The sequence below is a fragment of the Oreochromis aureus genome, linkage group 14 (assembly GCF_013358895.1).
Source record: "Oreochromis aureus strain Israel breed Guangdong linkage group 14, ZZ_aureus, whole genome shotgun sequence".
Lineage (NCBI taxonomy): Eukaryota > Metazoa > Chordata > Actinopteri > Cichliformes > Cichlidae > Oreochromis > Oreochromis aureus.
In genome coordinates this window covers 15,857,312-16,001,490 of record NC_052955.1, presented here as the reverse complement: position 1 = coordinate 16,001,490, position 144,179 = coordinate 15,857,312, and the positions used below count along the sequence as shown (strand labels likewise).

Here is a 144,179-nt window from a genome sequence, read left to right as displayed (position 1 = left end):
CCAGAGCCAAATAGTATAGGGTCCTTGGCAGGAAACGTAATGGCAAGTGCAGACAGCATTTTTTTGACTTTGCCTCAAAACCTTGGATTTACATATTTCCATTAACTTCGGTCTTATAAGACAAGTGCTTGGCGTGGACATACGTTAGACAGAACAGAAGAAGCAGATACACTCCAAATCTAAATGTCACATGCCAGTCTTTGCTCTGTCGAAAGCCTGAAGAAATCTGTTTTGACTGACTCTTTCCCAACAGCGCATACTTTTGTGTGTTTGTAGTGCACCGACAGGATAAACTACAACCGGCATGCTTCACTTTTGGCAGATGCAAAACCTGTCATATCTCATATCTTGAACTGATTATATACCTAAAGAGAGTTGCCATGCTGCAAGTTTCCAAAACAGATGCTTAAACGACTCTTTATAACTGTGTATGGGGCCACAAATGTTCAAATAGTGTGGAAGAAGCATAGTTGTGACCAAATTTGCCCTATATGTTCTCTGCTTATTACTTCATTTTGTCGTTTCCTAATCTTAATGTTTACACACAGTTAAACCTTTTAACTATTTTTTCCATTAATGGTTTTCTATTGCATTCTCACATCTATTCATGTGATGGCTTCATTCATGTGAATGATACAGTTTCACAGGAGAGTTACTTTGATATGTGACTGTTAAGCAACTCTGTGGTGAAGCAGCTCTGTACAGTAGCTAATAGCTGATCTTCATGTTGGCTGCCAAGCTGTGACTTGAGTTCAGTAGTTTCAGTTGTCAGGTGATATACATTTATTTTATTTCACATCATAATCACACACTTTTTCCTTACTATAGAATACCCACAGTATTACACAAAACCTCAGGCTCGTTTTAACTGGAAGAAACTAAACCTACTGTGCTTGTTAAGCATATATCTTTGCCAGAAAGCACTTTTCTAGTTTAACCTTGAAGCAGTTGCTAGGAATAAAGTATGCTAATTAGTTGTAATCATTAATTACAAGTCCAGTTTTTCTTGCCAGTAACCTTTGCACAATGTTATTACCTCCAGTGAAGTGATTATCTTTTTATTAGTGCTTGCGTGCATGTCATTCTTTCTGCCTGTGAACACGATAGCTCAAAAAGACTGGTGTCATTTCTGATAAAGTTTTGTAGAGTGTAGAGTAGGGTCACGTTAACGATCCATTAAAATCTGTCTTACATCCACCAAAATCTTCAATGTCAATTTAATGATTTATTGGTCAAAATGTACAAAAAGCCTTACATTGTAAAAGCTATGATTCTGATGTGAAGTGTTGTGTGTATTGTCAGCATAGAAAGTACCATGTAAAGATTTAAAATATCATGTCACAGTTGACCTCTGACCTCTCCTTCAAAGCCAACAGACTCAATTCAAGGTCTAAGTGATAATGATGCTATATAGTCCCATTTAAAATGGTTTCTTACTGTAATTATTTATATTGACAACATATAGGCATATATGGAATTATACTGACATTACCTCTTCAAGGTCAAATAAGGTCTTATCTTTGAAAATAAGTCTTAAATAAGGTTTATCTTTGAAACTATGCTTTAAATTCTACTGCTTTTGTTTGTATTGGCAGCATTTACGAAATTATGCTGGTATATGTGGATCTATTCTCTCTCTATATATTCGTCCATATTATAGATTTTATCCAAATGTAATCTCACTTTTACAATTCACATTTGCCTTTTTTTTAACCTGAACCCAAAATATCTTTAAAGAAAGTCTTGTCAAGACTCCATTACCTATTCCTATTAAGGTAATCTGTAATTTCACAGCACTACAAACTTATTAAAGTATTTTTAAAAACAACAAAGGAAACAAAATGAATTTATACAAAGTGCAATACTGAACGTAAACACTGCCCATGGAGTGAGCTGCCTTGGTGGAGTTTTGCCATTTGTTTTTGTCCACTTTTGTGAAGTTCAGTATATGTAATTGTGTATTTATGTATTATTATTATTTTTGGGGGGTGGGGGTGAACTTTACCTTATCTTATATCCACTGATAGATCTTCGTCCAAGTTAATGGTGGCCATTTATTGTCTGTCTTATTAATACCATCCATTAGATTATTGCTTGAATCTTGGCTCGCTGCATTTTCCACCATTTTTAAGATGTTTGGCATCGCAGCTAAATTAACTTAACCTTTGGCTCCGTCATTGCACAGCCTTCACTATTCTCCACCAGCCTCTCCATGTCTCTGCCAGTGTCTGGTTTGTCCTTGGCAATGTTGCATACATCCAGCTGTCGGTCTCAGCTTTTCAGGAGACACGAACTGATCATCGATCTCCATGTATACGAAACACATTAGATGTTTTTAATGCATCTATTTTGTCTAAGCTTTGACAGTAATGGTGGAAGAACGTGCAAAATGAGAGCTGCAAAGACAACTCCATAAATATAACAAATCACTATAGTAAATGATGAGTCACTTCCCACTTAAATGGTATTTGTTTTTCTTCGAATACTACCGAGCAATAATATATAATTTCGGAATATTTTGAATAGATAATCACCTTGATTTATCTTCTTATAGTTAACATTTCCCACTAGATGTCAAATTGAAAAACAGTATTGTTATTTAGGGAACTTTTTGCTTTGTGAATCTATACTTAGACGAATCTACAGCTAAATAAAATCTTAGATCTGCGCAGGTTATATTTTAACAGCAGGGACGTCAAATGAAACTGACTCCAACTTTAAGCAAGTGAGTTTAACTAGCATAACAATCAATTGTTAAAGGTAAACAAAGGAGATTATTTATAGGTCTCTTTCTTTAGAATGAATTGTCGCACGCCTTTCGGATGAAGGAGGAGGCGGGAGCAGCAGAAAATGCGTTTGGGAACCGTGCGGTGGTTTTGTGTGTGCGCACCTCCCCTCCTCTCGCGCGTAAAGAGCCTCCTTTCTCTTTACGGATCCTGTTTGCTGCTCTTCATGCCAGAGCCTGCAGCTGTCTCACTTGCGTCCCACCGCCGCTGTTGAGGGAAATCGTCGTCCCGCGTGACGAACAGACAGCAGATTTTACACTCCCTTAAAGTGTATCGGCGCCAACCCGAAGGAAATCGCAACTTTTAATCAATTTTCATTACTGCAAGGAGACGGAAGGAATACCTGACAGCTCGTGACGCCCGTCAGCGTGTTGACTGAAATCTTTCCAACTGTGAAGGCTTCAGGAATGTGGAATACAACTCTGCCTCAACGGTGAGTGCCGTAATGTGCTTGTCATTCCCCCGCTCGCTCCGTGTGTGTTCAGTCACAAGTGGTTGTCGGACTGTAGGAATTCTGCTAAATTAAGCGATTGAATGCAAAGTGTGCGCACAACTGCTTTTTGAATTCAGGCGTAGTTTGTCTTTAAGCAAAGCAGCCAGCGTATAGCGTGTGAAAAACAGATCAGTTTAACCTGATATAGTTCAACTGAGATTAAATATTTACTCATGTGTCTTTTGCTTTCATGCAGTGAAAGGACGTTCCTCTGCCCCTGACACCATGACCACAGACTTGAACTTGACCTCTCTAATGAATGTGACAGAGCTTCACAACCACACAAGAGGATGTTCCCTCACCAAGACAGGTTTCCAGTTCTATTACCTGCCCACTGTTTACATCCTAGTTTTCATTACTGGCCTGGTGGGCAACAGCTTGGCCATTTGGATGTTTGTTTGCCATATGAGACCCTGGAGCAGCATCTCTGTCTACATGTTCAACCTGGCATTGGCTGACTTCTGCTACGTCCTCTCTCTGCCTTTCCTCATCTTCTACTACTTCAACAAAACAGACTGGATATTCGGGGATGTTCTGTGCCGACTGCAGCGCTTTATATTCCATGTGAATCTTTATGGGAGTATTCTGTTTCTGACCTGCATCAGTGTTCACAGGTACACCGGAGTGGTGCACCCGCTCAAGTCTCTGGGTCGACTGAAGAAGAAAAATGCAGTTATTACCAGTGCACTGGTGTGGGTTTTGGTTGGAATCAGCATGTCCCCCATCCTTTACTATTCCCGGACTGGCTTAAAGCGTAACGCAACCACTTGTTACGACACCACCACAGAGGATGAGTTGCCGGGGTATTTCATCTACAGTATGACTTTGACGGTGTTTGGGTTCTGCATCCCATTTATTGTCATTTTTTGCTGCTATGGCATGATTGTCAAAGCATTAATCTGCAATGACATGAACAATGCGCCTCTGCGGCAGAAATCCATTCACCTAGTTATCATAGTGCTTGCAGTCTTTGCCGTCTCCTACCTGCCTTTCCATGTGATGAAGAACCTCAACATGAGGGCCAGGCTGTACTTCCAAACCCCTGACATGTGTGAGTTTAATAACCGCGTCTATGCCACCTATCAGGTGACGCGGGGTCTGGCCAGCCTCAATAGCTGTGTGGATCCTATTCTGTACTTCCTGGCTGGAGACACCTTCAGGAGGAAGCTGTCACGGGCCACTAAAAAGACTTCGAGGAAGGGAGAGAACGTCCTTCAATCAAAGAGTGATGAAACAGCGCTTAACAGCCTAGCTGAGTATGTGGAGAATGGGTGCCGGAGGCTGTAACGAGGTACCTGTGTGTACCAGGTTGTGGATCTCTTTTAGCTTTAGAAAACATTTTGGACTTGGCAGAAATAAATGCACTGTGTGGCCTGAACACTGTATGTAGAATTCATTGGACAACAGTTTATAAAACTGTAGGATAAATAGTCATTTTAACCCTGTGATAAATATCGCTTGCTTGCAGCCTGTTGATATTGATAAGCTATTGTACTGTATCGTCCTGTACATGTATTGTACTTTAAATGGTAGAGCAATCACTCTTCTTTCTTATCATTAGTGATCATTGCGATGAACCAGGCTCGGGGAAATAGGTTTTCCTACAGGCACTAAAGACCTGTTCATTCATTTGTTCAGTAAAAATAGGACTTAGAAGCACCTTTTCTATCCACAAGCTGATGTTTAATAATCAATAGCTATTGACACATAAGAGCTTGTGCTTAAGGAAGTGGACATGGGATGACGTTTTTTTCCTTTAGAGGAAAAACTAAATGCACTGAACCTGAGATTGCTGCATGGATGTGCCATACAGACATTGTAATGCACTATGATTGGGACCTCTCCCTTTAGAGGGCTACCTATCCCTCCTCCTTTCTTTCTGCATCTATTACTGAAGGGGTGTGAAATGTGGTCAACTACTTTTTCATTCTGACAGCTCTGAGGTTAAGGTCTCCAACGGTTCTGTTACCGCAAGCTTTCACTCCTTTTACCTACTAAAATAATGACAGTATTTTGTGTATATGATACTAAAAATAATATCTTTGTTTCTCTTAGGTGGACTATGCAGAATATCGTGATGTTCCAGATTAGTTTTGTGTTTTTAACTGTCGCTATCTTTAGTGCAGATCTTTATGCATGAGCCTACTATCAAAATCCATTATCAGTATCGTCAGACTGAATCACCAGAACAGGTTCTAAGTACTCAAGTGAATATTACAAAATAAAGAATATGAGCTTTTAAATGATCTAAACACATAAACACACACATACTTTATAATGTGCTTTGTGACTCGATCCACATATTGAAGATTTGTTTGTATGAGATACCTCAAAGTAAATGGTGCACTGTGTCCGAGTTTTGGCAGATGATCACTTCTGTTGTGTATCTGTTGTAAACATTCTGGAGAAATTATCGTTATATATTTTACCCTGGTCTGTGTAAATGTTTGATGTCTGTACTAATTCCTTTGTAAATCTGTAATGTGGTCATTTATAAGTGTCAAGGAAGGAAGTAAATCACTTGTACAGGAGATACGGGGCCACATATATCTGTGTTAGTACATCTTTGTATTTACAGTCGACAATTTATAAGCACTTGTATACTTTCACCTTGTTTGTACCAGCTGCACGCAGCCTCGGTTAAATGTTCGCAGAGGTGTGAGAGAACAAACGCCACTGGTTTTGGAGAGATTCGTGCAGAGCTCTGTTCTCGCTGCTCCCCCTTGTTCTCGTCACTGCTCTTGACTTTCTCTTTTAGCGCAGCTAGGAGGAAATGAGGGGACGAGTCAGGAATAAAGAGTGGCACCTTTTCCTCCTGGCTTATCCTAAGACTTCCTTTGTGTCCGTCATAATGCCATGGACCCATTGAAGCAGACAGGGGTGTGAAGCTGTCGCCAGGACCCGGCGGCGGTGCACTGTTGCAGGCACAGGAAAGCAACCAACCCTCTTCCTCCACACAGCGCCCGTGAATACAAACGGCTTTTGATTTCCTGGCTTTGAGGTGCAAACTGCATATCTGGCCTTTGCAAATGTGTGTGTATGTATTCGCTGTTTGTGTGTCTGTATGAGACAGCCTGAAGGCAATGAAGACCTTATTCCAGTGGGTGGCCGTTGTAGCCTTTATTTTGGTTTGTTAGATAGTGGTGTTTTAATTTTCAAAAGCAGCTACTGTTTGCATGCACATGGAAGGAAGGTTAAATTCAGCCAAAGCAGGATATCTTGCCAACATCAGTGCTTTTGCGCATGGGTGTCAAATCTTAACTTGCAAACAGTTGGGATGCTTGCCAGTCCTTCTTCCCTCCCATCTTAGCCACCTTTCACCTTTTTTCTCCAACATCCTCCTCTCTCGTTTCTGAATTTAGAATCAGAAAAAAATAGCCTTTACTTTACTTTACTACCCTGAGGCAGAATGTTAGTTGAATAATTGTTGGGAAGACGGAGGACAACAGAAGGAAGAATCAAGTGTAAAGAGTAATGGGAGTTGCGGAGAAAGAAAATTTGTGTTTGTTTTTCTAGAGAACCCTGTTTGTGGTACAGGGCCCACAGAGTAATCACAGTCAAGACAGCCAAACCAAAACACACAGCTTTGTTCTACAGATTTACAGTGGGACCTGGCACAGGATCCATATCCATCACAGGGGGCACTGTCCGCTTAAGCCAAAAACTATCGCTAACCACAAAACAACAAATGTAATCAAAATGTCAGTGTGTGGTCCTGTGATACAAACAATCAGGCTGTGGTTAGGTTACAAATTGTAGTGGCTGCATTCACGTCATGTGACAGTGCTGTAATAACCACAAGGCAATATGTTTACATAAGTTTCCAGTTTTTTCTGTGTTATCAGTGAACTCTGGAAAAGCCTCATGATATTGAATAGTAACATATTACAAGACACATGTGCACAAAACCTTATAGAAAGCACTGCACTTCTGGGACAATTTAAATGCTTTGGAAAGCTTCAAGTGCTTTTTACAAGCATGAAACTGTTTGTTTGTGCAGAACATGGAGCAGTTTTTCAAGAAAAGTCACACAACCAGTTATGCGTTTTCCTGCTGCTGCAGCCAGGTAAATATGTTATAAAAACATTTCGTTATGTGACTCTTGGTTACAGCGCTGCAATACTGTTACTGATGTGCTTTGATATTAACATGTGTTTACTTGCTCCTATCAGTCATCGACCTACCACACAGCAGAACAGCGGTAAAATTTATTGCACTTATTTGGTAATGTCAGACTGCGTTGACACATTTTGGATATTATCCTAGACTTCAAACAAAAAAAAAAGAAAAGAAAAGAAAAGAAAACAATTCATGGAAAATTTCCCATTAACCACACCCATATGAGCCAGCAGCGTGCTTGAGAAAGAAGAACCCTCACTCTAAAATCAGACCAAACACTGCCGGACAGGTAGGGAAAGTTCACACCTCATTGGCTGTCAGCATACCTGTGAAAGGACTGAAGCTGTTGTTGCATGCCCAAATGCAAACCAGCATGCCTTTTGCCAATGCGTGTGTGTATTTATGATATCACAACTAAGATGACACTTTGGAGGTCAGGTATCAACCTGAACTTGCTTTGCTACTGTTGAAAAAAGATTAGAAGTATTACAGATATAAGTGTTTACTTGTACGTCAGGAAGAGTGATAGCGCCAGGATTTCCACAGAATGATCTGAAAATACGTTCTCTGGGTGAAAACGCCTTGTTGATGTCAGAGGTCAGAAGACAATGGCCTGACTGTTTTGTGCTGATAAGGAAGGCAAGTAAGCACTTGTTACAATGAAGAAGAGTCCCTTGAAACAACACGAAACTGAAGCTACAATTTACACAATATCACTAAAATTAGTCAACAGAAGGTTGGGAAAAACATTGCCTGGTACTGCACCATTAAATGGTAAAGTCACAATGTGGCACAAACAATATGAAAGCATGGATCCGTCCTGCCTTGTATCAGTGGTTCAGACTGCTGCTGGAGTCGGTGTAATAGTGTGAGGGATATTTTCTTAGCTCGCTTTGGACCCCTCAGTACGAGTTTATCATCATTCACCTCACCCCACAGCCTACTTGAGTGTTGTGGCTGACTATGACTATTCCTTTCTCATCACAATGTACCCATCTTCTAATGGCTGCTTCCAGAATGATAACACACTATGTCACGAAGCTCAAATCATCTGAAAATTCTTGGTCCAATAGAGCGCCTTTGGGATGCGGCAGAACAGGAGATTTGCATCATGGATGCGAAGGGAAAGTCAGCTAGAGAAATAAGCTGTTACAGTCCACATATTATATGCATTTGTAAACAGTGAAATCAACCAACTACATTAAGTACCAAAAGTCCACAACTATCTCTTGGATGCTAAAATTAAAGACTGATATGGAGTATGTAAAATTATCCAGCAAATTAAACCAGCCAACAGTGCATAAAATATTGGAAAAATTTGCTCCTTCATACACGGCTGAAAGATTAAACTGCCGCTTAGATATGAATGCACCAGTAATTATCGCATAATATGATTGTTACGTGACACAGTGTTGTGTTTCCCGCTGTTGGGTGCTGTCCTTCTCTCTTTCTCTCTCCCTGTCAGATCTCAGCCTATCCCCTCCTGGAATAGGTGGAGAAATGCAGCTGAAGTGAGCGTATTGAAATCGGCATATGGAATATGCAAAGCAATGAATGGGGACTTTCAGAATTTCATACTTTGTGGTAGCTCATTGTTTTTCTAAACACTTACCACAAATGCATATGGCTTGGACTGCAGCCAGTACCATTCATAGAAGTGTGTTATTGCATATAAGATGTGGAAGGATTAGATCAGGCTGGAGCAGCAAGTGTGTGAGGGGGTGTGTGAGGCAGAGGAAGGGCTGTCATATTTTTGCTGTCATAAGGTTTATGATCAATATCTCTGCAGCCACTCTTGTCTCGCTTCTTGTTGATTTTCTGCCGCTTCTTGGCATCGTCATCAATCAGCTTGAACGATTGTCTCGCTGGCTAACATCCACAAACCCGCGCCTTTGATTCTGTACAGTGGGGTCAAAAATTATCCCATCAGGCAGTTTAACCCCAAATAAGAGAAACCCTAAGAAGGAAAGTCAACTCCCTTTTAACCGATATCAAAAGATGCAGTTTTGCTGAGGGCCTAGTAGCGCTGGGTGATGATAGTCAGACAGTGCAGAGAAAGGCTGGACTGTCTGATAAGAGTTATGAGATAGGAAGTATCCTTGCAAAATGAACTGAGGTTAAATTAAAGGGCTTCTACTGCTTGGGAACATAGGGACGAGATAAGATAAGGTAAGGTGTTAGAACAAGAAGGTGAGAACTGAGGAGATACCAAATGTGTTGTGGAGACATAAAAACATAAAGAGAAAAAGAGGCAAGAAACACAAGATAGAAAAGGGCACATGAAGGCACTGTATTAACTCCATATTGCAGTATACATACAGGATATTACTAAAGGATGAGGCAGGGGAGGGTTACAAACAGAAGAAGCAAAGGTTTGCTTAATAACATATTACATTAATAACTGACGAGGCTCGTGCATGTTCAGCTGCTCTGGTCTTCCATTCACATCATTTGTCTGTTGTTTAATGTCTGGTGCCCTTTTCCTTCTTGAATTATAGAAAGCCAAGAGCTTTTTATAAAGTAAAAAAGATAGCAAAGCTTTCAGCAATAGCTACTTTTAATGGAATCACTGAACACTCACATGTAAAAAAAAGAAAAGAAAAAAAAGGAATAAAATTAAGAGTTACAGCTAACTTAGCTACAGCTACGGCCTGCATGCTGTAATAAAGGAAGAATATAAAGCTGGCTTCCCTTTGCCTGCAGCTTGTCTGTAAGTTGTGAAACTCCTCTAAAGGATTTTGAGCTATGCACTCAACTGAGAGTCTAATGCTTTTATTAGCTGGCAGCCTATCAGTCTGCTCATTGCCCTGCTGAAGGATGGATGATAAATCTCTCAAAATCAAAGTTATGTTCCAGCAGATTACATTCACACTTCCATATTTACAGTGGGCTAGTGTGTGTATTAGCAGAAATGGAAAAAAGCTTGTGTGTATGGAAAAACTGAATCTTAGAGCAAGTCATTGATATGCTCTAATTTACACCCTTTGCTTGGCTGTGCTCCATAATTTGTTTTTGGTTCTTTTCTGATGTTTCCCTATCTCTTTATCTTCTGTGTTTCCTGTTGTGTGAATGCACACGAAGGCTGTGTGTTTGTATTTGTGTACATGCCAGCACTGTACTTCCTGTTTTATTTTGTATCCCTTTCCTCCCTTCCTTTCTCTGACCTTTCCCACACCTAGTAATCTTTGTAATTATATTCAGTCTTTTCCTTTTTTAGTTGTCCGTGTGTCTTACTTCCTTTGTATTTGTCACCACAGTTTTTCATCGTGTTCTTTCATTGTGTTAGTTGTACCTGTTTAGTTTATTGGATTTTCTTTCTTTGGACAGTGTCGAAAATGCTTGATGTGGAATTCTCTGAGTCTAAATTAGCCTAAAAATAACTCTGGCTTTTGGTTTTACAACCTGTTTATCTGCTTCATGTGTTTTGCATATGTGCACTCCTGTGAACTCAGTTCACAGTACTATACAGAGCAGGTGAATAATGGAAATATTGACCAAACAATAAAGTCTGCATTATAAACGTTCATGTAACCAGAAATTACAGAGGAGTATTATATTTCATTTTGTACAGGTTCACTTGTTTGCACTGCATACGTGGTGTGCAAGAGTTCATGTCTCTACACACATCCCATGAAGATTCATAATTGCTTAGATGTTACTTGAATGCTGTTCATTCAACTTCCTGAATTTATTCAGAATTGTTTTTATTTAGAAGTAGAAAATATTCAGAAGCTGAGGAGTCATGTCTTGGCCATTACATGGCTTCTAAGAGCATCCATCATATTATGGTGAATCTTGCAAGATGACCACGAATGGTTATTTGTTCGTTAAGTTGGCGGAAGACTTAAGAGTCTCTTAAAATTTCACCCTAAAGCTTGGGTCAGGGCACTGATGTTCAGGGCTTTTGCCACGAGTTCATATCCTAAGGTCATGACTCCAATTTATTTTTTTCTGTCCAGTATTTGACCTAAAATAAATAAATAAATAAAGCTTTACATCACCTAAAAAGGCTACTTTCAGCAGCTCCCTTGTCACAAAGGGTCACCACAGCAAGTGGCTTGTGCGCATGTTTCATTTCACAACAGATGCCCTTCCTGACACAAACCCAAAGAATAATATATGTGTAATTAATATATGTTCCCTCCAGGTCCCCGAGGCACTACACCTTTAACACCCTTTTTCTGTTTGCCCTTGCACCTAACTCTGAATGATGTAATAGCAGGCCCTCGTCTTGCCACGGTGAGCAATCAACAGAACTCTTTTCCCACTTGTGCTGGGGCCCTTAACTTTTCTTTTACCTGACCAAGGTTCAAGTGGGCAGCACAGTGGTTAGCACTTGCCTCACAGCAAAAATGGATGGATGGTTCAAGTGAAAATACAGATGTCTTTAGCCTGCCAGCTCCATGATATAGTCAATGTGATTTCATCAATTCCCGCTGTACAGGATGGGAATTGAAAAAGGAAAGAGTCGGGTGAATTCAGAGTAAACAGCACCCTTAATCCAGGCAGCTTCCACACCTACACCAAACAAATTATTTCTCATGTACCGTGTGATGCAAATGCAAAAGGGTAGGTGGGACAATACTATATTCTGCAAATTTCTCTGGAATTCATATGTGAAAATGTGTAAGCAGAACATTGTGTAAACCCACATGTTCTTCCTCTCCACACTCCAAATATTTTCAGCACTAATGGTTCAACTATTTGCTCTCTGACTGAAGAATGAAAAATGAGCAAAACGCTTAAGAAAGCACTGAAAAACAAAGTGTAAACATTTCAAAAGCCTCTATGAGATTTATGAGCACTATGTGACATGCACATTAATTTCAGCATGTGAAACGTCATGTAAAGGAATTCTCTTACAAATTTAGCTCATAATTATTTGTGCAACTGTGCGGTCAAACCTCTGTGCCATAATTCCGTATAATCACAATAGGCTGAAAAGAAGCTCAGCATGTAGCGCTGCAGGGTGTTGCAGTTTTAATAACACTGGAAAATAGTGTTTCAAAAGTTTCAGCAAAGCAAAACATTAGAAACAAGTCCAATGACAATTCGTTAAATTTTGAATAAATAAAGTTTGAAACATTGCGAAGGAACCGAAAAGTTCTTTAGAATCTAATTAGCAACGGCAGCTTTGAAAACACTCATGAAAAAGCCGCGACTGCAGATCCCTTCTGAGCCTGACACATGGTGCTAATTGGTATTTTACTTTGCCTTTGTATTTTTGATTTAGCTTCTTCCGACTTAATGAGTTCAGAGTTCTTTTAATTTAGCGCCTCATTCATTCAGCATTGTATTGCGCTTATGGTATGTGTGGCTGTTTCTCAGAAACGTGCACGCTGACAGTACTTTTGTACCCAGTCACCATGTGTAGCATATCTTGGCCTATTACTGATCAACCACAGATATGAAGTCTCCCAAGGGAGGAGTGTTTTTCCTTGCATGCTTAGCAGGTGACTCTTGGGTGCGTTGTGCTTTTATTACTACAGCACTATTGGTTTAGGTGTGTTTAAAGTGTAAAATGTACTAAGGGAAGGTCCTGTCATTCCCCATTAAACCCACATGAAGATAAGGCTTCATCAGCTAGCTAGAACAGAAATTAAGTCAGCCAGAAAATAGTGTGTAATCCTTTTTTTTGTCTTCTTGCACCACCTATTTTATTTTTGATTTGTAACATACTTTCTTTCAGCTCTAGGTACACACAAACACACACACACACACACTCAAATATGAACAAGCCCATGCACAGATGCATCCACTCTCTGCATCTGCACTCTGTACCCATTCTCCATTAGCTGAAAAAGACAATCAGCTTCAAGTGCATTCTCCTCTCAAGAAAACAGCTGATGAAACATTCTGCCCTCTAAAACTGAAGCATCAGCGCCTGCCCACATCTTAAAGGGGCAAACGTTCATCGAAGAAAGGCACAAAATTGCAATAAAATGTATTTTTTATATACAACACCTGCTTTCATATTCCCCGTTTCACCCATGATCTCTCTAACTTGACTATATTCTCCTCCCCTTCCCATTCTCGATGTCGTACAGTGATTAGTCACTCTGTCTCCAGATGCCTCCCCCTATTTCTCCTTTCCTCTTTTTTCTTCCCCTCCAGCCTTGTTGTTTAGATTCTATTATCCTGTGCTGCTTGGCTGCCTCACCCTATTAATCCTAGCAGTTCAGTGTGTGTGTTTGTTTGTGTTCACAGATGTCTGTGTAGGCTTCATGCGGTGCCAGTATGAGAGTGTAGTGGCCATCGAATGTCTGCAAATGATTAATGGTCTGGGTTTAGCCGAGGTGAAGAATGGCAACTAACACACACACACATGCACGTACACGGACATGCACATACTTCACACACACACTTACTTTACAGGTGTTCTGTTAATGTCTTGTCTGGGGTAGTTGTCTCTCTGGACAAGAACAAAATAGTGTCTCAGTGCACTGGTTCACAGAGGGAAGTGAAAGGGGGATGTAGTGAAAATGAAGTGGAAGTGATAAGCATTAAAAAAGGAGTTGTGCATTTTTCAGTGAAACTACGATTGCTTAAAATGACCGTTAAGACAAAAGTGCAGCATACCAGTTTCCTGTACAAACTTTTGTTTCCTATGTCTGTGATTCTCTCTGTACTAATGTGTATGTGTGTGTGTAAGGTGATCTACTTGTCCTGGATTCCCTGCTAAACTTAGCCAAGGTACTGCAGCAATGACTGAATGATCATCGATATGATTTATTCAGAGGCTGGTTTGAACAGAAACCTTTGTCTGACTAAAAATCGCCGTGCACCTGCATGTAGTTTTAGCCTGCGGGTCTCGGGACACACAAACTAGCTGATAAAATGAATATTGATTTAGCTGAGGATAGCAGTGGGTGGCTGCTGTGTGAGTCACTTCTGCTGGACTCCGAGGTTTGCAGGCAGTGGGTTTAAGTTCATGTACGTACTGATACATATTAAATATAGACATTTTTCCCTCATATCCACATGTAGTACAGGTCTCTTCAAAACTGGTTTATTCCTTTTTGAGACACTGGCCTCAGTGGAACATTGATTACAGCATGGTATCTATGTTTCTGATCGCATATATCCTTATTTTTTGTTTTTATTGTGGATATTTGTATTTCTGTTGGCCTTTCTGCAGAAGGAAATTTCGACATGAGAAAGCAGGAAGAACACAGAAGAAGATAATAAAATCAGTGAAGGCTGACTTTCAGTTAGTGGCTTCACTTTCAGAGTACTGGCATTGTGAATGATGGCTCACGGTCACTTATCATTTTACTGAAAAGACTAAAATAGGCTTTAGTTTTACTCAAAGGCTGAATGACTCCAAGCCTTTAACAAAGTAATTTAATCTTCTATGTTGCTACTGAATCCATGATATCCATGATTTTTGCAGTTAGTCTTGGTGATTACGCAGTTATGATTGCTAATGAAAAGCACTGGTTTTAACTCCATAAGCCCATAGAGGAAGTCTTTACGTTGATTGGTTAAGGGGAAAATACCCATTAATTATCATGGGAACTTGGATCCATTATGTAAATGTGCCAGATTTAGCCTCATGGGCTATTTTCTTTATCAGTAGTCCCTGGCAGGTTGATGGCTTATAAAATGAATGGTTTATAAAATAAATGAGTGGGATAAGATAATCAAGTCATTGCTGGGGACCACTGATTTTAGTCTTTCTTTTAAATCACAGTTCTAATATATTCATTTCACACAGTCTGTCTAGTGGAAAAGTTTAAACTCTGGCTTGAGTAAAGATTAGAAAAGACTGCATGGAGTCATAATGTCAGGCCAAGAAACAGTCCATCCAAAGCAGTGGCGTTCCTTGAGGGCAAGGAAGACAGGCAGGGCTTGTTTAGTGAAATCTAAAAATGAATATCCATTGTAACATATCAAAGTAAAATCATCTCTTTTCTTTCATTTCAGACAGCGTTCTATCGTAAAGTCTCTTATCTGTTTGCATCCATCCGTTATATATTTCCCATCCTGTGGCTGCAGTTGGCTATTGCCTCTGGAACCTGAAGTAATGCAGCTTGACAAACAGAGATGCTAAAATCTGTATGGGGTAGGTCTATGCCCTTGTTGGCTAAAGCTTGTCAAGCTGAGAGGCCAGCAGCTTGCAGCAGGTTGTTTGCTAATGCACACTGTGGATAAACCTCTGGTCTTTGACAGGAGACTGATGGGAGAATAACGTACTAGACAAGCTGCTGCTGGCTCTGCTTTCACTTCTCTGAAATCAGTTACCATCTGTGTGGAAATAGAGCTACTATTAGCAAATAAACGAGCATTCTCATTTATCATCATAACAGATGAGCTTTTTTTTTCTTTAAACCACCTTGAACCACAGAGCCTAAATGTGAACCACAGATTTAGGGTCCAACAACATTTCCAGATTAACATCTGTGAGAAATCACTTGGTTAACTAAATTTCCAAAGTTTAACCAGCTGCTTTGCTAAGACACCACATTGGTTTTCACTATTGTTCAGTCCCCCTGTAGATAAAAACAGTTAAACATGTCACATGCTCACTCAGTTGTGATGCAGACATACTGCTCCAAAATGCCAAACCATTCATTTAAAGTCAAAACACACAAAAAAGGAAAAAGTAAAGGTAGCATTTGGCTATTAGAAATGACATTGTAAAAAAAAACAACAAAAACAAAAAAACCGATCCTGTAGTGCAGGCATCCTTTGACACACAAATATATTTGTTCGAGCACATCCTGCATTGGCGGAAGGCAAAGAGATATGAAGTACTTTATTTGTATTTGAAGCCGTTTCCACTGTGTGTGTGTGTCTGTGTGCTTGGAGTAGGTTAGAGGAATAGTGCCTCTTATTTTAACAGATGAATTACTCCCTTTGTGTTTGCAGCAGCAGTAATGGCATCGCTGTTGGGATTCAGTAGCTTCCTTTTGACCACAACACTGAACCTTAGACTTCACATTCCCCAGAATGACATCTGTTTATGGCAAGAATAGTTGCAATGCTGCTGCAGTCTCTCGAGGCAACCTTCAATCTCCAAACCATGAAGCTAACACACTCGCTTACAGCATTTCTCATTATTAACGAACTTCCCCCATCAGCTTCAGCGAGGAAGTGAGAGTGTCAGACTCTTCACTGTGATGATGATGGCTTCTGTGACTCTCATCCCTAAACTTTAACCCCCAGAACTCAGCTGTACTGAACTGGATAGAGTTGTATGTATTATTAATGATGGCCAAATTCCACACATGAAAGGCGGGCTTTGTGGTCTGCATGAAAGACCCTGTGTCTCCCCTCTCTTTGTCACCCTGCTTCTTTCTGCTTACCAATCCTCTCTGTTTTTTGTCCTCTGCCTTGTCCTGGATTACATATCCTCATGCGCTCTTCTGATTAATTTTTTTGATCAGCTAAAAAGTTGTATGTCACAGATTGAATGGCCCCATCAGTTTCTCCAGACTATTCTGGCACTGTTGGTGACAATAGTGGCATTTAACAGAACACAACAGCCTTTTGTCTCCATTTCCTCTGGACAATACTGAATTTTTATCCAGTAATATTAAATAAAAATCTTCTTTTGTGGTATATTTGTGAATTTTATATGCCCCCGTTTCAGAATCTTTGCATTTAAAAAAAGCAAAATCATATAGCAGATCACAACAAATCATATAACAGTAACATGCCAACTCCCAAACATTTTTCTGGGCATTTTTTTTCTTTTTATGTAAAACAAAGCTTAAAATTTCACAAATAACTCACCTGAGGGTTTCCTTTTTGCCCGACTTTAATCCAATGTACAAAATGTCACCACATCAACATGGATGGATGTAGGTCTGCTGCCCTCCACTGGATAATGCATGCCAATGCAGAAAAGTAAGGAGACCTGATCCTCTGGTCCATCTGTTCATAGCTTTTGAGCTAAAGACTCTTTAAGTATATTTGGTTTTCATTTAACCTTTACATACTACTCACTTTTAATGTCTTCACAGTGTAGTGCAGGTCAGTTTTGACCCATAATAATACCATAATACACCCATAATAAGTGCATTTTAGTTAAGTAACAAAAACATAACAACCATGATAATTTAAATGTTTTCATTTGAAGAATTTTTATTGATTTAATAATTCAATCATTTAAATGAAAATTAAAATGGAAACAACTTTCTGGAATTGCTGGTATTTATTATATAAACTACATCTAAAATCATCTTTGATTACCAATATTAATTCACCTTTAATTAAAACTTATAACACAAGATTTATTTATTTATTTGCAAAATACTGCATTCAAAGTGGTGGTAGGAAACCTTGTGAGTGTGAATGTTGTTCATTTTTGATTATTTTCTTACACTGTGGGTACAAACACATGTATTCACATTTATATAGCGTCTTACTGACTAATCAACTTGTGTTTAAATATAAGTCCTACTTTAAATACACATTCATACAACATTTTATTCTGTACACTTCAATTATTTTATCTCTTTCGTTCGTTAAGGGTAAAAAATTAACCCAACAGGAATGCTTTGTACTGAATGAGGAAGCTGGAGCACCCAGATTTGAAGTGGAAACCTTGTGTCTGTGAGGTGACAGTGCTAAGCACCATGCTGCTCTATTACACATCTTGTGTCTGCGCCATGGCTTCCTCTGACCTCAGTGCAACACTCTTACAATGTTACACTGATCCGTCAAAGTCCAGCAACAGCCTGTCTCTGTGGGAACCTGGGAAAAAGTGGTGGGAACACAGACAATTATTGTGGCAGTGTCAAGGTCCCCTTTGAACTTTGCACACAGACATCGCATGTACAGTTTCACAGTTTCAAGATTCCCTAATATGATCATTTTCCCACATTTGTGGGTCTAAAATCCATCTAAATGGATATGGAAAAAATCTGCAAAATTGTAAGGGTTAAGAATTACACCCCAATCTTGTTTCACTTTAATAGCTTCAAGTGTAGTTTACAGCTGTTTTCACAGATTTATATTAAAACAAAACGGAAAGTGCAGAACAGACATTTATAATTTCAACAAAAATAAATCAAAAACCAAGACAACCTCCTCATTAATTTTAAGTAGTCTACAGCGAAATGCGAAATACTGTTTGTGGAAAAAGGTTCCACACTGACCTCAGCACTACCAGCATCAATCAGTGATATAGATCACATGTTGAAAACACGCGTTGCATTTAATCAAACAATGCAAAAGTCTCCAAAAGCCTTGAAAAAACGGTTTTGTTTAACCCAGTATTCTGTAGGAACATGCGATCAGTGTGAAACCCTGTTTCTAAACTTCTGGAAAAGTCATTTAGTGTCAAGCTAATAAACTTTGCCAAGTACATGTTTGATATATTTAGAGAAAAGCTGAGGTTAATTTGTTTTGTCAAACTATTAGATGAAGAACACACTTTCACTCTTCTGTTTTATGAACCAGGGGGCAGAATGATGGGACCTGTAATCAGAATTGAACAACACAGATGTTGATCAACTTTTGAAAAGTAGAGCTTTATAACCCCTATTGTTACTTTAATGCTTAGATGCATCAACTGAAACCTGAATTATTGAGTTTCAGTGTTACTTTCAATTAAAACTGAAACAGGAATCTATTACAGGTTGTGACTTGGTGCAGTAAGCGGCCTATCTTGCATCGGCATCCCACTTTCTGCATCTGCAAGTCCACTAGTGTACATTTAATGTAAATGTCATTATCAGTGGATGTAGAGTAGCAGGGCTGTAGCAAAATAAACATAAATGTGAACCCATAATTTCTGCAGCTGTCAGCAATACTTATTTTTTTCTGCTTGGAATGACGTGATGGATGGATGTAGAAGCGATGCCTTTGTAGTTTGGTTTTCAGGTCACAAACATGTGGAGGATAAGCACACATCCACCCCCTAGACTGTATGTAAAGATGGACATAGCCTCTGGGTGTGAAAATTCAGCCTAAGAACCTAAACATGCTTTATACTGCTATTCTTTGCAATGACCAGCAGGAGGTGACTTCTGTGGTTGCAGAAAAGCTTTGTTTGTAAAAAAAAACAGCCTTTGGCTCCACTACTCTATGTTCTCAGTAAAAATGTTTCAGTATGAGTTTATAGGCTCAGTTGCTTCAAGTCATACTGAATGAATGAATAAATATGACATTTATTTTGTAACTTTCTGGAATTATTCATTTATACAGGCATGGTTCAAGATTTGTGTCCAGGCACAAACATTTTTAGCTGTTTTGTTGCTGCAAAATCATGAAAAAGGATTGTTAGTGTTGGTGTAAGGGCTGGGGCCATGACGTCATTAGTCAGCAACACACACAAAAAAGATGTATTGTGGTAACCAGCATTGGCTTCAACATGTTCTAAAGTAACCCATTACTATAATCACATCACTCATGTGTGTAAGGCAGCACTATAATGCACTGTCGTATGACATTCAGTGATCATATTGCACTTACTAATCAAACCATTAAGTCACTACTTGAACTGCATATGTTCTTCAATTATCTCATGTGGGGAGAATAGGGAAAAAAACTGATCCCATTTAGCTTTTATGCATTTTTGTTCAACAATTTCACTGACCTCATTTCAGGAATAGGACAAAAATGGCAGAACCATTTACAGTTTTTTAGGAGCGATTCATGCTAGGAGTGTTCCTGCCTCTTTACAGGAATGTGATGTAAAAGAGGAAACTGCTCTTTGTCCAGGAACAGCAATCCACCACAACATCAAAGCTCTACACCCACCTGCAAAAGCATCATTTATACATGATGCTAACACTAAACTTATGTACACTCATCCCAGCAAAGTAGCCAAAGGTGATGATCAACAAAACACAAAAGCAGAGATAAGCAATGTTGGTACATTTTACTCAAAAATGTAAAGATAAAAAGATATGTACTAAATTATTAGCTCATCCAGCCATAACAGGTGAGCTCATGTGATGGCGAGGCATCAAGCCATCTGTCCAGAAGTCACAGGAACCATTACTCTTCTTCTGACAGCGTTGGCTAGAATTCAATCAAAATTTACATACAATGATCTCCTAATGTGTCTTCACACAATTTATGCTCATGGTTGAGGTCATATTTGTCATTTCACTGGCAATTTTCCTTTTTTATAAGAACTACTACACCCAAGAGCATGGTAATGTTTATTAAATGAGAGTCTGTATGTGCCCCTCTGCCATACATAAATGCCATAATTAATGTCCTGAACTACATTAGAGCCATTCAAGAACTACGGCTGTTGCATCGGTAACATAAGATTCTTGATGTCGTTAAATTTTGCGTTTAGAAAATGATTAAGAACTTCTTGAAACACCATATGATGTGACAGCGGGAAATAATCATTTGTCACACATGTTAAATACCACCTGTGTCCTGTGACGTGATGTTAATCATGATGACTGTGGTCATGATGACAGAAGGTAGGGTTGGTGCCTTCCTATCACTGTTATACTAACATCAGTAATATGGACACTGCTATGACTCGCTGATATATGCGTTTTATTTTAGTTACTACTGAACTGTAGTCATCAACCCTTGACGTCAGACACCTTCATTTGATGTTGAATGAGATTAACCTGTCTGGCAAATGTTGTTTGCGAGTTTCATTGGATTTGAAATCCCATTAATTTGACTAATACAGCCAACAAGTGATAAGAAACGTTATCACTTTCTTTCTGCACTTCACACATTTCACTAACCTGTGAATTGTGGCCGGATGAAAAGCCACACTGAGGTTCCGCTTTTTGTTTTCTTTTTGTTTTCTTTTTGTTTTCTTTTTTTTGAGTAACAGCCCCAACACTGGTGATGTTATTCTGTCTTAGACTTCACTTGAGATCCCTGCATACTAGCAGATGCAAAAAATAGTGGCAGCAAAGGTATGATAAATTTAATCTCTAATCAGTGTCTGTATAGTTCTTACCAGTTGCTGTCATTTTTTTTTCCTTTGTGGATAATAAGAAGATATAAATACAGTGGATGATGGTTTTTATGTCACAATTGTGGCTACATGGACTAACTTTGAAGTCTATTCACATAATGTCTTTGAAAATCATTACACAGTGCTGTGACGTTAGTGAGCGGGCATCTTTCACCATTTGGATTTTTAAATTAAAACACACACATTGCCACAGAGAATAAGAGTAAATTATGAAAATAAAGCAATTAAACCAAGGTCATGAGGCTATAGACACCACATCAGAACCAAGTAATAACATTTTGCTGTAACACTTTCCATCTTTTGAAATTAGAGCCTGAAACGTGTTGTGTGAAATGTCTCTGTAGGGTGAAAATGTTAGAGGAGACTTCACTGTCATTAATTAGCTTGATGATTGCAGACATATTAATTAGTCTACTGTAACTCTCACGGGAGCAGGAGTGAAGATTAAAGACCCGTCACTGTACATCTTATGGTATTGTTGTAGATGTTCAGCTGAGAGAACAGTCCTCCAGATATTATGGATATTAGATAAAGGTGTAACTAGAAGAGGTGGGTGGATTTACCCAAATATCGATAATATATAGTAGTATATCAATGCTGGTATTGATATCGGATTGATACTAGTGCAATAGGAGCGATACCTTGTTTCTATCATCTCAGTTAAGTATATTGCCCACTGAATTGTGTGTATATATATATATATATATAAATATATATATATTATATATATATATTTGCAAATTGATGATGATCTCATAAATGATACTGCTCTTCCGCTACATAAGGTACCTTTAAAAGTATTGGTCCTGTGTTTACTTGGTAACAGATCAATACCATATCAGTTTGGAGTATTGCAAAGCACAAGGTAATGGGCAATATGAGCCTGGGTCCTTTGTTAAAAATGACAGTAAAATGTAAGATCTCTGGATTAAAAGTATAATCAATGCAATGTATAATAAGTGCTAAATAATTACTACAGCTACTAGAAGGTTTTCTCAATGGAAATTCATTGTAGGCCACTGGGTTATGTCGCTCTTTCATATGACACACCTGGAACATCTGCTGGAGACTGCTAAGCTAAATTAAAACATAGGTACTGCAATAAGCTGCTTGCATAGCAAACCTATATAGAGCTGAAGTCATGACATAACAAGCAAACTGAATTCTGTGCCTCTAGCTTTTAGTGAATCAAGCTTTCAACACTCCTCTCAGATGTCATTTTGTTATTTACTTCACAAAACGAATATTTTTACATAATCTAAGACAAACTGGCAGCCATAAAGCACTTAATAAGAATACATTGTGTTTAAAAAATATAATCAGCCCACACAAGAAACACCTACAAGTGTTACAGTGCAGGTACTTAAATGATCATGATCTGGCGATCATCCATATCCTTAACTCACCAGCGATCTCTTCTGACAGCTTGTGTCTGGCCAGCTGTTATTACAGACATGCCTGAACTATTGCCCAGACTCACTCTTCAGGGCTCACTAGTTACCTAAATATTGAACAAATAATATTTAATGTTTCTCTTAAAACAACTCCACAGTTATGTAAATGAATAAAACCACATTTACGTCACGCTGTTAGAACACTTCTGTTCCATAGTTATTTTGACTATCAGGGATTTTCCAACATGTTTTCTCACTATTGGAATAGAAGTTTCATTTTCCCTTCAGCCTGCTTTGACGTCATGTTTTTAAAGTAGCGCAATCTTGAAAAGGCTGTGTCAGCAACCTGTTACTTTCAGTGTGACATTATTCCTTAGATTAGAAGTCAATAACTTTTTTTTGCTTTAAAGTAAATGCGCTGTAATGTAATAAATATTACTTAATATTACTTCAGTAATATGTGTGTCTGTTTTTAACTATCAGATTTTGATTTCCTTGTTTGTAACCTGTATTTCCGTGTCACTGTTCTGATCACCCTCTAGATAAACATGCTTTTTTTTTTTTTTTTTTTTTTTTTTTTTTCTTTATAAACTCACCTGCCCAGCACCAAATACCAGTCAGATGATGCTGAATATTTGTGGGGCAGCATTCCACTGCTGATAAGCCAGCTACTTCCCTCAAGAGTTGGTGTATTTAAAAAACAGAGCTAAAAGAAATATGAACTCTGGACATCAAAATATTACTCTGTACTACTGTTTATATTCTCCCTTGAGCTGTATTGGTAAAATGAACTCATGAACTTAAAAGATTAGAACATATCCATGTTATGTTTAACAGCGTATTTTCCCTGCCCTGAAAAGGCCAAAAAGGTACTTGATGGAGTTGCACAATAACTGCAATGAAATGACTAAACTAACAAACATTTCAGTGTGACGGTCATCAGTAGTCTCCAACCTGTTTACACAAAGCAAGCCAGTGATGCAATGTTTTCGTGCTGATATGCAGCTTAAAGTTAGTTAATTAAAGATTTATTAATTAATTATTCAGAAAATACTATAGTGCAAACAAAAAGGGATCACTTGAGCCTGGAAGACTCTATTGTTATTGTTATTATTTTTATTTTTTATTGTCATAGATTGGACCTTTTCCTTTTTTCTTTTTTTTTCAAATTTCCCCCCAGCAACTTTTGTTCTTTGTTCAAGGAGACAGACAAAGGCCAAAGATCACCATTATTCAGCTCTTTGATAGCTTCTTGTTAACAATTCACCTTGGGGTTTTGCATACCATTTAGTGTTAATGTGGTCATGTCTATCTAATTATCAGCAGTGTGTGAAAATAAACTCCAACAGGACGGTCTGCTCCTTACATTCACAGTGACCACTCTCACAGATGTGACAATCCACATCACAAGGCTTTAAGTCACATTACCCCTCACTCCCCCTGGGCTTGAGTGCTATTTGTCTTCATATAGGCTTTGGCTTGTTGTTTCTTAATGGGATTTGGGTAGGGGCTGCCTGCAGGGCCTTTGGGAAGCCCACACGATGGTAGAATCCACACATTTCTCATACGGTCACCTCAAACTAAATCTATGGGAAAATCCTCAGACTTTCTAAGGAAAAGTCTGTTTCCATCTGTGTGTAAATGTTTTAAAATATAGTATATTCTTTTGGCTTAAGACTGACTCATGGGTTTACTTCATTATTGCATTATAATCAAACTTCACAAGTGTGTGGTGTATCACTGATGGTGAGTTGTGGAAAGATTAAACTTCTATTGATCCAGAAGAGTTTTCCAAGGCATCCTTGGAGGTGATTATGTCACAGCTGTAGTTTAATCATCACTGCTTCCAGGCGCTGATTGAAATCAGCGGTTACTTTACAAGCTTACAAGCAGACAGATGACTGTGAACACACTCACATGCACGTACAAAGACATGGGACGACTTAAATAACTACTTTTATTAAAAGCTTATCACGTGGCTTTTCACTGGGATTAAAGTTTGCAACACAAGCCATTAGTTGTGAATGACAGAAAAACAACTTTCCTTCCTGTTGGGTTTGCATGTGATTCTGATAATGTTTTGGCTGACTCACTAAAGTGGCCCAAAGAACCAAGTTGTTGAACAAGGAAATTAAGATTTATCTGATTCGAAGTTGCTTTACAAAAAAATAAAAAATAAACACATTGGAGACGAAAGCCCTCCAATGTGTCACATATAGGGGGGTGGAGGGTTTACGTCTCACATGAATGGCCCTGTGAGGCATGTCATTGTTCTCTATGCCCTTCCGTCGTTAAGCACAACCAGCACGTCGGCCACATATTTCCTAATCATTATCATAATTAACACCTTATATTGTTATTCAGCTTGACTTGTTAAATCCTAGTTGGAAATACTGAAACTCATGAAATGTTTGTGATGAGAGGAAGGGGGAAAAACATCATTGCTAATGGCTACGCAATAAGCTGTGTGTAGAAATCGCAAAAGGCTGGCTTTTCCCGTAAGTTATTTAGAATGAGTCAAGCGGTAGTAAGCCCAAAGATCATTGATGTCGAAACTAAGGTGTGGCAAGTCTGTATGAGTACTGAGGCTATCAACCACGCTGACTATGCGATAACAGCCGTACTGCACCTTTAACTAAACACTGGCCAGAGTATTTACTGAGTGACGTAAGACGCAGACTGCGTGACGAGTGTGGGCAGGCAGGGCAGGCTCTTTGTCAGGTATTCAGAAGTTAGTATGCTCACACCGGAAATGAAAGCATTATGATTGGGAGTCTACGATAATTTCCTTAAAACGATTAATTAACAATAATAAAAAAATCTAGAATTAAATTGAATGTGATTTAAATAAAAAAGATAATGTATTCGATGAGTGGTAAAAACATAATACGGTGAAATTTGCTGCATGGATTGAGATAGCGCTTTTATTTTGAAGGTGCAAACAGGAAGCAGTTGTTGTCCACTACATTCGACTTGATTGTGAAAAAGAAAGCTACGGACGCACGGTGGCTACTTGAACGAAAACGGGGGAAGCTTGCTCAAGAACCGGTAGGGCTGTAGTCGGGACCTCAGCATGCTACAATACAAATGGTGAGCGTGGGCGCAAAACAACTGTATTCAGCTCCTGAACGGCGATAGTTGACAGCCACGCCCCGTTTTCAGCGACCGGAGCCCGTACAAAAGTGCTGGCGGAGGCGCAACGGTGAGCGGTTTGAAACCCAGCAGGGCGGCTAGCGGGCTCACAGCGGAGAGGAACCAGCAGCAGCGGCGGCGTCGGCTGTTTTAGGCACCATGAGAGAGTACAAAGTAGTGGTCCTCGGGTCCGGGGGCGTCGGTAAATCGGCACTAACCGTCCAGTTCGTGACGGGATCTTTCATAGAAAAATACGACCCCACGATAGAGGATTTTTACAGGAAGGAGATCGAGGTGGACTCCTCTCCGTCCGTCTTGGAGATCCTGGACACGGCTGGGACCGAGCAGTTCGCCTCCATGCGAGACCTGTACATCAAAAACGGCCAGGGTTTTATTCTGGTCTACAGCCTGGTGAACCAGCAGAGCTTCCAGGACATCAAACCGATGAGGGATCAGATCATTCGGGTGAAACGGTACGAAAGAGTGCCGATGATTCTGGTTGGAAACAAAGTGGACCTGGAGGGGGAAAGGGAGGTTTCGTCCGGTGAAGGGAAGGCTCTGGCGGACGAATGGAACTGCCCGTTCATGGAAACTTCAGCCAAAAATAAAAGCTCTGTGGACGAACTGTTTGCAGAAATAGTCCGACAGATGAACTATGCCTCAACACCAAATGGCGACGACCAGTGCTGCTCGTCTTGTGTTATTCTTTAAGGAAAATGGACAATCACAAAGTTTTATTCTTTGCTCGGTTTTAAGTTTGCAATGGTAAGTTGGAACACCATACACCGAAAGTGTAAACCTGACACCGTTGATTGTTCAATGCAGTGACAAGAAATATAAATAAACAGCGTACTTATTACCAACTTGCCCGCATTAAGTACAGCGAGCAGCAAAGCACCGGATGTAAGCTAAACTTGTCTTCATTTTAATGCGTAGCCTGAAGTTTGTTTTTTGTCAGTACTTGGCTATAAAAACTCAGCAGTACGTTTTACCGGTAACATGCAGTGGGACACTTGCAGTTCATTGTTTTGCTAAACAGATAGGGGAAGTCTCTGATTCATTTGCAGAACTAGATGGGGCATGCCAGTGGCACACTTAATTAGGTTTACAAACTTTGTGGCTTAATCGGTGCAGCTACAGTTTGGAGCTATTAAAAGAACTGCCAAATGCCATATTCCAGAACGGGGTTTACAGGGAGATTCCAGTGTTTTTGTGTGGCCTACATTTCAAGAGTCAGCAAGTTCGAGATTAGATTTAGCTTTGGAAGAAATCCGTTTTCCCTAGAAGTTGTTCTAGTTCATTCATGACACTTTCTTTTTCTCCACCTTTCTTGTTTATGGCAGTGTGTTGCAGCAAGTCTGTACTGTTGAGCTCTTCTTCGTGTCTCGCCCTGGCCTTGGAGGAAAATGAAGGGAGGAATGCTGCAGGGGGACGAGAGGAGGAGGGGGAGCAACTGAGACAGGGAGGGGTCCACTCTTCAGGAATTCTGCTGGGTTGGAGTATCTGTACTGCACGATCAGTGTTCGCCATTGATGTCAACACAGTGTCAGATCCAGAGTTTCAGCCTCATCCCCCCTCCTCACCGGTTCCAACTGTACTTCCAACTGGAACTACATCCCAATGGAAAAGATGGAAAGAAACACGTAAAGAAAACTCATAAATGGATATTTCTGTATGAGAAGAACACAGGGAGATAGAGTATATATTTTGTTAAGTAACTGCACAGTCTGGGGCAGATAAAGAGTTGGGCTGCCTGATCTAATTTGGAGCAATGCTCCACAACACTCCAAATCCTGCTTTCTTTTCCAAAGTCAGAAGAAATTGACGCCACGTCTCTGGTGGTGGAGAAAATGTGACGAGTGCCACTTCTTGTTTTTGTTTTGTTTTTTTACTTCACCTTCTCTTTACGTGTGTGAGAGGACCCTAACTGAAGTGACACAAGGACGCTGACCCTATGGCCCTTGTGTCAAGTGCCTTTCCGAAACAAATCAGCTGTTCAGATTTAGTGCCAACCCGCAACCAAAACAACCCTTCAACATCGCAATCCACAAACTAGTGAACTCTTCTTCTGGATAGTGTCGTAAGGATGGAAGCTGACGATGAAAAACTACAGCAGGCTTCTCTTGAATGGAATGGCAGTTTTCTGTTTGTTTTAGTTTGGCCTTTTTGAAGTCTAAGGTGTTCATTTTTGCAATGTCTGCTTGGTCTGGATAAACCCATGTCTTGAAATGCACAGGTACTGGAACCCCTTAGACATGATGATAACACTCGACACTTAATTTCCAGGCCAATCAATTCAAAGGAGTTCTGTTTTGTTCCGTTCCTTTTGTTGTTTTTAACAGGAAATGTGATAATGTACCATTGACAAATCTAACCTGATTGTAAGTTTAATTTCAGACCAGCCATTTAACAGTTGGCTGTCTGTTTTGAAAAAAAAAAAAAAAAAGACTTTTAATACAAATGGCTTTTTTAAAAAAGAACCCAGGCTGTGTTTTCTTTTTTCTTTTCTTTTCTTTTTCTTTGGGGACATCTACTCATTTTGAGCATTTCACCACATGTCATGAGAAGTTCAGTGAAGAATTTAGCTTAAACAGCAGCTGAGGTTTGTTTAAATGCACACAAATAATTTGGCTACTAGAAAAGCCCGCAGTAAGCTGTTGCTGAAAAAGTAAATGTTCAGTGTGCTTATGTTTCGGTAACATGACCCCCCCCCCCCCTTAAAAACAACCCAAATTTACACGAGCTGTTTCACGGTTCAGCATGTGTGGTGGACCTACTGCTAACAGGAAATAGAACTACAATATGAAAACGCTGCAAAATTGCTGGTGTTTATTGCTTTTTGTGTCACAAACTCGCCGGGCAGCTGTATACAAGCTCAGCTACTTGCAGCGTTAGTGGAAACATGAAAGCTGCTTTTCATTGCCTCAGAAATCAAGCTTTGGCTTTCTACCGCTGTTGTTTCTCGTCATTAAAAACAAAACTTGTCATGTGGTTAAGACAGAGACCACTGTTACGTAAAATGAAAAAACTGAAAGATAATAGAACGTACATACATGACTAGTTTGAAAGAGATGAGTAGCTCCTTTGTGTTTACATGAAGCTTGCAAAGTAAGCTTTGGGATTTAGACTTTTTTTGTTTTTTTTAAGCTAGTAAAGTAGCTGCAAAATCAAAGTAGGTGAATTTGGTTTGATTCACCGACAAAATGGACTCAAATTCTCTCTATCCACTCAGCATCTTCACAGATGTTAATAGAAGAGGCCGGGCAATGCTACACCCGGGAATTATCTCTTTTTAACTGTGTGGGTGTAGCAATGTTCCAGTCCGGAGGTTCAGCCTGGCTGCAGTGTGTGTGGGTGTTGTGGTGTGATGTGGAGAGGCGGGTATGAGTGAGCAGGCCACCGTTCTGCCTCTGTTTACCTACGGGGATTACCTAGCCCCGGCTGGCTGGTAGACCACAGTATGACTTGAGGTGGGGGAGAGAGTAAACACACATAAGACGAGCTTCGCATAAAGTCCAGTCTTTGAGAGTGGATGAGCTCTGATTTTTCAGCCTGCACAGTATGTTTGTAGTGTTACAGCATTCGTTGTATGTGTCTTGTCAATCTGAGCACACGCTCCTGCTCGTCACTGTCCTCAAGCCACTATGGGAGGGACTGCACAGGGACTGTGTTTATGCCTGGTAGCCACTGTAAGCGCTGGTATCATATGCATTCTTTGGCTTTGCCAATACCATGTGACTGTGGGGCATGGCGAGCCAGGGGTGCAGTGGAGTGCAAATATTACTTCTAACACCCACAATTGAACACTGCTGCACAGCAGATGAGGCAATATGACTGAGATCAATACTGTGGTATTAAAAAGTTTTTTGTTTGTTTTTACCTCGGTCTTAAAATTATATATTGATATGACATTGTAGTTAGTGTATGAGAAAACAGATTGAGTAATCAGGTTGCTTAGTCTGCTCTTCTGCTTTCCATTATATTAGGTAAATATGTCACACAAAAATCTATCCTCAGTTTTGTTACTTTTTAACTCGTATTGAATAAGTAATAGTAAGTTATTGGCTATCTTTTACATATGTATATGTATGTATAAATATTCTTTGTATTCCTTTTCAAGTTTGCCCGTGTGAGCAAAAGCATCTTGAGCGTGTACACACACGCACTCTAAACTTTTACCCCTAAAGCTGAAACGACGTCTTCACACGTTAATGTTCGGTTTGAGCGTGTGCAGAAGAGCTTTGTTTTTGCGCAGCTCTTGATAGCAGTTCTCGGCTCTCCCCTCCGATCGACCACAAGCCGTGGCTACTTTCCAGCTGTGTTATCTATGTGAAGTCAAGGATAATAGCATGTTTCCTCTGAGGCCCTGATACAGATTGTGCAATTAGGTAAGAACAGAGCTGAAACTGAACTCTGCCTTAAAATGATATCGTTGAACTGGTAGTGGATGAGATGGCAGGAGTTTGTACAGCAGTGCCCCAGTTACTGTAAATGTACACCACTCTCCTCTGTTGCTGCTATTGCTGCACAGTTTCAATCTCTTGCTGTGGTATAAACATCTGATAGTAGAAGAATTTGCCCTTTGGAGAGAAAAGGGCCTGTCGAGTTCCAGCTTCTTTTTATCGGTCTTTTTCTAGGGAGCAAGAAGGTGAAAGTTTCACTTCCTTCGTTTTGTGCAAAACTCAGCACTGATGCTATCTCCGCGTTCAGGGTTGAATTGGCTTCAGCCGTTCAGATATCCAGTTTCACTTTGTTGCTGTTGTCGTCACGTTCTGAATACCTGAGTTGTCGCGTTGTCTTCACATCTTGCCTACTTTTAAAGGTTTCAGTTGCAGTCGGCAGGAAATCAGTGGCGCAGGTTTACAGACGGTCCAGTTTGTCAGCGGTTCCCGGTCATGAGTGATAGTCATGTGATGTGGTTGCCATGGTCAAGGAGGGGGTTGGGATGTGGTATGGCTGCTCAGGGTGGCCTCGTGACCTGTGAGAGTTTGGTCACTGCTGGAATGGTGACTGTCGGCTGAGGAAGGGTGGGTGCCGGTTTGTTTGAGCACTTTTCTCTCATTTGCCACAAACATATACTTTCTTAGGTCACGACAGGAAGCATGACTGAACTTTAAAGAGAATTTCTAGAGCGTAAAGATAATTGTAAGGTTTGAATATGCAGCTCTGGTTGCATTAAAGCAAAAATATCGATTTCTTAATGATTAAGATAAGTGTGCTGCTTGTTGCACTGATGCAAGACTTCTCTTTTTTTCTTCTGCTCTTGGAAGCAATTGCTCTGACAGGAAATGTTGCAACCGAGCCAGTGAGAGTGGGTGGTGTGTGTATGCATTTTTTTTTTTTTTTTTTTTAACATGGGACTTAATCACTATATAGGCTCCTTGTTGAATTACAGGCTTCTCGTTCTCTCCCAGCATCATCATGCTATTTTTGAGGCCCTGTTGTGTTCAGGAGAGCGGTTTTGCCTTTTTTTTCTCGGCAGATGTGCCTCTTGTGTACTGTATTTGTCTAAAGCAATATGCTCTGAAAACCATTTGACTTTTATTAGACTTGCTCACTTGACCCTCATACAAACACACACACACAAACAAAAAGTGTAATTTGCTTTAAATGCAGCATCATTTGTTAATTTGTTCTGTGTGACTGTTATTTCCTTTTGTGCAGGGCATTACCATAACAACGCAGGAATGTCCATGTTTGTCTTACCGTTAAAGGTTGTTTTGTTTTTTTTCTTTTTCGCTCACACACGCATGCACACACACATACACTACACTTAAGCTATTCTCACCTCCTCTGATGTACTAACTTCCTTAGCAGGAACAGTAGTCTGGATTAGACCTAATAGTTTCCTGATCAACCATATATTAAATCATCGCAGTTGTTCTTCTACCTTTCCTTGAACTGGCATTACTTGTGGTATTATTAACAGCAGCTTCTGAAAGACTCATAAGTTAGACGTATTGCTGTAATTTTGAAGTCTAACCTCTTTATTTTTCATTGTCTAAGTTTACTGAACAGGCTGATATTCAGCAAACTGATGGCAAATCATCTCCTTCTCTCAACTCTGCCTGTAATTCAGGGAGTGGCCTTCTCGCTCAGAGATGACTGTGCCAAGATGGGAATGCCCCAGAATTCCTCCCATTCCTCTCATTCCTTTAACTGTAATGTCTGGACATGTCTTTAGCCTGAAATAAAAGAGCGAAGGATAGAAGTCGGGATATGATAAGAAGCGGTATTAATGTGTTCTGCATGTTTAATTTCAGTACTTTGGCCTTGAGCTTTATCTGCTGAAGATCTCTGATCACAGCCCCGATAGAACCCTGTGTGATCCAGAGGCTACAACTAACACAACAATAGAGAAAGAACGAGCAGCTGTGATAAAGGATAAAAGATAGAGCCCAGGGTTTGTCCAAACAGGCCCCCAGACACCGCCCCACTGTGTCACAAGATTGATCCCACTGGGCACGCAGTCAAACTGCTCCTTATATCCATCTTTAGATAATCATAGCACAGTTGCCTCGGATCGCACCACAGCTCGATCTGAAAAGGAAAGTAGGCCAAAGGAGCCAGTCAGACAGGACTAGTCACTTGCAGCGTCCCTCGTGTGGATTAATAGCTTTTATTCAGCAGTGTTAGCGAGGACAAGTAATGCTTAAGGACCTGATTTGTAATCGAGCTCAGTTTCATTCAGTGTTTTAATTATGATGGGGGAAGAATCAGGTCATGGACTGTGTGGTGGCATGGCACACTGGATTTTGATCTTTCTGTAGGTATAATTACTTATATAATTAAAATCCAGGGCTGAACAAATGAGTTCTTAAATAAGCATTAACACCTTCAGTAACACCTTTTATAAGTCAGTTTTACCTTTGACTCGAGTAGCTCAAACTTGATACTAACGTCTGTGCTCTACGACCGACTTCAGATGAAGCTATTGTGGTTTGGGTGTGGTTTAATGCTTGGCTGACATGCTGGCTTATCTCTCAGATGACTTACAGGAAGTGAATGTCCTTAAATAATTTCTTGGTTGTGTGTTTCATTCTTTGATCAGATGTTTAGGAATGGCACATGATGTAACATTTCGACCAGGCAAGCTGATGTCGTGGCCAAGTCGTGCTATTTGTGTGATGCTGGAACGTCTAGGGTGAAACCACAGAGTGCAGTTAAAGGTTTAAACTACTAGTTGTGATAAAGGTTATGGAGACTTTTTTTTCTAATATAATAATACCCACACCCCTTAACCACTGCTAGCAACATCACATAGAGATGTAAGGGCAAAATCAGCTACAGCACACTATCACTAGATCTGGATTGGGTTGGACTAGCTATTTTTAAACCCATTACCAAGTTTATGCATAAAATCCCTGCTTACCTCTTAAAATCTACCAGCTAGTGCTGCCTTGGGATTTCCAGAATCAGGATGCCCAATTAAAACAACTAAATTAATGAATATCCAACATCCGTCAGTTTTAGATGGAATTGTCTTTGCAATCGTCTTCTCTCAGCAGTGTTGTTTTCAGACTACACAAAGTGGCAGTTTTCTATGGGAAAAAGGCTAAAGTGGGTTTTAGGGCTTTCTGATGTGCCCAACATGGAGAAATATGTTATAGCCTAGGTTAAGTTAAAACCTCTGAAAAGACTGAGTGCAGCTGACTGCTTGTTGGGAATACTTAATGTTAGCTTCTTCTGGTGAAAGCCTTCCAACAATTATATAATCATTCTTCTGCATTTTCAGTTCTGTAAATCCAGCATGGTTCCAGAATTTTTGCTGTTTCACATAAACACATCTCGCTGTCATCTTCTGTTGCCCTCCTTTTTTTTCCCCCAGTCCCCCCAATTTGGTAGAAATGTGGTTGTGGGAAGAAGTGACATCCAAAGCCTGATGCTGGGTCATGTGACTGTGTCCTACCACACTGGCTTTGCCCTCCTGTCATAACAGCAGATTCAAAATTCTGACTAACATGGCATGACATCCATGACCTTCCTTCCCCATTTACGAACCACTTTTATTCCCCTCTTTACATCATCTTTACCCCATTTCTCAGCTGAGGTCCCTACTATTCACATCATGACGCTGTGTGCTGTGAACTCTACCACCTGTTCTTAGTGATACTTTGCCCTCATGTCAAAATGATGTGCCTGACAATGAACACCCTAAGTGTTTCAGTTTAGGGTGTGCACGCCTGTTACCCCTCTTCTGCAGCTCTCCATTGGTCACTTTTCTTCTGCCTGTTAAGCGTCCAGATTTATCATCAAACTTTCCTCCTGAGGCAGGTTTATGCAACAGCTCTTTTATAACCTCACCAACCGAAGTGCAGAAAAAGAACTCTGTGGGAGAGAGCAACTACAAACAGAAGAGCTGAAGTTTTTGTGTAGTATATGTGTAACACACTGTTGTTATTTATCTTCCTGTCAGTTTCTGGAGAAGATTTGTGAGGCTCTATTTTGATCCAAAATGTGGTAATAATGATTTGACAGTGCCAAAATGTTTTTGCAAGCTTTCACAAAAGCATCATATTACCAGCTCACCCACACAGTTAAAAACTTACTGTACAATTTCAAATTGCTTTCTGACTCCTAACCAGAGCGTGTTTGTTTACATTACGGAAATATTTTCCATATTTGGTCCCGGCAGGAAGCGTGTGGCAGAGCTGAGTGTTCACTGAGTTTACATTGTAAAGATTGCACAATAGCCCCACCCAAGGGTGCCAGCGTATCTGTCTCACACTAAAACACAACACTGCAGGAAGTAAGTGTGACAGCACAGCAGTCAGAAACAAATATTCATACCTCTGCAGCCAAATCAGTGTTAACATGTAACACTGTGTTATTACCACATGAGTCACACATCAGTCTCTTTCATTTTCACCAAAACCACTGTGATATTTTTGTGCTGGCAAAGGACAGGGTGTGCATGTTCAATCTTACCTGTTTGCAGACTGACTCATTCTTCCTACGTTCATGTGCATAATGCCCACACAGCTGTCATTACATGTTATCCTAAAGATGCCCTAGATATGACCCTCTGCACTGAATTGAATTCTGAGAATTTTGGATAGGCTAGGCTCAGAGGAAATTACTCATATCCTGTGTGGAGCTGTGGAAAAGGAAGTCTCCTATGACACCAGGAGTCTCCAGTCTACTGACCCACATCAGTGGACTTTGGATTCAGCTATTTTGTAGCCAACAGTGTTGCACTGCAGTGTAAGGCCAAATGAAAAAGCAAAACAAAAACAAGTCAGTATCAGTAAGTGAATAAGACGTCACATTGTTTTATTGGTGCAATTATTCTAAACATGCCCCGGGGAGTTTTTCTGTCTGCAAACAACAGCTGTTAGCATTCGGTGTTTCCCTACAAATCACATCATTTAGATAGTTGAAGTCTTATACAGTTGATATCCTTCATCATGAAACATTTGCAAGGTGATCGTGTTTGTAACATTTTGAAAGTTGCACGGTTCCTATGAGCTATTAGTTTGTTTATTTTTTGTAGCTTTTCCTTTTTTTCTGTCCCTCAGCATCACAATGCTGTCACTGGAAAAGTGTAAAACTGGTGATAGAATTAGGATCCTCTTATACAAACGTAGCTGCTTGTGTTCACGCTAGTACTGCTTAAGGCAAAACAAAACATGAGCCTGCTTTTCATGGGCTATGTGAGAGTAGCTTTGTATGACACACAGTTGAAAATATTCTTTATTTATCTAACAGGCCTTGGTGCAGACCCTCAGTTGATGTACTGCCTGCCATTTTAACTCATCTGCCTTTAAGGCCAGACTCGCTTTAAACCAGAGCTTAGAGTGCTTGTAGCCAAATGCTATCCCTAATAAGCTATACAGTATATATGACTCAGTCTATTGTCTAGTTTCATTTAAATGTAATTGCTAATGGTGTCTTAACAGTTGTTTATCTTTCCTGCTTGTATACAAATTCCAGAAATTCTTAACATCTCAGAATCAGAGATCCCGGAGTCTGTCGTGACAACAGGAATAATAGTGGAGCTATGCTATGGGGGTGTGGTTAGTATCTAATTTGAGGACACTGTAGCCATTGGCTGTTTTCTTTCTTCCATAAAAACAGATCACACTCTTAGTAGTGTGATCTCACTTAGCCAATATCTGCCTGTGAAAATTGTACCCAGGCCTCCTCAGTTCTTTTAAAGAAGGTGTTAAAATGATATTTGCGGTCTGTTCAAATGCAAATCTTGCTGTGCTGCAGGCACAATAATATGACTGAAAAGCATGTAGACAGTTGGGAGCTGCTCATAAATCTGGAACTTGCTTTTTTTCCCTTCTTGCCTTTGGCGCCCACTGCTATGCTAGGGAGTAATTTGCTGATCAACCTGTACTTAAGCTCATTGTCTGGCTGCTGAAATGTTCCCAAAAGAAAACTATGTTGTTCCCTGAGAGGCTTCACACTGAGCGGCTTCACGTGGAGTGTCAGACTTGAGTTTTAATAACTTGGCTACTAGACGCAGCACATAGAAGAGTACCACTCCATGTAAGCGGCACACCTACACAGCACAACTCGTGGTGCTGTACGCCATAATACTTGCCACATGTGTCATGTGATGCGAGACCGAATGGTGTCCAGTGTTGGTGATCAGTACACTGACAGGAAGGAAGGGTGTCTCCATCTAAGACTTCCTGTCCTGTTGTGTGACTCAGTGTCGATCCTTGTGCTGCTCTTTTCCCTTCACTCTTCCTCTCTCCTCCGGGGCATGTCTAAACCTATCCTCTCTTACTTGTCCCCGTTTTCTTCCTTTAAAATGTTCCACGATGGGTCCAGATTTAGTAAAAACATGTTGCCATCAACATGTTTTTTGATGGCATGGTAACATTTGATTCAAGAGAAACTTTTGTATTTTGAAGTTTTACCATTTTTGCCCATGTGTTCTTTAACCTTTGTGTTTAGCTCAGAGGTTATCTACAGGACAATTTCCTGGCTGGGTACGTGATAACAAGACTCTGTAAAGGCACTGTGTGTTGCCAAGAAATAGTCCAGCACACAACCCCATCTTAAACCACAAATCATTACTTTTTACAATTTTCTTTGACTAAACAAACAAGATATAATGTGTTAAGTGAGCTGTGGACGTAGTGGTTTACTCTCAGGAGAAGCTTTTGTTTGCCTGTTTCCAGTCTTTATGATAAGCTAAGATGACCAGCTGCGTTTGATGTTTTCATTTAACACTTGGCAAGACAGCAAACCTCCTGATCTCAAACTATTCATTGAATTTGCTGCCAGATTAGGTTAGCAGGACTTTGTAAAGTGGCAAATAAATTTAAAAGAAAATTATGCTTTCCTAACTCTTGTGTAAAAGAATTAATTTAACATATCAGTCCCTTGGTGGGACTAAGGTGTTTCCAAGTATTTAAGGCCACTTAGAAATAACTGAGTCCCACCAAGGGGCTGAACTTAAAAATACAGGGTGCTTGTCAAAGATACCTTTGTGCTGATGACTTAGCAACACAGAGGTATCTTTACCAAGTACAAACTCCCGGCATGATTCAGTCAGCATTATTAATAACCAGTCTATATTTCCAAGATAACAGACTGGGTCCATCTTTAGGATTGATAACATAATGACTTGTTGAACAAAATGAGCATGGGAAACAGCTTGTTCAGCACATTGCAGTTAAAAGTGCTTCCACAGTGACTTAAGTCTAAAATGCCTCTGGGCACTGATATATATACAGGAAGCAATCGAGGTAGTTGTTTGCTTAATAGTTAATACACAACCTACACACTGTCATACATACTCTGTGTACTACGCCCTGACATTTCTTGCATCCTTTGCGTTACACCCCTGATTTGTTGTGCTGATAACTGGGATGTTTATTACCAAGTTTAGTTAAAATCCTCCAAGATGGCAAATGGGCCTAAATGTTATAGCTTTTCCAGACAATCTAAAACAAGTCAATAAACAAGATGAATGCAACAGAAGAAGGGAGGGAAGAGTGTAAGATAAATGACAGGGGGAGGGGAAAAGAGGAGAAAACACAGGGCTGTTAAAGATAGGAGGAGTCCAAGCAGCAGGTCTGTCATTCCATCGTGGCAGTTTGTTAAATAGCAGAAGGAGAATTTTATCTGTTGATGCCATTAGTGTCACTGTTCAGTAAGATCATATAGAATATGTTCATTACTCCTCTTTATTTATTTATCCCCACACACAAGCTCATACATAAATTCCATTGTGTCGCACGTCACGCCGAGTTAGGTCGATCACTCAAAACGCACTAAAAACACACAGATGCGCAAACACGGAACTGTAAGTTACGCTTTCCCTAGAATACGCCCTTCATTCACATTTCTGAATGCTCTTAACATGCTGCCAGTCCCCCCAACCCCCAACCCCACCACCCTTCCCCAAACACCACCCAGTTACCCCTGTATCTTCTTCCTGTGGGCTTGCCTTCACGTGTCATTTCAGGGTGTGTAAGCCTCAAACCATATGGGCTCCGAGGGGCTTAGTGGACCTCCAGCCAGTCCCCCCCTGGGGGGACCTACTGTCTGAAGTGAGTTCACGGAGGGCATCTTGTCATCTCTTCAGCTATTTCAAACTTTCTGTCCTGACAATAAATAATAACTCTCAGTTAGCTACTATCATTTTAGTTTCTCACTTTCTCTGATTCAGTGCGTCTGTTCTGCCTGTTGGATTTTACGTAAGCCCCAAACATTTTGCATATTTGCAAATATACTTCACTGCTTGTCATAGTGCAATGTTAGTTTGTTGTTTAATTATTATTTGGTTTGTGATTTGTGGATCTCAGCAATCCAGGCCGGGCAGATGGCTCTATCGTGCTCACCGATGACTCTCTGTCTCTCTCTTCCTCTTCTTCCTCTCTATCACGTTGTGTGCGTGCGTGCATGCATGTGTGTGTGTATCTGCGCAAATGTCTACATGCGTGTGTGAGCCTGCATGTCTTTGTATCTAAGTGTGAGTGTTTATGTGTTGTTTTAGGAATATCTACTCTGTGGACCATATGGTACAACACTGCCTGCTGGGCAAAGATAAATCCCGCATGCAAAGGCAGCAGAGACACCAGTGCACACACAGAGACAAACACACGCGCACACACGTTCACACAATTAGCCTATTCTCTGTATCATGTACTTGTATTGTATATTGTAATTAGTCTGCACCTTCACGTCTGTTGTTGTATAACAGTGATACCAAACAGGCCTGTCTTGTGTTCATCTGTCAGTCTGTCTGCTCTTCTCGCTCTTCCCTCCTCCTTTTCTCAGGCTGATTTGCTTTCTACCTGCCTGCCTATACTTGTCTACATCCCTTGATTTCCATCTTTCTCCAAAGCAACTTGCCCACAGCCTTCTGAGTCATCAGCCCTTTCCTGAGTTGTAACATACAAGTCCGGTAATATACATTCTTCCCACACATCCAGCGGCTCATATGAGAGTTTCTCGATTTAATTTGCTGCTTCAGAAACTTTTGCCTCTTTCTCTCCATCTCCCTCTGTTTGTTTCTCTCCCTCCATCTGCCCGACTCTGTGTATTTATATCATATTAAATATCAACTCTTTCACTTTTTCTTAGATCTTGCCAAAAGTACTAACATTGCCCTCACCAAGTAAGTTACTAATGTCTCTTGATAAGAAACAAAACATGAACAATCTGGTGCAATTAAGTGTAGCCAAAAGGAGGTGAAAGGTAACTTTCATATCACATCATGACATTAGATTGTGTGTCTCCTCTTTCTTTGTTGTATTCTCATTAGACCAATTGCAGGAATGATGTCGTGTTGTCTCTTCTCAGCTGTTCCCTATCACTACAAAAGCATATGTATTTATGTATGTATTTAATGACAGTAGGCATGAAATCTATCCATGTTTTCAAGTTTTGATATGATCCTGTTGTGCATATTGCTGTCTGTGTGGCTGTCTGCCTGCGTGTGCAAGGTCACTAAAATCAAAATACTCCAAAGCTCCCACGCTTCTCCGCTAGTCAGGCTTTCTCTCAGAGATTAGGCAGATCACATAAAACCATTTACCTCAGTGTCTCTGTACACCAGGGTAAACAATGAAACATGTTGTTTCCTTTAGAAATGTGGGGGGAGACAGACTGTAAACCCCCTGTGGCACAAATCCTCCACCCCCACTGCATCTTGTGCCACAATGTCTGCTAACTGTCTAACGTGGCAGCATGGATGAGGGCACAGCTGGGAGAGAAACTGAAAGAGACATACAAAGAGTGAAGCAGTGCACGAGACAAGGCATTTGAAAGCTGGTTAACTGGGATTGTTTTTGATGTTTTTCAACCAGTCAAAGAGATACAGGCGGGGATGAAGTAAAATGCATGCACTGAGGAGGGAGGTGAAGAATAGAGACGTGCACAGGAACAAAAGCAATGGCATTTAATATGAAACAGAATTTCAGAGGTAGCCCACTAGCTTAGTCACCATGACAACAACACACTTAAACCACCATTTAATTGGTGCTGTCTGCACTTGTCTGTTGTATCTCAATCCACTCCTTCTATGTACAGTATATAATTACACAGTGATTTGTGGGTATCACAAACAAGCACAAACCCGCTTATCTATGGTATATATCATTTGCATGGTTTGTAATGTAATACAGTAGTACGCATCAACTTTCATCACAGTCAGATCATATTACGGTTGAGTATTTGGATCAATAAAATGAGGATGAACGATTAAGTCCAGTGGTTAGGATTACTGTGCCTGTAATACATACTGAATTTAATATTTATTTTGCCAGACGTATTTATTGACTACAGTTTGAGTGATGTTTTTCAGAGATGTTTGAGACACTGTAGATGAGTCTGTAGCCATAGTTCAGCTGCAGGCTTCTTGTCAAACAGAACAATTTATTGTCAGAGTTCATCCATGAACTCTGAACAGGGTTGGTTGAATCAGGTCAGAACACTGTTTGGTGTTTACACAGACAGCACACAAGAGAAGATGGTATGCTTCAGGTGTGAAAACAGTCAGCTTCTCTACTGAAAATACTCCATTTGTTTAAGGCGAAGGTCCTGCCTGGACAAAACTTGCAGGATACAGGGCATATGACGAATGCTGTGAATACACCAGACAATTGCTTGAGCAGTTCTCACGTTATCACGAGCCAACAACATTCTGTAGTAGAAAATTGTCTAGGTATCCATCCATCCCTTTATCCATCCACACAACCATCCATATAATCATGCATATATACATTTTCCTCCACTTATCCAATTCAGGGTGATAGGTCATCAGTCTATAGCAGGGCCAACATAGAGAAACAGATAATCATTTATATTTATATTTACATTCACATAAACATACAAGCCAATTTAGAACTGCCAAATGACCTAACATGCATGTCTTTGGACTGTGGGAGGACATCAGAGAGACCCATGCAGGCACAGGGAAAATTTACATTCGGATTAAAACCCAGGACCTTCCGGCTGTGAAGCAGTGCTAGCCACTGCATCACCTTTCTGCTGCTATCAGAGGAAAAATCATTTAATGTTTAACTAACTAACAACTATCATTTGCATTTTCACCTAAGCCTTATAATGTGTAGAGGTTTTAGCAGCTTAAGGTTCAATCTTGCTTGCAGTAGACGATGTGATGAATACATGTGCCACACACTCAGAATCCGTGTCTGACAAGATACTTTAGGTTTTAACATTTCACTTTAATTATGCCTCTCTTCCATCCTCTTTAATATCATCAGGTTTTTTAAACACACTCCAGAAAATGTAGGAAAAATGAGAACGAGAGGGAGAACTAAGAGCACGATGATATGATGGTAATGTGCATGGCTAAAGACAATTTACTGTGTCTCAAGGTGCAGAGCCTTAAATGTGGTTTTCAGGCTCCACTGTGAGTTATTTGTCTATTTTCAGAGAACTGTAGGCGGTAAGGAGCAAATGTTCAAGCCAGGGCATGATGGAGATATTCTCTTAAGATTGTAACAGCTGCAGTGACAGAGAAGTACAGGCATGGTTAGAGGACAATAAAAAGACAAAAATCATATGTTTACACAGGATGAAAGAAGCCCAAATGCTCACTGTTCTATACATCTATGGAGTAGACTTATAAAAAAAAACAGTAACCGAAAGCAAAGCCTGCATAGGATTTGACTCAGCCTAACTAACTAACCCTGTCTTTATCTGTGAATGGAAAATGCATTGTTTGTTAACTTATGTAGCATTAGATGTGTCCTTAGCATTAATTTCTACCCATCCTGTAGATCCTGATCAGGGCAGTGCCAGAGATTGGATTTTCAAAAGGAAATTTCAGAAGGAAGAAAAAGAAATTATTTAAGAAAAAAAATATTTGTTTAAAAGTTGTTTGTTATCAAAAAAAATGTAACTTCGGGTCTTAGCTACCGCAAAGAATAGGGAAATAAAATCAATGGAAAGCACAACCGATGACAAAATTAGGAGAAGGTAGCGAGGCTTTATCAAAAAACATACAGTAGGTGTTTTGATGTAAAAACACCCAGACTCAGCTGTGCATTCCTGTGAAGTGAATTCATTCCCCATGCCTCTTGGGGAACACACACCAACACACTAACAGACACACACACTCTTTCTCTCTCTCCCTCACATACTGTAGAGTTTTGTGGCTGTGTCTGAGCCTGCAGTTGATAAGATAGGGTTGGGTTACACAGCTTGCAGGCAGATACTATTGTAGCCGTTGACAGGAAGCTAAAACAGGGTGGAAGAATGGTGTGCCTTCAAATTTGTGTCTATGTGTATGTGCTGCTTGCTTGAACATTTGCCCTCTCCCCTCCTGGCCAAATGGTTTCCCATATTCACTGTTTTCCCTTGATGAATGCTTCTACTCACTCCTGGACTGAGTGGGCTCTTGTGCGCTGTGTGAATGAGTGTGCCTGCCCCAAAAAAGTCAAAAAAATGAAAAAGAGAAGCCATACTGTAGGTCGCTCTGCATTCTGCCGTTTGGCCACCAGACGGGACAGTAGGGCGACTGTCCTAGCTGGCACCATTGTATTCTGGTGAATGGAGGCCCTGTCAGAGACCCACAAACACACTGACCTCGCTTGTTTTTTTTTAATGCAGCCTCTTGTTCAACTTCTAAGTTAATGTGATCACATGCTTCATTCATAGCATTCTAATGTGACTACAATGTTAATATGATAAGGGAGTAAAACACAACATTTTTGATTGTAAAGTCATGAATTTGAACGTGTGTAGGGAACAAACATCAGTTATTTACTAATAACTAACCAAAACTTTGTAATAAATGGAGTGAGCAATTTATCAGATACACTATCACTAGGACTTTTTTTTCACAAAGCAACCAGTTTGCGTAAGCTGTTATTACAGCCCATAGTTATAATTTGAAGTTGAGTGAGCATGGCTGTGTTACAGTAAAATGTGCACTGCTGTTGTTAACTGTATACATGAGGCAGAAAACAGCACCTTGAGAAAAACATGTTCCTTATATGTGTTTAATGGTGTACAAGGACCTATTTTAAGTCTATGATCTTTTCCAAACCTTAACAAGGTAGTCACCTGAAATGGTTTTCCGGCAGTCTTGAAAGAGTTAAAAAAGCAGGAACTCCAGCAACATTTGAGAAACGAAGAACAGCTTTAATAATTGACCAACGCGTTTCGGCTTGTGGCCTTCATCAGGGTCATAGTGGTCTTGAAAGAGTTCCCAGAGATGCTGAACACTTGTTGGCCCTTTGCCTTCACTCTGCGGTCCATCTCATCCCAAACCATCTCGATTGGGTTTAGGTGACCGTGGAGTCACCAGCAAAGCACCCCCACATCATTATACCTCCTCATCAGAGTTTCACGGTGGGAACCGTGAGTTTAGCATTGTACAAAGCATTTCTGCATTGTACAAAGACATTGTGGATGGAACCAAAGATCAAATTTGAACTCATCAGACTAAAGCACAGATTTCCACTGGTCTGGTGTCCATTCCTTGTGTTTATTTGCCCAAACACATCTCTTCTGCTTGTTGCTTTTCCTTACTGGTGATTTCTTAGCAGCTATTTGACCATAAAGGCCTGATTCACGCAGTCTCTGCGCGATGTAGAGATGTAGTTGATGTAGTTGATGTAGAGATGTGTCTGCTACTGGAACTCTGTGTGGCATTTATCTGGGCTCTAATCTGAGGTGCTGTTAACTTGTAATATCTTAGGGTGGTGACTTGGATGAGTTTATCCTCAGCAGCAGAGGTGACTCTTGGTCTTCCTTTTGTGGGGTGGTCCTCATGCAAGCCAGTTTAGTCATAGCGCTAGATGGTTTTTGCGACTGCACTTGGGGACACACTCAAAGTTTTAGCCATTTCCTGGACTGACTGACCCTCAGTTCTTAAAGTAATGATGTACTTCTTTTTCTCTTTTCTTAGATGATTGGTTCTTACAATAACATAAATTCTAACAGTTGTCAAATAGGGCTGTCAGCTGTGTACCAACCTGACTTCGGCACAACACAACTGATGGTCCCAACTCCATTAAAAGGCAAGAAATTCCACAAATGAACCTTGACAAGGCACACCTATGAAATGAAAACTATTTCAGGTGACTACATCATGAAGCTCACTGAGAGAAGACCAAAGGTTTGTAGTGCTGTCAACAAAGCAAAGTATGGATACTTTGAGGAATCTAAAATATTAGACATATTTAGGGTTATTTATCATTTTTTTCTTTGCTATACAATTCCATATACCTTGCTTCATATATTTGATGTCTTTAGTTTGTATCTACAGTGTAGAAAGTAGTAAAAAAAAAAAGAAGTTTACCAATTAAATTAGGTGTGTCCAAACTTTTGACTGGTAGTGTACATCTATCAAAGTTGAACCACAAAAGTAGATGGACTGATCACCTTTGAGACTTAAAGTTTTATCAGTCATGCTGATTGGGTCATTAAGTAGAGGACATTAATTCCTCTTATTACAGGTCTTTGGGCTTGCAACCTTATAAGACAAACATTCTGGGTGCATTTTGCACTCTGGTGGAACATCTAACCAAAAATTGTTCTCCAGATTAGGATCCATTTTTATTCCCTTATGGGGAAGGCCCCATATAAAAACATAAATTCACAGAGAGATTTTGGATACAAGCATCAAATGGTAGACTTCATGGGCTTTTTTTTAATTGCAAAATTTTTTATCTATAGCAAGCTATTTATAACATATATTATATATTTTATAGCCAGTTTAAGTTGATTTGGACACGCCTTTAGTATTTTACACAGTAGAACTATGCATATGTGTACTGTTAACACAGAAAGTGTTTTCTCTATACCTTGTTCAGTAAAAGTACACACCACCTTTTAACTACTAAATTCTTTCATTTTTGCTCCAAACAAAGGCAAAAATTGCAATGCATCAAAAGAAAACAAAAAACTATGAAATTCTAAAACTTCACATGGGAGACTCACCTGATACTGCTGAGGCTTGAGGCTTCAGATATTTGACAGGAAACCTGTATTCTCTCCTGGTGGTGTGAAATTTGAAAGTGACAACAAGCTCCCCGGCTTTATGGCAGCATGATGCCAAACGTTTGGAGAATCTGTATTGTTCAAAAGATCCTGACACTTTATATGATCCATACTGTAAGTACACTGATGCTCATATGTAAAACAGGTGAAGTGACACCAGAAAGCTTTCTTGCATTCAAAGAGCACCCCAGGCATTTAAGGTAAACTGCACTTTCATTAATAAGCGTGACAAAGGCTGGTCATATTACATGCAATTAGTCTCTAACATGAGTATCTTCCATTACACTTACCACCATGCAGGGCAGAGCATTGTTAGACTCCACATGGCCTCTTTGAAATGCTTGGAGTCTTGAAGGCCAAGCATGAGTAATTTACTATCCGCTGGAAAATATTAAAGATGATCACAATTATTATCATCTTTGTCCAAGTAATTTTATAAACCCCATCTTGTTCTATGTCAGTCACATAATGAGTTGTTCCCTGATGCCTGCCCTTCATATCAGAACAATGTAAAATCTCTGCTGACTGACACTTAACACACCCACATACTAGATAGATAGATAGATAGACAGACAGACAGACAGACAGACAGACAGACAGACAGACAGACAGATAGATAGATAGATAGATAGATAGATAGATAGATAGATAGATAGATAGATAGATAGATTGGCATTGACAATGTCTAGCAGAAGTGTTTTTTAATTTTTATTTTTGTACCTTTCTTTCACTTTTATAAGAGATAAAATAAAAAGCTTGAGGGTCCAGAGAACTGTAATCTATTTTTCCTGCTCCTACACACTGTGAGTCATCTATCCACACTCATCTAACCCCTCCTTTATCTACGATAGCACATTGGAAGAGAGCCTCTAGTTCCAGACGAGCTGTTTGACTGTGAGCCCCACAGACTAATGGAACCCTTCATCGTGACACCTTTTCACTTCTCAAACAGAATTAGAAACCTTTATGTAAAACAGGCCACAGGGTCCATTTTGCCTACTGATGCCTCTGGAATGCAGGTACTGTTTGGACTGAACACATTCAGCACTTGCTCTAATAGCTACCTTGGATAAGTCATAGCATCTTATTTCACCATAAAACCCGGTACCCATGTTATTATATTTTTTTTTCCTCGTGTTTCACATACAGTAGGGTGTGAAGAAATAACACAAAGACTAGAACTGTGAGAATTTGGCTCCTGAGTCAACATAGAACTTATTATCTCAGCAGGATGAGAATGTGTATGGTCTGAGCTTTTGCAATAAACCCATTTGATATTTGTAACACCTGACCTTGTAAACTCCAGATCCTCCCAGAGCTTTAATCTTTATTAATATATATATTTTTAATGTGCATTCATTGACAGTGAATTTTCAGGTCAGCCTGTTTTATGTAAATAGAGATAATGGAAAGATATGTTGAAGGAAAGGGGTTAATTTTATGTTCTTGTTCCACAGTTTTTCATATTTATCATTTAATATTCTGTTTGTTACATATCAGTTTATTCCGAAATGCTTGTAATCTCAGTGTAGTTTCCTTAAGTAGCTAAGAAAAGAGAAACAACAGTTCATCATTACTTCAAGAGCTGAAGGTCAGTCAGTTCAGAAAAATTGCTAAAACTTTCAATGTGCCCCCAAGTGCAGTCGCAAAAACCATCGAGTGCAGCTGAGGATAAATACATCAGAGTCACCAGCTTCAGAAATCACAAGTTAACAGCACCTCAGATTAGAGCCTAGATAAATGCCGCACAGAGTTCCAGTAGCAGACACATCTCTACATTAATTGTTCAGAGGAGACTGCATGAATCAGGCCTTTATGGTCAACAGGTGCTCAGCATCACTGGGAACTCCTTCAAGACTGTTAGAAACCCATTTCAGGTGACGACCTCATGAAGCTCATCGAGAGAATGCCAAGAGTTTGCAAAGCAGTAATCAAAGTAAAGGGTGGCTATTTTGAAGAATTTAAAATACAAAACATGTTTTGAGTTATTTCACACTATATTTGTTTACTATTTAATTCCATATGTGTTCATTCATAATTTTGATGTGTCCAAACTTTCGACTCTTATTGTAAATCAATATGCAATGTTTCCAAAAATCTCAAAGTATGGCTCACTATTATACTATTAAATATTATTATTTAGGACTACCACTTTAACAGTTAAGACATGAGCTCACTTCTTTTAATGATGAGCTCATCCTGCAGGGTCTTTGTTCACTCAGTCCAGCATTGCTTCTGCTAGAAACCCCCGAAAAAACAAAACAAAACCCATCCACCTTCTCCTTACTGAGCTGACTTATAATTCCAACTATTCACCCTCACAGATTCCCCAGTCACTTTAGTCACACTGCAGTGAAAGATGTAAATATGCCAGTGATGTCAGTCTATATGCCCTGATGATATCATTGTTTTCATTTATGTCTTCAGCACCCTGCAGATTTTAATTATCTGACTGTGACTTCATGGTACCGTCTCAATCTCGGCATGTGCACTGTGTCAATACATCCCGTCGGGCATTTTCAGAAAAGCACATTTAAAGAGGGGCAGAGAAAATTTCCACCGTGCCGCTTTCATAATGTGTCACAAGTGCTGGGAAAAGAATCGACTGGGCTGTGAGTGTCATGTCTTTCCTCCAGCTGCTGTTGTTTGCGTGTGTGCTTTTTTTTTTTTTGTCACAAGGTAGGTTTATGTAACAAAAACGCGTTCGAGTTTGCAACTTTGACCAAGGGAAACATAGACCCTCACAAGAAAAAAGAAAAAGCAACAATCTGACAACTACGCGAGCGTACGAGGAAGAAAAGGTCTTGGAATGGAAAACCAGCTGAAAAACATGGAATTTAGCCTGAGAGGAAGATGGTGTGAGCAGATGATAGAGAATGAGATGCTGCCAAATTTGTCAGCGGCAGACGTGGCATGTTGCGCAGAACTGTCATTCAGCTGTATTCTGGCATGCTCGGAAACAGTAGATCTATGGCAAGCTGAGAGGTGTGGGAGGGAAGACTGACAAGAAATGGGGGGGGGGGCTCTATTTAGAGATCCTCTCTGTGTTATGACTGAGTGACAGGACAGTGAGGTGTGTGAGAAGGCTGTATATTCAAGTGATTTTTAAGGACAGTTTTATTGAGCCTGCTGCGCACTCATGTCAAGCAGAAGAGAATTGTCAAAGTGGATTTTTTTGTTTGTTTGTTTTTTGCCTCTCAGTGAAAATTTGTGTGCGCAGCATTTGGAATGAAAAAGAGCAATTTTGTCTGTCCTTGAAAATACAGTCAGATACATTCATGACTTCCTCAACTGCTGGGAGTTCAGATCGGCCTATAGTGGCAAACATCAATAATAATCAGCATCAGCAGTCTTTGACTCACAACCATGTCACCAAGAAAAACAGAGCGAGGAGGGGAAAAAAAGAAATATGGAAGAGGTAACAACATGCTGTGGAGATGCCGGAGGAAAATGGGCTGGAAGAGGACTGGAAATAGCCTTTGGCGCAGTATGACTAACACTTTAATTGCAGAGGGACAGAGATGTGGTCCTCTGTTTTATGTGCATGTGAGTGTGTGTGGTTTGCTTGTCTGCAGTGTGTAGCCATTTCCTTATTTATACCCCAATACAAAGATACTGCTTATCATGCAGGTTGGAGAAAATTACTTTCATGACTGTGTGTTCCCTGATTTACCTGCTTGAGTTATGAGCTTGAGTGTGTGGTGTCTTCACTCTATTAGAAAATTAAACAACGTATGTTGGGTTTTTTTTAAGTCATTGTTTGTTGACGTCCTGCTAAACACACCTGCTCACACGCACCATAACTCTACAATACATAGACATCCCCACGTCTTCTTTCTTTTTCACACTTTTGCTTTCATACATGTAAATATCACATTTCTGTTGGGATTAGCTCTCTCCTCTTTGCTTTGCTTCTCCTCGTGAGACTTTATACTAATAAACAGACAAACCGAAGCTTCGTGATAAACCATAAGTTTGTCGCTTGCATTATATTTGTATGCACATTTCTGCGTGGATATAAAAAAAGGTGCCAAAACTGAGACTTGTGTCTTGGCTATAGGAGATCCCAGAGGTAAGCAATTGCCTCTAATAATTCTCAGTTGTTGCAGCGATTTACCTAAAACACAAAGATGAATCAGTATCTGCAGAAACAAAACAAAGAAAACTGCACTGTAGAATTATCACGGGAATATTAGGATTCACAGTTTTCTCACGGATTCAATAAAGGTATTTCATTTTTCAGTGTGGTGAAGCTCTGTATCAGGGTCCCTCCAGCAGTGTAAAGAAAAATCAATCAGTTTCCCAGTCATGTGCAGACATTTGCAATTCTTTCCCAGAGTCACCAGTCCAGAGTTATCACGAGAAAGTGATGATATCACTGCTTCCTGCTGGATTTGTCAGTACCTCTTGTTACGTGTTTTAGACTAGACTGTATATAAAAGGTGGATGACATGTGGATGAGAGGGTGGAGTGGAGTGGTCACCAAAACTGGAGGACAGACTTCTTGGAAGGAACATACAATTTTTTGCTTTGCAAACTGCCATATATTATTTCCCAGATAATTACATACAAAAACGACTTCAGGAGGAATAAGCAGTAGACGTGAGCATGCAAATATAGTGATTTTATTTAACCAAGGAAGACTCAGCAGTGCAACCAACATTGCTAGTTTTGCACACATGCTTGGTGAGTAAGACCATCCATAGCCCCATAAATACACCTGGCAGTTGGGCTAATTTGAAACAATACCTGAGTAAACCCTCATTTCTCATACCACCTCATCCTCCTGTAAACTTTGTCCAGACCAGCCCCAGACTGTGTGTTTCTGTCATCTGCATGTTTGAAGAAGGTGTGGGTTATTGCATCTATGGGAGGACAGGCTTCAGTTTTATTTAACCAAAACGTTTGTTAAGCACCAACTTTGAGATGAGTATTTAGTTAATGGGGTCATTTAAGCAGATGCAGGAAGGTAGGAGTCAAGAGGGATGAATTGGACCGGTAATTCAGGTTGAGTCAGCAGCACTTGGAGGAGGGGGTAGGCAGAGTGGTTAGGTCACAAAGTCTGAAGACAACTGAAGTCATTCAGATCAAGAAGTTGAGGTAAAATCACCAACGTTAGGCCAGATTACACAGAAGTTTTAACCAGAAATCAAATGCTGTTAGTATATTTGAGACTATAGATTAGGAGAGGATTTGGTTTATTGCTAGTTCTCAATTGCAATATAATAAGTTTATCTAGATCTAGTCTATTCATTTTTCATGCAAATACTTCTTGTAAGTTTTTATGGCCATTGTAAACTGAACTGCTATCAGAGTTCTAATTTACCTACGACATATGTCAGCACGCCAACTACAAAGTAAGTTAGTAAACGCTGTAAACATTATGCCTGCTAAGCATCATCATATTCCTATCACTGTGAATATATTAATATGGAATAATAGCATCTGTCTGTGAAAATGGTTGCACATGTACAGTATATACCAGAGACATCTTTTGAAACAAAAGAGCAAACCTTTTTGCAAATATTTGACCATACAATGTTTATGTATTTAAAAGGTTTCATCACACAGTGCTGTGTTCCAAAGAGCAGGAGATGATGACTGGGTCCTTGGAGTCTGGACGGTGGTGCAGAGTAAGCAGATGGCTGACAGAGACTCTGGATGAGATGACCGGGACAACCCAGATGAAGTGGAGAGATGTCAGTTGCCTGAAAGGCAGAGTGACAGCTCGCGATGAATAGAAAGAATAGGTAGTAGATACAGACTGACTTGTAGAGCAGGGAAATTGGATCACTGGACAAAAGTAGTGATGATTACATTTTAAATGAGGTGAATTGGATAGTGTGGAGTATGGAAGTGATGATGAAAAGCAGCATCTCTAGGCCATATCATCGAGAGCAAAGAGTCTACATGTATGACAGGAGAACTTCATTTCTGATCTTAAAAACATTTAGTACTTTGACTCTTTGTTTAAAATCGAGTAAGCAGAAAAAAGCACCATCTTCTGTAAAAGAACACTGCTCTGAATGCACTAATCAATCAATAAATAAATAAATACAAAAAACAAAACACTATTATGTGTTATTGTTTTCAGTGAATGGAGAATCTGAATGGACTGAATGGGCAATAAATGGTCTAAATACCATTTAAAAATGTTTACGCATAACAGTGAATAAAGGATGCTTAAAACACACAGATTATATATTTGCTGGCCACTTTGTTAAGTACACCTTGCTAGTACACTGGCTACACTATGGTCATGAGGTAATGGACAATCAGCAATAATACTCAAGAAGGCTTTGATGTTCAAATGTTGCTTAATTAATACGAAGGTGCCCAAAGGGGCCCAGAAAAATATCCCCAACACCATCACACCACCACCAGCAGCAGCAGCAGCAGCATGCACTGTTGCAGGATGGATCCATGTTTTCATGCTGTTTATATCAAAATGTGACCCTACCATCTCAATATAATCAAAATCAAGACTCAAGATGTCTTTTCCAGTCTTCTGTTGACTAATTTTGGTGAGCCCATTATAAAAATTGTAGCCTCAGAGATGGTTGTGTTGGAAAATCCCAGTAGATCCACAGTTTCTGAAATATTCAGATCAGCCCATCTGGCACCGATAACCTTAAAATTCACTTAAATCACATTTGTTTTCATTCTGACACAGCTGAGTATAGATTTTGTATGATTTTTTTTTTTTTTTTTTTGGGGTTTTTTTGCTGTTGAAATTTGACAGTTTAGCAGTAAAGAGACAGGAAAGAGGGAGAGAGAGCAGAGGGAGAGAGAGCAGAGGGAGAGAGAGCAGAGGAAGACGCGCGGCAAAGGGGAGCAGGTCAGATTTGGAGCCTACATTTTAGCCTGTATGATTATTTTAAAATAAAGTTTTATGTCATATGATCCATTTCTGAAGTATCTCTAGAACGCAGTTATGTTCAAAACCCTGAGTTTATTTTTCTATTTACAGAATCAAGCTTAACTGTAAGCTTATCATCTCTTTAAAGAATGAAATCAACACAACTAGAAAAAAACACAACAGCATTTCTCGATTTTTCTTTCAATGGGTTTTAGATCAGCTGAATCATATAAGGGTGTAGCTTTAGATAGCATCAGATAACACTAGACATACTAGAGAAGTAATTGGAAAGGTTGGGGATCCGAGCAGGTTGGAGTCCAAAGAGTCCCTTTGATATGTGACTCTTAAAATCTTCCTCACTTCACAATCTGTGGTGGCATAATAAGCACCAATGGGACTTATAGAACTTGTGACTGAAAGGCAAAAAATAATGTCTTTGGCGTTTCAGAGCTTTAAAACAAATACCGGATCTCTCATTGATTCCAAACACAGAAATGACAGAAATGAGAACAGTTAATGTGCACTTAGATCTACTAAAATACCAGAGAAGCTGCAGAACAGACAGCTGAGCATAACAAATGCATGTTTGTCTCAAAAATACAGCAATCATATAAGACCAGATGGCCTGAACAATGCAAGATGTTCAAAACTGTTTTATAATTGATGAATATTTATATGCTAGTTTATTGTCAGTATGATGTGACAGGAATCTATTCTAACAGACTTTAAGACTAGAGAAATAGCTCAACCAAAACAGGATAAGGACACCTTTTGAATAAACTGGAAATTCATCCATCCATCCATCCATCCATCCATCCTCATCCGCTTTATCCGAAGTCGGGTCGCGGGGGCAGCAGCCTAAGCAGAGAAGCCCAGACCTCCCTCTCCCCAGCCACCTCCTCCAGCTCATCCGGGGGAACACCAAGGCGTTCCCAGGCCAGCCAGTCCATCTAAATGTAATTTTCTCTCTCTACTATCTCACTAGGTCTTGTTTCTCTCAGTCAATTTAAATGCCTTCAACTGATTATAGCTGACATTATTTCAGATGTCTGGGCAGTTCTATACTCCTGAGCCATCCCGCTGATCTACCAGGAAGGCTGATCCAAGTGAAAAGCTATCATACACCAGCTCTGTGAGAATCACACACCTTTGGGTCTGACACGTCTCCTCTTAGGACACTAGTCTGAACATTTTGCAGCTGTCACCTCCAGCTTTGAGCTAATTTTGCGTTCTCCCTCCATGCCCAGTAGTGCATGTCTCAATGCAACTTGCCAAACAAGATGACGTCATCATCCTGGGGCAAACAGCCAATGGAAACCCACAGGGGAGAGTCAATCATGGGTCATCGCAGTAATCTAGGCCAATCAGCACAAGCCAAAAGGCCTGTAACCATGGTGATTAGCTTGGGTTCAAATATGTGTATATGTGGCAAATACCCCCTGTGTTGGTTCCATATGTACCAATGTACATAGTAAGCATTTGGCATCGTAGACTGTGGATGAGGATGTGTATTAAAAGGAGACAAAGTTATGAGCTGAAGTGGGTTCAATCATGGGACAAATAGTGAACTGCTGTACTAGTTTTGTAACATATGGCTTATGCCATCAAAGCATCTATCAATATATCTAAATATCTGTCTTTTTTTTTCTCCAGCTCCTGCTGGTTACACACTTTGTCAGCCTTTGTCATTTATCGCTGTGGCAATTACAGTCGTTACCTCTTCTCTGTATTGTTCTGCGAGGAGGATGGCTGAGGAGACGTGTGGGTGGCCGTGAAGGGTGAGGGGAGGGGAAGCAAGGACAGCCAGCAAACAGCACTGCTCAGTAGGAAAACTACAATAGGCTGTGAGTCAGAGGAAAAACAGGAGTGAGGAACAGAGAGGTATGCTCAGGAAAGGTCAGCTTGTGGAGGGCTTTTTGAAAATGCCAGAAGACTGAAAAGCGCAGGAACGCTGTGCACAGTTCATCTCTGTGACTTACATCTTTAATGTTCATATCTGGCTTGGAGGAATTCAAGCATGTACAATAGGATAAACAGAAAAAAGGGGGAGGAAGTGCTGCTACTGAGGGAAAACATAAAATCTATTAAATGACACAACAGTGTGAATTCTTTTCCTAGAAAACTTTCAAAATGTATCAAAATCCATTTCCTTAACTGGTTATTCAATTTAGGGTTAAGGTAAAGTTGGAGCATATCCCTGATGTGACTGAGCAAAAGCCAGGGTACATCCTGGACAGATCGCCTGTCTATCACAGGGCTGACACAGACACCCAGACGACCATTCACACTCCTATTCACACCTATGTTCAATTAAGAATCTTGTGTTAACCTTAGTGCTGTTAGCGGTGGGTTTGTATCTACTGGCCTGCTGGCCTATCTGGAGTTTGTAAGGACTCAAAGCTTCCTCACAAAGACGTGGACGTGTTTTACACATAATGGGAAATTAAATATAGGGTGTTACTCTTCACAGTTTACTTTAATTACTCGTCTGTCCTACTTCCTCATGTTTTGATTATCATTAACCACACAGTGATCACAATGGGAAATTATCTGACCCTTACATTCCTCACCCAGGAAACTCTGTTTTTAATCCTTATTATGTGCTTCATACCCACGGTAAATTAATCATCATTCAAATAGTTTAACAGTTGGTTGTTTGAGAGATACCACGCTTTGTGAGTTCTACTTCATTCCTGTCACGCTACAGATGAATGAGATTTCATCTGTGGTGCTCACAGACTTGGAAAAAGATCTCTGAAATTAAACAACAGTGTGTCTTTGAAAACATGTCCCTATCTGCATAATGCACATATCTTGTTTTGAACAACTGGAACTTGTTGTTAATACAAAAGAAGCTCTTATCAGAAACCACTGACAGAGACGTGCGTGATTGTGCAGAGAAACCTGTTTCAAAGCATCGCCTGCAGTTGTAATTCAGTTCTTCAAAGCAGAAACCTAAAGAGAATAGCAAAAAATGCATTTTGGGTTTGTTTGTCCTGAAATTATTAAAAGTCTTGACATGAGAAACCTCCTCCCCGCCTAAATTGAGACACTATTGGGTCTTGTATTGAAGAAAAAGCCCTAAGGTTGCTTTTGCTGAAAATAAGAGAGCTGATTTCCCCATGTAGCTTTAAAATGTGATTTCAAAACTTAACACTTGACACAGCAAAGTGCTGCAGAGATCTCTCCCTAGCAGAGTCTGACACAGTTTTATGCAAATGCACATTGCACTGGCGAATAGTTAAACCCTGCAGGTTAAGCGGCTTAAATACAAAAGAATGAAGGCTAAGGCAATAATCCTTGGCACTTGGTATAACAAGATACTCTTTTATTTCTGTAATTTACACTAAATTTAGTCTATAAGCCTATTAAAGCATTTATATGCGAGTTTTTCTTTTAATCTTGTTTTTTTTTTTTTTTAATTTACAGTTATGGATAGATATTCTTTGCCTTAAATGGGGATCTGGATGAAAAATCTGCTGCTTTTTTGCAGAAATAATAAGAAGTGTACATATACTAGAAATAATATTTTGTGCTAGCATTTTCCTGATTTAGAGAAGAAACCAACATTGAGCCAATGATAAACAGCACAGTGTAGCAACAATGGAGCTAGTTTAGCAAGCTGCTGCAGGTATTACTCATTTCTAGAGAAGACTTCATAAATACATACAGAGCAAGGCCAAAAAGACATTTGTGAGCCATATTAAGGGAACAGGGACAGGAACCCTGGAGGTTAGTGGCACTTGTACTTTAAGACCTCGACATTCCTCAAACATATATATTTGAGTCATGATTTAGATTTTGAAAACACTCCTACAAAACCCTGCGTGTGAACACATCTCACCTTGACGCCTAAATCAACACAACCTGTCTGTTTCAAGATGACATTTAAATTCTTCGCTGATTTAAATTCATCAGAAATGTCTTCAGGTCTTAAGTATTTATTGGTGGGGTGCAAAGACCGAAAGAGACGCTCCTTTTCTTCCTTTCCACAGTAATTCCAGCTGCTTTTCTAGAAACAGTTGCCTTTCAGTAGCATGACTTTAATGCTCTCTGTCAGAGTTGTCATTTTCACTCGCACCACTTTAACCTTAGTTCTGCTTGAAGCATGCTCTGCTCAGACAAGCACAAGCCCACACAGAAAGACTGAGATAATGCTCTTGCCTTATCAATCACAACATTTACAAAGAAAAACTTGGCATCTAAGATCAGCCAGACATAGCTTACCCCTAAAATGTTTCTGTTTTTTACACCTCCCTTAAGAATTTATCACCAACTCCTTATACTCTACTGATTTTTACTAGTTCTCCGTTTATAAAAAGGCTATTTGTGATTTTTTTTTTTTACATCCCATGCCACAGGGGGGTTGTATTTGGATCTTCCAGTTGGAGGAGAGTGTCTCTGATGGTGAAGTGGCTATTTTTTTTTTTTTTAACCAGACAGTGTGAGGAAATATATAGCTCTTTAAACAATACAACAGGATAGGCTGCTGCACTTCCTCAATATAACATGATGAGGAAGACCCACATGGGGCCTCTATGACAAATCCAGTCATGGAAACATAAAATACACTCATGATGATGCAGATTTTACTTTGAATTTACTTAATAAACACTGTGCTGGTGATGTTTCTTGTGGTAACATTAACATGGTTCTGGATTAATGTAGGTAATTTCGCAATTTTGCATAAACAAGTGACTAACAGCAAGAAAGAATACCACGACTATTATACACACTTTTTGAAATTTGTAAATACAGCAGAGATGACAGTGATTCAACTATCTGACCTGTGACTTACTCAAGGTTAAAGATTTAGTCTCCTCTGCAGTATTGCACAAAAGTCTTCTGCTAGGAAAATAAGAAAGCGATGCAACGGTTTGTTGACATGTGCAAACATTCGTGGGAATACAGTGTATAAGAGTTTGCACAGTTCTAACCAGCATAAAAGTCAATATTTGGTATGACCACCTCCATTATTCAGCACAGCCTTAACTCTCTTGGGCAGCTTTCTTCTAATATCTTTAGGTAGTCTTCGGGAATATTTCTCCAGGCTTTTTCAAGGACATTCAAAGCTCTTCTTTAGATGTGGGCTGCTTTTTGTTCTGTCCTCTGTCAAGATGGTCCCACACTGCTTCAATAATGTAAAGCTCCAGGGAGGCCAATCCATGACTGATGGTGTCCCACCGAGTGTTTTCTATCCAAGTATGCTGATGCTACATTGACAGCATGTTTGGGATCATTGTCACACTGAAAAATGAAGCTGTTGTCAATCAGATGTTTCCAGATGTTGTGTCAAAATATGTCGGCACTGTTCTGTATTCATGATTGCGTCAGTTTTGACAAGATCGTCAACACGACTGGCTGCAGCCCTAAACCATGACAGCACCTCCACTGTGTTTCTCAGATCACTGCAGACACTCACATCTCCCCCGACCTCCTCTATACTTGTTGACAGTGATACAGTATTTATCAGTCATTTTATATTTGGATTCATGACTGCATAAGATCAGTTTGTGTGTATTTGGCATACCTCAGCCTTTTCTCCCTCTTTTCCTTCCTTAAGGACTCCAAAAAGCCACCTTTCCACTCAGATCATTTCTGATGAGGGTTTGGTAAAAAGAGTAGGTGAATCAACTGAAGCTCCAGATGCATCTCTCAGGTCCTATGTCAGGCCTTTGCTGAATTTTTTTCCTATTTATTGAGGACATGACTTTCAGATGTTGTTTATCAGTTTGGTTGGTCTGTCATAAGTTTTTTTTTTTTTTGTTATGCTTGCCACTTCTTTTGTTCTCCACTTGTCCAGCTTCCTCAATTTTTTAAAGGCACAGTATACACCATGCCATGATATGGTTTTTAGAAAATAACAGTTTGGGAACCAACTTGGTGGTGCAAAAGTACTATTTCAATACGGTCAAACTCTGCTATCTTTGGCATTCTTCAGAGATTCAACTAAAGATGTGGCAACAAGTGATATGTTTTTGTGAAAGAGAAATTGGTTCTTTACTAAGTTGTCTATTATGTGTAGACAGAACGCCCCTGCGCTGGGGGGGTTAAACCTGAAAGATTCATAGAGCAGTTAAGTGGCTTGACAAAAAAAAAGAAGTAAAATAATAAATGATAATAATAATAATAAATAGATTTCTCTGAAAATGACTGAAAAAGACACTGGTGTCTAAAGAAAAGTTCCGAAAGATTCTGAGAAAGCCTGTAAAGGTATCATGAAACTATTTAAAATCATGTTAAAAAAAATTAGAAGACAATCTGGTAAAAAATAAAGAAATGAGGGCTGGCTCAAGAATTTTGCACAGCACTATATGTGTTTAAAACACAGCAGTACACAACAATACTGACAACTGGCTGCAGGAGCAAGCTTTGCAAAGTTCTGCAGGAATCATTTTTTTCTTTTTGTGTATTATTGTGTAGGGGACACTTTTAATCCTGAGCATGTTATTATTTCAACACCACCTCAGTCAAACAGCAGCAGGCCCACTCTTACGGATGATTCACAGGTTATAGAGAAAGTGTAGACACGTGTTTTGGCGGACTGCAAGCATACAGAGTGTAGCATGTGATCAGTGCAGGCTATAAATAACTTGAACTCGGTTTACACTTAATAGGTTTCCCAGTGTGTGGAATGATGGTCGACCTTCTGAAGTCTCCTTAGAGTACACTTCAGTTTTAAGAGCAGTGATGAGCAGTAAGCGCGACAATCGCGCCCCTTGTTGGTCAAATACATTAAGTACTGGCGAGCTGAATGCGCCACACATTACGCCCTAATCACTAAGCACATAAAATTTGGCATGTGCTTAGAAGATTTCGTGAGCGGTTAAACTGTGAGTCATGTTTTTGAAGTTGAAAGTGGAGCATTTTGTTTAATGCGTTTGTATAATAAGAGAAAAAAAGAGAAAACTTATTCCACTGACAGTATTGCGCAACGCAGAAAGCGGCGATGCATGAATTAACCACAACCACGGATTGCAAAACACATTTTATTTGAGTGGGAATGAAAAACTATAAATCCTTCAGGGGGCTTTATTTACTCGGTATTTTTAGAAGCCTTAGCAAATGCCATTGCAAAACAACAAAACGGCGGGGACATTCTATGAATTCCACTGCTAGAAGAAGCTTGAAACGTAGTCATGGGTTTATTATGGAGCAAGAAATTACTCGACACGAGTCCAGGAAATATTTGGGGGTAAACACCGGTGGTTTTATAAAAAGGGGGGGTTATATTTTCCCGATATTTTCCTCCAGCTGTCTCCAACAGCTTAGAGAACTACCTTTGCACTCATCAGTGCTGTACAAATAATTTTCATTGACTGTTTATCACAGATCATCACGGCTGGGAAGGCCTGATGCAGTTGCATCACAGAACACACGATGGCGCACAGCAGCAACAGGTAAATGTTGTTTATATGCTTTCTGTGGCCACATTCCGCACTCCACTCTGTAGAGTTAATAAAGCTTTAGGTATTTAGATTTCTTTTTGTTCCCTTTCACGTCACGCAACAGCATCTTTTGACTGGCCCCGAATGTATTCTTAAGCTTAAAAAGCGTCAAAACTCTTCATTTGTTGATGAAGTTAGACTCTTCATTTCCAAAAAGCAGGAGTTCCAAACATACAAAGTAGATTCCTTTAAAAAGAGAGAGCGATAGAGAGGAAAATACTGCTGTCAAACGTGTTTGCTCCACTTTTTCAAATTGATCTTGCCGAATAAAAACCTTTAAAATCTAACAACGCTTTATTATTTGATTCACATAAAGTGTTTCCTGTTACTTTACTTTCAGAATGTTTTCACGTTTACGATCAAACCGCACTGTTTGTCTTTCGTGGAAGTCTCTGCTGATCCGTAGTATGAATCGTTACTCTAGCAGGTGAATTTCTGTGAACTTGGGAGTGCCATATTTTTTTCTTACTCTGTTCTGGTTAGCTCCCCTCCCTTCCCCTCCTCTCAGTCATAGAAACTCCCCAGCGCGCACAGAAGCTCTTCAGACGCGTTCAGTGCCCCTGCACGCGAGTTTCTTATCGGTCAGTAACTTTCGTAACTCCGGTTTCACAAACCTTTATTTGTTGATTCAGCGCTGAAAGCACGTTAATTTTATCCGTTTCGCTAAAGAGGGCTGCCACTCGAGAGGGCAGGGAGGATGAACGGATTCTGCATTGGATCGACTGATTAAAGGTAAGTTGGAGACACTATAACCTGTGGGAAAAAAATCTTTTATAATCTCGCTGAAAAGCTCCCAGTTACGCGCCTCTTTATAGCTATACGCATTTTTGCAGACAGAAAAACAGAGTTAAAAAATCAGAAAATTGTGAATTCAGATTCTGAGAAGATAAAAACAAATGTGGTCTGTAAAGGCGCTGTTGCTGCTTAACATTTTTGCTCTTTTATAGTAGTTTAATTGCAACATTGTCTTGTAATTGGGGCATTCCACCTCGGTGAACATTTACAAAAGAGCTGTTTCTCTCCTCACTGGCTTGCTTATGTGTGTTCTTTAAGTTTAGCTGCCAGTATCAGCACTAAATCCCTGTTAATGATTAAAGTCTGGGAATTCGGACACCACACTGAGTTCTTTGATATTGATTGGTATCTCTCTTGTTTGGTTTCAGGGTTTTTTTTCTCCCGACACCGAGCCACAGGTTTGGACACGGATAGGGAAGAAGAGACACTCGCATTTCAACCATGGATTACGGCAATGATGTAGATTTGTCCAATAATAATATCATGCCTTTGTGGAAACGCCGCACTGATAACAGTAAAAGGCCCCAGGACTTAAGCAGTCCTAAACCACGGCCCCACAGTTGCCACATAAATGGGGTCATGAAGACAAACTTCACTGAGGAGGACAACAAATGTTCCTTCACCTTGAGCCAGCCTGCTGAGAGACTTGTGGTCACACCCCAGTGTGTTGACAATAACACAGCGGTGTTAAAGCATGTTTTACATAAACCCTCAAAGAAAAACAGAGTGGTTCGAAGCATCAGCATCAGCCACCTCTCCAATGGACGCTTGTTGTCCAAATTTAGGTCTGAGGATAACAAATCCGCTTCACTGGACAATAGGGTATATAATAGGAACTCTGACGGGGTGAAAGCGAGTAATGGGGAGATGATATGGCCTGAAAAGCATCTCTGGGATTCACAGACATGCATGTCCAGTCTGTTAAGTCAGAGTTCTCAGAAGGGCCAGATTGCATTTCAGAAGAATTCACCTTCAACAGAAAATACTCCTCTTAATGGTTCCTCACCTGTCTTTTCACCAGACACTCCTAACAACAACTACAACCAACCTGAACTGTCCTCCCTTTCATCCACATGCAGCTCATCTCCTCCAACCCATCGCATGCTCACCCCCTCCTACAGCTCCACCTCCAGCATCCCCTCCCTCAACTCCTTAACCTCCTCAGACCCCCCAACCCCTCGATCTCCATCGCCAGAAGACAGAGGGCAGGCACTACTCAGGCAGTCCCAGGCATCCTCACCTATATCCCCACAGGACACCAGGCATACCTCTTCATCTTCTTCCATGTCTTCGACATCACCCTCACCGTCACTCTCCCCACCCATCTGTCCCTCTAACGGCATTGTCCTAAGCACCCATAGCCCCGCTGCTCTCAAGATGGGTACCCAGCAGCTTATTCCCAAGGGCTTAGCATCCGATATTCGGCAATGCAAGGCACCTTCCCCTGGGACACAAGCTCAAGGATCGGCAGGGCTGCTGGGATTGGATCATTCCAAGCGTTCCTTGAAAGCCCTGAGCATGGTGGAAACTGGAAGCTACTTTTCTACAGGAGGCCACAATGAGGGGGAAGATGGTGAAAGTGAGAGCCCAGGGGCTCTTAGAAGAGGCTTGAGGAGTACATCCTACAGGAGAGCAGTTGTGAGTGGAGTAGACTCAGAGGTATCAGCAGCAGATCCCAAGGGCCATCGGCTGTCCCACCCTGTCATCAGAGGGCTAGGCATGGATAAATCAGATTCACTAGTTAGCCCAACAAGTCCTGGCTCTATAAGTCTGCCAAGTGTTGGAACCAACAAGCCTGACAGCCCCATGACACCCAAAGATGTCAGCACCAAGAATTCAAAGTCTAGCCTTGGAACAGAAAAGACTAAAAGCAATGGGAAAAACAAGGTGAGTAAATCAGTTTGAAAGAACAGAGTGGGGTCAAATTGTACGTGTTAAGAAATCACACAAATTTAACACATTTGTCATTCACATATAGGGGAGTAGGAGAAATTTAAATATTCAAATCAAAGTCTTAATATCTAAATATTAATTTTAATTGTGTTTTTTCAGAAGACAGTTGAAAAAACAACAAGCTTTATATATAATATAATTAATAGAATGAATTATTGTGTATTTTAGTATATTCAGGTGACTTTAGAGAACAAGCTGTAGAGAAGTGCCATAAATGATCAATTTTAGAAAAGCAAGCTTTTAGCAAATGATAGTTGTCGAAATCTGCAATCAGTGAATACTCTGTCAACTTTTGGCATTACTTTTCCCCCCTGTTCTGTAGCACATTAAGATTTCTCAACTCGGCAACAATCCCTCTGATGGTTTTATATTTAATTATGCACAGAGATTGCTTCATGGTGGACTTTTGTTATCTGGGGGGGGGGGGGGTAAAGCTCAAATTGGAAAATTACAACACAACCAGTAAAAGTACAGTGGAACAAGTTTGGTGGCAACAGCTGCAGAAGTTAGAACAAGGCCTTATAAAGAAACAATGTGGTTGCTGGAAGACATGACGCAACATGACACTGTCCCCACACATACACTTAAATACACAGAGGCTCTGTAATTAGACAGGGGTCACTGAAGGAGGCAACTTGAAAAAGGGTACGGACAGGTAGTGAACAGGTGAAACAAGTGTCTTTCTTTAATGGTTTGCATGTGTCTCTACTTGGTTTTTCAGAGTTCATTAAACCCATTATGCTGTTTTTTTTTTCTGTTTCAGAGTCCAGATAAGAAGAAGGTTTTGACCAGTCAGCTGACTTTTGACAGCGAGGGTGAGAAATTCTGTTTGTGTTTCTGTGTTATATTTTTGCTATAAAGGATCAGAATAAAGAAACCCTTACACTTTTACATCTGTGATTTTGCAGAGGAAGAGCTTTACCAGAACTACAAGGAGAATGCATTACATAATGACTCAGATGAGGATCCCGATTCCAGGGAACCCAAACCTGATAACAACATTGTAGTGCAGTACAGGCCCATACGTACCTCCTGGAGCCAGCTTAGTGTGGTAAGACATAACACACACAGACACAGTGGTAGTCTTTGTTCTTCCTCTTATATTTTAAACTCTTTCTGCATCTTGGAGTGTGGTTGTGTAGTTTTGGAATGCTAGTGCTCCAAAGAATGCTGTCATATCCAGTTTGGCCACCATCTGTACCCATCCTCCCACTGCGTTCTGCTTTCCTTTGCCCCTCACTCTGTTTATCAGGGAGTACACGAGCAGTTTGTCAAGGGTTTGTGCAGGCTGGGAGTCAGACAGGCCCACAGGAAGTCTCAGAAGCACTGCTGGGATTAATGCCAATGTGTTGGCAAACGCTGTACGCTCGTCAGACTGCAAATATGCCTAAAATGTTGCCTCCGGGGAGAGTTGTGGTGGCTTTGCATTACATAATGTAGTTAAGGATTGGAGTTGAGGGGCAGAGGAATATAAGGGAAGGGGAATTGGCTAATTTAGTTTTCTACTAATGCATCCCCATCTGTTTGTTTACTGGTAGAGGATGGAAAGTGTGGGAGCAAAAGCAGGCCGTAGCCGAGATTGAGGTATTGAGGATTGTACTGTCTGCACATGGTCTCTAATAAGTAGGAGATTGGATTGAAGGCTGAAAACATTGTAGAGAGACTTTTTGTTTTGTTTATATTTATGTCAGCCAGACACTAAAGTGAACTGAGCACAGACTGACCGGGATTCTGCCAAAGTAAGCTTTCTTTCTATCACAGCTGCTTTACAGCTGTTCGTCTTTGTGAATGTGTTAGAGCCTTCAGCCTGTGATCTAGTTCTGAAGAATTTTCTTTACCCTACAGATTCAGGAATACTCGTGTGATTGGTCATTGTCCTGGTGTGACAGGAATTTTTTTTTTCCAGTGGAGCCGAGAACCAAATGTACAAGATGTCATCTTGTGACTCTTGCTTAATCCTAACTCTCAGCTCCACCCTTCTATTATCAGTCTCTCATCTTTTTGATGAAATGTCACATCCCAGAATTGTCTTGGTTCCAAGAATTACCATTCACGCTTTCAGAAGGTGCGGCTGTTTTGGAGCGATCTTGTTCCGTGGTTTCTAAATTACCTGAAGGCAACCTAATCAAGTCAATAAAGTAAAAAAAGGAATTAATAGTTGCCATTTAATAATTACACTTGATTAATTATGGTCAGTTTCAACCAGAGAAGGATGATGGTCAATTGGTTGAAACCTCTTTGCTCGTACAGGGCAATGGAAAAACGGGCTGCCAGGAAAATAGGAGCAGTATCTAGTAACACTGATGGCCGTATGTGTGAAAGAAATCAAATAGTGTGTGTTTGACCTGCTTCAGGTTTATTTGTTCTCAGTGTTTGGAGAGAGCTGCAGGGCAGATACTCCTGCAGGAGTATCTCTTCCTTATTGCTTTGCACAAAAATGGGTTGAGGAGCTAGTGCAAGTAAGGGAAACTATCTTCGGGATTTCTCGTTGCTTACATGTATCGGTAAAGTATAATGTGGTTGAGCCTCAGGTCATGTTGATTAAATCTGGTGTAACGCGAGAAGGTGTTTATTACTCAGCCTTGTATTTAGTTTGACAAAGCCACAGGCTGATTAATTCAATAGCACTCCGCACCCAGTCCATTTCAAAAGGTTGCTTTGTTTCAGTCTCATTCAAACATCTTTCGACCAAAGCTCTCCAGCCACATGCCAATGCAGTTTCCTTTCAGCCCAATTCCACTTTCAAAATGAGCAGAAGTGGTCCCTGTTTAATCTTAGTGTTTGGATCCAACAAATTTCTATACTCCTGTAGTGTTTCTTGCAAAGAGTGCCTTTCTTTGTGCTCCTTAGATATGAAAAAAGGCAACAGCCCACACCTGTGCTGTGATTGCATGTAGTTAATCAAGTGTGAATTTCAAAAACGATGCAGAAATTTTTTTTCTGACTTATTGTTCGTTTAGGTTAAGAAAAGTGGCCTGTGTGAGCAGATAAGTCAAGAAGAACGCAAAAGACAAGAGGTAGGAGTCGTTCTATACTTTCTAGCTTATTTTAAGTTATTTTTTCTGATTCATACTTTAAGTACTTGTATGTGTAATTACTTTAAACGCCTACTTCATATGATTGAAACCCAGAGTCATCATTACCAGGACCTAGTGGGATAACTGAATCCCAAATATCTTACTTTTATGTTTCCTCTCGGTTGATGTGTCTCTTGCTCCTCCTCAGGCCATTTTTGAGGTGATCTCGTCGGAGCACTCCTATCTCCACAGTCTAGAGATCCTGATCCGCATGTTCAAGGATTCTCCAGAGCTCAGGGAGACCATGACCAAGACTGAGCACCATCACCTGTTCTCCAATATCACTGATGTCTGTGAGGCTAGCAAAAAGTGAGTGTAGCTGTTTTGTAAGTAGATTTGTTATCAGATGAGCACCTTTATTCGTCTTCATATTTGGTACTCATGCTGTTGGTTTAAAGAATTTGTTGGTTTAGAGCAGGAGTGTCAAACATAAGACCCAGGGGCCAGAATCGGCCTGGGAAAGACTTCAGTCTGGCCCACTGGATGGCTTTGGAAAAGTGAAGGAGGACATAGATTTTAGACTTTAAATTGTATTTCCATAAGTTTTAAAGCTTGTCATACTGATAAAGAGGACCCCCCCCCCCCCATAGTAATTTATACCACACTAAAGTAATTTATTAATAGATAAACAATTAAATAACATAAAAGTTCCTGTTTTTTCACTTCTATCTACTATAGAATATGTATATTTTTCTACTATTGGTCCACAGTAAAAGAAATAAATAACAAACAAAAGGACATTTTTTTTTATGAATTCACAAAAATCTTCAGTTTTGTGATTACAGGTGAGCTATCAGAACTTTCTCTGTAACTTTACAGATTTATTTATTCTTGCTGACAGATTTCTTTCATTTAGTATAGCAGCATTTCTTTATCATGTTGAAAAAACTGAGACTTATCCATGCAATTGCACTTGCTTTTCCTACGTTAAGTATCTGAGAGATTTTCAGTGTGTTGTTAAATGTTTTTACATTTATAGAAAGGGGAGTTTCACTGGTCCGGCTCCCTTAAGATCAAAGTAGGCTGCATGTGGCCCACGATTTAAAATGAGTTTGGCATCACTGGTTTAATTGGTTGGTTGTTTACTTTTTAGGCTTCAGGTGTCTTTCATCACTTTGGTTTTGCCTAATTAGCTGGATAATTTGGCATACTTAACTATCCAGTGTATGCTAATACAGGCTTTCAGCTACTCTCCTCCCTAGAGTAAGGGTTGTTTTCATTGTCAAAGGTTTTGTGTTTACGCTGCGCTGAGCTCTTTTCTGGATGCGAGTGTAAGTGAAGTCACATGCTGATTGACGAAAAGCAGACATGGAGAAGAAGCAAGGGGCAAATTGAGTGAAACGACAAGGAACAAAGAAGTCTTCCTCATAATTATGGTTGCATTGTTAAAGTGAACATTCCTCACTGATTGAAAGCACTGAAACAGGCAGCATGTCTGGGGTTTTTTATGCATCTATGAAAAATTGCTGCCATGGATCCTCTGAGGTTACCTGTCCATCATGACTTTATAGTTCACTATTTAATAACATTCCCGGCCACGTAGCATGACCTTCCAAAAATCGTATAAAGTGATGGAAACAATCATGCATGAGAGGCCATGAAAGCTGAGACTGATGAAAACTGTGATGGCTCAGCAATTACTCTGGTGGATCGGACGCCATTATTTCTACAAATGATTGGCAGAGCAGTTTCTGGCCGCCAGTTGCTCTTCCTCGAGTTTATCTCCGAGGCCACTTTTAGATATGACATCATTTCTTAGACGCTTTCCATGATATCAATATGACAAAGGTTGAACGTTCAGCTGTAATTCAGTCTGTTAATATTATCACATCAGTGTCTCTATATGATAGTAAAATTCTCTCAAATCACTGTTCACTTTATTGCAGTGCTGTTTCTTCCTTCACCTGTTTTAGAAACATGTGATTTCACTTTGGACCACATTTAGCACAAGATGTACAATACTTTTAAGTAAATCACTTCAAAATCAAGAGTATCTTGAATATGATAATCCTGACGTTTAATTTTCAAATGTGACTCTTTAATCAGAGTTGCATTAAAATCTCAGATTAAAAAAAATCTGAGCATGAAATGAGATTATGCTACAATTTTCCAGTCTCCTAGGGTGCTCGTTGATTTGGGGCTAAAATGCAAAAACAACCAAATTATCTTAATACTGCTCAGTGAGATGTGTGTGCACATATGCATAGAAACTAATAATAAGAATAATTAGAACAACTTTATTTATCCCGAGGGAAATTCTTTTGTCATGTACATGCTCAAAGCAGCAGGAGAGACAGAGGAACAGATGAAATAGATATAAGATATACAATATATACAATAAGAATAGTGTACAGTAATATACAGTAGGATAGTGCAAGACATAGTATCGGATAACTCTAACAAAGTAATATATATAACTATATCCTGGTGAATAAATAACTTAACTATCAGTGCAGGCGGTTCTAGAAAGTGACAAAGTATTGTGCAGTAGAATAAACTACCAGTTATTCATGACATTTGATGAAGATTACAACTTTACATAGTACATGGTACATAGTACACATATACCTGGTGCATCTCCAGTACGCATACGTCCTCCTCAATATTTTTACATCATACTGTAAATATGTTTCTTAAGAATCATCTTACACACAGGCCACACACAGTAATGAGAAACTACCCTTGATACTTGGGAAAGCAGATCTTAAGATACACAGAGCCCTGTAGCACTGGTTAAACCAGATGCTTTACTAGGAACAGCTTTGAGGTTATTATCTTAAAACATACCTGAATATCAATCTATTTTCAGCCTTCTGTGCAGTCTGTGTGTGATAGCGAGTAGGAGGGCTGTTGCGTATTTTATATGCAGATGTGTTACTGATTGTATTTGACTGGTGTTCTCGGGCTATTACATGCTTTAGTCCCACCACGCTTCATAAATCGGACAGTATTCCTAATGCAGCATCTGTGACACAGTGTATAAAATGAGGAATTCTTCTGCACATGGAGGTAGACCAGATAGAACATTTCACTTTACATCACTTATAATCCTCGATTAGAGGTCTAAGTTTGAATAATTTAATTATTTTATACTGTTGATTTGACTCATTTACCATGACCTCTATCCTCCTGATGACATCCATGATGAGATGTTTTGCCTCAAGAGAATGAACAGCCTTGACCTGTAAATGTCCCAAATACACCTTTTAGGATGTGAATTGGCATGTGTTTTTTCTTTTTTTGTTATCTTGTGTGCACATGCCCTCATCAAAAGGTTAAGCGTACTGGGTCAGGCATGGGCACAAGGCTACATAGCCACAAAAAGTTTTGTTTTCCATAGATAGTCACTATGTGTGTATGTGGAGTAGGTACGGGGGGTCTGGTTATAGGCTCTAGAGGTGCTTCTGCAGATGAGCAGGAACCTGTTCCAGCTTGGTCAAGGTCCACATCCTGTGTCTGTGCAAGCTTCCTGTTTATCACCTTAGTTGGACATGTGGCATGCCTTTTGAAATGGCCATCTGCTGCTGCTCAGGAAGAGGAAAAGCCTCTGTGTTATGGCTAATGGCTTGCTATGTCTATTTTAAGTGGTGGAGAGTTCCTCTTTTGTCATCTTATGGTGACTTTAGAAGTAAGTTGTTGGCAGCTCTCCTTGTCTTCCGGACTTTGTCGTTTTACTATTCTATATTATTCCTTAGTAGCGAATGACTCAATTTAGTGAGTCACACTAACCTCTATTCTTTCACTTCCACCTTGGTGTCTAGGTTTTTCAAGGAACTGGAGAAAAAACATGAACACAATATAGTGATCGATGACATCACTGACATCGTTTGCAAGCATTCCCAGTCTAGCTTTGATCCGTATATTACATACTGTTCCAATGAGGTCTACCAACAGAGGACCCTGCAGAGGCTGGTGTGAGTGACCGAGCAATCACACACACATACACTCTTATCTTATCATTCCTGGATTTGATCCAACATGGCTGTTCCACTTGAGCCTCGACCAAGTTCACTTTTTTCACCCAGTGCTGCATCTACCTCCTTACCTCCCATACAGCTCCAAGAATCCAACATTTAAGGAGGTGCTGACCAGGATTGAGGGCCACCCTGACTGCAGGAACCTCCCCATGATCTCCTTCCTTATCCTGCCCATGCAGAGGATCACTCGCCTTCCCTTGCTCATGGATGTAAGTGCACTGAAAACAGCAGCACTAGCTTAGGAATTACAAGACTGCCTCTTGCACAACAGTTTGTTTATCTGTGTTGCCCTTGTTAAGTCAACACAGGGTTTGTTCTAGTGTTAAAGATCTTTCTTTGACCTTACATAATTCTTTAATAATCTTAACTGATTTGTAATGTTTTTCTTCTTCTTCACTGTCATGGTTACTTTGGCAGCACATTATTCCATTTTTGCTTTGCTTCCCTCTCTTCCTTTCGCTTGTTCTGCTTTTATCCCCCTCTTCTCTTCCTTCCGTCATTGTCTCCTTAGGGACCTCTTGGGTTTATGCTAGTACACTTGGAGGCTTTGGATCCTGAGAAAGTTTGGTTTCCATTCATTTCTTCCCACAGCTTCAATATGTGATCAGGCTGCTGAGAGTGACGTGCATGAGTCCAGTGAGCTGTTGTGGGTTGTTGTGAACTAATGAATTTAATGTGTGTTTTTAATTATACAACTAATGTGAATCCATGTTTTACAGACAATTTGTCAGAAGACAGCCAAAGACTCACCGCAATATGAAGCTTGTAAGAAGGCTTTACAAGCAGTTAGCAAGGTGAGTGCACTGTTAAACAAAAGTTTCATGTTAATGGCTTGCACCTTCGTTAAATTATTTAACAAATAATTATTGACTTAAGGTTATTATTTAGACAATTAGTTTGTAAAACTAGAGTTACAGTTCCTGTTCTGTTGTATCACTGTCAGCCACAAAAGGAAATGATTAATTACTATGCAAAAAAAGCTAATCTAGCTTTCTTGTACTCTTAATTTTGATATGTGGATATGTAATGACAAGCAGAGTGCCTGCATGTTGAGATTTTTATACATTTTATGTGTGTGTGCATTAACAGGTGGTTAGAAAGTGCAATGAAGGAGCTCGGACGATGGAGAGAACAGAAATGATGTACACCATCAACTCTCAACTGGAGTTCAAGATTAAGGTATGTGGGGGGTTTTCAGTTTTTTTGCAAGCAAAATATTTTTGATTAACAAATGACAATAATAGAATAGCCTTTTATTGCCATTTATTGCCATGTACAACAGGTTTGTTCATCACATAGTGAATTTTGAAGTAAGTTGGATAAAAGGGAAAATGAAAGTTTGGACAAATTAAACCTTGAACTGCTGAAAGATACATTTTTTATTGTTTCAGGCTTGTTGCATAGCAACAGATATTGCATTCATACATTTTAGTATGAAGGCTGCTAGAGCTAGCTAGATAAGGTTGCTAGAGGAATATAAAGGGAACTGTAGTTAGATAAAAGGCAAGTAATTATCGCAGAGCTGAATGGGTCGGGATGGTTATTGAGCCATGGCAGAGTGGAGGACAGACGCGTGGACAACTGGATGAGTTGCTGGCTGTGAAAAGCATTACGGCAACTTTAGCTGAACGGAGTGCAGAGTGTGCAGAACTAATTCAAGCAAGCGAAGGGTGAAATCTGGAGCAGACCAGCTGAATCGAATGGGTTTCAGGTGTGAGGAGGTGAAGGGATGCACACTGTGGAAAAATTTGTGAAAAATTTACAACTTACCTTCTTCAAAAAATTCCTACTGCTATTGTTGCAGCATGGGGTGTAAATGACCCTCCCTGGCAGTTCTAGGGTTAAACAGATACTGGTGATGGATGTGTATGCACTGATATCACTAGAGTTCAAAGGCAGTTAGGGAAAGGCAACCCTCTGGAAAGACTCTCATGACATTATCTGCTCCTATGTTCTCCACCACATTCAAGAAAACCTGGCTGACTAACCACAAGACTAACTGGTCAACGATGATACATCTCACTGAGGCTTTCCTTTTATGGGAGACTGCAAGGAAATAACAGGAGGAAAGAGCTAGTCTCTCACCCTTAACTCAAAGCTCATTAAGTAATATATTTTTATTGTGTTGTGTATTTTTGTAACAGTGTGCTGGTCCCAGTTAGGCTTCATTAACATAACATGTGTTTTGATGGCGTGACAAAGTGGAGTTTCTAGAAAAAATTCGTGCAGTCTTGTGAAAAACATACAAACTCCACACAGAACAGCTCTGCCTGGGTTTGACTCATGCACCTCTCACTGTGAGGTGGTAGTGCTAACCCACCATGTTTTTGTATAGAGCTGTATGCTAAGTATGTCACAGTCAGTTTTAATGCTAATAGGCCACATCTGCTGATCATATTTGGCTAGTGGTGCATGCTAACATGTATGTACATGTATCTGTCAAAAAGAAGAACTCACCCCTGTATTGTCACGAGTATGGACATAGTAAACACAGGGTTTGGTAGGTTTAAGTGTGCCTAAGCCATGTGGGAAATTGCTGTTGGCACTTTTGGAGTGCACAGATGTCTAGTGAACCGTTTCTCATTCTCCAAAGCCAGCTGTTCAGCCCCGACATTACAGATGTTTTTACATTTCTTTGATTAATTAGATTCACCATCTTCCCCTGTTTATCATATTTTCTTTCTTATGCTTCTCTAGCCTTTCCCCCTGGTCTCATCCTCCAGGTGGATGGTAAAAAGAGGGGAACTGACTGCATTTGTGGACAACAACATCTTTTACAAGCGAACATCACGGCAGCAGGTCTATTTCTTCCTCTTCAATGACGTCCTCATCGTCACCAGGAAGAAAAGGTGAGTTTTGTCGAAGTTGTAGAGAACTGCCAGGCGATGCATGGGAGGGTCTGCATCTGATTTACTTGGTGTGAGTTTGAGCTTGGTCTCCTGGCTCTGCTCATAATTCACGTGTCGTGGCATGTTGAGTGTGAGAGTTTAACCGTAAGTCTTCAGGTTTTCACTGCGTGTGAGCAGTGTATGTGACCGAGATCCTGAGTGCAGGGTGTGTAGATTTGTCTTCTCTGTCGTCATGTTTGAACTCGTCCTGGGAAATGAGCTGGTTTAAAAAAACAAAACAGAACAATATTTCTGTGCAAACCGAAAGCAAACCCCAAGAAGCGTTGGTAGCAGGGTTTAGAGACCGTTAAAGGAGATTGATGTCACCGCAGATGTGGACTGCGCTTCCGCCCTGGCAACATTATCATGTGTTTTTAGGTAGATCAGGTGCAGATACCTGAACCTGCTGCTATTTGGCATTATGAGGTTTTTTTTCTGATCGCTCTCGACATGTCTTGTTGCCATGAATCACCTGGAGCTGTGAAACCTGCTCTATTGTCAGACCCATCAGTGAGTCTGCTTTCCTCATCCCCTGTTTCCTCTAGTTTTAGGCAATACCATGGAGAAAAAAAAGCTATAAAGAGGACTTCCTTGATATGACTTTCGTTTGTGTGTTTGTGTGTGCATGCGTGCGCCTGCTTGTCTGTTTTTGCCAAAACAAAAATTCCCGGCCATGTCCTTAGTGTCTGGAAGTAATAATCCCGCCACTCGCAGACTAAGAATTCCTCAGAATTGTAAAAAAGAAAAGAAACATTCCATATGATATTTTTCTGGGAATCTGATCTGCCACGGCAGACTCCAGCAGTGTGTGGTGTCAAGCCTGTGTTTGGAAGACGGATTCGGGAAAAGGGAGGGCTCCGGAATCACAGTGTGTATTTCTGTGTGTGCGTACGTTTGGATGGGGGAAGCTGTTATAATATTGGTTTGTACTGTGGAGAGCGCTGAAGTCCAGCTGTGGCACGCTACTCTACTGCACTCCATCTGCAGTAATCCAAACAAAAGCTCACCAGGGGCACACAAGGCTATCCAGGCACTCCTAGATCACAAGCACTCATAGGTATAATGGCAGAATGGCCTTTTCTGTTGAAATTAAGACTTGAAGTATGAGTGGTATATTTTGCAAGTTCAGTCTTGTCTCAGTTTAACATTTTTAGGATTCTGTCAAAACCACAAGAAAGAGGTGAAAAGGTCAGAGCCAAAGCACTTACTTACACAGTAGGCTAGAGAAAGCATAGCCATGACCTTGGAGCCATTTAAGAGTATATATAACCCTGCGCTAATCAAAAGAAAGAGAGGCTAAATCGGTTTGCCCGTCATTTGACTCCATGTATTAAAAAGTAATTAAGCTGTTTGTAGTTTAATGGCATTTAAGTGGAAGTTTTTAGTATGCTATGTGCTTACTGATGTTCACTATTATTTTTATAATTATCTTAGATTTGTACAGTTGCACACATAAAACATGAAAACTGAAAAAAGTTAGTTGTTTTTGTACATCACCCACTGCTAAATCTGTAATGGAGAGGAAAATATAGCCATTAAGAAGAGACGGGACAATCTTCTTGTTTTATTGACTTTAAACTATGGTCCATCCCTTTGTCAGGCTGGGCCTTATGTCATGCACTGGTAAAGTGTTGCTCTGCTGGACTCTGGCTCACAGGAACACTTACATAACACTCCAGCTGGCTTCTTTCTCATCCCCCCATGTTCCTGTGTAAATGCTGGGCATCATCTAAACATTGATTAATGTTGAGGTTTCCGTTAGTCTTTTTATTTTTGCTTTTTTTCTCTCCCATTCTTTTCCCCTTGATCTTATGTTTTTGGGTTTTTTTGCTGATCATAAGTCTATGTGTCTGTGTCTAGTCTATTCTCTAGGCTCAGCTTTCAGCATTATACTCGTACTGTGTGTGTGTGTGTGTGTGTGTGTGTGTGGGCGCGTATCCATTTACATGGAGTTCTATCTCAACATGTCTCTAAAGGTTTATATTAGTTTTGCTTGTTTCTTGAACTGTTTGTTCTTTATTACAGCTGTGATAATGATTTTTTCTGCTACTAGAAGGGATGTGTGTGGGTGTGTGGGTGTCCAGTAAAAGGAAAGCCACAACTTGGGTTTTCTTTTAAAATTGTTTAAGAATTTAACGCATCTCTCCCACATGTTGACAAAGCATATCACGGCGATTCCCCACCTTAATTCATCTGCCATTTGGCAATGATCTGACGCATGTGCAAGAAAACTCAAACCTCAAGCATGCAGTTTCCCCACCCATCGCATTCCCAGTGTCATGTAAATGGCATTCCAGGCATTTCACCTGTAGGGCAGTCAGGAGCCAAAAAGCTAATGACGCTAATGGTGTGTTTGATGTTTTATCTTGTTAACGCTTCATTTTTGTGTGTATAAATATTTGAAGAGATTCAAATTCCAAACACTATTTTAGTATCTCTAATTGCAATTAATGGTCACATTTGAAGATTATGGTAGATTGTTTTAGGTGATAAAATGCATAGATTTAAGTTTTGCAACTTAACTTGTTTGTCAGCTGAGTGGAATTCAAAGGATTTACCCTTACATAGGAGAAAAAAATCTATGCAGGAACTGAAAGGAGTTTATTTTTTCCGTTATCCATTCTGCCTATAGGCATGCCCGGATAACGTTACAATTACAGACATCTGGGAACAAATGTTTGGTGGGCTTTTACCAGCTTGTTTTGATGATTTTCGATTTCGATACACATACACGAATGTGTTCATACACGTACACAGAATTTCTCTAAATGGAGAGCACTGGATCTTCCTGAGAAATGACTGTGACAATATAGCTTCACGATAAAGGGTCCAAAATATGTAATAATAAATGGAAAATTTGCTGAAGCGCGCACACACACTCACACACACACACACACACACACACACACACACACACACACACACACACACACACACACACACACACACACACACACACACAAGAAGACACACACCTCTGTTGCCTCCTTCCTGTCACTCTTTGTCCCTCTAGTGATCTCTTCCTTTTCCTACTTTCCTCTTATCAGTACCACTTTCCTGCTTCTATTTGTTGCATTTGCTCATATCCCCATTCCTGGATGAGTGTTGAAATGACAATTAATGGGCATGTCGAGGTCAGAGAGCTTTGCTCAGGAAAAGCATACTTATTTTTAAGATAAATTGAGTATTATATATGCATAATATAATATAATAATGCAGGCAAAGCAGAAATATTCACATAATTCATGTTTCTTCAGTCGTGAAGGGCCTGCTGCCCTTCACTGTTGAGGGCAGTCTGGCTTCCTCAAATATAATCTCCATTCTTCAGTCTTCATTAGCTTTTGAGAGAAATTGTGATTTTTCTCACCTCACTGGAGGACAATGAGCATAGGAGATAACAGAGGTTAAAACGGACATTACACAGTCAAAAATAAGTTTTGGTAAAATGCCTTTTTGCACATCGGTAAAAGGTTATGCATTTGTAAAATTTTGAATTTGGCACGATAAATGGACTGTTTAGGGCAGCTCAACATAATGGTAGATGAAGTATCCTGGTTTTGTAATCACTTGAATTATACCTCTAATGCTCACCAGAGAACATTTTATTTTTCAATATGTGACAAAGTATAAAAATCTAAGCAGTAATCAGTTTACTTTGATTAGCTCATTTTCTTCTGTTAAGCTAAGCTAAATAACACCATTCTATAGACACGTATTGTAACTCAAACTCTGCAGGAATGCAAATTTCCCCGTAGGTATCATATTATTATTATTATTATTCCTTTAAACAACTCCTTTAAGAAGTTGTGAGAAGTGTCTAGTCACAGTTAGATTTGTGCTTGTCTTACATCATCTTATACACAGACACACAGTACAGTGTCTCTTAAAGCTACCTCTCTAATTTTTAAATCACATCTCTTTTTTTTTCCTGAGTTGTCTGTCCATGTATCTACTTCCTCCTCTTCCAAGAAGTGTTATGTAGTGGGAAAAAGTTTTTTACTTGTGGGTGATAGTTGGAGAGTAGGTGTCGGTTAAACCTTCTGAGCCTCCCAACCATGACTGGATTCTCAAAGAAGTCACAAACCTGAGTTTCAGAGTTTTGTGTGGAAAATCCATGGAGCTTGCCTCTGCAGCTTGGCTTTGGTTTATGTAATGCACAAGCTAACTACTGTCCAGTAGCTTCTCAGCTTGGCGACTGTTTCAGTCTCAGGTTGATAAAACATGCGTGAGCTGGACTTCAGCTCCTTAACACTATGAACACACACACACACACACACACACACACACACACACACACACACACACACACACACACACACACACACACACACACACACACACACACACACACACACACACACACACACACACACACACACTTTCTCTTCAGGTTCAGCGCCATGTCAGGGGTGCAGTGTTTCACAATCAGCTCCAGATGTTTCTGACCAACTGCAGCTACTACTAGATAAAAAAAAAAAACAGTCATGGGAAATGTAGGCATACAGTTAAACAAGCAAACAAACAAAAACAGAGTGCAGTCTTAGGATATATAGACAGCTGCACATTTGGACTTGGAACCAAATCTGAGGGATATTTGGACACTACAGTCTTTAGTTTCACAAGGTTATTTAGTTTGATGTAGTTTTTTTCAGTTTGCATGTTTGGTCTGTTCCTATACAAGTTTTTTTAAGGGTACTCTGGCCTCCTCCCAGAGTGATTGTCAGTGACTGGTGATGTAAATGTGAGTGTGAATGGTTGTATGTCTCTCTGTGTTAGCCAAGGGATGGATGGATGTTGCTGCTGTAACATTAATAGGGTATGATGGTCAGATGGACCCTTGCTTTTCATCAACGGTGCATCAGGGTGTCAGTCAGACTACATACAGATTGAAATGGAAAGCCACGTGAACCGTTCTTAAACAAGGAGGATCATACTCGAAACTAATGTTTGTGAAATGTTTGCATCAAAATCATATTTGAATACCACCGTGTCTAATATTAAATATAATCATTTGTGATGTAAAGCAATGAGACGGTACAATTTCTTTAGTGGTGTTTGAGTGAATTTGACTATCATATTCAGTTCCTTTCATTTTTACACTGAAGCAGCAGCATGTCTGTATGTCTTTCCCACTTCATGATTTATAGAATTGTATGGCTTGCGTTGTAAGAGAGGTGGACTAAGTACACTGAATTTTCATGTAATGATCACTTTGTTGGCTCTGTAATGATGACGACTGAATCTAATTTACTTAGCCATAGTGAAGATCCAAATTAACTGCCCTTCAATACCGCGTCCACCTCACACATGAAGGCCTTTTAACTTGCTAAAACCTCTTTCACAAATGAATACGGCTTGATCTTAAACAAATACATAACCTCTTATACCATCTTACATTATTAAATTCCATTTTTCTGTCTTTTTTGTCAGTGAGGAGAGTTACACTGTGATCGACTACGCTCTGAGGAATCAGATCAGTGTGGATTTTTGTCAACCCAGCGATTTCAACCGGTCACCGATCAGAAGCACCACCAGCATGCTGAGCTCACGGCAAGCTGGCGCCAACCACCTCTTTCGACTGAGTTTCCGTAGCAACTGCTCTGGTGACAAGGTGACCATGATCGTTGGAACAGAGTTGCTGTAAGTGCTTTTTTTTTTTGTAACCTTTGTCCCTCTTAAATGTGCTGTTTTTGTTTCACTTGCATTTCACTTGCCAGATTTATGAGGCATGGTGATAAGGAACTATGAGTCATTTTTGACTCTCATTAAAACACTCGTGTATTCTACCATCATTTTGGTAACCTAGAGGAGTCGTGTGATTTCAGCTTGAACCACACAATAAGGCTCAATCTCTTAACATTTTAAGACCAGCGTGTCCACTCTTCTCTGTGAGGGAGGGGAAGCTTAGATCAAATTTCTGCTCCCTTATCTTTTCTGTATGTGCTCCAATACACCTTTTAACTTCAAGCAAAGAACCACCCTTCCCCTCTATTCGTAGTTCTTATTTATAGTCTCTTTTTGCACCATTACAAGTCACAGGGATATTTTGTTACATCTGTTCTTAAGGAAGAGATGGGGCTCACTGTTGCTGTTTACATGACCTAGGAAATAAAGTCTGCTGTTCCATTATACAGCCATACTGTCTGGAGTTGTACTCTGAAACAGACCGGCTGTACCAGATAATTGTTTTGTTGACTTTATTCCAACCCAATCATGTATTCTAAATGGAAGCGGCTCTCTTTATTTTAAGTCTAAGGGGTTGGTTCAGAAATTTGTCGCATGTGCCACTTAAATATTTACTTAGAAATACAGTCAGTGTAGCTGGAGCTTTGGATTCTGTGTCTTAGTACAGCAAAAAGATTTAAAAGCTGCTTGTATAACCCACACAAACAAAGGGATCAGCTATGCACTGGGCTTCATGCAAGGTTTATTTGTTCTTTTGAGTACTGGGAGCTGCAGCTTATGCACACATGCGCACTTCGCTGAATACACAGGCGTTCGCGCACGCATCTTGTTGCTGTGGTTCGATACTGTAAGGAGTGTTTTCATATGTACGGGGCTGGTTCCCCCTCATTCCTGTGTAGTTAGAGAACCTCCCTGTCTGTTGTCATTACAGAAGCTGTGGTTTCTCTGTGTAGGCTGTGTATAAGGCACGTCTACACTGCAAATCACAACCTTAAGAATGTCTCTCAACTTGTACCGTTTACTGTTTATAATATTATTGCCTTGTTTTGGTGACTACAGGTGTACAATTACATTTTATTGATAAAAAATACTACATGTTTAAACCTGGATTAGTCTGTAATAATTAAACATGGATACCTTACAGCAAGCCATCAAGTCAATCATTCAAAGATTAATAGTTATTTTTCAGTCCTGATGGAAGTTGGCCAGTACAGGTTTGAACGAGGGTTTGAACTTCCAGGGTTAGATGATCTACAGAAAATGAATCTGTTTTCACACTGGATTAGTGTTTTTTCGGTTCTCAGCTCGGGGTAGCAGATTCTGCCGAACTGCCAGCACCTCTTGCGTCAGAGGCATGCATACAAGGTGTCACTGACACACCAGCTGTAATCCTAGAAGCAGAGCGATAACAATTCTCTTTAAAGTCCTCATTAAGACGTTTGGGGGGTGGCAGTTGCAAGTCAAAAATTTGTCAACCAGGAGGCTGTTTCTCCACCAAACATTGGTTTAGGTACTTAAAAGTAATTCATAATGGCTGTTATTGGCAAAATATGGCAAACATTAACCCTGCGAATTTTAAAATGACAAGTGCTTAAAGCATCCATATGTGAGAGACCTGTCTGGTTTTATTTTTATTTCCTTTTGACTTTTTGCTTTCACTTTAATTAATTTCAGTTTTTCCAGAGTGACTTTGCTTGTTTCAGTTTATTTTTTACTGTTTCAAAATGTTTAGTTTTAGTTTAGTTTCTCTTAGTTTCAGTGATAGTTTGAGCCTTTATTAATTATTGTATGGAGGGCAAATGTCTAAGAAGAGGTAATGGTGCCACATTAAGAAAAACACATCGATCAGTTTGAGAATAAAGTTGAAATTAAAGTGGTGGTTTCGAGTCAAACAACTGCCACAGCTTAAACTCTACAAAATGCCTTGTTTAGATTAGTTACTGAAATCAGTGCTTCATGAACCAGTTTTAGTAATGACGACACAATTTCTCTTTTAGCACATAAACACAGTGTGGTGATAAGTGTAAGGACGTTGTAAAGATGGTGCAGAAAGCTGCATCAAGTCAGCAGGAAAAACCACACAAATTTGGAAGTGGCAGTGGACCGATGCAACAATACTGAGTTTTAAATTTTTTTTTTTTTTCATGCAATCAAGAGGATATATTTTTTGGAAAGTTGGTCGACGTATTTCACCAACTCCATCTACAGAAGGCATTTTGTAGGTACAGCAGCTTTATCGACAACTGTAATCTCCACATTTTGACTTTAAACTTGAAATGCTATTTTGAGAATAATCTCCAAATGAGCACAAAAAATTGTTCCAGTTTGTCTTCGTTTGTTTCTAGTTTTTATTTAGATTTTAGTTAACTAGTTTTAGTTTTTAGTTTAGTTTTAGTGAACTAAAATCGCCTTGGTGTGTATGACTGCAACACAAGTGGCTCTGACAAAACCTTTATTTATATTACTGTTTGACACTCTTCCATTATATAATATTATCTGGATTTCTTAGTTCTCAAAGGCTGTTAATTTAGCAAAGTAGAAATGTGCACTTGTAACCTTGGCTCATTGTTTTGCAGACTAAACATGACGTGATTAATCAAGAAAATATTCAACAGATTATTGGGTAATAAAAATGACTGTTTCCAAAACATGACACCTCACACAGTACGTCATTAAAACAAAAGCCTTCATTTTAAATGATTAGTTTCTGCACTTTTACTAAGTGCAAAAACCTGGCAAAGTATCTGCAGTAGTATTATTATGTAATAGTACTATGTGTGACTGCACGGGAGGCAGATTCAGTGGACTTCCTTAAATGCACCGCCTGCTGATGCCTTGACCTACTACTCCGGCATGCATGATTGTGATCCCCCACCCAATCTGAGTGCCTCCTCTATGTAGTATAACTTGTTGCGGAAACCCCCTAGACTCCCTTTTTGATGTATTTGGGGCCCTTGGCTCAGATGATGAGATGGGTGGGTATGTATGTGGAGGGTCAGCGCTTCACTCACTGTAGTCCTGAATGAGCTAAGAAGAGGGGGGCGCCCTGGCAACTGTCCATTGTTACAGTGGTTTCTAGGCATTGTTGAGGTTGTTGCCTAGCAACAATCCACTGCCAAGCGGGCTATTTCCCACGACTATCCCTCCCCCTGCCTGCAACTTAACTCTCCCTGATTCTTCCTCACCGTCCTGTGTCTCATCACTTCGACAGCAGCCAATGTCTGCGCTTTGTTTTGTTTAAACCAGTGGATAAATTCCTTTTCCTCCATTCATTCATCCCAATTTGGCGATTTAACCCAGCCTGACACACAGTGTTGTTTCATTAGCCAGCCCGTTTAGGAGCTAAATGAAGTACAGCAAATAAGACGGATAAATAGATGCCGGGCCTCGGAAACTGCTGTAACAGTGGACATTAGCATGACTACAGGATCTAAAAATATAAACTGAACTACTTTTATAAACATTTTAAACACAAGTCTATAAAATATAGTTAGATAATTGTGTTCATCCGGGTGACTTGATCTTCATTTTGGTGAACAGTAATGCAGAAAAGACTGTTTTTTAAAGTACTAGTTTATCTATAATACTCAGTTAAATGTCGTAAAATTGTGAAAATGTTCCATTTACATAAAATTCTGACATTTTTTGCATAACAAAGAACTCTGATAACAGTTTTAGGTTCGTGTCGAGTAGCCTGCAGGCCAGTTTGTGCAGCCTGTGAATATAAGGAAAGATGAAGCATCTACTATTCATTTCATACTGTATACAAAGCAGCACAGGAAGCATTTTTGTTCAGTTTAAACATTTGTTCCTTCCATCATAGCTTACTAAATCATCCTAATATTACACACAATATTATGCCACAGTATAAAGATAAAACAAGCACTATGAAAATGACACCTTCCAACATAAGCCACCATCTTTTGAGCAGATTGAATACAAACACTAAAAGAGGTTGATGTGTACATTTTCTTTTGTGGCTCTCAGTCACATGACTGACATAATGAAATATTATACAATAAATGGCAAGGTATGAGGCAGTTTCTTAAAGAGGCAGTACAATCAAATAATTTGCATACATCATTTACACGTATTGGATGAGGTTGGTCCCAATCATGTTTTTTGATCTTTACAAAGTGAAAGCCTAGACATGCAGCTGCTAACTGGATAGGGTGGGGCAGGGACTTGATTTGCTTTTCCTGTCACTGTCACAAAAGTGCTAACGACAAAATGCAGGTCTGTGCATGATTTATCTGTTAATGAGTGTTAACACAAATATACAAACATTCAAAAAAACAAAAAGAAAAAACCCCTTCTCTATATTCTCCATATTCCAAAGGGAAATTCCACACATTCTGACTCGAGGCAGGTCTGTTTTTGTTGAAATGAAACTGTGGAAATGGACTGTTATTTTCAGTGTGGTTATTTCTGCTTTCAGTTCACTTTTTCTCTACCTGCCGACCTTTTAAGCTGATGCCTTACTTTAATTTGAGTATCTTTGTGCAGGGTCTAAGAAGCTTACATACAAGACAATGACCTCTAACCTTAGCAGCGATGTAATGCATCAGGAATTCACACAGACAGCTGGATTTGAGATGGCACAAGGACCTCAGTGTGGCTTGTTTTGCTGTCTGTGGCAGTGTTTATGATTCTCCTCTTCTCTGTCTGTGCCCTCTTCCTTTTCTTTTCTGTGTATCCTTTTGTTTGCTGTGCACATGTCACCGTGTCTTTCCCATGACCTTGATGCTGTGTCTCGTCCAGAGTCAGTGAATAGCTCTTCTCTATTAGTGGAACAGAGACGCTACAGAGGTCTGCAGCAAAACAGTTCTGCTTGTCAGATATGCAGCTATAACACAAAGCAGCAGAGATTATTTGACAGTCTACCAGAGACTGTATTCCTGTTGCACTCTGGTTTTCTTACTCTTTCTACTTTCATTTTAAGTGATGATAATAATGAAGAAAAAAAAAGTAGTTGCCGATTGTTCCCCTTGGTTTGGGAAATTCCCTGGCTGCTTTGCTCCGTGCTGAGATATGCCGTGTTTCAGTCTGAGAAGTGAGAATTGTACCCAAACACTGTCAGTAAAGGGTGGGAACAGGAGCGATCGGAGTAAACAAACTGACAGGAGGAAAGAAGATGTAAAGAGGAAAAGCAGTGGCGTGCTGGTGAAGTTGTCAGGGGACGGAAGGTTAGAAGGAGGCCGTCATTTCTTCTTATCTGTAATATGTAAAGACATTTTACAATGCAGCAGAAGTAAAACAAAGTCCTCTGGATTTATGATGCTCGCCATTCTCCCGTTCTTTGGGATGAATGATTAAAGTTAGAACGAGTGTTCCTAGCGGGAGTAGGCAGGCTTTGTGCATTGTAATCCAAAACGTTAAACGTTGCCACATTCCTCATAGTTCACACTTAACAGCTAAATATGACTGGCACTCTCCTCTAGAGCCTGTACTTGTTATATTTGAACCCATGAATGAAAGTGGGTTCAAACCGGCATCTCAGCAGCTTTAGTGCGAGGTGACTTGCTGTGATTGTTTGCACACATGTATCTGTATCTGGCATGCACCTCCAGCTGTCAGAAGCAACAGCTAACAGCTGTCTTTCCCCACAGAGCAGCTCGAATGAATGTAAAGAACCTGAATCTTTAGCACAGAAATGAACAAAGGCAAAACTCTGTCCTATTTTTAAAAAAGCCATCAAGTGACAAAAATGCAGGGTTGCTTTTGAGCACACCGACAGGTGATAAAGAGAGGTGATAAGTTCAACAGTTGATTGTTATGAAATATATCCACCAAATCCAAAGGTCACGCCGTGTGAGAGGTCTTGATGTTGCAGTGTGGGTACGCCCTGTTCTCTTAATTTCATGATTTTATTGAAAGTAATTGTTATCCAATCTCTATTGACCTATATCATTGTCAAGTTAGTTGTTGACATGGCCAAGATATTTTTTTCCCCCTGAAAAGAACCAGAACAGATTGAAATGCAGTAATGATGTCTGACTCATGGGCTTCGTCTCTTCACGTCCCGTTTGAGGCCCCTGTGAAGAGGGTCCATACAATTGTGCATTTTGTTCTCATCTGCAAGATCCAGGGCCAGCAGCGCTGAGTCACAGAGGGCCTCAGCAAACCCCCGCTGGTTCATTTCCATAGGCTTCTTTATCTCACCCTCTCTCCCTTTCCAAATCCTTTGGAACAGGTGAAATGAGAGGTGGATTTTCATGGAACCTGATCTGTGCATCTCCACCCACTTTTCCTCACTGTGAAACCCAAACAAGAAAGAAAAAAAAGCAAAGCAGGGCAGTTCTTAGAACGAGCCTTTGTGCTTGTTCCCTTCAGTTCCCTCTGACTACAAAACACACCTCTGTCCCCTCTCAATCACAGGGGACAGAGGATAGCGAGGGAACACTAAGCTTCCTGTGCAGCTCAGCCTGTAAAGTTGTGTGCGTGCAAATCCACCTCATTTTGTTTTCTTCAAGTTGATTCTGACAGCCCTTTGTATCTATGATACAAAATCTGAACAATAAAGCATCTTCGACTGAAATTAAAGCAGCGAGGAACTCCCATAGTAGAGCAAAATTTTGAGAGTTGTGGTGTTATTAAACTTTGGGAACACTATAAAGTCCTTTTAATAGTTCCTCATGTGCCATTACGTTTTCTTTCAGGAATGAGCGTGCTCGGTGGATCAGTGCTCTGAACAATAATGACAACAATAAGAAGACTCAGGACCGAACCAGTGAGTTTCCACAACACATAATTCACATGGACGCTCTGTCCTGACTTCTCTATTTAGCCTGTTGCACCACCTTGTGGTTATGAGTTGAAACAGTTTTCTCATGCTGAGTTGGATAAAATTAGCCTGTCAAAAGATATTTAAAGTGCTAGTGTGACTTCTCTAAAATGATTTGAATGTGCTCTTCCAGATCTCATGCAGGTGGAAGTGATCAGAACTTACACCGCCAGGCAGCCAGACGAGTTGTCTCTGCAGATGGCTGATGTGGTGCTTGTCTGGCAGACTGTAGAAGATGGTATGTCAGCTCCCTCCGCCTCCCTCATTCCAGTCTTATATCTTCGTATAGCCTCGCTCATGCTCTTTAATATTCTGCTCATTTTCCACCTTCCTGTTTCAACTGTTTCCTTTCATCATTCACTTTTACATACTCTCCATCTCTCTTTCAAAGTATGCATTTACTTTTTCCACATAATGGATCTGATACCTGTTTGAAGATGTGGTTTCACATCTGTGCAAACACATGGAAGCCTTTTTCACATTAAATAACAGACAGAACCAAAAAGGAAGAGCCAGTAAAAGCATAAAGTACCACACAACACATTCTTCTGTTTTCATTTAAAGCCTGTTTCTCTTCTTAGGCTGGTACGAAGGCGAGCGGCTGCGTGACGGAGAGAGGGGATGGTTCCTAAGTGAGTGTGCTGAGCCAATTACATGCCAGGCCACCATTGAACGCAACATGCAGAGAATGGACCGCCTGCAGGGGCTCGAGACTAATGTGTGACGGGACGATGAGCGGACTGCTTAACCTACATAGGGCTTTTCCCTGGCCATTAGTGAACCCTCAACACACCAGTGACCCGCCTTTTAAAGCACTGAACTCAGACGAATGAGTTCAATAACCATACCACTGACCTGTCTCCAGGGGCCAAGTGGACATCTATGAGAGCCTTGCGGCTGCTTGGCCCTCACTGTGGGATAAAGAAGGAGCCACAATCATCAATAAATATCAGCCACACTGTCTAAGTTTCAAAGAAAAGACTATAAACAAACACATGGAAGACGGATTTCCCTAATAACTGATTTGTCTCTGTGCAGGTGGGACATTTTGACAGTGGGATCTGTCACACTGATTAATTCCCTAGCCTGGTTAGTAAAACTTCACACCCACAGCCAAAGTCCCTGCTTTTTTAGCACCCTACCACACAGCAATAGCTGGTATGAAATTTGTAAATGTTTTTTTTTTTTGGTTTATTTACAAAGAATACGCTTTATAATGTGCAATTTAAAATGAGAGTACAGTAATACTGTAAGAGGTAAAACAGGCTAAATCGTGTGAAACTAACAACAGCCTGGCGTGCGCTCTGTTAATGAGGCTTCTCAGGCCATGTGATTAGAAGCTTTGCCAGCATCTATGTAGATGTTGATTGTGAAAGTGATAATAAGGAAGGAGGGTGTGATTGGCAGCTTATGTAAAGTGTGTGGGTTAATGTGGAAACTCCTGTGAGTGTTTAATCAGCCTCTGATGGCAACTATGACAATATTTGCAACAGAATACAAAGTGGTGTACGTTGAGCTGCAAAAGAGAGACGGGCTATTTGTCTGAAGCTTAAGGCACTTTGTGTAAATAGCGGAATCCATTTTCTTTTTTTCTTTCTGGATTATATTGAAAACAAAGTAATCTGTATATAATCTGTCATTTATGGGTTAAGTGCATAACAGAAGGTAGTCTGTCTACCCTCTTGTCTCCTGTTAATGTCACCATCATAAATCAGATGATTCATTCATGTCACAAATATTATTAGACTCTCCATTCACTCGATGATTTTGATTGTTTGAAATATTTTACACGCACAAATACACAAAATCGGTCCCAGACAGAGGTATATACAGCAGCCAGCTACAACTTTAAAATCATCTTGAGCTGTCTGTGGCATTTGTTTAGGTGTTGCTTTGACACATACCACATACTTAAACTGCCCAAAGAGTAGTTTAGGTGTGTGGTATAACACAGTATTAGACAGGTGGCTTTAATGATGTGGACTGGCACCGATATTGGGTGTATACCCTCCCACCCCTTCATATTTATTATGTTATAGAAGGATGGTAAAATTAATTTTGTGTGCTGGTGGCAAGATCGGAAGATCGAGAACAGCCCTGCTCTTAATGCGATTGCCCAGCATGAGTCATCTTTTTAGTGTTGCCCAGCTAAAGAAGAAAAATGACTTGGTCAAAGGATGAAGATAACACCATCTATCAAGCCAACTGCTCTGGACTCAGTCCAAATGACAACCATAACTGTTGAGCCACACGAATCAAGCTATGGCGGTGGGCAGTGCTGCCATGAGGAAGGACACAAGTATCCAGACTTTCAAAGAGAACAGCTTTGCATTTGCTCTCAGGGAACATTAGCTATTTGACACCACACACGTAAGCATGAGCCGACCTTGTTTAAGTCATTTCCTCTCTTGTATCTAGTGTAAATTACCTTTGTACATGTAAATATGTAAAACGGCCTAAAATGTGTAATGTATGTTTTCGTAAATACAGATTATATTGAAGCAACTTGCTTATTCAGCCTTATATATTTTTAATCAGCAACTCCTAATAAAAGCTGAATTGCCCATCATTTAGTCTGATCAATGACTTCTTTTTTTTGTTTGTTTTAAATCACTGCAGCAGAGACCAACTCTAGGAATAAAACTTGGGACAATAAATTAGACATGTTCTTTCTGGACATTTAATGAAGGATAATCAGATAAATCCTCTGGCCATCTACACCTTTCTCAGATTGGAGCTATTAAATCGAGGGTGTGAAATATCATATTACCCAGGTGATCTCAAAGCTCAGAACAAATTATGTTCTCTCATCGTCAAGCCAGCAATATTTCAGGGTACTGTTATCACCGAGTTGCGATTTTTTTCAAATCTCAGCCCGGCAAGACAGATGAAGTTACGCAGCGTGATGGTACACCTTCTCTTTATTGCACAGGCCTGTGGCAACAGGTAAAAATAAAGTGTGACTTATCCAAACAAGAAGTTTACTAACCAGATAAAGTTACAGAGAGAATTCAAAGAAAGACTTTAAAGAATTAAGATCAAGAGGCAAAAAAAAATTATGGGAATGAAATGCAGGCCTTTTTTTTTCCTTTTTCTTTTAATAGCAGTGGCCTGTATTTGGCCTTCAGGAGGACCGAGGGAGCAGTAAAATTTCAATCAAGCAGAACCATCAAGAAGGCCAGCTGGTTATCATAAATATTCCAACTAGACCCTGTGTCCAAGGATGCAGGCAGTCATTTCATAGCATCTTCTTTCAGAGACAGCCAAATCTCTATTCACTTTTAATCATCATCGTCATCATCTTCGTCATTGAAGTAAACGTGCTCTCCCCTTGGGGCAGACGCCCACGTTCTGCCATAGCCCCTATTGCTGCCTGTGGGCTTCTCCTGGGTCGTGATGAGGTCTATGATGGCTGTGATCACAGCACAGTCTTTGGATTGACGGTTTTGCCAGTCTACAGGAGCAGGATTACAAATTTTGTCCTGCAGCAGAGAATCCAGCTCTTTCTTTAAACTCTGCAGGACAGACAGGAAGGAGAGATCAATAAAGAAAAAAGAAAAAATTGAAAAAAGACAGATGTGTTGTTGATGTGCATGTGTGTGTCTTTACCTTAACAAGGTGAGCAATGCGTGCAGGGGATCTAAAGACAATCCACTGGTCCACTGCGATGGTTTCCTGGTCCTCGTCTTTTTGGATGGTGATGTCTCCTCCAAAGAACAGCAGTGAGAATGGTGACACCTCGGTGCAGTCGTACAGGAAGATCTGAGGGGGCACAGAGATGTCACTAACGCGCGACGACAGGGCCATTACAACAAACACGTCAACACATTCGGTGACAGAGAGCAGCATCATTACGGCACACCCTGCCTGACAGCTATTCTGTGGTGTGGGCTGAAAGTGTCCCATTAGTTAGGAGAGGCTGTGGAGTTTGAAATGTGTTTCAGGAGAAATGTCATCTTGACCCATCTGTGACTTTCACTAATGTGTTACACCTCATCCATTTTTCTAATGTGTTTAAAGGAGATTGATTAATGATAATGCAAATTATTGTTATTTTTTTAGTTATTTATAGTTAAATTCTAAAGACTGCTGGCAGAAAAAGGTGTCATATATAGGTGCACTATAAATCAGTACGTGGGTACACACTAACAAAAAACTACTTTGCTCTCAGGTCAAAAGTCAAAGACACGGGATAAACAGCAGACTGAGGTCAAACAAAAACTATTTCAGCTTTGAAGGTTAAAGACCGAAGTATTAAAAGGGAGAGGTAAAAAAAGATGGAGCGAGAGGGGAAAAGAAAAAGAAAAAAAGCGAGGCGACAGCAGAGACGACTGCATTTACTCCATGAATGTGTAATGTTATGTCTCACCGAGGGCAAGTGCGTCAGAGAAGATAAAGTCTGACGTCATCCTTCACTTTTATTCCTTTTTGTCCTATCTACAGCCCTGGACTTCTGCTTTCTTCTCACAGTAAACAAATAACCTTGAAAATCTCGCACTCTCAGAATACCTTACTTTTACGATGTCTTTGTGCTCAAAACCACTTACACTTACATGCATAAGAAACAAAGAAATCATTTAATGACAATAATAATGACAGTGAAATACAGCAAATCATTTATTTTCCCTTAAAGACAAAGAGAAAAAGCACAGGCGGCCATCAGAGAGGACATAAAAGGTGTTTTCCTGCAGAATGGAAACATTCACAAAAAGAGAGCACAGAAAGAACAAAGACAGAGAGATGCAAGGGCGGGAAACAGGGTGTGAGGAGGGGAAGAAAAAAAAAGAGAGAGAAAATAGAAAAAGGCGGCAGTCAGGAAACGGCACTGACTGTTTTGCACCCCACCACCAACTACTACATTGTATCTGGAAGCTTTGAAGCACAAGAGCCTTTGAGAGGGACTTGAAAGGCAGTGTTTTAATCAAATATTCATTAAGTGCAAAGCTGGTGTGGCACCACTGCCAACCTTTAACCACCGGCCCTCTTTTCCACTCACATGCACCATTCGAGGGACACATGCAAATTCAAGAAGACACAAAGCAACACAGACTCAAATGTAAAAATAAATAAAGAACATTTACGCAACAATATAAGATTTACTAGGAGAGATAGATTACTCCACTGTAAGATACTCACGCTACTTGTTCTCATCTTTAGGTGATAAATAAGCCAAGTATAGTTGAATTCCGTCTCTTCGGCATTGACAGATTTTGGGTGGATACACACTTTTCCGTCAGCCTGAGTGTACACTTTGACACTGCAAAAGATCAGATGTGAGAGAGTGTAAGTGTGTGTTTTATAGAGCTGGGAATATTCACATTCTTCATACTTTTCACCATCTTTTTTTTTTTAAATTGTCTTAAATCTTAATAAATGATGAAAAAAGATATTAATCACAGCAGAAGATTGAAAACAGTTTTAAAAAAATAAATTGCAACAGTTATGATACCCCCCACCCCCCCACCCCCTTTTGATTAAATTTTTTAGACAAATTATTCAAAAGGTCTGGATAAAAATAAGGATTATGTGCAAACACTACAATCTGGTGTGATCTCTGAGGCAGAGATGAGCAGTGGAATACCAAGGACTAGCAAACTAACAGCTCACGACTGTGCTGTCAATGTCCATCAATTATTTTTATCTTATCTCAGTTGTATATATACCACAGTAAAAAAAAAAAAAAAAAAGTACAAATATTGCAAAGAATATATCTGGTCCATCTCTTGATTCTAAAATTATTGAAATGAAACCTCAGATGAACAACCAACACATGACATTTTACACTTTGTTGTTATTTACTAAACAAAAATCTGTCCAAAGTGCAGAAACAGAGTGTCAAAAACTAAGTATTTCTATAAGAATTAAGGAGGCTAGTAGCAGCCAGGGACTCCTAATCAAATGTGATTGATTAACTGATCATTAAGTGTGAACACCTCTACATAAGCAGAAGTGTTTGCAGTTTGTTGGTCTGTGTTAACACAATAATGGTGGAAAGAAATCAGCAAAGAGTCCAGCATTCCACAGTGAACAATTATTCAGTGGAAAATATTCAAGACATGTTATACACCCTAGCAAATTCACCCCAAGGTCATTCACATGACCTTGCAATGCACAGAGGAAGTAAAAAAAAAATAAATCAAACAACTCCATCTCAGACTTTACCGGCCTCAGTTAGTATGTCAAATGTTAAAGTTAATGAGAGTATAATTAGAAAAACCCTGAACAAGTACCACTTGTTTGTTGGTTTGTGCGGGTTGCCAGGAAAAAGGTTATTTTCTATAAAAAATAAATAAATAAACGAAACAAAAAAAAAAACAAGGCAACAAAGTTTTGGTTTTCCAAAATTTCTGGAATGATGTCCTTTGGACACATGAGACCAAAATAATGATGTCTGATCATAAAGCACAAACAGCTAGGGATGGGAATGGAGAACGGGTTCCCAGTAGTATAAATTCCTTACAATCATTAGTCTCCCTGCCTACCTATCGCTCTCACTTATCGATTCTTGAACTCTTGCTACAATTAGTTGATTTCAGCTCGTGTGATGGAGGAGAAAAATCTGCGAAGTTTACAGCATGGATATGGGGTTACAGTTTACAGCCTGGGCTATTCAATTCATCCAATCCATTCTCTGCCACTTAAACTCTTTCAGGGTCGCAGGGGCACTAGAGGCAGGCGAGAGGCAGGGTACAGCCTCGGCACGTCACCAGTCAGTCCCAGGGCTAACATATATACACAGACAACCATTCGCACTCACATTCATACCTATGGGCAGTTTCCAATTAACCTACCCCCACTAACTGCATGTCTTTGGACTGTGGGAGGAAGCTGGAGTACCCGGAGAGATCCCACACAAACATGGGGAGAACATTTAAACTCCACACAGAAAGACCCCGGAATTGAACTCAGGACCTTCTTGCTGTGAGGCAACAATGCTAACCACAGTGCCACCATGCCCAATTCAATTCAATTCAATTCAATTTTATTGATAAAGCGCAAAATCACAACAACACTGGCCCCATGCGCTTTATATTGAAACGCGGATCCTACAATAACACATACAGAGAAAAACCCAACAATTACATGACCCCCTCAGGGAGGAGCAGCCACCTGCTGCGACTGGCTGGGGTGAGGCATATTACTTATATTGCACAAACAGTTGAGAGCGCAGTGGTAAAGTGGAGACTGCTCCAGGACAGAAACAACTGCATTACACTGGTAACAAAACTTCAGCTCTCCAAAAGTATCTGCACGGAGACATGCTAACGCTAAACTAGCCAAGAATCCAGAGGGATGTTAAAGCTAAGTAAATGCTGACCCCAGCCCAGCACCGTGATAAAGTGAGGCGTTATTTGCGGTGAAGCCGCTTCAACAGGTAACAAAGTGATGAGCAGTCAGGCTGCAGCCTCCACCTCTACATGTTCATGTAAAGTACAATCACCATGGCGATCGCTTTAAAGTCTCTTTGTGCTGGTTTTCATCTTTGCTCTGTGCTGTTGGTTTTGTTTTCATACCTAAATATTAAGAGAAAGATCACGTGTGTCCTCATTAGGATAGAGGTTTGTTCTGGTGTGTGGGACTGTAGCCTGTAGGTTTGCATTGTTAGATAGTAATTATGAGGAAGTGTGTTTCACATCATTTTACACAGTAACGTGAAAGTAATGTAATGAGTTGTATAACGAATGTCTTTCTCCTGGGTGTAATTAGGTAACGTACTGCATTACTTTTAAGAAAAGTTTTCTGTGTAATAACTTTATTAGCAATGACCCCAACACTGATCACAACAAAGAGGGGGAATACCTCCATGCACAAAAATGTGACCACACAGCATGTAATTAGTTTGCATGAATGTAATGTCTTTGATTTGCTGCTTAAAGACGGTGATGACTCTAAAATTGGAGCCAATGGGAATGGATAGGGAATCAAACCCATACGTGATATCGATAATGGAATCAGAAGTTCTAAATTCTTATCAATTCAGCAAAAACACCTCATTTCAACTGTTAAGCACAGAAGTGAAGGTGTGATGTGAGGCTTGTTTTGGAGCCACTATGCAGTCATTGAGTCCACTATGACTTCCTCTGTAAGTCATACAGAAAATGATTACTTCAAATTATTGCTGCTAAGCATGGTTCTAAAAGGTACAGAATCATGTGGTGTTAAGATTGAAAAACTAAAAACTTAATTCTGCAGTTTTTGTTAAATACATAATGACATTGTGTAATATATCGTGTGCCATCAACTCAGGTTGTGTTTAAATACATTTAAAACTTGCTAAGGACCAGATGATATTTTATTATTTCCTATCAACTTTTCATGCCACGGTTCTTTGAGGTATACTATTTTTAAAAATGCTTTTATGTATGTGCTTTATATGCACACAGTATACAATTCACAAAGGCAGAATATTTTTGCTAAAATGACTCAGAATTTAGCTGTTCTAGAGCAAATTCTATCAGGTGATTTTTGGCTTTTTAATCCAGCGTATGCAGAATGCTGAACGTAACACTGTGTTCCACACACCAGTATGATGGCCAAAGAAAACCAACTGTTTCACTGCAGGGAACAAGCTGCTTGAAACAGAAAACAACAAACAGTGCTTAATCAGGCACTGAATTCATTAAAAAGTGGAGAGTCGTGGTGCGGACATAAACATTTAAAAACTTGCTTGGTGTTACGAATTACTTATACAAAGGAAATGACCCTGGGAAATGACTGTGCACCTGGGTCTAAAGCTGTCAACGAGATAAACAATAAAAGTGACAGCCTGCTGTGAAAGAGAGCCTGTGCCCCTGTTGTGCGTGTCTGTCTTTTGCACGCAGGTCACAGCCACCGCTTATGACAGCTGCCTTAGGGCAATTTTATGATGACTGCATTGATCTTGAGCTGCAAAAGTGCCTTTGTTTTTGACAATCATCCTAACGTGGCCTCTGCACAGCCTGGGGTAATTGTCACAGTGCCCTTACAGAACACTCTTACCAGGACGTATGATGAGATATTGCAGTGTGAAGGCCATTTTTCTCTCTGGAGATCAATAAGACTGATTGTGCACCTCTCTATCTTGGGCTGTGCAGCCCTTTCCTGTCTGTCACTGCTCATCTCCTCCTTTGGATTAGCAAACTCACCCTGGCCTCTTTTTGCTGTGAGATGGTCTGATCATGGCCACCTTAGGGTACAGACCGGCTACAATCACTGCCTTGATTAATTTTTCATTGCCTGAGAGGAAAAAAAAGTGACAGATGAAGAACAAATGAAAAAAAACAAACAAACATTAAACTTAAATGCTTCACATCATACTTTGTTACTGCTTCACAGCCCAGATATCATGACCGCTTAAAATTTTTTTAAAAATAAACAGAAAAACTTCTTACTTACCCGAGTTGACATTAGATTTGGGGTCTTTGGGATCCTTGCTGCTGACAAAGCCTGCATGCATGAGATGTTCGGCAAACTGACCCTTCATGTTTTGCAGCATCTGAATAATGAAAAGGACAAGCACACCTAATACAGCACACCTTTGACTTCACAGAAAGAAGTCCAAATTTAAAATATAGTCACGCAGAACACTTGCAATCATCCCAACTCACCTGGAGTGTGTTGGCAGACAGGAAGTTGTCCCAGCAGTATTCCCTTTCATACCTGCCTCCACGCTGCTTTGCATCCTCCCAGCCCTGGGGTAAATCAATGCACGATAAATTAAGATAGGATCAATTCATACAGCAGACACATCTGTGAGTAAAAAAATCAAGAGTCACCCATGTGGGTTGTTCTACCTGGAAAGCATTGACAATAGTGAGGTGGTCACTCTTTGAGTTTTTAGAGAGAACCTTCCGCCTCATGTCTGCCATCTTCTCTTTACCCTAAGACAAACAGATACATTTAAAACAAAAAAATCCCAGAAGTTCAAAGATGGTATACAACGTAAGCTTTCCTAAGCTGATTGTGAACTCAGCTCTACCTACCAGGGGTATGAAAAAAGGGTCTTTGAAGCTGAGGGAAGCAGCAATAGTGAGTACAGGGTCAAGGCAGCCCAACAGAGCTCCAAACAGGATGAGCTTGCCAATGTGAGGTTCCACAGGCAGCCGAGCCAGGTGGAAACCCAATGCTGTCAGATTCTCTCTTTGGTCCAGGGCGTTCTAACAAAACAACATTCATAAGACAATATCCATAAGAAAGAGCATTCAGAAACATGTCTGCAATAACTATCCCACAATCCAAGATGCAGGGCTTTAAGTGTAAAAGGTCTTAATATACCAGGTAAAATAAAAAAAACACAACAACAAAAAAAAACAAAAAAAACAGACAGACAGACAGACACACACACACACACACACACACACACACACACACACTGAAGCATCATTACGTGAAATCAAAACAAATCGGTGTGCTTACCACCATATCTGAGTGCTAGTTCAAAGCTCCATTCATATTCATTGTGTTTAACCTTGTTAGCCTGAAAGCTCATTTTTATCTGGATAAATACTAATTTCTTAGTTTGTTTGTTGCTGCAACACAAATTACTGAATTTGTAAGGGCTTTTTATAATTTTCTGACATTATATATGATAAACAACTGAGAAAGTAACTAGTATATTATGTAATCTTTGGTCACAGCAGAGCATGCAATTGGTACTCTGATTCGTAACAATCTCTTAAAAACCCTTTTAGTTACTTTCTTACCAGCTCTGTGAGATTCTTGATGGCGAGGCTGACAGCCTGTTCAGTGGGATGGTCCAAGGCTTTCTCCAGGAATCGACCTATAGACCCAAGCTTCAATATCTAGGGAGTGTATATGATATTTTGCTTTGATCAGCACAAGCATGTCATAATTTTTTTCCACATAATTCCCTTTACTTAATCAGGTGGGCTGTTAACTATGGAAAACACTGATTTATATACACACAGTACTGTGGAAAAGTCTTGAGCCACACCCCATTTCTTCATATTTTGCTAGGAAAAGTGATTTATCCAAACACATTCCAAGATGGAAATATAACAAGCTCAAAAGTTGATATTTGGTATGACCACTTTTGTTCTTCAAAACTCTCTTGTGCAGCTTTCTTATTATTTCTTTAAATAATCTTCAGGAATATTTCTCCAGGCCTCTTGATGGACATTCAAAGCTCTTCTTTAGATGTTGGCTGTCCTCTGTTCTGTTCTCTGTCAAGATGATCCCACACTGCATCAATAATGTTAAGATCTGGGCTCTGAGAAGGTCAATCCATGACTGATAGTGTTCCACTGTGTGTTTTTCAATCAAGGTACGCTTTTACTGCACTGGCAGTGTATTTGGGATGGCCGTCATGATGAAAAATGCCAGTCAGATGCTTTCCAGATGGTACTCCATGGTGGATCAAAGTCTGACTGTGCTTTTCTGTGTTCATAATTTGGCCAATGTTGATAATACCTCTGTTACCACTGGCTGAGACCCAGCTACAAAACATGACCGAGCCTCCACTGTGTTTTACAAATGGAGGCACTACCTGTTGCTCCTCTCTCCTGCCCACCTCTGTGACACCATTTTCAACCAAAAATTTCAAATTTGGGCTCATCACCCCATAAAACCTGTAGCCATTTATTTTAAGTCCAGTTCTTATGTAATTTGGCATGCCTCAGCCTTTTCTAACTCTTCTCTTCCTTATGATTGGCTTCTTCAAAGCCACCTGTCCTCTGAGACCATTTCTGATGAGGCTTCAGTGAACAGTAGATAGATCAAAAGGTCAGATCTACCTTTCAGCTCCTGTGTCAGGTCTTTGCAGGATTTTTTTTGTATTCCTATTCATGACTTTGAGGTATTCATCTGCTGTAGACAGTTTTTCTTCTGCCACTTCTCTTTTTGAGAACACACTGCACATACTGAGTTATGCCAAGTTTTCAGTTAATAACTCAGAAATATTATTTTAAGTCTTTCAGAATTATGAGTGTTAATGACAGTCAGATAATAAAAAAGTGCTTTTTGAAACTCGTTAAGTTATTTGTTATGTGTAGACACAACACTGGTTTATCCCTTAAGTTAGGTACTTAAAAAAAAAACAAACAAAAAAAAAAACTTAATTTACTATTCGTCAGTGTTAAGTGACTTAATAGACAAAGCAAAAAAAAAAACAAAAAACAAAACAAACAAGAAAAAGTTCCTCAGTGTCTAAAGGAAAACTTTAAAAGACTTTCAAAGCCTGGAGAACTACTACTAAGGACTGCTTCAAAATTACAAGAAAGTCTGATTTATTGGAGGCAAAAGATAAAGAAATAAGGGATCACTCAAGACATTTTCACAGTACTACAGATATAGTAAGATCAAGTACAGTCAGTTTTGAATGACTTGCTCATATTGCTTTTTGTGACAAAACAACAAAAATGTTAGAGCTTAGATCTAATCTTAACTAATGTAATTCACTGAATGCTATGCAAAATCAATGTGATCACATGGTTTGGTTTGGCAAATACTGAAATTCACTAAATGCATGTTCATTTCCACATTCAAAAGGGACATTTACTTGTGGCTAACTGCAGAGCAATGAAACAGTCACATCTCTATGTCTGACTAACCAGGTGATGTTGAAGTGTTTGTGCATTAGAGAGCCAGGTCAAGGTTAGCATGTTGTCAGTGTTTGGCTCACTTTAAGGACTGTCTGATGCACTGTCCAACTTTCACCCACAAGCTTCAAAAACCATATCACACACATATTCAAATGCATCCAGCAGAGAGAGTGGAGGAGACACACTAAAATACATATTCAATACAGCAACTGGTGAGAACAATCACAGCAAACACTACATCTAAATGACCTTTGGCTTAATTTTCCATTAGCACTGTTTAAAATATGTCTGAGTGGAGTGTGAGGATTTCAAAAGAGAAAATGGAAAAAAAGTAAGCAACCAAAGAAGAAAATGACTGTTTATGTAAGAGAAAAAAAATGTGTAGAAAAGAAGTAATTATACTGTCTGTAAAAAATGAGAGTAAGAGCGGGAGAGGGCATGAGTCAGCCCGGGATGCTCATCCCCAGTTCTCATTAGACAGGAGAGGCTGTAATTCAGCACAACACCAAAAACAGCAGCGCTGTCCTCGTTCCGCCCCTGCACTCACAAAACTCATTGAGAGCAATCTTGTCCTCATCTAAACTCCCAAACCCACACCTATCTGTCTCTCTCTGTCAGTCTATGACCCTCTTTCTCGCCACATATACAACCTTGATCTGCAAGCACAGCTCCTCCAGTGGTGTCCTCATAATTTCAGGTAATTGATAGGCATCCAACAGGCTGGCCCTCAGACCGTTGTACAGGTGATAGCATTTCCCCGGACACACTCTGGATATTTAGAGAAGAAGAGAGTTGTTAGAGAGACAGAGAAGGAAAAGAGGTTAAATGTTTTACAGGTCCTGTGACAAGGGCTTAATTTAAAAATCAGTGGGATGAAACTGCACACAGTAAGCAGCTCCTGCTAATTGGGCCTTGCTGCACTTTGATGTCAGAGCTATAATAACAGAACAGACGTCTCAAGTCACAGACTGGAAACAACCTGAGAGTGACTACACTTTGCCTTTCTGAGTGGTTACAGATGGGAAAGCAGGACGGAGTGGGCTTACAGGGAAGAGTGATGGGAGAGCTCAGATGACAAATAGAAGGGAAGATAATTATCCCATATCGCTATTGCATACCCAGAGGCACTAATATAAAGTATGCCCTCATTATATGTTCATCTACACATATACCCACGTGTAGACACAGACGCACACATAAACACACACACACACACACACCTGCCAGCACGTCCTTTCCTCTGTTTGGCATTGGCCAAGCTAACCCACTCAGCCATCATGGTGCTGATGTTATTGCTGGTGTCAAAGTTGGTCTCCTTAATTTTGCCTCCATCTATCACATAAACAACATCATCGATGGTGATGCTGTGAGGAGCAGGCGAGAGGCATGGCGGGAGAGAAAGGGGGGAAAACATAAGTTGCACGTAATAATACAAAAAAAAGAAAACACTTCAAAGTAGACTCTCAAGAATTCCTAGTTAAGACTCTTACACAATCACTTAGAAGTAAAAAATAAAATTCAGCCCTTTGGTAGGTTTAGAGTCTATATTTAGTGGAGTGATATGAGGGGAGTGCTGAGGGCAGGCAGCTCCTTAATTTGCTCTGCTCGTTTGTGTGAGTGCAGCACTCTGAACGCATTAACAAATTGCCTGTCAGAGAGTTTTCCCATCCAAACCAATATGACAGTATTTGTAATCAATCCAAGAGATGTATGCTAATTAGCTCCAATCCAGTTGTATGCCTCATTCCCGACTGAGGCACTCGCACACACAGAAAACACGTATATGACGGAATGTCATAAAATGTCTGTGTTTTTTCTAAACTTTTAACACTTTCCGAAGTACTAATGCAAAGACTGGACAAGCTTTTATCACAGACGCATACTCATACAAACCTGGTCTCGGCTATATTGGTAGCAATCACAATCTTTCTAACTCCAGGAGGAGGCCTTTTAAAAACCTGAGAAGAATTACAGAGAAAAATTGAGCTGGACATTTGTGATATTGAAAAGGGACTAAAGTAGGACACAATTGACAAAGAGACTGTCTGAGAAAGAGAAAAAAGAGAAACTGAAGAATCCTGACCTGTGTCTGATTAACGGTCGGCATGAGGGAGTGCAAAGGGATGATAACAAACCGGTCTGAAATGCAACAGGACACAAAAGAAAAACTCAAATAAAACACTGACTGTCAATTTAAGATACAACTAGTCCATAGGCTGAACAATTATGTGTTCTATAACAACAAGTATCCTGAAACCATGGAGAATTCTACAGCCACAGCACCCCAACTTCAGATAGGTGGAAGATAATGGATGAATGGAAAATTGCTCCACAAATAGTGGCATAGTTGCCTCACGCCACTTAACTTAAAATGACATACGTGTTTATACAAATATATGCAAAATACAAGCAATCAGCAACCAGCTGAGTCAAGTCATCTTTTGCAAAAATATAAGCTGCAGGACAAATCATTTATAATATAGAGCCTTTATTTCCAAACTTTTGCCAAACTTTCAGAGTTAACTGTATATCACAACTGACAAAGAGACCAGTTGACTATTGCAGTCAAAATCTGTCGCCAAATGCAAAACCAGCAGTCGGGAGACCACCCTCATTTTTACTCCAGTGAGACTAAGCCATAAGCAGTTAAGAAAATGGGTGTATTTCAACAAAGTGGCACAATGATGAGTGCTGTCTCGTCATAGTAAGAACATCCTGGGTTTGAATCTGCCAACCAGCTTGGGCCCCTGCCTGTTTCGGGATGCTCCGGGAACTCCATCAGTTCCAAGACATACTTGTTAGGTTATGTGGTGATTCTAAATCGCCCTTAAGTGTGAACTGTGAATGGTTGTCATCTCTCTGTCTTAGCCTTGTGATAGACTGACGACCTGTTCAGTGTACCCTGCCTCTTGCTCTATGACAGCTGAAATAGGCTTTTATATTGCTGCGACCCTGAATTCAATAAGTGGTTAAGAAAATCAAAGGATGGATTTCTCAACTGTGGAACAGAAAATTGTATAGTCAAAGCAAGGAAGAAAAATTGCAAGACACCCACGTGCATGCGTTCCATGCTGTACATCCTGAATGTGTGTTTCTGTTTGCATACCTGATCGGAACATTTGCTGAGCCATGAGAAGGTCGTTGAGAGTACTGATGTTGTCCCAACCAGGCAAGAACACCAAGATTGCTCCTTCCTGTCCAAGACATGATACAAAACTCTGAACACAGATGTAAGTCACAAAATCCAACAGGGTCTCAGTAGATCGGGAGTCCAGTGAACAAGATGCCCATGTCTTCAGAGGAGCTGAGATGAGGCAGATAGATATGATTTGCTCTCAGCTCCCAACCTCTACATTCACATTCAGACACAAAATAGCCACTACAACTCCAACATCTTTATGACAAATGCATCTTTATAGTACAGTAGAGCATCTGATTAACATTAACAAAAGGACTCACTTAATTTTCCCCACAATAGCAAAGAGAAAAGGAAATCAATAAGTCACATGAAAAAGTACAGACACAGAAATGCTAGCTGTGAAAACATAAGAAGAGAAGACTAAATGGTGAGGAAATCTCTGTGCATTGAGTCCTTTTGTCAGTGGCTGCAGATTGCTGACCACTTAATGGATATCAGGCATCAGCGCATCATTCACAAAGCCAAAATCCATTACAGTAATGCTGTGACGGTTAAAAAAAAAAAAAAAAGCTGAAAAAGACTCCTTTAATGACTGATGAAGAGTAACTCTGTTATTGCAGCAGCAAAGAATAGAATAGAGAGAATGAGACAAAGATTCAGTCAACAGCTAACACAGAAATCCACAATATTACTATATACAAAACAGATGTGTAAAGGTAAATTGTTTAGGGTGCAGTACTGTTTAATTTCTTTCCATACAAGCTATTACCACAGTTGTTGTCTCAACACTAAACAAAGTTTTGACAACAACTCAGTGACACAAATATGAAGGTTACAGTTTGTGACACATAGAATTACACAAGGCAGTCAATACTAGCCCATGGTACCATGCTGGAAAGGTCAAAGATAAAATTAGTCAAATCTGTCTTCAATAAAGATACAGTCACACAGACATGGTTATAATACAGAGCAGAGTTTCAGCAAACTCGTTTTCACCCTTTCCAGATTTAAACAAAGGATTCTCTAGCTAAAATTAAGCTGCTATAAAAATCAATTCTATAAAAAGCACCATGTTATTCATTTCCACAGAGAAATGAAGGGAAGGCATAAAAAGTAGCTTCTAGGCCTCGATTACCCCAACTTTTTAATTAAAGCTAATTATTATCACCAGTTCTCAACCACTGGCACTCACATGGGACTGTATGTGTGTATTTGTGAAAGAGACGAAGGTAGGATGCCTAGCTACAACCTGACAAATCACACGCATCCAGGAAAGAAACACACTCTAATTAATTCTAACTAAAAATTAAATAACAGTACAGTAAGCTCTGTAGAGATGGTCTACTCTACGGCAGCACACACACACACACACACACACACACACACACACCAAACCACCCACATACAGTTGCACCCAGCAGGCATTCATTAATGCCTGTATGTTAAACCCCTAGGTGTATAATCACAGAACCCTGCAACATAATTAACCAATCATCACAGTCAAAAGCTCGGCAGATGGCCCATATCCTTGGTTCAGATTATCATCATGGTGAATCAGCCAGTTCTCTCACAGCCATTTGACAACGCCACAACAAATCAGCTGGTTGACTGGCTCAGTGTGGCCGTGACTGATGGAGATACAGCTTCATATGGGAAAGTATAATTATTCTGTCTGTCTCTGTTAGTCACTCTGTGTTCTTCTTCTTTTTCACTCACTTTTATTTATGCATCCAAAAACTATTTTACTTCATTCAGTTGTAGCATTTAACTTTTTAAAATGGTACTGAAAATCATTATTCTTCTCTCATTAATAGTAGTCTACCCTGATACGCCTCCTAGTCAGCAGGGGGAATTTCTGTGGAGTGTGCATGTCTCCCTGTGCCTGTGTTGGTTTTCTTTGGGTGCTGGTTGTAATTTATAGACTGTAAACTGTCTCTATAGGTTTGTGTCTTTGTTTGTCTCCTGTGTTAGATCTGTGATGGACAGACGACCTGTATAGGGTGTACCCTCCCTATAATAGCTGGGATAGGCTCCAGGCTTTAGATAAGCAGCTAAAGTATGGACATATATTTTTTCATAATAACCATGTTACCACTTTCCTAGAAAAGCTACTAAGCCAGCAGTTACAAAAATTAAAACTTTCTACTTTCAAGTCACACAGGTGACATTGTATTCACAAAGCTAACAACTGTGCACTGAAATGATTTCGACGTCCAAAAAAGGAAAGTTAACCAGAACTGGAAAAAGGAAAAAGGGAATGGAGGTGCAGTGGGAGAGCATCTGTTCAATCACTCATTAGCAGAAATTTGCTGCCAGGATCTGTGTCATTTTCTCTGATCTAATGTCTGTGTTTGGAACCTAGCCCGCCTGCTCCCTCCATCTGCTCCATCTAGGAATGTACTGTACTTTGCCAGCCTAAGAGTCTCCATTAACTATTAGTTTTCATTTAATATCAAACCACCTTTCACATGGGCAACTTTCTGTCAATGATTAAAGAACATGATGTCCAAGAACTAAAATCTTCAAAGGCAAGCTCCTGTTACAGAAACATTCATTTTGACATTTTTATAAAGTACAAATTCACTTTTTTTTTTTTTTTAAATAAAACACATCATCTAGAATTTGGCCAATTTATGCCAGCTGCACTCAAACCACATCTAAAAGGCTAGACTCACCTCCTCATTGAGCACAATATAACGAATTAGTGCCAGAATTAGGTCCAGATCAATCTTCTCATCTCTGTCTAATATCTCGAGAGCCTCAATGGTTGTGTCAGAGTACCTGTAAAACACAGGACATGGAGAATCAATAAATAACTCCCCACTATTAAACATGGCAACATAAGTGCTCCTGCTGTCCCCTTGTTGCTGGAGGTGTCACACCATGTAGGATGTCTACAACAGGTTTATAGATATTTTCACATGCTATGCTTTAGTACAAAAATGCAGAATAGCTTTGAGTTACAGTTGATACTTTTTCTTTGTTGTGGTAATAGCACTGGTGATCAGTAACAAATTAATAATTGGTTTCTTTGTCTTTTTTTCCCCTTTAGAATGATAAAAAGAGAAACATCCGTGTAGTGTTCAACTATAAAAGCAGTATTTCTGTTTTTTAAAAAATGAAATCATTCCTGTATTTCAGTAGGTCTTAATACAAAAATGTGTTTTATGTTGAAACCTTTTGAAATCACCAGAAAACTAATTTTGCAAGCACACCGACAGTGTTCAAAGCAAAATTTCTGCCTACTTACACAATAGACTGGATGCCATGTTGTGAATTTAGGACTTAATTACTTTTTAATTACAAAACTAAAAGCTGGCAAAACAAACCAACACTGAATATGCCAAGACATTTAAAAAAAAATATTTGTTAATATTACGCTATTTTATAAATGATCATGCTCCTCAAATTCTCAGTAATATTGTGATTCTTCTTAAAGCTTTCAGTTCGGTAAGACAAAGCATTTTGGAAAAGTGTTATCACAGGAATTCTCATTTGAAAAAAAATAGCCTTTTCTGTTCAGGGTAATAACATATCGAATTCCTTACCTATAGTATTCAAACTTTAAAATTACACTGAAATAGTTTTTGAAGTGGAATCCAGTCACATAAACATGAACAGTCTTCTGTCTCCTGTTTAGAGCCTCTATCGTTATATTGCAGGTGTGTCCTGTGGCATCTTATCTCCATTCTATTGTGTTGTGGGATTTTCTCTCAGTTATTGGATAGATTATATATGTTCATGATTTTTCTTTGCATGCGTGTTAAAAGCCCAACTAGGGATTGCAAACCAGCCCAGGCAATAAATGCTTGTCCCTATGAAAATAAAAGCTTTTCACTTCAGGCATTGTGTTCCACTAGACTCTCTGAAGGTAGACTACAAGCAAGTAATCAGGTCTACACCCTATCTTTATGAAACAGCTATATAAAGATATGAGTACATTTTACATAGTTGTACTATATGAAGAAGAATTTTTCTTGTGAGAAGATGATCCATCTCAACCGGAGCTGCCCCTCTTAAAAGTTTTAAACCAGTTATTAGAGAGAAACTTGCACCCAAAATATTTAGTAAGTGTCAAATTGGCAAAGCAAAGTCCTCCACAGCTGTAATTATGTTTGGAACAGAAGCAACTAAGCTACAGTGTTGTTGTATCTGTACTAAGCAGACCTTGGAACTGTCTGTGATGGTGCACTTTAATTGTAGCTATGTTTATGTAACAAATGCATCAGACATCAGTTTCAAGCACTCATCTTTCTCTTACTGTTTGTAGATCAAAACCATAATTCTCTATATTTATTCTTCATGAAATCAGAACTTAAAAGAAATGTATTTACCCAAAACTAAGAGTCTCACAAATCCTCCTGTTTCCTACCTAAAAAAACTGGCAGCTGTTCTTCCAATTTAAGTAGCTCGATTTTCTCACCAACTCACCTGCCCTGTAGTGTTCGTGCGTAACATGGCCAGCTTTCCTTGTATTCAGCCTCTTTCTCCTCTTTCTCAGGTCTGGAGTTTCGCCCCTGCCAAAAACCTCTCTTCCATGAGGGGCGACGGTCCTGATTCTGGGGCCGATACCTAGCAGAGAAACCCAGCCTAGTTTATACGAGGTCCCAGTGTGTCTTTGTGCATGTACATGTGTGTTTGGTAGCAAAGTGGTTCTACCTGGTCATCTCTATAATGTCCTCAAGTAGGAACTCCTCCACTGGGAACGTCAAACCAGGAATGTGGATCATTGGGCAGTTGTCTGAACAGAGAACAAAACCGTGAGCGGCGAGAAAGAAGAACAGCTCTTTTGCAATTAGAACTGCAAAACTTTTGCTGACAATTTGGTGAAGAAATTAGTGAGCTACATACCAAAGTATTGGGAAAACTTCTCTGCGTTGAGCGTGGCACTCATGAGAATGATCTTAAGGTCATCTCGGAGGTTGAGTAAGTCCTTTACAATGATGAGCAAAACGTCTGATTGCAGGTTTCTCTCATGGATTTCGTCCAGCACCAGGTGACTGATACTGGACAACAATCTGACAATAAAAGCAAATAAAGTGAGCAATTTTTCCAAAGTAGCTTTTTTTTTTGTTGCCTTTTTCTGTCTAAAGAGTTAAAAAAAACAAAAAAACAATACTGGTTGACTTTCTTTTTTTTTTTTCTTACAAATTCTTTCTTGTTTCTCTTTAAAGATCTTACAAGCTTCAATTAATGGCACTACCTTTGTAAGTACTTTTAAGTGAGATTTAAATTATTTTAAATAATTTCACAAAGCACAGACATTACCAAAAAAAATAAAATAATAATTTTTAGAAAGTGTTTAACAGAGCTACAGTCCATACAGACGTCCACTTGTAAGCCAAGTCATGTGCGAATTTAGCTTAACACCAAAAATGCAGCATTTAGTCCGAAAAGGGTAGCCCTGAAATGACTCACTAGAGTCGTGCCAACGAAAGAGCATGAAGTGAGACAACAAGGAAAAGCTGGCACTTTCACTTAGTCTGTATTTCTTTTTCTGAAGGCACTTAGAATGCAAAGACAAGCATGGAGGAATGAGTCAACAGAAAATGGGGACCCATACTAATGAATCTTCCACAGACAGTAGCGTCAACCCCAAATCAATGGGGACAAAACAGAGTGACAAACAAAGGATGGCTGGAATGGAGATATAGGGGAAAAAAAGCAGAGAAGATGTACAGGGAAAAGATGTATACAGGATGAGAAGGCAGAGGTGGAAGCAAACTCACGGGTCTGAGCGAAGCCACTGAAGAATAATGCCTGTTGTACAGTACAGGATCGAACCTTGTCTCCTTGGTAACCGGCTGGAAAATGGGAGAAGAAAAAAAGAAATAAAAAGATACTCTTACATCTGTGCAATTTAGAAAATTTAAAGTAAGGTCACCAAAATAAAAGCAGGACTTCTCTGAGAAATGAACTTAGCTTTTGTAACAGTTAACTGTGTTGCATTTCCACCATCCTTTTTGCTACTTTACTTTAAATAAGCACCACTTTTATGTTTAACGTGTACATAGAAGTGAAAATAAAATGTTGCTGATACAAAATATTATACTACAATATGTAACAGAATTGTAGTATGCTACAGTGCACTACAGTAAGAAGGTTTATTCATGCTTTGTTTATGTATTAATGCTGAAAAGTTTATTCAATTAATTACAAAATGACTTCTCTTATTTTAAAGTTAACACTGTAGGAACTGCCTTTCATATGATATCTGAAAAAATAAAATTCACTGACAACTGAGCCTTATTAAAGGGTTTGTTGTATAACTGATACAAGATTAATGTGGCAAGAAGAGGAGACTAATTACAAGATACAATATTCTTTTCTTTTTTGTGTGAAGCATCAAGTCCAAAGAACAATTAATGTATATTTCACAAAAATCAAAAGAGAGTAAAAACAGCAAAAGCACCAAGAAAAACAGTGAGTCTTCTGGACTGGTATAAAAATACAGAGCAACATGTATCAATGGCAAGACATTCATAGTAGAATACAGTTGTAACCACACATTTCTATACCGTAGTATTGCAGAGCAACATGTTCACTGTGTATTTATTCACAAATACTCTGGATCCTGTTTCACAAACACTCTAGCACTGACACAGCTGGCTGCTTTACCTGGCTATTACCCAAACCTTGCACATACTGAGAAGATTCTGTCACCTTCATTTTCATCAGTGACTGTGAGTAGTGGATTACATGACTTTGGCAATGATAGCCTATGGAGTGAGTACTGACTACTATCAGTAAGCTAAATCAGTTGTGAAAAATCAGCCAGTAAATAACAAGCAGAATCGGGTATTTTTATTATAGAAACACATCCAACAGAAATCAGACTTTGTATCAGTAATTCAGCATTGACTCAAATTGTCAACAAATAAACTGGTTTCTCGCAAATTTAGCTCGAGCTGGTGAATTCTAGATTACTTGTGTTTTCATTGTGTTTTGACCTATTTCTATGTGGCTTTAAATAAGTTACTTACCTACTGAGAGAAGTCTTTACTTTTTTTAGATGAATTGCAAATTGCTTGTAGGGAAAGTTTGTTAAACTTTTAATGATGCACAAACAAGGACTAGCATATACCAACTGAGAGACACCCGTGGTCTCAGTAATAGTAGGTAATGTCAGCACAGCTGGATGAATCTTTCAAAAAGATGCCTGTATGATTTGCCATTTAACTTCTTTCATAAAAGACATTATTTTGTTGTTTTTCTTGTTTTTATGAGAGTTACAAATCATACATTCAGAAGCTTGCTGAATCTAAAAAAAAAAAAGAACCAAATGAAAAAAATTTGAAAAATGTGGCAAATCATCTTATATTCAGTGTCTAGCACCTTGTTATCTGTCCCATTTCTCTCACAGTAATAGTTTTTTTGCCCATCTCCTTATTTCTAGTCCCCTTTACTGCATTTCATGAGTCTCAGTCTCCTGCATACTGCACTATTGTATAAATCACTGTTCGCTCAGGCTGCACAACAGCAAATTGCTTTTGTTCAATTCTTGCTGCAGATGTTCACTAATGTGTGTGTTTTTAAGAAAAATCATTTTATGGCTTTCATTTACTCACACATTTCATGTATCCATCTTGAGTCCTTTCACCAAGTCTATGCAGACAATGTATACATAAAAAAATATAACACACTGTAGATCTCATGCGGAACATCTGAGCTCCGTAAACTTTTAATTTAAATATTAATGAGCTATAACATATGTGCTGTGTTAAAACTGCTAACTACGTCACAATCTGTGTTTAAGATGTCTAAATCTGTTCCTACTCTGACAATGCTGGCTGATATCACCAACTTCACTCTAAACCACAAAGCCTCAGCTGTTACCGCCAACCTTGAAAACAGCAAGCTCAGTCTGAAAGAGACAGACGTAATCAGGGAGGGAAATAAAACAGTCTGATTTCTGCAACAGCACTCCCATCAATTTAACCTGCTGTGACTGGACTCTTCGCCATATCAGATCCAAGGGAAATGAGCTTTTTAAACATAAGGCATTGCTTTTGGTTTCTTAGCCTCTAAACCAATTACAGAATGTCAATTAAACATACAGTGAGCCTAATTTCCCCTTCACACAATCACTGGCCACTTTGTTAGGCATGACTGTTCAACTGCTTGTTAATGCAAATATCTAATCAGCCAATTAGATATTTGCTCATATAGTAGCAACTTAATGCATTCAGGCATGTAGACATGGCCAAGAGAGCAACCATCTTCAGCGAATGGACAGCAAATGGTCAGAAAAAGATAATCCAGTAAGCAGCAGTTCTCTGGGTGAAAATGCCTTGCTGTTGCCAGAGGTCAGAAGAGAAAGGCCAGTCTGCTTGGAGCTAATAGGAAGGTAAAAGTAATTCAAATTAAAAAAAAAAAAAAAAAAAAAAAAAAAGCATCTCTGAAAGCACAACAGGTCAGATGGGCTACAAGTGCCACAACTCTCTTGGTTCAGAACAGGAAATTGAGGCCGCAATTCACAGCAGCTCACCAAAATTAGAAAACGGAAAAATGGAAAATCTTTGTCTGGTCTTTCTTAAACATCTTAAACATGACAATGAGTTCACTGTAGTCAAATGGCCTCCACATTGACCAGATCTCAATCCAGTAGAGCGCCTTTAATACGTGGTGAAAAATAGAACTTTTCCATCATGGATGAGCAGCCAAGAAATGTGCAAAAAATGTGTGATTGTGTCATGTCAAAATAGGCATGAGAAATGTTCCTGGCACCTTGCTGAATATATGCAATGAAGACTTAAGGCACAGAATGCAAAAGAAGTCCAACCCAGTACAAGGAATGTGTACATAGTGAAGTTTCAGGTGAAAGAATTTTAAGCATGAGCACGTCTCGAAAGTGTTGCGTACCTCTGCAGGCGGATTTGGTAACCACATGAATTCCCATTCCCAACACTTTCTGCCCTCTCTGCCGCTACACGCTCTGCAACCTGATAGGAAGAGCACACACACATAGTAGGCTTGTGTAGAGTAGAAAAGGGCGATGTAAGGAAACAGTACATTTCCCATGTATTTACTCTCTATAAATATGCAAGAAATCAGGAAGGAGACAAATATTTTCCACAATAAAAAAGATTAAAAAAATATATCCATATCTTTTTTTTAATCAAACTAATTATTTTGCCCTTTCATTTCATTGTTTAATTCTAGTTAAGTGTGGGAGTTTGTACTTTGCATTCATTCACAGACAGACCACATTCTTTCATAGGTTCTCTGCTGTTATCATATGTGTGTGTGTTTGTGTGGCTGGACTCATGGTCCTGTGTTTGTGTAAATTTGCACTACTCTCTGGCTCACGGTGACAAAGATTGTTAGTATTTAACTTATGCAGTGGCTTAGAGGCACATGTGCACGCACTCTTATTAAAAGCTAACACACAACAGTGATGCCTCTATGCATAGGCCAAATTCTGATTGGTTATAAAGACACATTTGATGGCAGAGAAGCTAGCTTTGGGCAGAGAACCAACAGGTCTGCTAGGAATCAAAGGTGACTGCCTGACCTATCCCATAGAGAAGCAGCACAACAGAAGCATTGCTATGGCAACCACATTAAAATCAGTAGGCACACAACAACATATAATCCTTCAGAGGCCAGCAGAGTACATACCGAGATGGCACTGATGCGTCGAGGCTGTGTGCAGACCACACGGCACATTGAGCCCATGCCTCTGTTGATATAGTCATCTAGGATGAACTGAGTAACCTGAGTGGTTTTGCCACATCCTGTTTCCCCACTCACCACTAGGACACGGTTAGAATTGATCAGCGTTACCAGCTCCTGAAAACAGAGGGATTGAAGAGGAGTGATTTACAGATGAGGCAGCAAAGCAAACAATAACAAAACAATAAATAAAATGTGAAAACTAGTAATGAAGTTTTAGCAGAACTTGCGATTCATGATAAAAGCACATTTCCATGTGAAATACTTGCCTCTTTTTTCCCATAAGATGGTAGTTTTTCCCTGAATTTCTGAAGACAAAAAGAACAGATGATGAGTAAAATAATGACATAAAAATTCAATAAAATTAGGAACAGATACTCTGTTTTTAAATTCCATAATGGGAACAATCCTAGCACATCAGAAGTTATCCAATTCTAATAACCAAAGATAAATACTGACTCTGCTCAGTAATTCAGTAATACAGCGGTAACCAATATTGCAATGCATTTGGGCAGCGTTCTTTTTTCTTTTTTAAACATAGATCCTTTCAACTGAATAAAACCCATTATTTTTTATTTTTCTTATTAAAAACACTAATTAAATTGGACATTTGGACATTAAATGACAACAAATGACTAGTGTAGTAGGCATGTTGATATCTTAAGGCACTAAACATGCTAAACTACCAACAAAATCCTCTGTCCCCACCTTAGCTATTTTAATAAAAATGTTGATGCTAGAAGCTTAAACCTAGATTTTATACCATTGAAAACTCTTACCAGCATTTCTTTGTACTTTGCATCTGATTTCTTACTCTGCAGATCTCTCTTCAAGTAGTCATCCAGGGACCTGTCTCGGACTACTTCCTGATGTAAGAACTCCAGATCCTTATCCTTAATAACTGGTTTCGCCACCTCCTCTTCCTGATCTTCTTCATCCCATTTATCTGGCGGCTCATCTTTAACCGCTGTTGTAGAGTGACTAAAAAAAACATTAAGTGGTATAAACGTCCAATATTACCTGGAAAACCTTACAATACTATTTGTTCTGCAGAATTTCTAAATGATTTTTTTTAAAAATTTAAATCATTTAAAAAAATTTTTTTTAAAAATTCACACATTTTCACACAAAGTTACCTTTGTGATTTGCCAGCTGCTTTCTTTTGGCCAGAACTACCTTCTTCTTCCTCCCATTTGACCTCAGTCTTCATTTTTTCCTCTTCAGGCAAATCCCCATCAAAGTAACTAATGATGATAAACACGCTAAATTAGTCATGATGTCAGCAGTCAAAGGGGAAGAAATAACTGAAAAACTATCCTGTTCCTACTTAATTCATTATAAGTTAGTAACGACAATTAAGTCACAAATGATAAAGCTATACAACCCTCTCTCACCAGTGGGCACTATCCCTGGCAGCTGTTTGCCAGCTGTCAGAGGTCGAGGCTCTTTCATCCCTGCAGCCCCTTTCTAGGCCAAGTTGGTCATTCTGGACAGAGTTAAGCAGCTTGGTAATGTGTTGCTCTCTTGCCTCATCCATTTGGACCACTGCCCGCTGCACAAGCAAATGGGAAAAGGAAAGTTAGCTATGACCTTGCAACAGTGTTTTTCCAAATTTTACTTTATACCACTGAAAAAAAAAATACTACTCATTAACACTTTGAAACAAGATAAATATGTAACAGAATAACTTATTGTTGTAGATGTAGTTTTGAATTGTGCTGTGTAAGTAATCCTTTTTTTAACACTATGACAGATTGGATATTTATTCAGTATATAATGATGATGGTGGTGGTGTGTTTGTATTATTAGTATTATTATTAATAATATTTTATATATAATAATTATTACCATTCTTATATATTGTACAAGCAACTGTCTGTTAACCAACAGGGGAAAATGTGACTTACTGCCCATGTTCAGATCAGTGTGAACACTTTCTGTGCACACAGTGAGCAATTTTCCAATCAGTTTCCTACACTTTGATGTGCTCAAACATCTGCTCCTAACAGGGTGACTGCAGTTATACAGACAGACCTTCCATCTTTACAATGAGCATGACTTCAATCACAGTCCATACCGATCTCCGGTCAGCTTGCTTCCTCCTAACGGCTCCATATCTTGCGTACCACAGTCCAATCTCACGGCCCTTCAGGTGTGGAGGAGGACGGTCTCTTTGTCCACCTCCTCCCCGATCCGGGTCAAATTCGGAACTGTTTCCTCTCGAGCCTCCTCCACCTCCCCTTTCCCATCTTTCTCTGCTGCCATCTCTGTGCCCGCGACCTCCTCTTCTACCTCTTCTTCCTCCTCCACCTCCATATCCATAGCTCATGTTGTCGTTAGGAGCAGGCAACGGTAACGTCCGTTAACCTGCGTTCGATTAACGGATTACAGCTACTCGCTAACCAGCAATATTCAGTGGATTTGCGAACTAAATATTTCACTTCAAAAATATGCGGTGACACTCACGTAGCCACTGACAGTTGGGTTCTTGATAACTACACCCAAAACCTAAATTGCGCCCCTCTAACTCACTTATTAAACAACAACATCCTCTTGAAAAAGTGTCACATCCGAGATACTTGCTGGTTTCCATCTGGCATGTCGCATAATACTGCCGTCAACATTTTCAGCAACTAGATATTGACGTGGCGCTCTAGGATTGGTTGCTCTCCGTATTACCGTTTTAAACGCTACTTTCTAGATCTAGCTGACTTCTTCAAACGAAGTTATGATGGTAGTTAGCATAGAAATGCATATTTCAGTTCAAATTTCCAGTTAATTTTTAATGCAATTTTCTTATGATTATTATGGATTTTGCTTTTTATATAACCTCTACCAAATGTCTCATTTTCATTACTGCTGGTACCAGATGGGGAGATAAGCTGTGCAAGAGGTGCAGTTGATGATGTTTCTTTCTCCCCATACAGATGCTCTAAGGGATTTACTGTGTAGATCAGGGCACTGACACTTTACCACTGACCTTTAAACATAACTGTTTGCCTCTGAATTATTGTATTACTAAAGCATTCAGTCCTGTTACTTGTATAATTTCTAGCAGTGCTTAACAAGTTTATTAGACCACCACCCAATGTAAGAGTTACACCCAAGCTGCCCTTAATTAATAGTATTGGTAATTATACTTGTACTTTTATAATAGTTAATCAGATTCTCACTCAAAAATATATATTTATTGCTAATATTATTTTTTTAATAAGATGCCAAGTTACAGCTATTTACTTGCATTCCTGAAGAGAAAAAAACCCTTTTGTAGTTAAATGTTATGCTTGATTCATTCCTGAATCTCAGATTTGGATATAAAAACATGAGTTCAGTTTGCTTTTTACCTAATAAATAACAACATAATTTTTTAGTTTCAAACAATTTTTTGATAGTTTTTGTTTTTATGATAGGTTCTTATGACATTTTAATACATTTATTAAACACTATACATTTTTACATACAATACATTGTTCTCATTCAACATCAGTGTCAGACCTCATAAATGTGCTTCTGGAAGAATGGTCAAAAATTCCCAAACACACCTCGTGGAAAGCCTTTTGAAAAGAGTTAAAGCTGTTATAGCTGCAAAGGGTGGGCTATTAAACCCCAAACATCTTGAACGGGATGTCACCCAGGTTCATATGTATTTGAAGGCAGACAAGCAAGTACTTTTGTCAATAAAGTGTACACTGTTTTCAATTACCACCACATACATAGATAAGCATATTATGTAAAAACTCAATTACAACTCAAATTATGACATTTATTTAGCGTGATTTGTAAATTTAAAAAGAAAACTACCTTGTGTCCTTTTTTACATAAACAAGCAAATGTAAACAGATGGTACAAAAAAACAAGAAAGAAATGATGGGAATTCATAAAACATTTCTGTTAATTACTCACTGAATAATGTTTAAACAGTATAAAAGTATAATTTTATTCTTTTTTAGATTGTAAAATGACATAATACATTTTAGGAAACACACTAAAAGAGGGATTCAACATAGCCTCTGGAGTCATGTGACAAATTAGAATAAAATAAAAAACCTGCCTCTTTTTTCGTACACTTGAAGATGTATTGTGCAAGCGCAGAATGCCAAAAATTTTACTTCCAAAATTTCTCGGAAATGACGTTAGACTGAATTCATCACTAAATACAAGTTCACTTAAAGCACTGTAGACTCTAAGATTCCCACCTCCATGATTTAGAATTCAGGAAGAGTGTCTAATTAATTTTTACTTTCATTTCTGTGGTATTTAATATCCATTAACTATAAAGAGAGTCTTTGCTGTTGGCTTCACTGCACATGTTCTTATACAGAGGCAAATCTGAAGAATCCTTTGTAATATATCCAACTGTTTAAGATAGAAGATAGATTTTTTTTCCTGATGATCTGAGTGGCCTTTCTGGAAACAAATTATGCTTCCACAAGTTTTCATGAGTTTTCTTTACATGTCATTTTACAATTTTCATGTTTATTGTTTAGGTAGTTCCAGTGCAAATCAATTGAATTCACTCAGTGCCCTGGCACATTAACCTTCTCATTAACGATGGGCAAGTTGCAAAGTTTGATAGCCTGAACTTGTCCACGTACTTTTCTGTATTTGCCGGAGAATGCTCATGCCCTCTTACTCTTATTTATTACCCAAAGTAGAAAATATTTGTTTAGAGTCTTGCTAAATCTGTCTATACATTAAACACCAGTTTAATAGGAGGGTTCAGGCCCTGAAATAACCTTTTGTTGACTATTTAAATTGCTAAATATCTTCTGGGGCCTCTGTGCACAGACAAAGACAGTCTGTCTTGTCAAAGTAATTGCTGTACCAGGTTCACACTGGTACACTGCAGTTTAAGGAACATTAGGGAATGACCTGCTATCTGGACCTTAAAGGTTGCTGCCAAATGAAAAAGATTCACCGTGACTGCTGACTGTCACCTTAAAGGGTCTGGCTCTGCTACACTTCAGCTTTGTTTTTTAATATAATTTTTTGTCAGATTAAAAATGAAAAATAAAACATTAACAATTAGTAGTAGTAGTGATACATGCCTATTAAGTAACCATTTCTCCTCAGTCACTAATTGCTTTGGCTTTATCTTCACTTCTGACTTTTGTAGCGGTTACAAACGCTGTTTTCACATTTCCATAGTCACCATTCACTGATTCTGTTTCTGAATGCTCCAAATCTAATTGGATTATACTCTGCATTCTCTTATTTCAAATTAGCAGCAATGTCATATGGGGAAAATATGTGCTTTTTCCTTATTGTTTACCTCTCTCTACTCTGTCTTTGCCCTGCAAGTTAAAAGCAATAGACACCCTATCTGTGCCATGAAGCACATTTCACAGATGAGAGAGTAGAAAGAGTGGTGTGAAAGATTTGTGCAGGATGTTCATGGGAGGTGACAGGGTAGATCCCACCCTTAATCTTTCTGTTCCTGTCAGGAAATATCATGCACTGCCACTTTTAAATTAAATTTTTCTTTTCACGCCCACTGTGATCATCAGAACCATCAAAGACATGATTTCCTTTTATAATCAGTGAAATGAATACTTACACAGTACTTCCACATTCAGCTATTTTGTTATTAAGGAGATGCATTTGAAAGAAGACAGTTTCCCAGAGCAGAGAATAGTGATTTGTCACGATGAAATGATTTATTATCAGTTTGGTGTGAAAGACTAATTTATGTAAAATCTTATTTTCAGTTTGTATTTGAGAACCTCATTTTCATCAAGTACATCTCATTAAATCCCTAACTGGACCTGCTTGTACAAAGGCTCCCTGTTCAGCTTTGACAGAAATATATTCGGTTGTGTCTGTGGGCATTAAAAAAAGAAACTAAATCCACAGTGATCAGGTAAACTTTAAGTTGGGAGTGACTCATGTTTTTGCCTCAGCTGCCAATTCTTTTATCTTTGTCATTATTTTGAACTCTGTGAGTACTATCAATATCTCTGCTGGGTACTCTAAAGAGAACAGATGGGGGATTCAAAATGAAGGGATGTCAGGGAGAAAATGATACAGAAAAAAAATACTGCCAAACTTGGGGGAAGGTATTAAAAAACATACTGGGAGTAAAGCCTTTTGAGCAGTAGAGGGATTGTGGAAAGCAAATGACATGAAAGAAGAAAGCACTGTTTCATATGCTCCAAGCCTCCATTCCCTGAACCTTTCAGCACTGTTGCAGGTGTACAGCTCATATATACACCATGTTTGTTACCCTAGGGGCTAGCAATCCCTGACCAGATGAATTTCAAAAACCTCTAATAAAAAGCCTCAGGTTTTAATATAGTGATTTTATCTCCTTCTGGATTTTTACATTTTCAGAAATCGTGCTGTGCTCTTTAGAGGTGCACATATTGTACTAGAGGTCTCACACAGTGCCACTGATGCTGCATTTTGATGCAGGCTTACCTGCACCTTATTGTTTCAGCATAATCAGTGAGGTTGTGAGTGGGAGGTGAAAGTCCTTGAATCAGAGAGAACTGATGAAAACATCAGGAATAGCTTCTGGTCAAGGTTTCTGATATTGCAGTTTTGTTTTGTTTTTTTACGTTATGCTTTTGCAGCCTCATGCAGTTCTCTTAAATTTTCTCCTACTATCTTGTCATTTGGTTTCAAAATAACTGTTAGCTGTACACAGATAATATATAATGAGCAATTTCTGAATTTTGTCTATAAAATAGCTTATAAAGGAAATATGTTTTTGATGCTGATTTTCTGCCGTCTTGAACACTGAGCAGAATAAAGACATCATACAGCTGTTGTGGATTAGTCACATTCCTACACTAGGGGCACAGCAACCAATGATGTTACATATTATATAGGTCACTCTCCAAAGTAGCTAACTATTGCACTTTATTTGCCTTTTAATTTGTGGTAAATAATTCAATTTGAATCCAAACTGTGTGTTACCAAATAGCTCCAGATGGTTGACATGAATGAATAAACATGCAAACACTGGTGCAGCTGATGTGCAACTCAGAATTCTTAATAACAAGACAAATAACAATTACTTGCTGAATTTATGAAAATTCTGGACCAGAAGCTGAGCTGTAGTTTAACAATGAGAACAAACACATAATGGAATCACATGCACGCTGTTAAGCTGGAAAGACGGAGCACTGCTCAGCTAAAAACCTTTGGCACCATTAACAGTTGAAATGGTTGACACTGAATACAGTGTTACATTCATCACGATTCATATGCCTGTACAGTATTTACTCTCACATTTTGCCTAGGAGCGCTTGAGCTAGGAATGCATCGCAGTACTGTTGGAGGCAATTTTCTTGTATGAATCTTTAATGAAAACAGTCTTCAGGAGGATGGGAGACATTGAGGCTGATGGCTGGGACTCCCTAAAGAACAATTCAAAAGCTTGCAAATGAAGTCCTCGCTGTGCCAATGTTGTGTTGAAGTTCAAAAAACCAAACAGCTAACATATAGAAGACACCACCATAAAACAAACATAAATACATATATACTTTAAAATTAGTCTTCAATACCAGTTCTACTGTTTTTTGTACACACAAATACATGTATATGTGCATATAAATAATGATGTCATCTGAGAGAATGAAGATTTATATGATTCAGAAAGACATTCTTAACCCCTTTCAAAACAATACTGATTTACACAATCCCATCTATGAAAATTTTACTCCAGTCCTGAATTTATGCATGTATTAGATGGAAAGTAAGAGGTCCGTGTGGCTCACCGATTGGATGGGAAGCAAACCGAGCGGGCAGACAGATGATCCCCCGAAGTGGTTCTGGAATGTACATTCATATGCTGCCTGCTGTGGTAAAATATGCACAGTCACTCATTTAAATTGCACTAAATATGTGCAAGGCAGAAAACTGTTCTGCATAAGCAACAACAAAAAAAAAAAAAATGCTCGCTTCACCTCTTCTTGTTTTACATCCTAAACAGTGATGGGGGATCCACCCTACCCTCCCAGCCCCAGATTAGATAGCAGATAGACATTTTAGACATTGTAGCTGGATGAAAATGAAACAATTCAAAGAAATATATGCAGAATAAACACATTTTTTTCACGGTAAGCATGTGAAGATTTTTGTTGACTGACATCACAGATCAATGCTCTCAAACATATAACCTCATCTCTATGGGCACAGATACTAAAATGCACAACACATGCTCAGATGAGTCAGACACATGGGTCAGGTGACCCCTCGCCTCACAGCTGAGTCACCAGTGACGTAGTCTGCTGGAGCTGTTTCATGTCAGACACGTGATCACACCTTGGTCCCTTTTTCCTCCTTTACATCTGTGATTTTTTTCTTCTACCTGCTTCTTCTATGATAACAAACTGGCAGATGCACTGCTAAAATACTGATTCTCTTCTACTGTCCATTTGATATAGGTCTGTGTTCCACTCGATTTACAATATATATCATTTTACAGTCTAATCTATCTCTGTGTACTCTACATATAGGCAGTAAATGTGCTCCCCTGATATTAGCTAAAGAGGAAGTACAAGAGTAGGCAAACAGACTATTACAGTCTTCAGCTAAGCCTCTATTTGGGTCACCTGTCAACTCTGTTAGAGTGGTGATCAGAAAGAAGTAAATGTGGAATGATTAGGAAATTTGTCTCACAGCCTTTACTGTCTGAGGTGCTTTTTCAACCTCCTCCAGAGAGCCACCTTATTATTATTCTGTATGTATGTCACTCTTCCCTCTCCCCAGCTTGCTTTCTATAGGCCTCATTGAGCAGCTGTATCTCCTCATGATACCCCGAGCTCTCCTGTGTCTGGCGTCGGCTGTTCTGCCGATGAGCCTCCACAGTGTCAGGTATAGTGATATTTATGGTCTCTGCTTCTGTGGTGCCACTGCTGGGGATGAGCAGGGAGTAAGAAGCAGTCTCACCCAGGTCACAGGAGACAAAGCGATTCTCCCTTCGGGAGTAACGAAGTGATGGCGAGCGGGCATGGGTGGAGGACTGACTGATGTTAGATATGATAGAGACGCTGTCCATTGCCTCTTCATTGTCACAAATTTCCAAAACTTCAAGATGGATCTTGACATTAGTGTCCCCAACCCCAGCTCCAATCCCCATCTCCATTCCAATCTCCATCCCCATTCCTACACAGCTGGCGTTCACATCTCCACCCTGGCCTCTGGATGCTGTTTCGTCTGCACTGGGCTCATGGCCAACTGACTTCGAACGATAAACTTCCACCTGAGGGGAAGAGAGATTTCACGTTTTGTTTTGGACCACAGTTTGTAATACAGCTGTTATTTCATTTGATGTCGTACAAAAATATTTCACAATGTTATAATTGATTTCTAAAAATCTATTCCATTAATCTTTTCCCAGTGGAACTCCCTGAAGAAATTTTAAAGCTACTTTTTTAAGCTAGTCATTCTATGAAAATTATTTTTTTTATTTTTTTTATTTGTTACATACTGCATATGGACATATTTTATATTTATTGATAACTGGGAATTTCCTTTTCTGTATTTCACTGATTCAAGGTCTTATAGGGCTGATTGTAGAAGTGAGTTGTGTTGTAATCAGGAGCACATGACAGGAGAAATAATACTTTGATGGATTCCATTTCTCACCATGTGGTATTCTGAAATGTGACCTCCCCCTCCTGTCCCGCTGACCTCTCCAGAGCCACCTCACTTTCTCACTTTGTTTTATTTTATTATTTTTTCTCCCGATGAAGCTCGAGTCAGACTTTTCTTCTGTTGTAGTGACGCAATCTTTTTGCGTCACTATCTAGAATCTAGAATGTTTTTGATGGTGAGAGAAATGGCTAAAACTATGACACTCTTGATGACTATATAAGAGAGTAAAATTGATCCCACAAACAATATTTATCTTGCTTAAATCTTAAATATGATGCCAGAGCCAGGCAGCTCTTAGCTTAATTTCAGACTAGCTTTACTTACAGACTGGAAAATGATTTAAAAGCTTAAAAATGTACCTAACAACATTTTTAAAGCTAACTAAATCATAATTTACCCTTTTCTTTTAATTTAAACACAAACAAACACATTTAAGCAAATTATAGAGATTGCTGATCACAGCATGTAATATCCTGTAACAAAGGAGTGGGCAAGCGATTCATATTTGTATTTATTCTCAGTACGAATGCAAAGAGCATTTCCCACAATGCCATACTACGGAGGAAATAAATTCTGTCTTGCAACATGAGTTTAAACAAAGAGAGTGCTGAGATGCCCATTACCTTTTTGGCATTGTTCGGGGAGATCTTTCGACCATCACTGCTGACCTCGTAGGTGGAGAGAGACAGTGTCTTCCCTGTAGGTGCTTGTAAAGATACAGTTCCCTGAAAGGCGCACAGGGGAATTGATAGACCACCTGATGATCGCTGCACAGGAAAAACACAGAAAAGAACAAAAATTTAGTCAGAATTTAGCACATTGTCTTTATTTGAAAATCAAACTGCTATTAAATTCCGCCTTGGCTGCTCATCATATTCTTGACAATAAATCCAAAGCAACTAATACTTCACTGTGACTACAACTCATTTTCCATCTCATTCCTGTTGTTTAAAGTAACTGAAGTTACATTATGTGCCTGATGTCAAGTGCAGTAAGATGAATGTGCTGACCAATCATTTCTATCCAAGAGTTAATGAGGCTTGCATGTAGAGCCCTAACAACAGCACTCGGCTGTTAAAATGAGATGTCAAGACTTCATGCATGTAGAGGCCAACAGACCTTTCAGTGAAAAACAAAAAAACAAAAACACAAAATAATGACTGATATACTATTTGGTTGTTATTAGATTTGAATAGCAAAGTTTCAGTGCACAGTATCAGGCAAATTTTCTCCAACAGCTTATCAGCTTGCTTTTAATTATGAGTCTACATTTTTAGTTTAATTTTCACATTTTCAATCATATTTCATATTTTTCAGTCACACATTTACACTGCTTTTGTAGAGATTATGATGCCAGAGAGTAGATCAAAGTGAGCCTCTGTGAAGATATGTTTGAGACTGTGCATACTGATGGCAGAGGAAAATAGGAGCATCATGTGGCACAGAAGTAGGGAGACCTGTGGCAGGTCTAATTAAGCTTCTAAATTATTTAGTTAAATATAATAATCTGATAGTGACTATGATGCACAACAGAAACAAAGCAGATGCCAGTCTCTTGGCAATCTCCCCCAAATCTGCCTGGTTCCCTGTCATTATGTTTGCCTCATTGTGAATGGAGAGAGACACAGAGGGAGAGACAAAGACTGCAAAGCTGAGCTGAAAACACATTGTCACGTAAATCAAATAACGTTCAGAGCACATCATGTGGGAAGCACACTGATGGATTTCTTTCTGGATATTTTCACATGCCTTTCTTCATCTTACATATAAAATACTATTTTAACATGCTCCCCAAAGGATCGCCTGGCTTTTCCTTTTCCATCTCAATAAAGTTAATTTTTTCTTTTATTTTTGGAATGCCTTTAAAAAAAAAAAAAATCCACAACAACCATTTTGCACCTCTTTTGTGTTGTCCAACGAAAATCTAACTTGTGCTAGAGGACTTTGGTCAGCTGAAGCTCTTTGCAGAATAGATCGAATGAGTAATATAAGGTTTTAAAAAAGTCTGCATAAAAAATAAGAAGTGGTGGGACTACACAGAAGACTTTCACCTTCATAAGTGGGGTGTGAATGTTGTCAAATATTTTCATGCATATAACCATCCTTTTCTAGTGGGTGGAGGGTGGAATGGAAAGGGGGGCTAAGGGACTAAGGGAGCTAATTTCAAATTCTGCCAATGCAGATTTGATGATATTTTAAAATGAATACTAATAGCGCCCGTGTACTCTAACATCTTTTGAACTGTTTCCCTATTGCCGACAGTAAGTCTGTTCTGATTTTTATGCCAAATTGATGTCGACCTCAGTGATTAAGGAAATGGCAACAAAACTACTGGATCGCCATTAAACGTGGTGCTGACCTTTGCATTGATGATAACTTTTTTTTTTAATTTGCTAACAGAGTTATGGTGTAATCACTTGCACTAATAGTGAGCGAGCATAAAACTGAATCAAAATACAGATATTATTTAAGAGAAGATGGAATGATGACATCTGCGTCACATAACAAAAAAATGTAATCAGTAACTTATTGACAGTCTATACACACAGCATGACACTCTCTTTCCATACCGTGAAATACAACTGAAATATACCAATTAAATTTATGATGCCATGTGGGCTCATTGCTGTTATAAAAGCCACTCCAGAAAGAGGTTGACTGTCTTTGCAGCCATATATTCATAGCTCAAACAAGTAAGATTCAGCTATTGGATAACAGGTTGAAACTGCCTCCAGTAAGTATGCATGTCCGGTTTGCTGACAGTAAGCTAATGTAAGATAATTAGCAAGAGCAGCCTTAAGGTCATATTTTAGGCTGTAGGATGCATTCAGTTCTAAATAATCATAACATTCACATTTTACTGTGCTTAAATGTATTAAGCGACCATCCAATGTGATTACCAAATTATTTGTTTTATGTTTCTGTACTGGTTAATCCACTAAGATGTGCAAGTCCTTTAGTGCTAAAATATCCCTATCCATAAACTTTGAAATAAACTGTTAGATGTACAAAGGGAGAAAATGATAGTAAAACACATTATTATTACTTTAATTAGTATGAAAAATTAAAGTTACTTACTTGCACTCCTAAACAGAAAAAAAAAAATATTAGGGGTGGAATGTTGTATTTGCTGAATTCCTGACTTTCTTGAAAAAAAAGAAAAGAAAAAAAAGCCAGTGTACCGATTCAAATTTGGGTATAAACACATGAATTATGTCGAATGAATTCAGTTATTTTTTGTTTACAAACATGCTTTTGAAAGATTTCTAAAATATATCTGTTTTCTTGTTTTTTGGGCTAATAAAGCTAATAAATTTTTTAATCACTGTACATGGGTGCTAACGTGTCCAGGCACAGGTTGTGATCAAAAATCGGCATAAAACTAATATTTATTTCAAAGGAACAGTAAATAACTTTTACTGTAACAAGTTAGATCTAGTTAATTTTCTTTTCCTTTTTAATTTACAGCAGGTGACAACTGAAGAGCACAAATACTGTTTTGAAGTTAACTAATACTGAGATATTTTTTGATGTTTCACTATATTTTATTCCCTTTTTAGATGAATACCAAGACTTGCTGTTAAAAGGTTATATATTGTTTAATTAAGCTATTTTGTGTAATGTTTATCTTTATTAAAATTTAAAAAAAATTATTGGAAGAAGAAGTAATTTTGAATACAGCCAGTGTAACTTGTGGTTACACATGTAAATGAAACATAAATGAACATCAGTAAACAGAGTTTTGTGCCTCCTACAGGAATGACTGTTGAGACTGTTGTTCCAAAGTAAACACATGTGTCCTATAGTTATCTGAAGTACCCCCAGATTGTAAGAGAACAATATAACTTGCCTGTTTGTTTGTAAACAGGTCATTTGAAAATAAAATAAAATAAAATAAAAACAAAACCTGATTTATTGGGACTGTAGAGCGATGCAGAAGGTAATAGCTTAAGAACTGAACTGTTAAATAATAAGTAAGTAAACACTAAGTAAGTTATTCTCAATTACTAATTAAAAGCATTCCCATAAGCTTGTGTAGTTCTTTGTGTTTAAGGTTAGTTGGTATTAAAACCTTGGTATTCAAATACACTAAATAAGGATAAACATTAGGACAGCAAAGCATCAGGTTGTCAGCATGTCACATTTGCTTATTTCACACCTTTAATACATTATTGAAGTGCCAGCATACACACATACAGTAATCTATTATTTAAGTTGTATCAATTTCATACCTATTCAAAGTCAATATTTTTTAAGTCTCTATATTTCATTGCATTGGACAATCTTTTCTATAGAGTAAATTGGTTTCAGTCCTCCATACCTTAATGCACATTAGTTCTCCATTTCCTCTTGGGGAAAAGGGCTTGTAGGTGCACCCCGACTCTGTGCTTGCTAACAGATATGTCACAGAGAGGGTAAAGATGTGTTTAAGCTCTAATTCCAGCTCTTTCCCTGGCTCCTGAAGGCCAGATGGGCTGACAGTAAGGAGAAAAGACGATGGGTAATGACATCTAGTCTGCTAACACGGAACAAAACACAGCTTGGGAGAACTATAAATCACAAAGTATTTTGGCTTGTCTTTCATCTGTTGTTTGGCTTTCTGTATTTATACAGTAATAACACGTTGTGTGTGTGTTTCTTTATGTCTTTTGTAAATGTGTTTGAGGAACGTAATGATTGGTGGATACAGAAAATTTTTCTTTGTTGTTTGGCAGTGTTTTTATGTTTGTTTGTAAACTGCACAGTAATCGTGATTCCACATTTAAAGACCCCAATCAATGATTAAGGCCTAGAGAGACATATATATATAGACTAGTATACTGAGAAGTAGGGCAGGGAAACACACACACATACACACACAAACACACACGCCAGCAGTGAGCATCTTAGACTTATACATGATGCAAAGTGAGTGCCAAAACCAAGCTGTAGATGCATGCTCCATGGATTTTCCACCCTCTGGTGATTTTCAGAGTGAAACATTTCAAACTTATAAGTAGAGCAGAGAAGGAAAAAGAAGGAGAGACAGCTACAGCATGTGTTCATGTGTGTACATGCCTGTATGTTTCCATGTCTGTTTCCATCCACAGTTTACTGAATGAGCCTATATCAAGTCTGATAATGTTATTGTTCTAAAAGTCAGAGTTTGGTTTCAAAGTTAATGCCTGTGGCTGCTCTGTTTCACAAGTGAGGCGGCTCTCTCATCTGTGTCTGTTATCTCCAATGCCAGGATACATTAATCATTAGGCCTTTACTGCTTTGTCCTTGTTTAACAATTCAGTTGGCTCTAGCAAAACACAAAGAGAATTAAGCTTCTGGTATTATAAGAACACAGGATGTCAACAACAAAGAAAGAAATGGATTAAAATGGATTAGTGGATAGTGGTCTCTAGCAAACTGTCTCAAGCTTTAGTGCTCTTTGACTTTGCTAGTGGATAGAGTAAAATATTGAGTACCTGAATAAATGATAACTTTGAGTCCCGGTATAGAAACACCACTACACAGTATATACTGAATCAATGTGTGTGTTTGATTAAACTCGAACTACAGAATGAATTGGAAATAATTTTGTTTCTTCGTTTGTTTGTTTTTTAAATTCAACTTTAACTCAAAATTTAACCTGCACAAATCGTTCATAAACACACACAAGGGAGCTAAAATCCAACGAATCTCACTGATGCTGATCTTTAAACTGTCAGCATTTTAAAGCTGCACATTCCTCCAACTTAAAAAAAAGAAATTCACTAGACATAATAAATCTTAAGTTTGTGGATGTATATTTGGTTTTGAAAGACAGGCTGGCATTGGTTACTAAAATGGTGTGCGGTAACTTGATCGATTGCTCTATAAGTGATAAAAGCTCAGCACAGATAAGAATATGCGAGGAGAGGAGAGGAGAGGAGAGGAGAGGAGAGAGGATTTTAAACATTTTATCTAAATCTCACACACAGTTCCAAGGCTGTCAGCTTGATTATAAAGAGGCATATTTTTAGATGTGGAAACCCCCACCCCCACCCCCCCCCAAACCAACAGTATGTAAGCCTTTCTCATTAAACACTTCCTTAAAGACTGGCTGTGTAAATATTGCACCCTATTCCATTGTCTATCGTCCTGTGTCTCTATACAAGTGGACCACAATAAAAAAATTTAATTTCCTTTCAAACAAAATGTAAATGCACGAAGGGAGATTATAAAATGTGTCTGTTTTATGGTCACGAAACACTAATTACTCTTAAATGATCACCACAACACTATGTTACTGCACGTTGCATGGTAAAGCCAAGGTTTCTTTGATTAATTTATGAAAGCAATAGAGTGGCAGTGTGTGGAAAAATCGCCTAATGCCAGCCATAAACCACAGAGTGACAGACACAAATGATTCATTTAATGGTTCAAGAGCCAACAAATAAACTGGTTACACTGAATGCTGGTGTACCTGTCTGGGTGTTCTCTCGGATTTACTCCTGCACCATTCCCAGTCTGTCAGCTCGATTTTCCGACACTCCTCATGTGAAAGCCTCCTCTCAGGCCCCTCAAACACTGATGACGTGTCAGTGAGACTATGATCCTGTTCCCGGTGATGAGAAGCCAGCGAAGGGACACAGTGGAATTTCTCATCATTCCCATGGTTCTCATGGGGAAGTGGAGCACAATCAGCCAGTGCCTCCCCTCCACCAGCCACTGCTTCCAATAGAAGATCTGCATGAGAGGAGCTGTCCACTGGGCATGTGGTGCTGAAATCAAAATTGGGCCCCAGCCTACAGAGTGCACCACTTTCAAGCGCATCATGACGGGCATTAGGGAAGTCACAGTTAAAAAGGCTGTGATAAGCAGGCTTCTCAATGGGAGGACTGTTATGTGACATGGTGGCATGTGACAACTTGTACACTCCGTAGCCTTGTTGGAAGGAAAGGTTGAACTTAAATCTTCTTTTCATCACTGTGAGAAAGAAAAGTGAGAAAAAAATTATTTTCTTCACCCTGCAAAATCATCACCTTTTCCCCCTGTACCACACTGGAACACATGTTTTTGCTTTTACTGTGTAAAAAGACATTTGGTTTTGCACAGTTAGTTAATTTGTGCTGTGCCATCATCTACCTGAGGGTTCTGGTGTTGGTTCCCGCTTGCAGTTAATGAAGCAGCCACATGGCATGTGGATCCAGCGCTCAGAAAGCATGAATAACGGAGTGACCGCAGGCGCAAGCAGAGTGAGAAAGAAGCTCAAAGTCTCCAGGGAGGAGCTGCGTGCATTGATTGCGTGGCGCACCAGTACCAAAGTCTGTGAGGGGGGAAAAAAGGAGAAAAATTAAGTCATTGAGGAGTCTCTGATTTAATATGCATGAGGAAGTTGTGGGAGGGAGACACATGAATGAAAATAAATTGCACAGACCTTTCACACATACTGGGCTTTCTTGATTTTAATTTTCCTATGTTCTGTATTCCAGTTTAAAAATGCTATTTGGGCCAGCGGCACTTCAGCATTTCACCTGCGTGTGCTCAATTTTAAAGATGACTACAGATAATACAGCTAAAATAAAACAAAACCAACACCAATGAAAATAGTCTAATCCATGGAAACAAAACTTGTGAAATTACTATATTTCTGACTAGTGAGATCTTGACATTTTCATATTAATCATCATTTGTTTTTATTCATCTGAAAGGGTTGCAAGTTTGGAATGCCAATTCTATTTGTCCATCACTGCTGCACAGCATTTATCACCTACACTTTCTTTTCTTTTTTCTATTTGAACAAGAACAACTGTTGTAACAGAGGCACTTGGTGTTGCAAAGCGTGGATGTATTTCACAAAGCAAACCCAGTGAATAGTGCCCTAAAGGTGTTACATAAAACTTGCAAACTATTGTTCTCAATGCCTTTTAGGGAGGTTATTTTGTGAAATAGAAAAAAAAATGCATAAAAAAAAAACTTCTTTTAAAAAATATCAAGGTTTTACAAGACAGACAGCAAACCATAATTCAAAGATTCCAGTTTATTAATAAATTCCACATTTCAATCTCTGCCAACTAAGGACATCATTCACAATGTGCCCTCAGACACACTGTGAAGGATTTCTGATGGAGTCTTAAACAAAATGAGGAATTTCATTCATTTTTAGTGACACAGGAAGTAAAAAGAGAACAAAACACTTCTATCAAACGACTCCACTTTATTTCCCCTCCACATTATTAACCCTTATAGCTCACAGCATATGCGCCGCCAAGAACTGTGATTTGATTAGGGGATACTGTTCAGCCGCGTGCCACACAGAGACCCAGCTATCTCTAATTGGCTGTTAACCACTTTCGTGGATTTGATCAGATGGTGGCTGTTGACGTCACACTTGGCCACATACATACTATAGAACGGTTATTTTCAGTGGTCTGCTCACCTCACAGATTAAATCACCAAAACAATCTGTGTAGCTATATGAAGCCAAACAGAGACCTTGGGTTAAAGTGATTTTACTTTACGATTAGGTATTGAGGTTTTATTTTGTTGGCCAGAGGTTGTTCTAAAATAATGAGGCGGTTTCGTGTTAGATTTCGGTTGGAGTTTCATAGATTTTCTACAAACCGAGCGCTGAATACCATTCCAACTAAATGAATAATAAATGGTTTCATTTCAAGGTAATACAACTAAAAGGTTCCAAGCCAAGTAGATCAATGGCTCGGCAGGCCATTTGCTAAAAAGTTATTATGGTGTTGTTTTTGGCACCAATTACTAGGACATGTGCTTTTATGGGGCTTCTTACCATCATTGGCATCCATAAAATAACTCTGACAACCGCCAGGATCATAGAGAAGCGCTTTTGTGCAAACACCACAGGCGTATCCCCGACAGTAGCTGTCCTTTGATCACTGGCAGATACTGGGGACAAACTGCTGTCCTCTTTCTCCCTGAGCTCTGTCCCGCACGAACTTGGACTCAGTTCGTTGTACGCCCCGAAACTTTTATTCAGGCTATCCCGGGAAAAGGACTGGAGATCACAGAGAGGAGCGGTCCCACTCAATCCTCTTGCCATTTCCAGATAGCTGGGGTACAATAAAGTCCTTTGGGGCTCCCTGGAGCAAAGCAGCTGGTAAGTGAGGGGAATAAAGAAAAATAACAAGCCGCAAAAACACAGAAAATATAAAGAGAAGAGCAGCAAAATGTAAAAACTGTCGCTCTCTGGGAAACACCCGAGAGAGGCCGGCGTAAAGCTTCCCCATCCGCATAAAGGTAGGACACTGACGGCCAGGCTGACCGCCCACACACCGGCAATAGCCCACATTACTCTCAGTGGCCGGCGCACAGATTGAAGCACTCCGAATCTCTTGGTGACATAAAAAGTGTAGGCTGCTATAAGGCAAGCCTTCATATTGCTCGAAACACCTTGGAACACGTACAGAAGTCCAGATAAAGTGCACAGGCTGCCCGACCCTTCACCTCCATTTGCTTCCCACTGAAGGAGCATGAATAAAGCGAGTGGAACCAAACTGAGCAGGTCGTCCACCGACATGGAAGCCACAATGACACACAGGGAGGTTTTTTTCCTCATCCGGAGGACAGACAGCAGCGAATACACACCTCCAACTAACGTTACAGCAGCGATGGTTACGCACAAACCGAAAAGCAGCAGGCGGATTTGCCTCTCCATCCCGGAGGGGTCTGGCGTGTCGTAGGTGGCGGTAGTTGGAAGGTAGCTTTGGTTAGGCGCCGGGGAGCTCTGATACGTCGTAGACATCTCCAGTGAATTCATTGTTCTGCCTCTTTTGGCACTTTTAAGTGTTCAAATTTGACTCATTAGCTTGTAAAGTTTACCACGCTGGAACGACGCGAGAACAGCAGAGCATTCGGCTCATGTTTTTAGAAAATCACCATCCAACTGAGAACGTGTGCAGACGCTTTCCAGTCTCTTAGATGTGGAGCTGGTGAGAGTGTGTCGGGAGGCACCTGTGTCCACCGTTCAAACCGCGCAGCCAGAGTGCCTCTCGTTTCCAGCTGCTGATTTACGCGCTGTCGTCATCAGTGGTTACTTTCACGGCAGTCACTGGAGGGTTGAGCCAAACGCAGCATACTACTACAACCGGTTCTATATCCGTGTAGGACCGGTTCTATTCATCAGGGTGCATTTTTATTTGTGTCATGGCTCGAGTCATTCCAATAATCAATAATCCAATAGTCTGAACAAGCCCTTTGACAGAATTTAATGCAAATAATAAAAAGTAGAAGGTCTTATTCATGCATTTGTTTATTTATTTTAGCCAATTCAGATTTGTGTTTCTGTGTAATGGTGGAGCCATCACTTACTGAATAATTCCATTTGAAATCCATCTACACGGATTGTATGAGCCATTTTCAGCAGATTGGTTTTCATTGCTTTGTTTTCACCCCCCCGCGCGCTTTTTTTTTTTTTTTTTTTTTTTTTTTTGTTGCTTAATGGAGTCAGGAAACTAAATGCCAGGGCTAAAATAATAAGGGAATCATGTGGGGTGGATGCTTTCTGGAAACAGAGTAAGGCCAGTTTACTGTAAGTGCTTGCATGTCTGTTTTTAAATGATCCCATGTCCTTAGATTTGAAAAGTACTCATAAAGTAAGATGAACAAAAAGCATGGCAAAGGTTCTGAAGTGTATAGAAATAAATTACCCTTATCTGTAAGGGAAGCTGTGTCACAGAGAACTACTACATGATGTATTTTTTTCTAATATTGTGATAAAGAATATTATGAACATTCATTTACTTTTGTTTTTCCAAGAAAAAGAAACAACACCTCCTGTGTTGTGCTTTGTTATCATTGTTGATAGCTTTTTGGTCATATGCCCTTGGCGCAAATATGCACAGAAATGCATGGTGACAGCTCAGGCTCATTTATTTACACTCCTCATGTTCTTTCTCACTGTATGATATCATTATCTGTGGATGCTCCTGAGTGTAAGTGCATCTGACTTCAGGTCCTGTAATTAAATTATAGTTTGGGCTAAGTGACTTCCAGCTATTCTAATGACTCAACTCTCTTGGGGGGCAGGAGGACACAGAGGGGAATGTAAAAGGACAAAAACACAATCCACAAGGGTACATAAACACTAAAACACACATACACACAAACACACACAAATATACCAGCTGAGCACAGCGTCACACATCAAGGTGACCTACTTTGTGTGTGTCTATCTCTGTGTGTGTACTGCATGCAGTGGTTTGTTCATGTGAGTGCAAGGTAAGTGTGCAGCTCTGTAAAATAAATTCATAAACACTGTGAAAAAGTGCTTGGATGAGGAACAGAGTAAATGCAGGGTCACGTGATCTGTTAGAAAAGCTAACACCGTCATTATCTGTTAATGGAAAAAAGAACTAAAGTACATTTTCATTCAAGTCAGTTCGCTGCAGAGGTTGAACAGAAGAAATACACCACTGAAAATTATTTACTGCAGTAGAATATTTAACAGTAGGTGTATACAGTTTTGAATAAGTTATTAATATCCTCATGTCAGTGTCAATTACAGAACAAAACAAAACAGTACATCCTATTAAAAGCTAGAAAATAAATATTAATCATAGCAAACACATATAGATACAAGCACCCATGCATTATGGATATACGCCGAGGTTATCTGGCCCTGGGTGAAAACAACAGGGGCGTATCAGAAAAAGAGAGTGAGTGTGTTTCAAATACAAGTTTTAATGTAGCTCAGTTTTGAATTCCATAAATAAATATATAAATAATCTCATCAGTAAATGGCCATCATAGAATCCACATTTTAAGTCTTAAAAAAAGAAGTAAAAAAAAAATCCTTTATACAATCATAGTTAAATTCAAGGCCATTGTAATACATAAATACAAATTCCTGCTTGGCTGATGAAACATTTATTGCATATCCCCAGCACAACCACAACTTACTTGTCATTGTTTTCTAGCTACATGATAAAAGAACTTCCTCCATCTGCAGACTGACACACATGCATGAGAACCACTATAAGGGTAAACAGAGTTTACCCTGGGCAAATCTGCATAGACTCTAACATAAATTTTATTCTTATTACATTGTGTGTTGTTGCACGTCGTTTAAATCTTTCAAATGAGGCTTGCTATGGCTAGCATTGTCCTTGTGTTAACATGGAACATGTGCTTTGTAACATCTGACATTTTTATTGGTGTGTCCACCGATTAATGAGGTCCCATGAAGGAAAATAAAATTATATTCAAACTAATAAAGAGCTTCATTTGAGAATTACAGCCATCTTACCACATCTAATAAATCATTTTACTGTAATATTGGCTTCCATATGAAATCAAAACCATGGGAATACTTTGAAGTAAAACCTTGGTGTAGTTCATCGGGACCATGAAAAGGAAACAGCTAATCAATGATTGATGATTGTAATATACTGTTCACATGCCCTTCAAATTCATAAATGATGTACTGCATTGCATCATATACATGAAAAAATGTACAAATATAAAACTAACAATCCTCTGTTGCTTACTGGCCTCTGGTGGTAGATCACAGCTTGTAACTTTAAACTGTAGAGCTGCTGGAGTGCAGCTCCTCTTCCTCTCTCTAAACACAAATGTACCCACACCTACATGCACATACACACATATAAACACAGAGTGTCTAAGTGCATCATTATCCTAAGTCACATCAAATATTAATGAAGCAGCACTTGACACAGAGATATAGAGACAGAAACAGGATGGAAGATTATATTTGCATAAAAGAGAGAGGAGGATGAATAGTTATTGCCATGAATTTATAATTGCTCAACACTTAATTCTCTGCTGAGTGTACCATGTAAAATACAGCTGGTGCATGTTAGCATTGTTCAAATGCTGTTTTTAGAATTAAAGTGACTTTGAGATCCAAATTATATCCAATGTAGTCGTTAAAACTTGTATGGTACAAACAAATTAGCCCAGCATTAGTGAGTAGAAATGTCTAAAAGACACATTACACCTGTGTTAAATAATGTTTTCATAGAAGTGCAACGGTGAATCAAATGGCTTTGTGCAATTAGGTTTTTAGCGGTAAAATCTAAACTAAAAGGAGAACAAATATCTGACCTAATGTCAGTAGGTGAGCAGAAACCAGTCCCATAGTTGTTCTATATTTCTTCATATATTTTATACATTTCTATATTGGGTATTTGTGTATTGTGTATTTTGTTGTACAGTTATTTTATTTTTAACTTTAATTTTTACATTTTATTTATTCTTTCCTAGTTAAATTCACCCTTCATTTTAATTTTCATATTTATTTCCTATCCTATTCATAGTCTTTTTTTCTTTAGGTCACAAGCAGTTGTCTAAGCATTTCACTGCATATCGTACTGTACTGTATGACTGTGTATGTGACAAATAAAATTTGAATTTGAATTTGATTTGGAGTAAGCAGTTCTTTCCATGCATTCACAACGTTGCCTCAGTTCATAATGGTTTGTGGGCTTTTGTTTATGCACAACTCTCTTAAGGTCCTCTGACAGCATTCAGTTGGCTTGAGGTCTAAACTTTCTTTCTTACCCAGTTACAGCAGATGATTTGTCGATGCGCTTGAACTCATTGCATGAGCCAATTTGATCTAAGCTTTATCTGTGAGACAGAGGGCTTCACATCTGACTGTAGGATGCCATGGGTTCATGGTCAACTCAATGATCAGAAAATGTCTGGGTTCTGTGGCTACAAAATAAGCCAAAATCATCCCCCCTCCTCAGCTGTGCTGACAGTTGATATGAGGTGTTTGTACAGATGAACTGTGTTTGGTTTATTGCATGTGTTGCATGTTTATTGACATTATTCCAGAAGTCTTGTGGTTTGCTGGCATCCACTTTTTGGAGAGAAGCGGCTTTCTCCTGGGAGCCTTTCCAAACAGTATTCAGTCTTTCCAAATGTACTGTTGTAAACATTAAAATTTAACATACTATCTTAGGCCTGTCAGTTCTAAGATGTAGCTTCTGGGTTTTTTGCCGTTTTTCTGAGTATTGGATGATCTGGCCTTGGGGAGATTGCTTGGTCCACTCCAGGAAGTCCGGAGGGTCTGGAGGGGTTACTCCAGGAAACATTGTGAGATTTCACAAGACTGCATAGAGTTCTATGAAACCTTTCTTTTTTACATGACTGACACTACACATATTAGGCATTTTAATTTATGAACCATGGCTGTGTGTCTGCTGACTAGTTCTTGTGTTTTCTGCTAAATGAAAACATTGATTAAGGTTGGTTGAAGAATACAACATCATTTGTATATGCATATACTATTAACTGTAAGGTGTGTATATTTATAAATATATAGAGAGAGTACGGTGTGTAATCAAATATCCTGTGAACAGATCCACAAATCCAAACCAATTGGCTGAATTTTCATTCAAGTATGTAAGATAGTTTCCAGGATCACTGCATCTTTTAGATCACTCCCTGTTTATCCAATTTAGACCACTTAACAATTTTCAGGCTGACATACCTCAAACTTGTGCAGAGATTAAGCATTAGCAAACTCAAAAATATTTTGGGCAGTGTGATGAGACCAGGATCTCCAGCTATGACCAAGACGTTTCCAGTGTTTTCCAGCTGAAGAATATTCAAAGCCAGTCAGATGAAGAGCGAGATAGGGAGCATGCTTCTCTCTCTTTTTCTTCTTTTCGAACAGAACTGCTCTTTCCTGCTAGCTCAGAGTTTCCTTGTGCCTTGTGCAACTTAGTCCATATCTCAAAAATTTAAATCAAGTTGAAAAGTCATGTTTTGACATGCTGGAAGCGATTTAGTGTCCACTGCAGAGGCTCAACTGCTGCAGAAAATAATGGGACTTACAGCCATGCTGAAAATGGTCCAGAAGTGCACCAGAAATATATTCCCAAATGTGTAAGTTACCAAATTTAAATAAGATAAGGCTTTTCCTTTTCATTTCTTGTTCCTGTAACTTTTTGATTACATTCCAAATTACCCCGAGGCTGGTTTTTATTAATGGAAAATATACATAAATTATATGTTTTCTGGTTTAAAGAACATTCTTTTCAGTGCATGTTAAAAATCCCCACTAGGAGGTATCACATATTTGTGTGCATAATACACACACAGACGTTTAGTAAAGTTTAGGTACATAAAAGTACATTTTGAATATAAATTAAACTTCAAGTAAATGATGTCAACCCTATTTTTAAAATATCATCACTGAAAATGGGACATACTAAAAGATGTGCCCAGTTAAACTAACCTTGTATTTTGAATTTCACCTTGATTCTGCAGTAACTTTTTTTCTATTTTTACTGGAATTTATATATTTAATAAAGGCAGTGTTGAAAAACAGAAAGAGAAAAGGTGCATGGTGAGCAGGCTGAAGGACAAGGACCCTCTCTGCTATTAAACCGTGGGCTTTTGCAGTTATTATATTAAGCAAGCAGGCTGAAAAAATGTCTAAAATCAACACATAAATCAGCACATTCACTGCTTGTCTGTTTCTCAGTACTTTTTCAGAATGCTTTTAAAATTGTGCAGATAAAATTCAAATGAAACTGGTAATGCATTTGAGCCTGTACATTTATTTGAAGAGATGTGCATTTATTGTGCATTTGGTTCTCTGCTGTATGCACCTGTGAATGACTGAGATCTGATATAATGTGTGCAGATGTGTTAGTAATCTGCATGCAGTGTTGTCATATATCACAAATGATCCAGACTTGTGAGCAGATTCTTCTTCTCCTTCTGTAGTTTAGGGTTTTTAACAAAGTAATAATACAGTGTAGTTAATATGTAATTATTCAAATGCTCAAATCTAGGGATTATTTACAATAATACTTATAAAGGTGAAGCAGTGTGTGCTTGCTTTGAAACAATAACGTGTTGATTAACACTTACTTGTGATTTTTGTTACACTACATAATGAACTACTAATCAGGTGATGTCAGTGGTAGTTAGATGGTGAAACGCATTATTTTATTACCCACACTGAGAAAAATTAAGTGGTTTTTTTTTTTAGAGAGATTGAATAGCATTAGGGGTGTCAAGTGCATAACAGCTCATTTCTACTTTGTGTGTGTGCCATTTCAACTCAAGCCAAGTTGACCATCAGAAATTCTTATCAGACCACAAACAATTCTGCACCTGTTTCCACGGAAACAGTGACAGGAGTTTCGCGATATACACGTTTGGTTCGCTGCTGTTTCCCTTATTTATCTCTCATATAAGCAAGGACATATGCACTGGTACTCAGTTTGCATCAGCACTAATTGACCAAGTTTGAATATTCATTTTTTACTTTCCCAAACCAGTTACAAAAGTGACTAATGGTGTACTCATAGAGGTTTAAGTGGAGGTCACATCCCCATCAGCCAAACAAAATGTGGTATACCTTTTAGTAAGACCGGTTTCTTTTCTTGGCAATGATGAGTGCGATAACATATAGCAGTGACAGTATCCACAGAAACAAATAACTGCCTAACACAAATGCTTGAAATTGAAATTAGAGTAAAAGGCAACACTTTGCAAGTAAGGAAGACCATCCTTTCGCATTATTAAAAGTTTTTCAAAGCCGTAAAGTTCAGTGCTAAGTTAGGCTGATTTGCATTTGCAAAAGCAGATGCCTTGTTGGGCTGGAATGATTTTAATGCACCTGGTAGAAATGAAAACAGTAAAAAAACAACATGTTATTTATAAGCCATAGACCTCAGCACAACCACAACGTGTTTTTTGACAAGGAAGCAACAGATAACTGGTTAAATGAGGGGGAAACTGTAACACATTCAGATGCTTTCATACTCATTATAAAATTGCATAATGAGTGTGAAAATGATCCATGTTTTGGGGGAGATAAACACCAACAGGTAATTTTGTCTGAAACATCGCTATCCATCACTATTGCCATGATAGTGAATGAAATGACATTTTAGTAGGAGGACCTTCATCCTTCCAGTACACTTTTGGAGTTTTGGAGAGTCTTGACAAGAAGCACTGAGGCTATTATGAGATCCCAACACCTTTCAAGGATACTCTAATGCAGCTTTGCTTTTTGCTTTGCCACCTATTTTGAGATTTGTAAGTATATGCTCTTTCCCATATGTGCCTCTGAACAAAGCCTCTGTTTGTTTAGGGATATCACTGTGAAATGTCACAACCACAAAATTCATGAATCATTCAATGAATCCTGACTGGAATCATTTAAATGTCAAGTTCAAAATGTTTTATTAAACAATGACTAAATTACAGGGATCATGGACCATCATGGATATTGTGGTCTCTGTATGTGTTTTTGTTACTTTTCTGTATTAAAGCTCTAGATAATAAAGTGTGTGGCTGTATTAGCTAATAAGCAATATGGATATGTGTGTTACAGAGTAAATATTAATGGAATATGATAATATCCCATTAATATGACCAGTTTCCTATGTTTTGTGTCATTTATTGACTTAATTTCCAACCTAAGAGCTGCTGTCAGATTTGTAATGCAGGCTGTCACTGAAAAAAAGAACTATGGGCTAGTAATTAATTAATAGCTATTTTTCTGATTTGCCATTACTTCGTATGTGGAAGCAATACCAAATCACTCACCAAATCAGAATTTGTAAGGGAGTGATTCCATATTTGGGTAACAGGACCATAATTTGTTCAGAAGCTGAGTCTGAAGGGTCCTGAGACTATATGAAAATGGAAAAGAAGGGAAAAAAATCTAGAAGTAGACCTGGCTTTTTCTAAGGGGCCAGTTTGGGTTTCAGTGTGATTGTTCTCATGTTGTATTCATACTGAAATATTATTTCAAACTCTGTTTCCTCAACTGCACTTTACTGTGGCTAGACAAACAGATTTTCTACTAAAAAGTCCACTTTGCTCAAAAAGATAAACTTTAGAACATATTTTTGCACATAACAAAGACTGCATTTTTTTTTTTACCCAATTACCAACATGGTAAACACACCAGGAACGTCACTTAATGGCCAAAATGAACAGGAACGAATGAACAGATTCTAATTTGGCCACCAGATGGACCTATTGCACTGTGTAATGGCTCAGCTGTGTCAGAGTCAAACATAACCAATAATGGATCACTCAGGAGGAACCAGGCTTCCAAAGCATTGCCTAAAGCCAGTGTAAGATGAATACAACCAGAGCCAGATAACACTGTATCTGTCTTCTACACTCACAATTCCTTTCTAGCAGATTTGTCACCCTGCAAGAGTTAGAGGGGGACTCTGGCGCCACTCAGGTGGGCCAGTGCTGTAGTTCTGCAGAGACAGAACTCATCAAGGCAGCTGACTGTGGAGAAATGTGTCAAATTAGCTTTCTGCTTCTTTGACCATCTCTCTCCATGATCTCTATACTCCATCTCAACAACCTGCAGCACACTAATCAGCATAACGAATTCATCCAGCATGCCTGGCTTAATGGAATCAGTTACTTGTAGGGAAAAAAAACAAAAACAAGAAAAAAAAACCAGCTTGTGTCTGAGATAACGGGGGAGTAATACGTCTGATCATTTATGCAAATCAACTGATGATGATAAACTATTATTTGTTTTATTTCTTATTATACAAAAGAGATGGAAGGGAGAGGAGATAAAAAGAGCTCATATAAAGGAGGTGATGTGACAAGCCCATCTGTTTTCATATGCATGTTTTCATATGTGTGCCCAAGCACTGAGCCTCGCTTCCTTTCCCTGTCCATGTGTGCAGTGTGTGTGTACTTCAACATTAATGAGCAGACCAAAGATTTTCATTAAGGCCCCATTAGTACCTCTTTTTCCCTATGGGCTTCTGTGCTCTCATTCATTCTTCTGATGCAATAACCAGAGAGAGAGAGACAGAGAGTGGAAAGAGACATGCCTCACTGTCACAGGAATTCAGTAAACTGCAATAAATCTGGCACCGTTTTAGAATACTCCAACTTGTTTGAACTCCTTTTCATTTTAGAAAAAGAAACATCAGCTGTTGAGTGGTGACAAGTAAATTATGAAATATGATTGTTTATTAAATAAACATTTTGGCACTAATCATTTCAACTTGAGAGGAAGATGTTTCAATTATAGAAAACAAACAGATCATAAGGGACTGAGCTCAAATCCGAAAGGTTTCCTTGACTGACATCCATGCACTAGCTTGGCTATCATCCCCATGCTGCTGACAAGCATGGCTGGGCAAACTTTTAAAAACCTTTCAAGCAGCCACGCTATCAAACTGGAGCGCACTTCAAAACACTGTGGAAGGGTAGCGACTCCCCAACAAGTTAACTGGCAGCAGATCTTATCTTGGGAAGTGTGTTTTCAATCTTGGTGTTTCCAATCCAGTGCTCATCTCAGACAGAGATGAGCAGTTTGAAAAATTTGGCTGGAGTAGAAAAAAAAAGCCTTTCTCTTGAACATCACTAAAAATAACAAATATGCTTCACCACAGGGAGTTACAGCTAGGAATAAAACGTTGCTGTGCTTTCATTACAGAACATTAGAGGGCAGTGGGTTTGCATAAAGTGCCAAAGCCGATTTCAGATCAACCAGAAACTTGTGAAACAGCAGAGACAACACTCAGTGGCTGGTGTTAACTAGTCTCTCTTTGTAGCCCACTGTGTGCTTCACCTTCATGCTTACTTGACCTTAGCTGTTGCATAATTTTCACTGCCAATCAGTATGCTCACATTTTGCCAAAGAAGATGGAAAACTCAAACAGGAACAGCCCTCTGAAAAATCCAAGAGGAGAGATAGATGCTTTTTCTGTGCCTCTGCTGACTCTTCAAAGTGAGGTAAAACATTTCCTGTCAGAGGATTTCGGACAGAGGGGAAAACAAGCGAGGACGAGGAAACAAAGTAAACCCAAATAGAAGTGTAGGAATTTCGGTGGTGGTCGACAGATCATGTTAGAGTGTTAAGACAAATATTGCTTGAAAATATACAATGTCCGCTCACAGAAAACGGCACACTGTAAGAGGTGACAGCATGCAGCAATGCTGCTACTCACAAGGAAGCTTGTCACATAGTAGAGTGGTTAGTCACAGAGCCCCAACCCAAATACCACACAATTAACTCTACGATTCCTGCTGATTCCCAACGAACAAAAAACAGTTTTGGAACTGGTCTAGACATGCCTTACATTTTGATCAGGAGCTGTATTCAGTGAAATCTCTTTTCAGTGTCTGGATTAGGATAAATCCCACTGTACCTGCATTGTTATGTGCCCACATTTTGTCAAGTCTTGATTCCTGCTGGAACATGTGGTGTGATGACAGAATGAATATAAAAGGGACAAAAGAATATAATCTGTGTGGAAATCAAGTCATTGCTACCCTAAAGATAACATCCTATGCATGGAGTGATATTGGATTTAGTGAAGTGTGCGATGTGAATGGATATCTCACTTGTACTTGAAGCTTTTTGAAAAATCAGTAATCCGTGAGAGCAGAAGACAGTGATGTCTATAGATACTGTTCCGTTATGGCTCAGTCAAGGGATTATTGCATAAAAGCATGCCTTTGTCCCATTTTAGGAGTAGACTGACTAAGAGCCTTCTCAGAAGAAAGAACCGTAATTACTTATGACAGCATTATTGAATTGGAAAAACACTGGTAATGAAATGAGTCAGGATGTAACAGGCCCTTTCACAGTGCCTGTATGTTAAATAAGTGATTTACTAATGGTTTTTCTGGATGGTCAGTGCTTACGCAATCCAAACTGCCAAAGCCATTTTTTGCAATTTGTATACCCATGAATAATTTGTCATGCTTTCTCACTAATCTATGAAGCACAAGTAAATGATTCAGCGACCAAAATTTAACCTATTTGTCAAAATGAGCAAACTATCTGTAGCTCTGTAACTGGACTGACACACACATACCTTCATACACGTCACTACCTCAAGCACTTATCTGCACAATCTCACACACACACACACACACACACACACACACACACACACACACACACACACACACACACACACACACACACACACACACACACACACGCACCTTCATACATCAAGCTACGTTTTGCACAATGCTCAGTCTTTTGCATAACCCACTGTCATTGTTGCACTTTTGTGTCTGTATTGCTCTGTTCCGTCTGGTGTTGCACTGTCTTTATTTTGTTTTTTCTTACACTTTTTGACTTGACTTGAACTCTTTATAAAGTCTTTTCAAATTGCAAACTCTTTCAAAATTAGCGCTTCAACTTTTGTATTTTCCCTGGAGCCGATCTCAGTACAAACCATTTTGTTTTTAATTCAAGTGGCAATCTCAAAGATTTCAGTCCTGGTTGATTTGGTGACACCCGTAGTTACTAGTGGTAACTCCAAATGCAGTTTAATACTGTGTGTGACAGAGTGCTGGGACCAGAAAAGCAAACTATTGTTGTTTTGATAAAGAAGTCAGGCAATAAATCGAGCTTTCTCCATCATTCTGTGAGCAAGTCTGATCTGATTTAATGCTGCACACGGCTTGAGTCTGCAAACAGCAGAGCACAGTGAAAGGACACAGTAGTTACCTTGCTGAGAAGTTGGTGGTGCACAGCCTGTCGCCCACAGCCCATTGTGGCTGCTCCTTCTTGTGCTATTAATCTGTGCAGTATTCTAAACTGAAAACGAATGATGTCCTTTTTGTATATACATTTAGCACTGACCAATAAAGGTAAGTCCTAAAAAGACTAATAAAATATTGCATTTCATGTGACTGTGTGTTACGGCTTCATAATAAAATACAACTTATAATTTGCCAGTGAAATGTTTCACTGTGAAGTTGCAGCAGGAGGAAATATTGATCCATCCATTTTCTCAACCAGTTGAGGATTGCAGGAGGTTTGTGGGGGGATAGGTCACCAGCCTATGGCAGGGCTAACACACAGAGACAACCATTCACACTCACACCTACGGTCCATTTAGAATCACCAATTAACCTAACCAGTTTTTAGACTGTGGGAAGGAACTGGAGTATCTGTAGAGAACCCACACAGACATGGGGAAAACATGCAAACTCCACACAGAAAAGTCTGGTTTTGATCTTGCTGTGACTCAGTGGCGCTAACTACCTCTCAGCTGGGCCTCAAAACATATAATTTACATTTTGCAGTAATATAACTGCAATTTTCCTGTTTATATCTGAAGACAACCAATTTATAATACTTCATGCATAACTATCATCTTATTTAACAGACCTTTATTTTAATACAAATCTTCAAGATTGCCAGTTAAGATCATTTAATTCAGAACTGCTCTTCGGTATTTCTTTTACTAATTGTACTTCATTCTCTGAGACAAGCTGTTCAGGTCAAAGTCACTCATGCTGGTGGACCAACCTCTGTCAGATCATTTGTGTAGTAAGACAAACTGTTCAGTGGTGGACACAGTGAAAGGCTTTATCACTTCTGAAAGCTTGGAACAGAGGTGCCAGAGGGTGGAACACACTCAGGACCAGGCATGCTAAATGGCCATGACTGATGAGCACTATTAGATAATTCTTCTGGGTCATGCATAACCAATTCAGACCAACTCAGGAAAATACACTCGTGAGCAGCACACAGAGATGCATTTATATATTTATATGCATTTAACAAAAAATGTGCCGATTAATGATATGCATATTTATTTCTTTGATGTATCTTATAGAAAATAATTACAAACGAGAGTCAAAAATATGGCTGGATAAGCCTGTATTTGAAGCCAATTAGACATAAATGAAACGGGATACCTCTTCATAGCAGAGTGGCTTTATCCCTTGCACACTGGAATTCAAAGAGGAACACATACTGTACTGAACCAGTAGACCTCAGTCTGGGAAATGATCACACTAAGTCTGAGATCAAAGCTGTGTAGCAGCAATCAGCTTGACCTCTTCAACCTCCAGCTGTCAGCAAGTGAGAGTTTTTGGAGGGACAACTTTCTGTGTGAATGTGTGTGTGTGTAGGTGTGTGTGTGTGTGTGTGTGTGTAGGTGTGTAGGTGTGTGTGTGTGCGTGTGTGTGTGCATAGCTGTGAATATATGAAAGTGAAAAATGGAGTAAACAAGGACACGTGGTGCTGATGTGAAACACCTGCCCAGCCACAGTTCTGGACCTGAGATTCTAAGAGAAGTTACTCACCTTCTGGAAAAGCAGGTGAAGAAAAGTAACAGCTGCATCACTTTAGAACTGCTGGTTGACATGTATTGAACTGGTGTGACATAACAGCCCCCCTTTGGAGAGTCTGCAGCTTGTTAAATGTGAAGTATTGAGTCTGTCACTGAGCTACAAGCCAAGTCCAAGTGGTGCTTCTAGGCAGAAAAAGGACAGTTATAGCCAAATTATGAGGATTTTCTTATGACATTATGATGGGGTAAGTATATATGTCCTTCTCCCTTTGGGCTGGAGCCAGTGGGGTTCTGAACAGTAGAAGCATGTGCTGTTGCCTGTTTTTTGGGGGGGGGGCAATGAAGGAAATTCAACAAAGAGGTAAAACACACATATATTATCAAGTCATAAAATTCAGATTGATGCAACTTGGCGCAAAAAATGCAGTTTTCATTAATTTAAATGATAAGAGTTTATCACCTCAGCAGTAGAGTCAGTACAGCAAACTGGAAATACAGTACACTCCGGTGGGACTCCTGTCCTTCCTCCTGTACTTCTCCTGCACCACCTACCTGTGACTACACTTGTTACAAGTTGTTGCTGCTACTACTACTGACGATACATTGACAGCAGCAGCCCTCGTAGCTAACATGTCGTTTAATTTTACACATTTTGCTGCATCTGTTTTTTTGTTTTCTTACTGACTTCTTCCACACTAAACTAAACTAAACTAAACCAGACTTTACAGATAAAAAATCTCAGCACAGCTTAACAGATGTGAACAGCTTTAAAGGCTCACTTTCTTCCACTCTTTTAATTATGGAAAGAAATTTGCAGCAAAAGGGTTGCAAATGTGTACATAATAAGAAGCAATCTGACAATTTTACAAATGCGTATGCCCAAACCTGAAAAAATACTGATCATTTTTGCACAATTTATTAAGTTAAGCTTTGTGAATCAAATAATTTTGTCTTGAGTTTGCCAGTGAACGTCTAAATTATGCAGATAAGGCTTGGAAGAAAGTGCTGTGGTCAAATGAAACCAAAATCGAGTCCTTTGGCGTCAACTTGACTCACCGTGTTTGGAGGAAAACAAATGTAGAGTATGACCCAAATAACACCACAGTTAAACATGGAGGTGGAAACATTATACTTTTATATAATGTATAATGTATATATATATTTATATTGCTAAGGGTACAGGGTGACTTCATTAATTGGGGCCACTGAACCGGGGAATGTACTGTAAAATCTTGGACAAGAACCTCGTTCCCTCAGACAGAACAAAGATGGATGAATGTGGATGGGTCTTCCAGTATGACAGTGATTCAAAACATACTGCCCAGGCAATAAAGGAGTGGCTAAAGAAGAAACATGGAGTCATGGCCAGTCATGGAGTGGCCTAGCCAGTCTCAAGACCTCAATCACACAACAAATCATGTTTTTTGGGGGATCAAATACTTATTTCATTAGATAACATGCAAATCAAT

At 39.4% G+C, this 144,179-nt stretch overlaps 5 protein-coding genes across 5 annotated transcripts; 3 read left to right on the top strand and 2 right to left on the bottom strand.

Annotated features, from left to right (window-relative positions):
* Window positions 1-2,915: 2,915 nt before the first annotated feature.
* On the top strand, window positions 2,916-6,382 carry p2ry1 (purinergic receptor P2Y1). The gene is made up of 2 exons (XM_031744025.2): window positions 2,916-3,219; window positions 3,476-6,382. Exon 2 carries the CDS (start codon window positions 3,505-3,507, stop codon window positions 4,564-4,566), a length of 1,062 nt encoding a protein of 353 aa, XP_031599885.1. The 5' UTR covers window positions 2,916-3,219; window positions 3,476-3,504; the 3' UTR covers window positions 4,567-6,382.
* Window positions 6,383-25,690: 19,308 nt separating this feature from the next.
* Window positions 25,691-28,313, top strand: LOC116323640 (ras-related protein Rap-2b). The gene is made up of 2 exons (XM_031744015.2): window positions 25,691-26,601; window positions 27,180-28,313. Exon 1 carries the CDS (start codon window positions 25,996-25,998, stop codon window positions 26,545-26,547), a length of 552 nt encoding a protein of 183 aa, XP_031599875.1. The 5' UTR covers window positions 25,691-25,995; the 3' UTR covers window positions 26,548-26,601; window positions 27,180-28,313.
* A 31,784-nt stretch (window positions 28,314-60,097) lies between these two features.
* LOC116323602 (rho guanine nucleotide exchange factor 26) lies at window positions 60,098-87,314 on the top strand. Its single transcript, XM_031743962.2, has 15 exons — window positions 60,098-60,318; window positions 60,750-62,268; window positions 63,098-63,149; window positions 63,243-63,385; window positions 65,295-65,351; window positions 65,560-65,720; window positions 69,173-69,325; window positions 69,468-69,597; window positions 70,108-70,182; window positions 70,478-70,567; window positions 72,086-72,237; window positions 77,707-77,916; window positions 84,621-84,691; window positions 84,879-84,983; window positions 85,327-87,314. Exons 2-15 carry the CDS (start codon window positions 60,823-60,825, stop codon window positions 85,467-85,469), a joined length of 2,988 nt encoding a protein of 995 aa, XP_031599822.1. The 5' UTR covers window positions 60,098-60,318; window positions 60,750-60,822; the 3' UTR covers window positions 85,470-87,314.
* A 334-nt stretch (window positions 87,315-87,648) lies between these two features.
* On the bottom strand, window positions 87,649-112,731 carry dhx36 (DEAH (Asp-Glu-Ala-His) box polypeptide 36). The gene is made up of 27 exons (XM_039622865.1): window positions 112,565-112,731; window positions 112,176-112,465; window positions 111,493-111,650; window positions 111,235-111,342; window positions 110,878-111,079; window positions 110,368-110,406; window positions 110,045-110,215; window positions 109,286-109,365; window positions 106,153-106,227; window positions 105,275-105,441; window positions 105,083-105,164; window positions 104,855-104,995; window positions 103,099-103,204; window positions 100,391-100,478; window positions 99,368-99,423; window positions 99,178-99,242; window positions 98,505-98,648; window positions 97,935-98,052; window positions 95,428-95,526; window positions 94,708-94,881; window positions 94,519-94,605; window positions 94,333-94,416; window positions 94,121-94,220; window positions 93,871-93,961; window positions 89,882-90,002; window positions 88,355-88,507; window positions 87,649-88,260 (listed from the first exon to the last, which is right to left on the bottom strand). Exons 2-27 carry the CDS (start codon window positions 112,425-112,427, stop codon window positions 88,027-88,029), a joined length of 3,195 nt encoding a protein of 1,064 aa, XP_039478799.1. The 5' UTR covers window positions 112,428-112,465; window positions 112,565-112,731; the 3' UTR covers window positions 87,649-88,026.
* Window positions 112,732-117,024: 4,293 nt separating this feature from the next.
* On the bottom strand, window positions 117,025-129,738 carry LOC116323604 (probable G-protein coupled receptor 149). Its single transcript, XM_031743964.2, has 5 exons — window positions 128,457-129,738; window positions 126,800-126,980; window positions 126,138-126,640; window positions 120,325-120,468; window positions 117,025-119,306 (listed from the first exon to the last, which is right to left on the bottom strand). Exons 1-5 carry the CDS (start codon window positions 129,441-129,443, stop codon window positions 118,794-118,796), a joined length of 2,328 nt encoding a protein of 775 aa, XP_031599824.1. The 5' UTR covers window positions 129,444-129,738; the 3' UTR covers window positions 117,025-118,793.
* Window positions 129,739-144,179: the final 14,441 nt, after the last annotated feature.

Bases quoted from the DNA above. Each gene is read 5' to 3' on its own strand.
- p2ry1 (XM_031744025.2), top strand. From the start codon at position 3,505: ATGACCACAGACTTGAACTTGACCTCTCTAATGAATGTGACAGAGCTT.
- LOC116323640 (XM_031744015.2), top strand. From the start codon at position 25,996: ATGAGAGAGTACAAAGTAGTGGTCCTCGGGTCCGGGGGCGTCGGTAAA.
- LOC116323602 (XM_031743962.2), top strand. From the start codon at position 60,823: ATGGATTACGGCAATGATGTAGATTTGTCCAATAATAATATCATGCCT. The intron at 72,238-77,706 runs GTGAGTTTTGTC...CTTTTTTGTCAG, and splicing joins ATCGTCACCAGGAAGAAAAG to TGAGGAGAGTTACACTGTGA. The intron at 84,692-84,878 runs GTGAGTTTCCAC...GTGCTCTTCCAG, and splicing joins GAAGACTCAGGACCGAACCA to ATCTCATGCAGGTGGAAGTG.
- dhx36 (XM_039622865.1), bottom strand. From the start codon at position 112,427: ATGAGCTATGGATATGGAGGTGGAGGAGGAAGAAGAGGTAGAAGAGGA. The intron at 111,651-112,175 runs GTATGGACTGTG...TTGCTTGTGCAG, and splicing joins AGCAAGCTGACCGGAGATCG to CGGGCAGTGGTCCAAATGGA. The intron at 99,243-99,367 runs GTCAGGATTCTT...AATTCTTCTCAG, and splicing joins CGACCGTTAATCAGACACAG to GTTTTTAAAAGGCCTCCTCC.
- LOC116323604 (XM_031743964.2), bottom strand. From the start codon at position 129,443: ATGAATTCACTGGAGATGTCTACGACGTATCAGAGCTCCCCGGCGCCT. The intron at 126,641-126,799 runs GTAGATGATGGC...TCTTTCTCACAG, and splicing joins ACCAACACCAGAACCCTCAG to TGATGAAAAGAAGATTTAAG. The intron at 120,469-126,137 runs GTACACCAGCAT...TTTCCTGTGCAG, and splicing joins CCGAGAGAACACCCAGACAG to CGATCATCAGGTGGTCTATC.